The sequence below is a fragment of the Silene latifolia genome, chromosome X, assembly GCF_048544455.1.
Source record: "Silene latifolia isolate original U9 population chromosome X, ASM4854445v1, whole genome shotgun sequence".
Classification (NCBI taxonomy): domain Eukaryota; kingdom Viridiplantae; phylum Streptophyta; class Magnoliopsida; order Caryophyllales; family Caryophyllaceae; genus Silene; species Silene latifolia.
The window spans coordinates 239378743-239522921 of NC_133537.1; the positions used below are offsets into that span (position 1 = coordinate 239378743).

The 144179-nt window shown below is 38.6% G+C and overlaps 2 protein-coding genes and 2 non-coding genes across 5 annotated transcripts; 1 reads left to right on the forward strand and 3 right to left on the reverse strand.

Annotated features, from left to right (window-relative positions):
* The first annotated feature begins 13069 nt into the window (after window positions 1–13069).
* Window positions 13070–14333, forward strand: LOC141619737 (uncharacterized). The gene is made up of 2 exons (XM_074436756.1): window positions 13070–13471; window positions 13554–14333. The coding sequence occupies exons 1-2, from the start codon at window positions 13070–13072 to the stop codon at window positions 14331–14333; spliced, it is 1182 nt and encodes a 393-aa protein (XP_074292857.1).
* A 17291-nt stretch (window positions 14334–31624) lies between these two features.
* Window positions 31625–107751, reverse strand: LOC141623855 (protein DESIGUAL 2-like). 2 transcript variants are annotated; one of them, XM_074440003.1, is made up of 4 exons: window positions 107481–107751; window positions 106695–106900; window positions 68608–68662; window positions 31625–31915 (listed from the first exon to the last, which is right to left on the reverse strand). In XM_074440003.1, the coding sequence occupies exons 1-4, from the start codon at window positions 107577–107579 to the stop codon at window positions 31862–31864; spliced, it is 414 nt and encodes a 137-aa protein (XP_074296104.1). In that variant the 5' UTR covers window positions 107580–107751; the 3' UTR covers window positions 31625–31861. The 2 variants fall into 2 exon arrangements, with proteins under 2 accessions (XP_074296104.1, XP_074296103.1); XM_074440002.1 differs by lacking the exon at window positions 68608–68662.
* On the reverse strand, window positions 45978–46084 carry LOC141625289 (small nucleolar RNA R71). The gene has a single exon (XR_012535078.1). It is a non-coding gene; the product is annotated as a small nucleolar RNA R71 (small nucleolar RNA).
* On the reverse strand, window positions 59859–59965 carry LOC141624291 (small nucleolar RNA R71). The gene has a single exon (XR_012534098.1). It is a non-coding gene; the product is annotated as a small nucleolar RNA R71 (small nucleolar RNA).
* Window positions 107752–144179: the final 36428 nt, after the last annotated feature.

Consider the following 144179-nt stretch of genomic DNA (forward strand, 5'->3'; position numbering starts at 1 on the left):
ATGAATAGTGCCGCGTGAACAGTGTCGTGAACAGTAAAACGTGAATAGAAATTTCTTTCTTGCACAATAAGCCTTTGCTTGGGTAAGGGTTAAGGTATTAGGATAATATTTGTTAGAGATTTTTTATCTCCTTATATTATCTTTCCTAATCTCCAAGATATATATGAGTTGTTAAGATAGGAAGATATTATTTATTAAGGCAAGTTTTGGACAAGAATTAAGGAAGATTTAACCTAATTCTTTCTTGCTTTACAAGACTTCCACATGGCATTTAGGGCTTTTGCTAAACCGAAACCCTTGCTCCTCTTTTACTATAAATACTCCATACTTTACATCATTAAAAGTTAAGACCTTGGAGCATAATTTTATTTTTATTTTTCAAAAGCAAAACCGTGTTTTAAAGAGCAAGAAAACCGTTTTGCAATTTTCGAAAAAGGTCGTGTGTTTATAAACTCGTGCATTCGTTCTTTCGTTATCGTTATAAGATAATAGTCCTTAATTTATTTCTTACTCGTTCATTAATGTGAAATTTTAGTAGAATCATTAGCGCTTTCTTATTAGCGTAAGTTAGTCACTCGAGTATTTGACGGTACTCACTTGAGTTACAACTAGGGTTATTTGTACGAGTTGGGTTAGTAAATTTGTAATCCGTAGAAAGGTACTAAATTTATTAATCGAGAATAGTGGACATAGGTTTCGATTTGTGAAACTGAACCACTTCAAAAACCGTGCCTCTCTCTTTCTTTCGTTTATTAATTTGCATTGTTTTAATTCGTTAATTAATTGATTAGTTAAAGTTTAATCAATAAACTTTAATTAATTAATTATACACGTGCAATCGAAAAAGTAGGTTAAAGTTTTTAATTCTCAATTCCCCCCCCCCCCCTTGAGTATTTCGGATCGATAGACTCTTCAATTGGTATCAGAGCCACGTGCTCTTGATTGCCTAACCGCAAAGAGGCTGATCTGTCTATCTTTATTTATCTTATCGTTTTATATTCCGCTGCCTGTCGTGTGATAAATGGATTCCAAATATCTCAAGTGTCCCATCTTTGATGGAAAGAATTATGGATTATGGAGAAACATGATGACTCACTATGTGAAAGCTCATGATTGGGAGTGCTGGAAGATTATCCAAAACGGACCAGTTAGAATTTTTGTTGCTTCCAGTGAAGGCACCACTTACGAGAAAAAGGAAGAGGACTATATCGAGGTCGACTACAAGAAGGCTGAAAAGAATTCCAAAGCTATAAGTCTATTGCAGAATGGCATGACTACTAATGAATTCGAACGGTTCTCTTCATGCTCGACGGCCAAGGAAATATGGGACAGCCTTGAATTAGCTTATGAAGGTACTTCCATTGTTAGGAAACACCGCATAGATCTGTTAATATAGAAATGTGAGCTATTCAGTATGGAGCCAAATGAGTCCCTGGATAGTATGTCCGCACGTTTTTCAAGTATCATAAATGAATTGAAAAACCTAGGAAGAAAGTTCAACAATGAGGACATTGCTAGAAAGGTTCTTAGGGGCCTGACTAAAAAGTGGCGTGCCAAGGTCAGTGCAATGGAGGAATCGTGAGATCTGGAAAACCTATCCTACCAAGAACTCATAGGTGCTCTCATTGCCCACGAACTCACTCTAATTTCCGATGACGCTGAACCAAGCAGAGGTAAAAGTATGGCCTTGAAAAGCGAAGATGTTAACTCCGATATAGAAGATGAAACTGTCTTGTTTGCATGCCGTTTTAAAAATAGAATCTTTCGAAACAAGCAAGCAAAATCGTCTTATAACAACAACAAGTCGTTTAACAAGAAAGTAACAGAATCAAAGTCATATTTCGCTAACAGAGGTTGCTTCAAATGTGGAGAATCCGATCACATGATCAAAGATTGTCCGACATGAGAGAAAATCAAGGACAAGACGAAACGCGAGAAGACAAAGAAGGAGTTCAAACAAGTAATGATGGCTTCGTATTGGGGCGATCTTGACTCAGAAGATGATGAAGGATCCGAAGATGACGAAGTAATCAACCTTTATCTCAGCAGCGTCAGTCTTGACCTAATTTCCGACAGCGACGATGATAGCACGAATTCTCAATCAAACTATTTCTTTCTAGGAGAATCAGATGAAGATGACGATAATGAGGTTAGTTATCTTGGACTAATGAAACGTGTTAAGAATTTATCTGAAAGTGCCCTAATTGAATTCTTTGAGCAATCCCTCGATAAATGTCATAAACAGGATATGCAACTAAAGGATCTAAAGGAACAGATTCTTGATATTGTTGAGGAGAATCATACTCTAAAGGTTAAAGCTAAGAAGTTGAAATCTAAAGTTATAGCTGATAAAGCTACAACATTAGATACTGCTAATGCTGAAAAGAAGGAATTAGAATATAAAGTTAGAGCTAATGAAGCTATAACTTCAGATCTAAAGCTTAATATTAAGCACCTTCAAGCCAAAGTTATAGCTAATGAAGCTATAACTTTAGAACTTAGAAAAGCCAAGGAACTTCTAGTGACTAAGATCACATCTGATGAAGTAGTGATCTTAGACCAAAAGAAAGAAATTGATTCTCTCACAAAGCAATTGAAATAATCTAAAACTGAGATGATCAATGTTAAGAAACAACATTCAGATGTTGTATTTATTCTTAACAAAAGGTTCCAAGACTTTCGTGACAATTATAACAAGTAAAATGACGTAGATCACACGAAATGCCTTGAAGAAATCAAGAACCTAAAGGACTTACTTCTACACGCAAGGAAAGTCCATGATAAGTGGGAAGGTAGCACAAAAGTCTTAAACTTCCTAACCGAACAATCTGATAATAATATGAATATGGGGTTAGGATATGAATGCTACAGCCGTAGAGATCACTCTAAATGCAAATCAACACCTTCTGATTACGATTTTAGAAAAAGAAAATATGTTGATCTTCCTGAATATCTGATTTGCAATTATTGTGGTCATACGGGTCACATCCAAGCCAATTGTGTCAAACGTGTGCATGATATATGAAAAAATACCAAATTAGTTAAAACGGTTGACACAACAGTCAAGGACGATGAATCCCCTACAGATGAACCTAATAAAGAAAGGAATAATAACTTTCGTTGGTTCTACGACATGGCTTTTGATTACACCAAAAAGCCCAGCACTTCAAAAACTCCTTGTCAACCTAAACAAAGTAAACCTAAACACAAGGAGACTTGATATGTGAGACCTAGAGAATCCCCTAGACCTAGAATTCCTCCTAAACGAAATTATCCAGGGTTTAGAAATACGATTGTTAGACAAGTTTGGGTACGAAAGGATTTAGTGTATAGAGTAACTAACCATAAAGGATCCAACTTAGCTTGAGTACCTAAAAACTGTATCTAATCCTTTTGCAGGTAATAGTGAAAGAAAACAACCAATGGTATCTTGACAGTGGATGTTCAAGACACATGACTGGAGATAAGAATTTATTTCTTTCACTCAAACCTTTCAACGGAGGAAAGGTGACATTTGGGGACAACAAGAAGGGTAAAGTGATTGGTGTGGGCAAAATTAGAATTTCTAAATCATACGCAATCAGTGATGTTTATCTAGTTGATGGTCTCAAGCATAATCTACTTAGCATATCTCAACTATGCGACAAAGGTAACAAGGTTGTTTTTCATATAGATGTTTGTCTTATTATTATTGAAGGTACAAGTAATATTATCCTTGAAGGCCATAGGAAAAGAAATGTGTGTATGGTAGATTTAAATGTTGTGTCTACTAACTCTTTTACATACATGAAAGTTACACTTGATGATCCATGTTTGTGGCACAAACGTTTTGGTCACATTAGCTCACTAACCTTGAACAAACTCAAGAAATGGGACTTGGTTGAAGGACTACCTAAAATTAAGTTCGACCAAGAAAAGATGTGTGACACGTGTGCTAGGTGCAAACATGTGAGATCATTGTTCAAACCTAAAAGAGTGGTAAGCACGAATCAAGCATTGGAATTGGTGCATTTGGACTTATGTGGTCCTATGAAGGTAAGAAGTCGAGGAGGATCCAGGTATGTCTTTGTCCTCGTAGATGACTACTCAAGGTATGTATGGCCTATCTTTCTTCATTCAAAAGATGAGACTTTTGATGATATTGATTGTCATATGAAACTTGTTCAAAATAAATATAAGACTAACCTTGTGTCTATTCGTACGGATCATGGCAATGAATTTGATAATCAAGCTTTTATAGAATATTGTAGAGTTAATGGTGTAGGACATAACTTTTCTACACCAAGAACTCCTCAACAAAATGGTGTTGTTGAACGTATGAATAGAACACTAGAAGATATGGCTCGTACAATGCTCTAATATAGTGGTCTACCTCATAACTTTTGGGCTGAAGCTATTAGTACTTCATGTTATATCCATAATCGTGCTATGATAAGACATATCCTTAAGAAAACCCCTTATGAACTTCTAAGAGGTCGCAAACCTAATATCTCCCATCTTCGTTGCTTTGGGAGTAATTGCTTTGTTCACAACAATGGTAAAAGTAGGTTAAGTAAGTTTGACCCTAGAAGTGATGAAGCTATTTTTATAGGTTATTCAGATCATAGCAAGGCTTACAAAGTCTTCAATAAAAGAACACTTTGTATTGAAGAAAGTATTCATGCTATTTTTGATGAACATAACGTATTTGATAAGCCCTTAGAGGACAAGGAAGAAGACTTGGACGAACCTGACTTTCGTCTTTCCAGAGATGATCCCCCAGAATTGGAAACGAAGGATAATAAGATTGAAGGAATAAATGATGAGCTTGATCATTCTTCTAAAGATAAAAAGAAGAAAACTAAAGTTATAGTTGATGGTATTATAACATTGTCTCAAGATAAGGATTCCCAATCTAATGTTATAGGTGATGTTACTATAACATTGAATCCAATTCAAGGTAATGAGTCCGAAGTTATACCCGACTCTACTACAACACCTGGATTGGATTCGGGGGAACTTCCTCAAATTCTGAGCTAAATGAAGTTGGGTCAAGTTCAAATAATGACGAAGAGCCAAGTACTTCAACTAAATGGAAATACAAGAGTTCACATCCAATGGATAATATTCTTGGAAATATTAAGAAGGGAGTTCAAACGAGACGATCTTTGAACAACTTCTGCTCGTTCTATTCATTCCTATCCACGATCTAACCAACAAATATCAAGGAAGCTCTTGCAGAATCAGATTGGATTATAGCTAAGCAAGAAGAACTTCAACAGTTCGAACGGTATAAAGTTTGGCACTTAGTTCCTAGATACAAGGATCGATCTGTTATTGGAACAAGATGGGTATTTAGAAATAAGCTAAATGATGCCGGAGTCATTGTTCGAAATAAGGCAAGATTTGTGGTACAAGGGTATAATCAACAAGAAGGAATAGATTATGACGAGACTTTTGCACCTGTTGCTCGTCTTGAAGCTATTAGACCTCTAATAGCATTCGCAGCTCATAAGGGAATGAAACTCTTTCAAATGGACGTCAAGACAGCGTTTCTAAATGGATATCTACAGGAAGAAGTCTTCGTAGAACAACCTCCTGGATTTAAGGACATTAAATTTGAAGACCACGTCTTTAAAGCAGACAAAGCCCAGTATAGATTGAAGCAAGCACCAAGGGCATGGCATGACATATTATCAAAGTTTCTACTTGACAGTGGCTCTAAGAGAGGATCTGTTGATAAAACCCTAGTCCTAAAATCCGAGGGTACTGACCTTTTGGTTGTTCAAATCTACGTTGACGATATTATTTTTGGATCAACCAATCGCAGTCTATGCAAGTATTTTTCGGAGTTGATGACTTCCGAATTTGAGATGAGCATGTTGGGAGAATTGAAATTCTTCCTAGGTCTGCAAATTCAACAAACTAAGGAAGGCATCTAAATTCATCAACAAAAATATATTAAGGAATTAATTCGAAAATTTGGAAAGGAAAATTCCCATGCTATGTCTACTCCAATGGTCGCAGACAAGAAATTAACTTTAGATGAAGACGGTAAGTCAGTTGATGAAATAACTTACCGAGGAATGATTGGGTCATTGCTATATTTGACTCCAAGTAGACCAGATATTATGTTCAGCGTATGCGTTTGTGCGAGATATCAATCATCTCCTAAAGAATCGCACATGACGGTAGTAAAAGGAATCTTACGATATCTTATTTGGAAGTCGAAGCTTTATCTATGGTAGCCGATGGAATGTAATTTCGACCTCGTCGGATATTCAGATGCCGATTACGCAGGATGTTCCCTAGACGGAAAAATTACGTCAGGTGTTGCCACATTCGTTGGACCTTGCATTAACACATGGGGTTCAAAGAAGCAAAATTCAGTTGCCCTTTCTACAGCAGAAGCCGAATATATTGCAGCAGGACTGGTAGGTACTCAATTATTATGGCTTAAGCAACAGTTTTGTGATTATGGTGCTGATGTAGGTTGTATTCCTATTTTATGCGATAATACGAGTGCTATTATTATTTCCAAAAACCCCGCGCAGTACTCGCGTACTAAGCACATTGAAATTAGGCACCATTTTATACGTGACCAAGTTGAAAAGGGGAATATAAAACTCGAATTTTGTAGTACTGAAAAACAATGGGCTGACATTTTGACAAAACCTTTAGCTAGAGGACGTTTTGAGACTTTACGGTTGGAAATTGGTTTAATTGGTGGCAACTAAACTTGTCATAAATATTTTATTTCCCGTATGACTAACTAGATTTGACGAGATTATATGTCTATGTTCGTATTTTCCGTTGCAAATACACTCTTATATAGTATTTTATTATTTTATGAGAATATTCCGTTTGCTAGTCTATTATATTTTTTGTTGTATACAAACCATATTTCTCGTTTTCACATATACATTCTAAGGTTTAGAGCTTCATAAACCAATGACATTCATGATTGGTTTCATTTAGGATGTGAGTAGTACTCCATACATGGCATGTAACATCATATTGCATAAGCATGAAATTTGTCTCTTATTACCTGTATACACTCGGGTTTGTGGTGGTGACACATGTGGTGAGGAGACCCTTCCTTTACATTTTACCTACTAACCTCACATTAGCCAAATTTGTCTTGTTTTGACCTATTTATTCTACAACATTCCATATGGCCTACCCTTATCAAGCAAGTCTTGTTGGTAAGTTTGGAAGTCTTGTTGTGGTAAATTTTGTTGCCTTTGTGATGGATATTGGAAGGAAGAAGAAAAAGATGGACTGAAACAAAACAAAACAAAAAATACGGAAACAAAAAGGAGAAAACTGATACTATAAAAGATGGAAAAGCAAGAATCTCTTATTACTCCTATTCTTATCATTTCCATATTAATTGAGGAGAAGTACTTGTTGATGTGAGTGAGTTTGTGCCATACTTGGCATGGTGCATCATCTTTCATGTTAGGTTGGAAAGTGGAATATGGTTATTTTTGGTTGTGATCAGTACTAGCTTGGCTTTTACCTCCACATATCCAAATTATTTTGCCCCTTTTTACCAAATTACCTCACATTAATTTCTAAGTCCTCGGCATGTGTTTTGGACCTCGCTTGGTTGGAGTGTGTATGTATGGTTACTAAAGATATCTATCATGTTAGATTGCATGCATGCTTTTGTAGGTCGTAGTTAGGTGAGTGAGTACTTTCCTTCTCTCCTACAAAATCTATACTCAACTTGGTTGGTATTACACACTTTATATGTAGGGCTTCCTTATGTTGAAGTCGTCCTTATCCTACAATATATGATTTGGTTAATATATATTTCTTGCCTTGGTTGATATCATTCTAGTCATTTTATGTCTGTTCTCGTCTTTTCGATGATGTCAAGAGGGGGAAGAAATGACCGTTGACTTAAGTATTTGCGTAAGCTTGCTCCTTGTCAAGACCAATTGTCTCTTAAAGTCCTTAAAATTTTGGTCTTGAACATAATTGTTTGATCTTGCGTTAATCTTTATCTATAAAGATGACGGTATTATATTGAGGGGGAACTACATACTTAGTCACAATTTTAGGAGACATGCCATCATCAAAAATGGGGAATTTGTTGAACCATATAGATTTATATGTTTGATTTTTTGATGATGTCAAGAGTGCTTTGCATTCTATATACTCGTTGCGCGTAATTGTTTGTTTAATCTATTCAGATTAGACTTATTATTTGCACGGCCTAAAGAATTGTGATGAAAGTATACAAGACTATGTTATGATCAAGCCCTCATTCATGGATCAAGATATTAAAAGATAGTGAAAGATTTATTGAAGCATTCATGAGAAGATGAAGCTCATTTAAAGATTGATCAAGCTTGAATGACGAAGTAGCCTACACTCGAAGATCTCCTAAGAAGATTAGAATAGCGTAGGTGATTATCTCGTAATGGTAACGTAAGAATGCGTTTATTAAATTTGTAAAGTTATGGCTTCACAGCCATAACATTACTTATATAAGAGCTCAATGTTATAGCTCTTCTACTATAACATTGAGATGTGAAGTTTATAAAACATATGACAAAATAGTTTTTAAGTTGTTTTTGGAAAACCATTTTAAATGGTTTAGTAAAGTATTTGTTTTACAAGGGAGCTTATTTTAATATTGAGTATGGTTTTACTATGAGCTTATAATTAGTAATTATGAATGAATCAACTTATGAGTTGAGGCATCTTGCTAATTACGGTTTCTAGTTTGTACATACTCTAAAAAACCCTAAACCTAATTTATCTTACCTAGGGTTTTCGTGAAAGAGGATCGGGCTTATGAGTCGTTTCTTCCTCATACACGGTTACTCTTTGTACAGTTTAGGGTTTTAAGTAAATCTTTATAATATTTGATTAGAGATTTAATGTCTCTTTTATATTATTTTGATTTATTCTTTCCTAACTTATAAGATATTATTTTTGCAAAGATAGAAGGAAAAGATTGAGTAAATCTTTAAAATAATATTTGATTAGAGATTTGTTATCTCTTTATTATTTGATTTATTCCTTTCTATCTTATAAAAATATTAGGGATGAATAGTGTCACGTGAACAGTAAAACGTGAATAGTAATTTCTTTCGTGCACAATAAGCCTTTGCTTGGATAAGGGTTAAGGTACTAGGATAATATTTTTTAGAGATTTTTTATCTCCTTATATTATCTTTCCTAATCTCCAAGATATTGGTGAGTTGTTAAGATAGGAAGGTATTATTTATTAAGGCAAGTCTTGGAGAAGAATTAAGGAAGATTTAAGCTAATTCTTTCTTGCTTTACAAGACTTCCACACGGCATTTAGGGTTTTTGCTAAACCGAAACCCTTGCTCCTCTTTTACTATAAATACTCCATACTTTACATCATTAAAAGTTAAGACATTTGAGCATAATTTTATTTTTATTTTTCAAAAGCAAAACCGTGTTTTAAAGAGCAAGAAAACCGTTTTGCAATTTTCGAAAATGGTCGTGTGTTTATAAACTCGTGCATTCGTTCTTCCGTCATCGTTATAAGATAATAGTGCTTAATTGATTTCTTACTCGTTCATTAACGTGAACTTTTAGTAGAATCATTAGTGCTTTCTTATTAGCATAAGTTAGTCACTCGAGTATTTAATGGTACTCACTTGAGTTAAAACTAGGGTTAGTTGTACGAGTTGGGTTAGTAAATTTGTAATCCGTAGAAAGGTACTAAATTTACTAATCGAGAATAGTGGACGTAGGTTTCGATTTGTGAAACTAAACCACTTCAAAAACCGTGCGTCTCTCTCTTTTGTTCGTTTATTTATTTGCATTGTTTTAATTCATTAATTAATTGATTAGTTAAAGTTTAATCAATAAACTTTAAATAATTAATTATACACGTGCAATCGAAAAAGTATGTTAAAGTTTTTTAATCCTCAATTCACCCCCCCTCTTGAGTATTTCGGATCGACAGACTCTTCAATTGAGGTGGTGTCTAACTGGGAAGCACCAAAGAATGTGGCCGAGATCAGCAGTTTCTTGGGTTTGGCAGGGTACTATCGACGGTTCGTGAAGGACTTTTCCATGATTAATAGGCCTATGACAACGTTGATGAGGAAAGAGAACAGGTTTCGTTGGGACAAAAGTTGTGAGACGGCGTTCCAAACATTAAAGGAGCGTTTGACCACAGCTCCAATCTTAGCTTTACCTGAAGGGAGTGCGAACTTCGAGGTGTATACAGATGTTTCGAAAAACGGGTTGGGTTGTGTGTTGATGCAAAACGGGAAAGTCATTACCTATGCTTCTAGGCAATTGAAGTCTTATGAGCAGAACTATCCGACGCATGATCTAGAGTTGGGTGCAGTTGTGTTTGCTCTCAAGATTTGGAGGCACTATCTATATGGGGCGACCATTAAGGTGTTTTTTTATCACAAGAGTTTAAAGTACATCTTTACTCAGAAGGAGTTGAACATGAGATAGAGGAGGTGGATGGAGCTCATAGGAGCCTATGACATGGATATCATATACCATGAAGGGAAGGCTAATGTGGTGGCCGATGCGTTGAGCAGGAAGAGTGTGCATATTATATGCACATCTATGTCACTAATGAGGCTAAAAGATGAAGTGACCAAGGTGGGGATACATGTGATCCAGAAGGGGGATGGTAGAGGTGATTCGACAGTTCAGTCGAATCTTTATGATGATATTCGCAGGAAGCAGGCTTTTGATTCCAAGATTCAAGAGTGGAGAGCTCGAGTAGAGAAGGGGACAATGTCTCGGTTCTCTATTTATTCGGATGGGAGTGTTCGGTTTGATGGGAGATGGTGTGTACCTAAGGATGAAGAATTGAAAAAGATAATCATGACAGAGGCTCCTTGCACACCGTATTCAGTGTATCCATATGGTGACAAGCTTTATAGAGATCTTTAGAACACGTTTTGGTGGCATGGGATGAAAAGGGAGACAGTTGAGTTTGTGGCAAGATGTTTGACTTGCCAGAGAGTCAAAGGGGAACAGCAAAGACCGTAAGGTAAGATTTAGTCTCTTGAGGTACTTGAATGGAAATGGGAATCTATCTCCATGGATTCCATGAACTCGTGTTTTGTTTCCTTATTTGACTCGGTTTGTTCCGATGAATTTTATTATTATTATTTTTTTTTTAGTAATTTATTTCCTACTTTAATTATTTACCTATTTTACTATATAATTGGTGAGGCATCTTTAGTAGAAGACTTACACAACTTTGAGAAAGAAAACCCTATTAGTGTTATTAGCAGACGATGTGTAACTAATCTTTCTTCTTGGATTCAAGCAATTGAAGCGCTCATAATACGATTGTGAGTTTGAATGTTTTAATTTCTTGTCTTGATTATTGTGAATTGCTTAGTTATTAATTTAATGAATGTTGATTGGTTATTGCTAGGTGTACAACTAGTGATTTATTTCGTCATTCTATTGTTAGTATTGTTAATTGAATAGGATTTATTGATTAACTCTACGCTAGTAACAGCTAAGAATTAATATTGAACGGGATACGTTGATATTAGTACTTAGAAGCGATTCTCATAAATATCTAAAGTGCAACTGGATTGTATGCATTATTTATTCTCTGTCGAGTTCTCTATTTTATATTGCTGTTGTTGAATTAAATCTTGAGCTGGATTGTTAAGGTTGTTTAGCAGTTAGGGTTGATTAAGAACGGGATTCGTTTTAATTAACTATTCGTAAGGAGGATTGGAATTTGTCATTCACGGTGGAGTAATCAAGATTAGTAATTGAAACCGTCTTACAGTGATCAATTGTTATTGAGTGTGGATATATGCTTGGCTCTAAGACCCTTTTAAATCATTTGATACACCAAAAGTCATTAGTTTTTTTACTCAATTTGCGTTAGCTATTAATCTTAGTTTATTAGAAAATCAACTCAAATCCCCCTTTTTTGTTACTACGATCTTTAATTACATTAGAGATCGACTGTTCCTACATTATAAATTGCATAAATTGTTAATCTGATTCCCTTGGGTTCGACCCTTATTTCCGCTTTACTACTGTTTAGTATTTGGATTTAAGTGATATAAATTGTTAATTTGAGGCATACGACTTTAGCCTGTCAAATTTTGGCGCCGTTGCCGGAGAATTGGCATTAATTATTTTTGTGTTTTAGTGTAGGGTTTATGCATAATAATCGTATTTCTAACCTGAACCTCGAGACTTTCGATCCAGAGAGTGAGCATACTCTTTTCAGGTTACGAAAGAACAAACGAGGTGCAATAGTGGCTGTTCCTGAAGGCAGTGAGTTCGACGATCTACATTCAGATTCTGAATATTCTGAAATTTCTAACCAACCCGAACTTTTGAATATGGCTAGAGAAACCCGCATTCTAAGGGAGCTCACAGCTCCAAATCTGAACGTTCAAACATTGTGCATCACTTTTCCAGCATTGGATGATCGAGTCACTTTTGAACTAAAATCTGGTTTGATACATCAATTACCAAGTTTAAGTGGTATGAGCATTGAGGATCCGAATAAGCATCTTTTGGACTTTCATATTGTGTGCACTGGTATGAAGCCACCTGCTATTACTGACAAGCAGTTGAAATTGAGAGCATTTCCTTTCACCTTGAAGGACAATGCGAGAGACTGGTTAAACTATCTCCCACCGGAAAGTATCACTACTTGGGTAGGTATGAAGAAGGCGTTCTTGGAGAAATATTTTCCTCCTTCTCGATCATCTCAGCTGAAAAGAGCCATCAGTAATGTTGAACAGCAAGACGGGGAAACTATGTATGAGTATCTTGAGAAATTTAAGAAGCTTTATGCTAGTTGCCCTTACCATGGTTACTCTGATCAGGATCTCATTATGTATTTTGTGGTGGACTGAACCAAGATGACCGTCGCATGATTCACTCTGCTTGTGGAGGAAATATAGCCAACAAAAATCCAGATGAGGCTTAGGAGGTTATTTTAGAGCTAGCTGAGACCTCTAGACAGTTTGAGAGGAAACCATCACGAAGAGGAGTAAATGCTATGGGTCTTAGTCCTGGCTTATAGGAAAAGGTTGATAATATTGTTTCCACTCTCTGTGACATGTTATATGGGAGGCATATGGCTACTGTTTGTGGCATATATGCTACTGAGGGTCATCATAATGATTTGTGTCCTTACTTGCAAGAAAGTGGCCAAGAAGAAGTGAATGGTGTTTGGGAGAGTACTACAAATAACAGGAAATGGGATCCATATTCCAAGACCTATAATGAAGGATGGAAGGCTCACCCTAACTTTTGTTGGGGAAATTCTCAAGCCGGTCCATCATCTGGCCCTTCTAGAGGTCAGTTTCTCCAAAGACCACAAGGACAACAATTTAATCAACAAGTGCCTCAACAAGCAGCTGATCAAGCACCACCGAGCTCATCAGTGTCCACGGAGGATATGATTCGGGCTCTTACTCTCAGTGTTACTCAAGATAGAGCAGATAATAAGCAAAATTTTAATAATCTTGAAAATCAGGTTAGTCACCAAGCTCGTAATTAATCGGTTGGAGGCTAGAGATTCTAATGCACTACCATCTCAAACGGTGGTGAATCCAAAGAATGTGAGTGCAGTCTCTTTGAGAAATGGGAGACAACTAGTGGAGGCTGAGAAAGTGAAAAGAAAAGTTAAGGAACCAGTGATTCATGAAATAGAGGAAGAGATAGTGATCAAGGAAGGTGAAGAAGCTTCTATTGTTAAGAAGAAAGAGCAGATTCCCTCTTCTATACCGGTGGTGGAACCGGAGGTACCCTTTCCTGATGCACTTAAGAGGACTCACCACTTTGAGAACGACAAGGACATTTATGAGGTATTTCAAAAGTGTGAGGTAAACATTCCTCTTCTTAATCTTTTGAAAAGTATTCCTAAATATGCAAAATTCTTAAAGGAGTTGTGTACTATTAAAAGGAATAACAAGCTGAAAGGGGTGAAGAAAGTGAAGGTTAGTGAACATGTGTCCGCTATGTTTCAAAGAAAATTACCCACTAAGTGTAGTGATCCGGGCATGTTCACTATCCCTTGCACCATTGGAAACACCAAGATTCAAAAGGCCATGCTAGATTTAGGAGCTTCTATTAATGTGATGCCTTACTCCTTATATGAATCTATGAAACTTGGTCCTCTACATGCTACTAGTGTTGTTATCCAGTTAGCTGATAGACCGAATGTCTACCCGAAAGGGATTGTTGAGGATGTGCTTGTTTTGGTTGATAATCTTATCTTTCCTGCTGATTTTTATGTGCTAGACATGGAACATGATAAACATGCGGCTCCTATTATGGTAGGTAGGCCATTCTTGAAAACTGCTAGCACTAAGATTGATGTATCTAGTGGGTCATGACTATGGAGTCTAGTGGTCAAGTGGTGCAGTTTAACATCTATGATGCTATGAAATATCCTGATGATTACCACTCTTTGAATTTTGACATTATTGACCCTTTAGCCCAAGATTTCTTTGGTTTTAATGGTGATGATGAGTTGCAGGTAGCTTTGGAAAATAGTGTGGATGGTCAAGAGGTAGAATATGTTTTTTCTGCTAACTTGAAGGAGGTTGTGGCCGACTTACATAAGTTGGAGGAGCTTCCTTTGGATTTTAATACTAAATTGCCATTACCTGTTCCTTCGGAGAAATTATTGCCATCTGTTTTGCAGGCACCTGTGGTAGAACTTAAGGCTCTACCGGAGCATTTGAAGTATATCTTCCTTGGTGAGGGAGAAACACTTCTTGTTATCATCTCTAGTAAGCTCACTGAGGAACAAGAAGCAAGGTTGAAAGATGTACTTGTGGAGAACAAATTAGCTATTGGTTGGACTATTGCCGACACAAAGGGCATTAGTCCAAGTACTTGTATGCACCGGATTTTGCTAGAAGATGATGCTAAACCGGTAAGGCAACCACAACGTCGATTGAATCCTCCTATGATGGAGGTAGTGAATAAAGAAATTCTCAAATTGCTTCAAGTAGGTATGATTTATCCTATTTCTGATAGTAAATGGGTGAGTCCTACCCAAGTAGTCCCTAAAAAGTCTGGGGTGACCGTAGTTGAGAACAAAGATGGTGAGCTTGTACCCACTAGGATCCAAAACGGGTGGAGAGTTTGTATAGATTATCGTAGGTTGAATGCGGTAACTAGAAAAGACCACTTTCCTCTTCCCTTTATTGATTAAATGCTTGAAAGACTAGCGGGTAAGGCGTATTATTGCTTTCTAGATGGGTATTCGGGGTATTTTCAAGTAGCTATTGCCCCTGAGGATCAAGAGAAAACCACATTTACTTGTCCTTTTGGTACCTTTGCGTATCGACGTATGCCTTTTGGACTTTTTAATGCACCTACTACCTTTCAGCGATGTATGGTTAGCATATTTTCTGAGTATGTTGAATGCTTCATTGAGGTATTTATGGATGATTTTACGGTGCATGGTGATTCTTTTGATACTTGTTTACATCATTTATCTCTTGTTCTTAAGCGCTGTATTGATATTAACCTTGTTTTGAATTCTGAGAAGTGTCACTTTATGGTGGAACAAGGTATAGTACTTGGACATGTTGTGTCTTCGAGAGGTATTGAGGTAGATAAAGCTAAGATTGATACTATTTCGTCTCTACCTTACCCTACTAATGTTCGCGAAGTTCGATCTTTTCTTGGTCATGCGGGTTTTTACTGCAGGTTTATCAAGGATTTCTCTAAGATCGCTTCACCCTTATGCAAGCTGTTGCAAAAGGAGACATATTTCATCTTTGACAAGGCTTGTAAGGAGGCTTTTGATGAGTTGAAAGGTGGGCTTACTTCCGCTCCAATTATTCAGGCACCGGATTGGTCTCTTTCTTTGAGATCATGTGTGACGCGAGTGATTATGCTTTGGGGGCGGTGTTGGGTCTGAAGAATGGGAGGGCTTCTCATCTTATTCATTATACATCCATGAACCTAAATGAAGCACAACGAAAATACACCCACAACCGAGAAGGAGCTTCTAGCAATTGTTTTTTCTTTGGAAAAATTCCGGTCCTATTTACTTGGTACGAAAGTGGTGGTGTTTTCAGATCATGCAGCATTGCGCCACTTAATGGCGAAGAAAGAATCTAAGCCGAGATTGATAAGATGGATTCTATTGCTTAGTGAATTTGATTTGGAGGTGAAAGACAAGAAGGGAGCAGAAAATGTTGTAGCGGACCATTTGAGCAGGTTAGTGGATGTTGATGCAAATCCACATGAGAAAAATCCGGTGAAAGGATTATTTCCTGATGAGAGCTTGTTCGCTATTCGATCCGTAGAGCCATGGTATGCCAATCTTGTGAATTTTCTTTGCTCTTCTAAATTTCCACAAGGCTTTTCCAAATCTCAAAAAGACAAGCTTCGTAAGTGATGCGAAGTATTATGTGTGGGATGAGCCTTATTTGTGGAAGCATTGTTCCGACCAAATCATAAGGAGGTGTATACCGGAGAATGAGATAGGCTCTATCCTTACATTTTGCCACTCATATGCTTGTGGTGGCCACTTTGGTGCAAGAAGAACTGCGAGAAAAGTGCTAGAGTGTGGGTTTTATTGGCCTTCTTTGTTTAGAGATGCTCATGGATTTTGTCAAACTTGTGACAATTGCCAAAGAGTAGGCAATATTTCCCGAAAGAATGAGATGCCTCAAAGTTACATGCTTAACTGTGAGATTTTTGATATTTGGGGGATCGATTTTATGGGTCCTTTTCCAAGTTCATATGTAAATCTTTACATATTGTTGGCGGTAGATTATGTGTCTAAGTGGGTGGAGGCTATTCCCACTAAGACCGATGACTCCAAGGTGGTGGCGGATTTTATCAAGGCTAACATATTTGCTTGATTTGAAATTCCAAAGGCCTTGATAAGTGACCGTGGAACTCATTTTGTCAACAAGACAATTAGTGCTTTGCTCAAAAAGTATTGTGTTACTCATAAAATTTCCACGACATATCATCCACAGACTAATGGACAAGTTGAAGTGTCCAATAGAGAAGTCAAGTCTATCCTTGAGAAGACGGTGAATCCTAATCGGAAGGATTGGAGCTTGAGATTAGATGATGCATTATGGGCATATCGAACGGCCTATAAACCCCAATTGGTATGTCACCTTATCGACTTGTGTTTGGGAAAGCGTGTCATTTACCTGTAGAATTGGAGCATAAAGCATATTGGGCAATAAAAAGCTTTAATATGAGCTTGGATGACGCGGGGTTGCATCGGAAGTTGCAATTGCAAGAGTTGGAAGAGCTCCGACTTGAATCATATGAGAATGCAACTACTTACAAAGAAAGAACGAAAGCTTGGCATGACAAGATGATATTGAGACGGGACTTTAAAGTTGGTCAAAAAGTCCTTTTATTCCAATCCCGCTTTCGTCTATTTCCAGGTAAGTTGAAATCCCGTTGGATCGGTCCACTTATAATTACTAGTGTTTGTCTTCATACTGCAGTTGAGGTACGAGATCCGATGACGGATAAAGTGCTAAAAGTAAATGGGCAAAGACTAAAGCCCTATCATGATGGTGTCGAGATTGAGGTGGTAGAGTCACTGGATCTCTACAACCCCATTTATGAAGATTAATTTCACCACTAAGTCGAGCAAACGACTATAAACAAAAGCGCTAACGGGAGGCAACCCGGGGTTTTGTATCCCTTTTCTTTGTAATATTTCTTTAATTTTTATAATTAGTTAATTTATTTCATTTAATTAGTAATTAGAAATTTTATTATGTTTCTTTTTATTACTTGTTTTAATTTATTTTATTTTGACGGTATGTTATATGTACTAGGAACGAAGAACGATATTTCAAGACGGAGGAAAAGAGTCTCAATTTGCGTGTCATAGTGGTGCACTTAGGGCGCATTATTTGCACGCACATACCACATCAATTACGCTTAAAAGGCAGCAGCGAGCAGAATGGCGCGCGTTCGAGGCTCACCAGGCGCGCGTCCGAGGCTCGACCAATGTTCGACACTCATTCACGCGAATGACGCGCTAATCCTAATCAGGTATTCTCCTTCTTCGACTCTTTTCTTTTATTTTCCTCACATTTCCTAAAAAAAAGACCTTCTTTCCAAAACTTAAACCCTCTCTTAATCCCAAAATCTCTGCCGCTAAATTTACCAACAACTGCTAATAAATCGTTCTTCATCATTATTTTCGATTTTCGTCAGAAATCTCGCTGCAATTCGTCCCAAGTTGCTGTAATATTGTTCGAAAAATTGGGTTTTTCCAACCCTAATTTCTGAAAAAAAATTGGGGATTATAGTTGCAATTCCCATATCGTGTTCATTCACTATGATTTCCAACAACAAAATCATCCCTTTAATGCTGAAATTTGTCCTATTGTTACTGAATTTGGTCCGAAAATTTGGGGGTTTTCTAACCCTAATTCTGGAATTGTAACAAACCCAACAAATTCTTCCCCAATTCGTGTAAGTTCGATCCATTATTGCTGAAATTTCGTCCCTGTACTGACGATTTTGGGGCGGAAATCTGGGTTTCACAAACCCTAATTTTTGAAATCGAAAATTGATGCTTCAATTGACGATTTTGGGGCGCTGAGTTGGGTCTTGTGCGTCGATTTCAAGCTACTTAATCGCCTTCCCAACGACTTTGATTGGTCTGTAAGTACTCATAATTTCGTGCTCTACCTCATTGCATAACTTCTGGTTTCATTGTTTAAGTCGAGCCCTTGTGAGTCCTCCTGCTTAATTTTGATTTATCTGCTGAGAACTGTTGTTGAACTGTCGTCAGGTTTAGGTGTCGGGTTTTGTCGCGAGTAAGGTAGTGGCTGTCGTGAGTTGTTGTTGGAGTTGCTGAGTATAATTTTTGGGTTGCTGTGTTGTTGATAGACTGTGAATTTTTGGAATTACAAGGGAGTTTTGTCGTGAGTGTTGTTGGATTGAGTTGTTGTGAATTTGTTACAGCGTTGTTGTTGTTGTATTGAGGGAGGGCTGGAGTTAGAGTTTTGAGTGAGTTGCTGGAGTTGCTGTGACTAGATTTTGGTGAAATAGGTTGAGTTGTGAATTGTAGGAGTGTGTTGCTGAGTTGTTGTTGAAGTTGTTATTGCAGTATTGTTGTTTTTGTTGTAGGTTGCTGACAGTGTCATAAAATGACCACAAAACGAAGAAATCCACCTTGAAAAGCTACAAAAACTACCTCAAAAGCCGCGGCTAGTACCTCATGTGCTAGTGCCGCTGTAGATTATATGGGATGTACTTTGACTGAGGCTCAAAAGAAATACTGGAGAGCCCTAATCCTTCCGAAAAGAACCATTCGCGTAACCAAATTTCTTGACAGAGAGGCATTGAGTCAGTTGGGAGTCCTTGAGGCAGTGGAGGTATTGTTAGAACGGGCTGGGTTGAGTGAGTTTTTGAATAGGAAGGCTGACACGTATAGGAGATTAACGCTGGAGTTCTTATCCACCGTTGAGCAGGTGCCTGAGAGTGACCCCCCTAGCATTAAATTTCAATTATTGAACAAAGAAACCGTCTTGTCCTACCCTACTTTGAGGGAAATATTTGGTGTAGCCCCAAGAGCTGATACGGAGAGTTGGGCTGGTTGTTCTTGGGCAGCTACGAATGAGTTTTGATATGCACTTACTCATCAGTGTAATGATGGTCACACTCAGAAAAGTTCTAGGATACCTCACCCGACATTCCGCTTTATTCACCGTGTCCTTGTCATGACATTCTTGTGCCAAGGAGAACCTACTAATATCAACCGGAGTGAGATTAACATGTTGTGGGGTATGGGGCCGGAAGGAATAGGTCGGCCAGATTGGGTGAGTGAATTTGTTCAAATGTGTGTTTATATTCGGAGTGTCAAAACTGGTAAGATTCCTATGGGAGGCATGGTGACTTTGCTTGCTACGTATTTGGGGTATGAGTTAGACCCACGAGATCTCGTCCGCGGGATCTCTTCTTTGACCATTGAGTCCATGTGCTGCCATATGAAGATGTTGGGTCGCATTGATTGTGAGGAGTTAGCCTATGCTTTGCTGTTAGGAACTGTTAAGAAGGAAGCTTACTTGAGACTACCTCGTCTGGAGGGAATGCTGATTCCAGTGGGACCGCGTCACAGCGATCTATTCATTCCCATGGACCCTCCGGAGCTGCTTGTTCTAGTCACCTAAAAAAGGAAGAGTACTACTAGAGTTGCTAGTACGGATTTAGTGATGGCGGAGGCTGATGGTTCGGAGGAACCTGAGCAAAATTACGAAGAGGAGGCTCATGATGGTGAAGGTAGTTGTGGTAGGGAGGCGTTTGGTGATGCTGCTTGGAGAGACCATGTAGAGCTTGAGTTAGAGGAATTGCGGGATGAGATTGAGAGTGTTCATGATGCGACCAGGGAGTGTTTGGCACTTCATCGTGCCATGAGTGACATGTTCACACCTATGTACCCGAGTTCTTACATACCCCCTGAGGCTACCTTGTATGAGGAGATGGCTAAGAGACGTCTTGATAGAGGGGCTCGTGCAAGAGCCCGGCAGACCCGTCGCTTCGGGTCTCCTTTTTCATAGCTAGTGGTATGCCCCTTCCCTTTTCTTTTGTGTTCCCGTCCAACATTGGGGACAATGTTGAGTTCAAGCATGGGGAGGGGTATATTCACTATTGTACATATTTTAGTTTGTCACTTGTAATTTAATTTGCTTTATTTTAATTAAAAAAAACAAAAAAAAATTGAAAAAAAATGAAAAAGACAAAAAGAGAAATACCCGGCTAGGTGAAAACCCGCAAGGGTGCCTAGGAAAAAATGGGAAAAGTGGTCGAGGACGGAGTAAAAACCCGCAAGGGCGCTCCGGGTAAAATGAAGAATTGAGATGCATGCCACGAGAGTAGTGTGAGGAAAATAGCTAGAGTGAAATCCCGCAAGGGCGAGCGCTCTAGGCAAAATGAGAGATTTAGGGAAAAAAATCCATTTCACACTAATTTTTGTGTCTTGTTTTTGGTGTGGTGTCATAAGAAGGGTGCTAAAGAAGGTCGGTTGGGTAGGACTAGTGGCTAAGGTGAGAAGAATCGCTGTGCTTTGTTGTTGTTGTTGTTTGCACTTTCTTTATGCGGTTGTTGGTTTTGTGCTAGTGAGTGGAGTAGAGGTGTCTAGGATTATACACATGGCTAGTTGGTTTTTGTTGTGAGCCATGTGAATTTTTTGTTAGGATGGAGCGATAAGGGGCGTAGCATTGTTTTCTATTGATGTATTGTGGTGACTACGGTCACTAATTATTGTTACTTTGCTCTTTTGTATTTTGAGGATGTGGGTGTGTTACTCTTTGCTAGGCGGTGGAAATGATTACACTTTTGAGGGTGTTTTGGAGGGCGTGAGAGGGAATTGAGCATTCTTGTTGTCGGTCATTTTTCTACCATGTGCTGGGTTTGAGCTGGTGTTGTTATACTTTTTCATTGTGTCCTTTGGTTTTACATCGAGGACGAGTAAAAGTTCAAGCATGGGGAATTTGATACGACTCATTTAGTCGTAGTTATTTGGAGCGAATTAGTATGGTTTTGACGGTTTGAAGTAGTGTTATAGAGTTTAATTGCAGGTTATTTGTTAGTGAGCTTTGGTTAGCTATTGGGCCGGTTTTACAAGTTTAAAACGGAGTCCAAGTTTGAGGAAAGATGGGCCCGGATACCTATGGAGATATCTGAGACGTGTGCGCTTAAGGTGCGCTAATTGAGCGCGCATAAATCAAAAGAAAAGGGATGTGGCATTAGGTATTGCGTGACCTGTGTTCAACCTGCATTCGGCATATGCATGACCGAGGTGCGACCTATGCGCGACCAAGGCGCGCGCCTGCTTGTGTCCGCGTCCAGCTTTGCGCAACATTAAAGACTCGTGTTTTGTTTCCTTATTTGACTCGGTTTGTTCCGATGAATTTTATTATTATTATTATTTTTAGTATTTTATTTCCTACTTTAATTATTTACCTATTTTACTATATAATTGGTGAGGCATCTTTAGTAGAAGACTTACACAACTTTGAGAAAGAAAACCCTATTATTATTATTATTAGCAGACGATGTGTAACTAATCTTTCTTCTTGGATTCAAGCAATTGAAGCGCTCATAATACGATTGTGAGATAGAATGTTTTAATTTCTTGTCTTGATTATTGTGAATTGCTTAGTTATTAATTTTATGAATGTTGATTGATTATTGCTAGGTGTACAACTAGTGATTGATTTCGTCATTTTATTGTTAGTATTGTTAATTGAATAGGATTTATTGATTAACTCTACGCTAGTAATAGCTAGGAATTAATATTGAACGGGATACGTTGATATTAGTACTTAGAAGCAATTCACATAAATATCTAAAGTGCAACTGGATTGTATGCATTATTTATTCTCTATCGAGTTCTCTATTTTATATTGCTGCTGTTGAATTAAATCTTGAACTGGATTGTTAAGGTTGTTTAACAGTTAGGGTTGATTAAGAACGACATTCGTTTTAATTAACTATTCGTAAGGAGAATTGGAATTTGTCATTCACGGTAGAGTAATCAAGATTAGTAATTGAAACCGTCTTACAGTGATCAATTGTTATTGAGTGTGGATATATGCTTGGCTCTAAGACCCTTTTAAATCATTTGATACACCAAAAGTCATTAGTTTAATTACTCAATTTGCGTTAGCTATTAATCTTAGTTTATTAGAAAATCAACTCAAATCCCCCCTTTTTGTTACTACGATCTTTAATTACATTAAAGATCGACTGTTCCTACATTATAAATTGCATAAATTGTTAATCTGATTCCCTTGGGTTCGACACTTATTTCCTCTTTACTACTGTTTAGTATTTGGATTTAAGTGATATAAATTGTTAATTTGAGGCATACGACTTTAGCCTGTCAGTCACCTATGCGTGGGGTGATGCGATTTTGTAAGAAAGGGAAGCTAAGCCAAAAGTTCATTGGTCCTTATGAGACTTTGGATCGTGTGGGAGAGGTTGTTTATCGGTTAGCTTTGCCACCAGCTTTGGATCGTGTACATAATGTGTTTTATGTGTCTTAACTACGGAAGTATGTGAGTGACCATTCTCATGTGTTAGAGGTTGAGAACATTGAGTTGGATGAATCGTTGTCTTACTTTGAAGTGCCAAAAGAGATCCTAGATCGCAAGGTTCGCAAGAGTAGAACTGGGGAGACAGTGTTGCTAAAGGTTTTATGGTTCAATCACAACGTTGAGGAAGGAACTTGGGAGGCGGAGGAAGCTATGAAGGAACGCTACCCGTCTCTTTTTGATCAGGTATATGTGGTTACGGGGACGTAAACATGTTTCTTTTAGGGGGGAAGGAGATGATCGTGAAAGGTTTGGTACGGTTTTTCGTCAGTTTTGGTAAAGTTAGTGTTTGTTTTGAGTCATAATGAGTCGTGTTTAAGTTTTGTTTTGAGTTTTAGTTGTGTCGTTTTGTTATAGTTGAGTTAGTAAGTTTGTTTTTCGGTATGGGTTTGAACTTCGGGGACGAAGTTCATTTTTAAGGAGGGAAGACTGTAATACCTCGGATTTATGAGTTTTTGGGTACTCTATCGAGTAGGGCTTACTCTGTCAAGTAAGTTAGATTGGCATTCTGGAGCGTGTTCTGCCTGATGGATACTCGATCGAGTAAGGGCAACTCGATCGAGTAGGCGGTGCTCGATTGAGTACCTCAGTAACTCGATCGAGTAAGTCGGGTTATACGGGTTTTTGGCGGGGTTTGATAGCAATGCGTGCAATGTTATATAAAGTATTTCCGTCAGTTCTTTTTACTTTTTACCTAAATTCTAAACCTTTTTACAAAGAAAGCAAACAATATAAGTTCTTTTCTCGCATTGCTATCAAATCCAACGGGTAGAATCGTCGGATTTCGGAGTTCTTTATACTGTTGAGATCGTCGTATTGTGGGTAAGGTCCTTTTACCATTTTTATGTCAATTCTTTAGTTTTGTTTAAACCCTAATTGGGTGAATTGGGGATTATTGGGAGTATTGTTGATTCAAGATTGTAATTGTATGATTATGTGTTTATAGGAGGTGATTTCGTAGAGGAACACTTTTGATCTGCTGCTTGTGTTGATTTTGGTGATTTCATTTCAGGTAGGGGTTCCCTACTCAGTTATTGTGTAAATAGTAAAAGATGGTTGTTTTTTGATTGGCATGTTAATCGTATCGTAATTGGTTTTTTTTGGCATTGGTTACATTGGTATTGTGATAGGTTGTTGTTTGTCCGTGGTTCGCGAGTTGCGCCCTTGGCTGAGTGGAGTCACTTGCGGGAGTGGCTTCACGCCCTTGATTTGCTCCTTGTGGTTCCCGTCACAAGGGGGATGTGCACAATAATGGACATGGGTTATTCGCTCGATGGAGATGAGCGGGGCTTTGGTGGAAACGGCTGTGGTTCCCCACTGGCGGTGTGGAATATCTGTTGCGATAGATATTCTAGCAGCGCTAAACACTTTAGTGTGTAGTCAGATGGTTGGTGATGTGACGGTGTTGGAGGATTGTGATCGTGTATTGTTTATACAGTAACTGACCCCGTTTAATTGTTTTGAAAATTGTGGCGATCCATTCAGGGAAGGTGAGCAGTTGTCTAGCACGTATATCTTGGATGTGCGCGGGATTAGCTTGGGATTGTGTCACCACGAGTCACATAGTAGTCTTCCTCTGATGTGTCATGACATTTTATTTACTTTAGTTGGTTTTGGTTTGGAACAGTTGTATCGTACTTCTCAGTTTTCGTTTTGATGTAAACACTTTAAATTTATTTACTTAAAGTACGTTTCTTGATGGTCACTTTTGATTACTATGCCTTGGGTAACCGAGATGGTAGCATACTCATGCGCTAGGTGGTCTTGGTAATGCACCTTGGTGTATGGGGGTGTTACACCAATAGGGACCCTGAGACGGTATTCTCAACTATAAGGCTCTCTTCATTCGGTTGAATAAGGGTCTCATTTTTGCTGCCTCACTTACTCGGGGGCGAGTAATGTTTAAGTATGGGGAGGTTTGATATATGCTTAATTTAGACCATTTCCCCTCCTCATTCTCATGCATTTTGACTTTACTTGACACGGTTTTGGCTTCCATTTACATGCATTTTACCCCTTTGTTCCACTTATTTCTATGCTATGAATTCTCGTCTCATTTCGTAGGGAATAGGCCAGGCAAGACGGAATGAGGAACAAGCATGGGAGCCAACTTGTGTTAGCATGGGGAGAAGAAGAGGAGAAAGCAATGAATTTGAGTCCCCTGCCGGTTGGCCGACAGCCGACTCACCGGTTGGGGACACACAGCCCCTTCCTTGAAGAAATAAAAGAAATTTGAAGCCAAAGTTATGAATTCTCGATGCCGGTTGGTGCACCGACAGCTGGTGAACCGGCACCCACACCCAACCATAGTGAAGAATAAAGGAAAGGAGAAGAAGAGGAGTTCTCTCCGATTGGCCGGCAGCCGGCTCACCGGTAGGGAGCTCACACTCACCAATTCCAACAATTTCAGTTTTAAGCTTCCAAACTCTCACTGCCGGCTGGTGCACTGGCAGCCGGTTGGCTGGCAGGGAGCACACTGCTTCGAAATGGGCTTCTTTCTATCTTTTGAGGCCTAATCCAAGGAGACACTATATATACCCCATTGTTAATTCCCTTTGGACACATTACCCTAGACTAAAAAACCCTAGTATAAGCTTGTAATATTCCTTAATCAAAGTGTTAATCTTTTCCTAATTATAGCTAAATCACTCTTTAATTTATGTAAGACCTACTCTTTCCAATAGTTTACATTTGGAAATTGGGTGGTAATTTGAAGACTTTATGAGATTCATCTTTTATATATCAATCCAAGTCTCCTCCTTTAGTTAGTATCGGTATAATTCTCATCTTTATTTCATTTCCTTTCAATTGCTTACATATTTATCCTTGATTAGTTGTTATATTTCCATAACATGTTTTCTCTTGCTTGTTTTATGCCAAAGTCATCATCTTTTATGTTTGTTGTTGCAATTATGTGTGAGTATGCCATACTAGGGTAGAGGGGGAGCTTGTGTAGGATTTCATGGCTTGGTTATTGGTTTTGATACAAAAGGGAAGTGTAACAACCCGGATTATAAAACAAAGGGAAGACGTATATTAAGTGAATTATCACAGTATATCAATGATAAAAAGGTCAAGGTGGCGGAAACACCTGACCAATCCGGTTCGCTAATAAAACCAAAAACAACTAATACATTTTAAAATGTATCTCAACTGAAAACAAAGTGCTAATTTATTATTCATCTCGCCGCACAGTACTTCCCCAGAAGATATCATCCAAACAGCAAATCATCTAAACAACCTAAGAATGGGGAGCGGGGGGGGGGGGTCCGACAATCAGTCGGGAGTAACTAGATGCTCTCCCAGTCATGTTTACAACAATTGAAATATAACCAACAATCATTAAAAATGAAATGTAAAACTAGTAAACATGTGAGACCATCTATACTCATGAATACTCGACATCAATTTACCACCAAACAATGGCATAATAAGATAATCATTTGAAATATTGACTCCAACTAAAAAGCATGTGACGACGCATAACACAAACCATATTACGACATCATGCACATCATAGAACCATCGTGACCACGTATCATGTGACCAAACCAACAACCTACTAGAGCAGATAACAACTCCTCTAGTTACAAACACGGTGTATAAAGTGAATGTCGTTAGAGCGTATAACAACTGCCTCTAACTATCAGAGCGTATAATAACTGCCTCTGAACTGACGGAGCGTATAACAACTGCCTCCATCGGTGTGGATCGTATAACAAAAGCATCCAAGGTACTATGTATAGCGTATAACCACTGCCTATATGTTTAAGACCTAGCCAGACTCTCGGTGCAATAACTGTACACCGAACGATACTCGGGGAACGAAACGTATAACAACTGCCTCTGTTACCCCCCGACCATAGACCATACACCAGACCCCGAAGGGTTGCATTAGTTCATTCCGTTCGGTATATAACTGATACCTCACGTCATATATACAACCAGCCCATAAACAATGCACAGTATAACTGACCATACATACATGTGAATAACATAACCTATCAAATCATAGAATAGTATAACTGACTATCCTACAATCATATGAACAAGAGTAACCAATATAACTTGCACTTACAACATTATATTATAATCGAACATACGACAATATGTGAAACAAGTATAGCCAACCAAGGTTATAGTAACCTTAGTCGTAACATTAAATCCAGATGCGAGGTTACAGTAACCTCGACTATAACTTCAATATATAACTTGAAGTTATACTTACCACAACCATAACCTTGACACAAAGCTCAAAGTTATACTAGTACCAACCATAACCATGAGTCATAACTCAGGTCTGCGTTAGTCTCAGTCATAACCCTAACTCGTATTTCAAAGTTATAGTAGACTCAGCTATAACCCTGGGTCCATATTTTCAAGGTTATACGCGTTTCAGCCATAACTTGAGTAACAACCCAAAGTTATACTAACTTCAGCTATAACACTAGAATCATTATCAAGGTTGTACTAGCTTTAGCTATAACTTTGAAACCCACTCTTGGCCGCTTATCATGCCGCCACTAGGGTTTCATTCGTAAACCCTAATTGCGCTCATGACACCCAAAATAATCATATAAACAACATACGATATACATAATTAAAACATTAAAACATACACAAACATGCGAAAACATAACTAATCATGATAATAAACAATCAAACATGTACCAATCATACTAAACAATCATTAAATCATATTAATAACATCAATTTGCATAAACACAATTAAAAGAGAAAAACCTAGTTACCTTATTAACAATTATTAATGATGCAAATTTATGAAAACCTCCATGAAAGACATGACAATCAAACCCTTGTCTCCAACACGTGACATCATCCCAAAATCGACATAAAAGATGCACGAAACTAAAACCCACATGCTAGAAATTATGCATCGCGAATCCTCCCTTAAAAACGCTAAGAGAAAACACCTTCTTCTTTACCCAATAAAATAAGAGACTCAAAAGGTAGGTCCCTTATGTCCATAGAAATAATCCCCATAAACTTATTTGGAGATGAATATGATGTAGAGATAAGAGCAAGGATTGTGGAAATATATTTTCTGTATGAGTTTAGAAGAATGAAAGATATTCAACAATGGAGTCAAACGGAGAAAAGAGAACAAAAGAGAGAAAAGGAGGAGAGGCGTCGTTGGTTTCACTCGAGAGAAGGAAAAGAGAATGACCTAGTTGCTTGTTAGGTTAAATTCTATTTATAAGGGGATAACTAATGGGTTTTGGGTCCATTAGCTCATACAAAGGATCATCTGATTACAAATTGGATTGAACAATATTAAAACGCTTGGAGAACTTATTTGAGAAAAGTAATTATTAAATAAAAATAATAAAATTGTTCATGGACATTTTAACCCTATCAAAAGTAGGCCAAAATAAAAAATAATAAAATAGAGAATGGATGGGATAAATATATATTTTCAAAATACACTAATAAACTTTGAAATAATTAATTTAACAAAATATTTTTATAATAAAATATTATTATAAATACGGGATGTTACAGGAGGTCCTTGAGTAACTTGCTTTGTTTTTGTGCACACCAAGTGTTTGTTGGAAGGCTTGAATGAGAATTTGAGTTCTTCATTATCTAGTTGCATGTTTAACTAAGAGCTTAGAGTTGTCTCAAGTTTGTGTGTGACAATTGCGGGCTCAGGGATGGTTAAAGCGAGGATTTGACCTAACTTAGCCTAGAGGACCGTCTTACAACGAGAGTTGAAGGTCTACTGATAAGACGATTTTAGTACGGTATATAAACGTTGGAGTCAGGTCACTATTGCTAAAAATAAGTGATTTTTTAGAGGTAAAATTATATAAACTCTCATCTTGCGATATTTATTGTATTTGATATTAGTTAAATGAAACTATTGATTGCTGACGACAAATTGTTATATAAGACCACTTTATGTGTAAGATAAGCCCATTTGCAAAAAGCCCAATACAATTAATTAATAAATTAGTAAATAAATATTTTATTTTGATAATCTAATGTTTTATATTGATACCCTACTTATTTAAAGGGTTTTTTTTGTCAAAAACTACCTTATATTTAGGGGTATTTGGAAAAATGCTACATTAAATTATTATTTTTGTTTTCAACTACCTTTATTTTCTTTATTTTTGGTCAATAATTACCTATGCTAAGAGACTAGACAAGTTTGGTCAGTTTTTCGGCTTTAACCTATCTCACATAAGTCTTTTATGTTTTAATCTTTCTTAGGTCCGATATTCGGAAGTCAGGATGTACATACGCTTAACTTTAGTAGATGTTCGTAGTTATTGTTAAAATGTGAAAATATAAAATTTGTTTATCTGAAGTTAAATTGTGGTTTGGGCACAGTTGTTCATTGTTATTTGATGTTATTAGAGTTGTGTGAGATAAGTTATTGTTGCTAAATCAACCAAATCTCAACATGTTTCCAGCATAGGTAGTTGTTGACCAAAAAAATAGAAAATAAAGGTAGTCTAAAACAAGAAAAAAAATACAAGGTAATATTTTTACAAATACCCTAAATACAAGGTAGTTTTTGACCAAAAAAAACCCTTATTTAAATGTGTCGGTAATACTCATAAAATATCGAGTTATTAAAATAAAATTAAAATACAAATAAAATTTAATGATTACTTTGAGCTATTCTCCTATTGGATCAGTTCTATGCTATAGGACGGTCCTATAGGAAAGTTGTTGAATGTAGTAATTTCGATGTTTTGGGCTCGACAAAGACAAAAAGAATAGGTTGGTTACATGTTTTACTAACCCCAAATTACAAGTGTATTGAAGAAATAATCTAAAGGAAAAGGAATGAGGCTACTTAGTAGACATGAGCACATGGGCCATGTTCCCTCTTGATTCAACATAAAATTGGATACAAACAGGAAAAACAAGATACTCGTGCAAGAAAAGACAGCGCAGCGTGAATTCTGTTACGCATTACGCGCGGGTCGCAGACCCAGGCCCGAGACGCGCGTGTCACGGAAGGCCAGCATCACTTTCGTGCTTTATTTACGTGTTTCCTAACTAGGGTAGCCTCCGTGCAAATACACGGTATTTTAGATATAAATATTAGAGAATTTGACAATTAATTAAGCTAATATAGTTTACATATATAATTTGCATATATAATCCAAAGGGAGATTTTATTAGCCTTATTTATGTAAAAGTTAAACAATGATTGATGTTATAAAATTAATTAGGAGATAAATATTCTTTAATAGTAAATATAGATAGTCAACACTAATTAATTAGAAAATAAATATTATCTAATAGAATATCTCTTAGGCGGGAAATTTAAGCGGGAGAATTTAGAGTTGTGTTAATCTTTTAGTATATATGGGATTTCAACTATTCTATTATTATTATAATAATTATATTATAATTATTAGTTATTATTACTCTAAGTCAAGAACTCATATATTCGCTTATTCATTTATTCACTTGGTAGTTGGGGAAGAATAGGAAAACCTATTATTATCTTAGATCTAGTATGAGGAACTAATTCCTCCTTATCTTGATTTAACTTTTGAAGTTACCGATTAAACTATTGTGAGATCGTCTTTACCTTTTATCTTTCAAGTATCTTTCTAATCTAAGTAATTATCAATCTTTTGCTAGTTGAGATTATCAACTTAGTTTTCTTGATATCTAAATTAAAGTAGCAGCCTTTGTCCTTGCAATTGATTCAGTTTATCATTATTTGGATTTAGGAAGATATTAAACATACAATTGAATTAGGACTGCGTGGTTGTGGTTATTGTTTATTATATCGGTTCCTTTATTTACTATTGCTGCTATTGGGTTGAATCTCATACGCGTGTGTTAGATTATTTGATAGTAAGCGTCTTATAATTTCTTTGATCGAATTATTTGACCACTCTTAAGAAGGAGCGTAAATTAATATTTCATATTTATTTCACGATAAATACTTGAAGGTAAACTGGTATTTGAGACTTTCGATGATGAATTGTGTGATTGGTAGTGGAGATAAGTTGACCCGAGACCTTTAAATATCTGAATTACTCTAAGCTTATAATTTTCTTTTGTCCTAGTTTATCAAACAAACAAATCCCCCCAAATTGGTTACTTTACTCTTACATTATTATACACATTAATTAACTTAATCCTTCTTGTGGGTTCGACCTTTACTGTCACTATATTACTATTTTTAGTGGTATAGTTAAGTGAGTGATTATAAATTTACTTTGATTGGCATACGACCTACCTTAACCTTACTCTTGGAATACCCCTAGTTGTGACCATAAGTCAACCATGACCTATACCTGCGAAACCAAGCACCCTAGTTCCTTAATATCATCAGTTAATCCCCCTCATTTACTGGTTTGCTAGTTCTTATCTCGCTTTAGTCCGTAGTTTAACAGTAGTTATCAATAAACTTGCTTTTGGCTAGAATTAAATTAGGATTAACTAAACAGTATTAGAACCTTAACTTATCGTCTTTTGGGTTCGGCCCACGCATCTACAACGATCACTCGTTACACTTGCGAGACTACAAATTAAAAGTATATCAGCCTAATCCAACCCGATTCATGAGTGTACTAGAATAATGCACAATGATTTTATAGCTAATATTTCAAAATATATATAATAAATCTACATTTCTATTATATCTAGAAAATACAGAAGCAACAATTAGCGAAACAATCAAAATTTGGAGTTAATTAGCCGCAGCGGTTGCGAAAAGATAATAAGCCACAACAAATAGGCAATGCACAAAGCAAATAATCCCTCCAACAGACAACATATGATGGTGAGTGAAGCCACAAGATGCTCTTGCTTTCTCATTTGATAGTGTCCCCATCACCAACATGAATTCTCCAAAGGCTAGTATAATCCTGAGTCATTTATGAGTGACAATAATGAATATTAGCTCAACTCCATTTAGTTAAAGCAAAAAAAATTTCCTTATTTTGTATTAAATAAAATTACAAACTTTTAGGTTCATCAAGTGTACAACCGGTTCTATGTTATAGAATATTCCAGTTAAATCCGAAATTTGGAAGCAATTACAGTTTTCATAAATAACCAAGTATAGTAAAAGAAAATGATTTATTAGTTAAGGTATACGCAGAGATTTGTATATCAATTGTACATAGTATTTGGCGCCGTTGCCGGGGAAGACAATAGTTTAATTTTTGTGTGTTATTGTAGAGATTTTTAGTTAGTTAGTTTTAGTTAGTGTAGAGTCTTTATTTTTGATTAGTTACTTTTATGCATAATTCTCGTTCTTCTAACTTGAACCTCGAGCCAATCTATTTAGAGATTGAGCATACTCTTTAGAGGTTAAGAAAGAACAATAAAGGTGTAATCATAGATGTTTCTGAAATTTCTGAGATATCTTACAATTCTTTCGACATGGCGAATAATACTATTAAAGAACTTACAGCTCCTTATCTTACACAACAACCGTTGTGTATCACTTTTCCTGCGTTGGCTGAGAACACAACTTTTGAGCTAAAGTCTGGACTAATTCATCAATTGCCATCTTTCCATGGTGTAATACTACGGTTTTCTATGTCTGTGGGTACTCTATCGAGTGGGATTTACTCTGTCGAGTAATTATGTTTTTACGCAAAACAGTAGTTGACTTGATGGGTACTCGATCAAGTACGTGTGACACTCGATCGAGTAAGGGGCACTCGTTCGAGTAAGTCACTTACTCGATCGAGTAAGTGAGTCTTACGGGTTGATTTACCCGGGTTTTATTAATAACGCGAGATTAATATAAAAGGTTTCCGTCATTATTCTTAAACACTTTTACCTTCTAAAACCTTTCAAGAAAAAAGAAAAGGAGTTACGTAGTTCGCATTCATCGCGTTATTAGCAAATCCCAAGGCTAGGGTCGTCGGATTATCTTGTTCTTTACGCCGTTGTGATCGTTGTGTCGAGGGTAAGCTTTTTGTATAATTCTTATAATGTTTTGATAAGTTTGTTTAAAACCCTAATTGGGTAGATTTGGGGGATTTGGGTGTATTGTGTGGATTTGGTGGTAATTGTATGTATATATGTTATAGGAGGAGGATTCGTAGAGGAACGGTATTGATTAGCTGCTGTGACGGTCATGTGATTGCTATTCCAGGTAGGGTTTCTCTACTCAGTATTGTTTACATGGCATTGTTGGTAATTGATTGTTGTTGTTGTTGTTTTATATCATATCGGTATTGGATTTTTTAATGGTTGATTGTGCTGTTGGTTGTATACCTGTATGTGGTTTGCGAGGTTCGTCCTCGGCTGAGTGGAGTCACCTGCGGGAGTAGCTTCACGCCCTTGATTCGCCTTCTGTGGAACCCGCCACAGAAGGGATGTGCAGATTTAGGAAATTGGGTTTATCGCTCGGATGAGATGAGCGGGGCTTACGTGGGAACGGCTGCGGTCCCCCACTGGCGGTGTGGAATACTTGTTGCGATAAGTATTGTGGTAGGGCTACACACTTTAGTGTGTAGTCAGGTGTGTGGAGTTGTGATGGAGAATGGTGGATTGGTTTGAATTGTATATTGTTGCAGCTATGTTGTTTTATGTAAGCAGTACTGACCCCGTTTAATTGTTTTAAAAACTGTGGTGATCCATTCGGAGATGGTGAGCAGTTATTGAGCAGGTATGAGATGACTTGTGCGAGGTATAGCTGGGATGGAGTCATCACATGAGTCACTAGAGTCTTCCGCTGTGTCATGAACTTATTTTACATTATTTCAGTTGGTTTGACAGTTTTGAGAAACAGTTGTATTTACTTTATCAGTTTTGGTTTTTCGCCTTGTATCGCTTTAAACTTATTTATTAAAGTATGTTTCTTTATTGTCTATTTGATATAAATTACCTCGGGTAACCGAGATGGTAGCACTTTCATGCTTGAAGTGGTCCTGGTAAGGCACTTGCGGTATGGGGGTGTTACAAAGTGGTATCGGAGCGACGATTTTGGAACCTATAACTAATGAACCCAATGAACTTAGGGAGTCGAAATAAAATGAACCCGGGTAGGAGTTGTTAGGAGCTAATGCAAAGACTTGGGAGACGTCCTAAAGTCGCGATCTCGCCCAACAACTTTGAACCGGTCACTATGGGGTGTGTGTGTCGGGATCGTTATGTGTTTATCTTGTATGTTGCATGTTTATATAGAAATGCGATGTGTGAAGCGGTGGATGAATGCATGTGGTGGATAGGGGGATGCTATGGTGAAAGATGACGAGTACATGAGTATGTAAGTTGATTGGATAACGTAATTGCATGATCGGTGATTTCTAATGTGGCTTATTAGAAACATGTGAAATAGAGTGTTGTTTGTTACGTATATACGTGTGTTTGTTGTTTTATATATATAGTTGGTTGGAAAGTGTTGAGATAAGCATGCGGGTAGTATACGAGTCAGCATGACTCGATCTAGTGGGGGGCACTCGATCGAGTAGGTGAGTGACTCGATCGAGTGGGGTGACTCGATCGATTGGGGTGTTTTTTTTTTCGTTTCTGGACAGTATGCTGTTTTTGGGCACTCGATCGAATAGGTAGGGGGACTCGATCGAGTAGGGTCAACTCAATCGAGTATGTTTGGGGCTCGATCGAGTACGTTTTGTGAGGCTTTCTGGTCAGGTTCTGGAGTTGAGGCACTCGATCGAGTAAGTGGGCAACTCGATCGAGTAGGTTGTGTTACGCGATCGAGTAGGTTCTGCACAGGTCATATACGTGTTTGAGATATGGGATGTGTGTATACGTTTACCTTTCTCTTATATAGTTTCAAGATGCCGCCAAAGAGAAATGCGTTGTATGCTAGAGCTGAGAACATGAGTATCGATGAGATAGTTAAGATGTTGGAGCACCAAGATGCTCTCACTGAGGCCCTGAAAAAAATCGGAAAAGACAAAGAGGCGGGTGTGGATTTCGCCAAGATGAGTATAAACATTGCAAGGTTTAACCCAAAAGAGTACATAGGCACAGGTGCGCCAATATTGCTTGATAATTGGCACAGAGAGATGGAAAATATACTTAATGTGGTTCATTGCCCTAAGGACTTTAGAGTGGAACAAGTTGCGTTCTACATGAGGGATGCAGCCGGAGAGTGGTGGGACAAGGTTAAGGATAGTGCCTTAGACATATATGTGAAATAGGGGTTGTCAACTATACCTTGGAGTGAGTTCAAGAGGGCTATGCGTCGAGAGTTTGTGCCGGAACATGTCCGTAGTAAGTTGAGGGAGGATTTCGATGATTTTAAGATGGCACCGGATATGACAGTAGCTGAGTATTATCACTAGTTTAATGAGAAGTCTAGGTATGCAGAGGATATGGGCTGACTCAGGAGAACTTGGCATTGAGGTTTGAGAAAGGTTTGACACCCAAGATTATGGAAAAGCTGTCGGTAGGAGTCCTTACTGATGTTAAGGAGGTTTATGAGCTTGTCGTGAGAGCTGAGAGGTTGGTAGAGATGGCTAAGGAGAACAAGGAGAGAGCTTCTGAGAAGAGGAAGGCTGAGAGTGAGGGTGGTGGTTAGTCTAGTTACAAGAGGGGCAACCATAACCAGGTGAGCGCTTACTCTTCGGGATCGTGGTTCAGTGGTGGAGCTTCTTATGGGCGTGGCCGCGGTGATGGTAGTAGAAGCTGGGGTTTATCTTGCTTTAACTGTGGCGGTGTGGGCCACAAGAGACATGAGTGCACCGATCTTTGTGGGCGGGGGTTTTAGAGGCGATCACGGGGAGTTTCTCTCGGGGTCCGTCTCGCTAGCTAGTAATGTGAGTACGGGTGGGTCGTGGAATAATCATGGTGGTCGGAAGTAACAACAACGGTGGGGCTAACCTGCAATGGCGGTAATTCATATCGAGAGAGGCGAAACGAACAACAACCGGGGGTCGAGGTTATTTGCTAAGCCGTCTCGTCGCTGTAGTCTTTGTCCATGGAGCTAGACAGAAGACCAGTGGTAAGTTGTTCATGATGGAGAAGAAAGAAGTTAAGGATGATGCTCATGTAATCACGGGTATCATGCTAAGCTTTTGGGTTTGAGAGAGTTTGAGTCTGTAAGAGAGGAAGTTTTTATACCGTCGGGTAAGTCTGTATCTTGTGGGAGGTTGTATAAGGGTGTGTCTATTATAGTCGGGCAAGTTGACCTACCAGTGGACTTGTTAGAGTTTCCTTTGGGTGGTTTTGAGATGATAGTTGGTATGGACTGGTTGGGTAAGTACAAAGCTAGAATAGACTGTCACCAAAAGAGAGTCTCTTTGAGAGGTCCTAAGGGAGTTAGCGTGTCTTATCGTGGGTTTGTTGTCAAACCCAAAGTCAAGTTGATTTCAGCAGTGACATTGAAGTCTCGTATGAGGAAGGGGTGTCCGTTGATCTTATGCCATGTGAGAGATCATAGTATGGTGAGTTCGACAGTTGAGCAGATACCAGTGGTGGGTAAGTTTCCAGATGTCTTTCCAGAGGAGATAACAGGTTTACCACCAAAGAGGGAGATAGATTTCAGTGTGGAGTTGAAACCAGGGACGGGACCAATCTCTAAGGCCCCGTACCGCATGGGTCCTAAGGAGTTGGAGGAGCTGAAGAAACAGCTAGATGATTTGATTGATAAGGGATACATTAGACCTAGTGTATCACCGTGGGGAGCACCAGTTCTGTTTGTGAAGAATAAAGATGGGAGTTTGAGGTTATGCATCGATTACAGATAGTTGAACAGAGTTACAGTGAAGAACAAGAATCCTTTGCCAAGGATAGATAAGTTATTTGACCAATTGAACGGGGCAGCAGTCTTTTCCAAGATTGACTTGAGGTCGGGTTACCATCAGGTGAAAATTCGGGATGAGGACATACCGAAGAAAACTTTTACATCGAGGTATGGTCACTATGAATATGTTGTGATGCCGTTTGGGTTGTCTAATGCACCTGCAGTGTTTATGGATTTGATGAACCGAGTCATCAGTCAGTTTTTGGATCGGTTTGTGGTGGTCTTCATCGATGATATCTTAGTCTATTCTAAGACTAAGGAGGAGGACGAGGAGCACTTGAGGTTAATGTTGCAAACTTTGCGTGACAATCAGTTGTATGTAAAGTTGTCTAAGTGTGAGTTCTGGCTCGAGGAGGTTGCCTTTCTGGAGAATGTGATTTCTAAGAAGGGTGTAGTTGTGGATCCGACAAAGATAGAGGCAGTTACTCGGTGGGAAGCACCGAAGAATGTGGCAGAGATCAGGAGTTTCTTGGGTTTGGCAGGGTTTTACCGTCGGTTCGTGAAAGATTTTTCTAAGATAGCCAGACCTATGACAGCATTGATGAGGAAAGAGAACAGGTTTCGTCGGGACGAAAGTTATGAGACGGCGTTCCAAACATTAAAGGAGCGTTTGGCCACAGCTCTAGTCTTAGCATTACCTGAAGGGTGTGAGAACTTTGAGGTATATACAGATGCTTCCAAGAACGGTTTGGGATGTATGTTGATGCAGAATGGGAAAGTCATTGCCTATGCTTCGAGACAATTGAAGCCTTATGAGGAGAACTATCCGACACATGATCTGGAGTTGGGTGCAGTTGTGTTTGCTATCAAGATTTGGAGACACTATCTTTATGGGGCGACCTTTAAGGTGTTTTCTGATCACAAGAGTCTCAAGTACATCTTCACTCAAAAGGAGCTGAACATGAGACAGAGGAGGTGGATGGAGCTGATAGGGGATTATGACATGGATATTATATACCATGAAGGGAAGGCGAACGTGGTTGAAGATGCGTTGAGCAGGAAGAGTGTGAATTCTCTTCCTGCACAGCTATGTCTTTGATGAGGTTTAGAGATGAGGTGGGGAAGATGGGGATACATATGATACAGAAAGGGGATGCTAGAGGGGACTTGACAGTGGAGCCAGATCTTTATGATGATATTCGCTGGAAACGGGCTTCGGATCCTAAGATTGAGGACTGGAGAGCTGGAGTAGAGAAAGGGATAGTGTCTAGGTTCTCTATTCATACAGACGGAAGTGTGAGGTTTGGTGGCAGGTGGTGTGTACCCAATGATGAGGAATTGAGGAAGATGATCATGACAGAGGCTCATTGCACACCATATTCGGTACATCCGGGCGGTGACAAGTTATATAAAGATTTGAAGGACACTTTCTCGTGGCTTGGGATGAAGAAGGAAACAGCTGAGTTTGTGGCCCGGTGTTTGACATGTCATAGGGTTAAGGGAGAGCAGCGACGACCACAAGGTAAGATTCAGTCTCTTGAGGTACGTGAGTGGATATTGGAGTCTATCTCTATGGATTTTATAGTGGGTTTGCCGAGGAGTCAACAACATGATATGGGTAATAGTTGATCGTTTGACTAACTCAGCTCACTTTGTGCCGATGAAAGGTATTTGGACCAAGATACAGTTAGCTTTGGCTTATAGGAAGCATGTGGTTCGTTTGCATGGGGTGCCTAACGATATAGTGTCAGATAGAGATGCGAGGTTCATATCACAGTTTTGAAAAGAGTTGCAGGAGTTGATGGGAACTACTTTGAAGATGAGTACTGCATTTTATCCTGCGACAGATGGACAGACAGAGAGGACCATCAAGAATTTGGAGGATATGCTGCGAGCTTGTGTGATGGAGTTTGGTGCTAGTTGGGAGGATAGGTTGGATCTTGTTGAGTTCTCTTATAACAACAGCTATCACTTGAGTATTGGAATGGTACCGTTTGAGGCTTTGTTTGGGAGGAGGTGTAGGAGTCCGATTTGCTGGGATGATAGAGCGGAGGCAGTGGTTTTAGGACCACAATTGGTACAGGAGATGATCGATAGAACAGGTTAAGCTGATCGGACAAAAGATGAAAGCGGCCCAGGATCGACAAAAGAGCTATGCAGATTTACATCGTCGTGACATAGAGTTTCAGGTTAGGGACAAGGTTCTTTTGAAAGTGTCTCCTGTGCATGAAGTCATGAGATTTGGTAAGAAAGGGAAGGTAAGCCAGAAGTTTATCGGACCATATGAGATTTTGAATCGTGTGGGTGAGGTTGCTTACTGGTTAGCGTTGCCCGCATCTTTGGATAGAGTACATAATGTGTTTCATGTATCTCAGTTACGGAAGTATGTGAGCGATCCTTCACATGTCTTAGAGGTAGAGAACATTGAGTTGGATGAGTCCTTGTCTTATCTTGAGGTGCCAAAACAGATTTTTGATCGCAAGGTTCGGAAAACTAGACATGGGGAAACGGTGTTGCTTAAGGTTCTTTGGTCTAACCATGAGGTTGAGGAGGCTACTTGGGAGGCGGAAGAGTCTTTGAGGGAGCGGTATCTGGCTCTTTTTGACCAGGTATGTGTGGTTACGGGGACGTAACCATGTTTCTTTTAGGGGGGTAGGAGATGGTCGCATAAGATTTTTGTATGCTTTATGTTGGTTTTAGTATAGTTAGTAGTTGCTTTGAGTCGGTTTGGGTGTCAGTTTTGAGTTTTGTTTTGAGTTTTGGTTATGTTGTTGTGTCGGAGTGGAGATAGTATGTTTTGTTTTTGTGTATGGGTTGACCTTCGGGGACGAAGTTCTTTTTAAGGAGGGAAGACTGTAATACTACGGTTTTCTATGTGAATGGGTACTCTATCGAGTGGAACTTACTCTGTCGAGTAAGTATGTTTTTACGCAAAACAGTAGCTGGCCTGATGGGTACTCGATCGAGTACGTGTGACACTCGATCGAGTAAGAGGCACTCGATCGAGTAAGTCACTTACTCGATCGAGTAAGTGAGTCTTACGGGTTGATTTAGCCGGGTTTTTGTTAATAACGCGAGATTAATATAAAAGGCTTCCGTCATTATTCTTAAACACTTTTACCTTCTAAAACCTTTCAAGAGAAAAGAAAAGGAGTTACAAAGTTCGCATTCATCGCGTTATTAGCAAATCCCAAGGCTAGGATCGTCGGATTATCTTGTTCTTTAGGCCGTTGTGATCGTTGTGTCGAGGGTAAGATTTTTGTATAATTCTTATAATTTTTTGATAAGTTTGTTTAAAACCCTAATTGGGTAGATTTGGGGGATTTGGGTGTATTGTGTGGATTTGGTGGTAATTGTATGTATATGTGTTATAAGAGGAGGATTCGTAGAGGAACGGTATTGATTAGCTGTTGTGACGGTCGTGTGATTGCTATTCCAGGTAGGGTTTTCCTACTAAGTAATGTTTACATGGCATTGTTGGTAATTGATTGTTGTTGTTGTTGTATATCATATCGGTATTGGATTTCGTAATGGTTGATTGTGTTGTTGGTTGTATAATTGTCTGTGGTTTGCGAGGTGCGTCCTCGGCTGAGTTGAGTCACTTGCAGGAGTGGCTTCACGCCCTTGATTTGCCTTCTGTGGAACCCGCCACATAAGGTATGTGCACATTTAGGAACTTGGGTTTATCGCTCGGATGACATGAGCGGGGCTTAGGTGGGAACGGTTGCGGTCCTCCACTGGCGGTGTGGAAAGGGCTACACACTTTAGTGTGTAGTCAGGTATGTGGAGTTGTGATGGAGAATGGTGGATTGGTTTTAATTGTATATTGTTGCAGCTGTGCTGTTTTGTGTAATCAGTACTGACCCCGTTTAATAGTTTTAAAAACTGTGGTGATCCATTCGGGGATGGTGAGCAGTTATTGAGCAGGTATGAGATGGCTTGCATGAGGGATAGCTAGGATGGAGTCATCACATGAGTCACTAGAGTCTTCCGCTGTGTCATGAACTTATTTTACATTATTTCAGTTGGTTTGACAGTTTTGAGAAACAGTTGTATTTACTTTATCAGTTTTGGGTTTTGGACTTGTATCGCTTTAAACTTATTTATTAAAGTATGTTTCTTTATTGTCTATTTGATATACATTGCCTCGGGTAACCGAGATGGTAGCACTTCCATGCTTTAAGTGGTCCTGGTAAGGCACTTGGGGTATGAGGGTGTTACAAATGGCCTAAGTAGTGAAGACACAAATAAACATTTGTCAGATTTTCATATTGTGTGCTCAAGCATGAAGCCGAATGTTGTAACTGATGAGCAACTCAAATTGAGGGCCGTGTTATTCTCCCTTAAGGATCTTGCACGAGATTGGTTATATTATTTGCCACCTGGAAGTATTGATACATGGGTGAAGATGAATAAAGCATTCCTTGAAAAATACTTTCCTGCATGTCGAGCCTCTCCACTAAAGAAAGAGATTAGTAATACGGAGCAGATGGATTGTGATACTATGTACGAGTATTTGGAACATTTCAAGAAGTTATGTGCTACATGTCCCTATCAAGGATATACTGCTCAAGACCTTGTCATGTACTTTTTTGGAAGTCTTTGCATGGAAGATCCTCGTACTGTGTCTGCGGCATGTGGTGGAAATATTGTAAACAAAAGCCCGCCTGAGGCTTGGGAGATAATTGCTGAGCTAGCTAAGAGTTCAAGGAATTTTGCTAGAAAATCATCCAAGGGTGGGGTAAATGCGGTGAGCTCTTATCAAACAGATGAGAATAAGGTAGAAAACCTTGTAGCGATGATGAATGAGTTCATAGGTACTAGTAGGCAACAAGCAAAGGCATGTGGTTTTTGTTAAAGCTTTGATCACCGAACGGATGCATGTCTTAAATTGTACGTTGATGAGGAGGTAAATGCTTTGAGTTTTGGGCAACCACGTTATGGAAATTACAATAATAAATCTCACCAAAGTCCCCAATACCAACAATCTCTCCTTACTACACCTCCTCCTAGTTTTTTTCGATGTCAACTGAGTATATGATTCGAGCCTTAGTTACTAGTCAAACCACTTTTCAATAAACGGTGGTTCAAAATCAACAAGAAGCTAAGGCTAGCATTCAAAACTTGGAGAATCAGATGGGACAAATGGCTACTGCTATTAATAGATTAGTGGCAAGAGACTCGGTGCCGCCAAGGGAGAATGTAAGTGCTGTGTCTTTGAGGAATGGAAGACAGTTAGAGGTGGTAGAGAAAAAGAAGAAGCAGATAAAAATTCTTACTATCCATGAAGAGGAAGAGAAGGTAGTTGAAGAGATTGATGAGAAGGTGGATGAGCAGCCATTGCTAGTGTATAAACAGAGAGCTTCCAGCTCTCAAATCCACGCGGAATATTGAAAAAGATAGTGATATCTATGAGACTTTACGCCATTGCGAGGTAAATATTGCACTTTTAAATTTGCTTAAGTATGTACCTTGTTATTCTAATTTTTTGAAAGAACTTTGTACCCATAAGAGAAAGCAAAATGACCCGAAGGGTAAGGGTCCTAAAGGGAAGATTAGTTAGTATGTTTATGCATTATTTCAAAAGAAATTGCCCCCTAAATGTATTGACACTGGTATGTTTGCTATTCCTTGAACCATAGGAGACCCTAGGTTTGAAAAGGCTATCTTAGATTTAGGGGCGTCTATTAATGTTATCCCTTATGCTATTTATGAAAAACTTAAACTTGGACCAACTGGCGGATAGGTCTAGTGTCTATCCTAACGGGTTGTGGAGAATGTCATGGTTGATGTTGGTAAGTTAGTCTTTCCGGCTGACTTTTATGTTCTTGACATGAAGATTGAGACTGATGTCATTCCCGTCTTAATAGGTTTAAGAACTACAGGGACTAAGATTAATGTTCCTAAAGGTTCTGTTACCATGGAATATGTTGGGACTGTTGTTAAATTTTAAATCAATAAATCCAACTCCCACTCTTCTGCGGTTCATTCTTTGTGTGCTATAGACGCTTTTGCTAACCATGATTCATATAAGTGCCGAAAATCTCTATTCCGAGAAAGGTGTCTAATGTTTTGCAGGGATCTCCTCCTAAGGAAAAAAGATGTGTCATCTTATGGGATCGTCGTGAGGATACGGGGTCATCTAGAAGTAAGAGGAAGGCTTGGTTTGATAACCTAATTCTTCGGAAGGGCTCCGGGAAAGGTGTGCAAACTATCGATATAAAATCTTTCTTTCGTTCTTCCTCTTGCAAAAATGTTGGTAAGTTAAGGTATTTTACGTCCTCCTATCTTAAGTCGGGTGGTTTACTATTCCGTGAGATGTCGAGGTAACGACGTTAAACAAAAGCACTTCCGGGAGGCAACCCGTGGATTTGTGTGTGCTATTTTCTGGGGAAAACAAACGAAAATTCAAAAAAATGAGAGGAAGAACAAAAAAAAATCGGACAATACCTTAAGATTCATTGCATATTTTATGGTGTGAGCGTCATAAGAAGGTCGGATGGGTAGGATAGAGGCTATGGTGTGGTGTAACCGCGGTGCATTGTTGTGGGTACCTTACTGATGTGGTTGGATGGTTTGTTGATTTGGCGTAGAGGAGACTAGGATTGACCATGTAAGCTCGGAGTTGTAGAAGCATCTTATTTATGTGCAATTTGTTGCTGGCACAATTTTTATTAGAGCTAATTGGTCAGTTGTTAAGATTGGAGCGGTGAGGGGCGTTAGTGGTTGTTGCTTGATGTATTGTTGGTTAATAATGCCCTTATTATTCTTGTTGGTGGAATTGTTTTTGGTGAGATGTCACTGGCTAAGTGTGGGGAGAAGGTGTGGAGAGTGGATTGACATGACTATGCGTTGTTGAGGTGAATATTGTTGTACTTGTGAAGTCGTCTGATGTTATCTTCCATGAGGTGTGTTTTCTCTTTCTTTTATATTGTGTCATATGTAACATTGAGGACAATGATAAATTCAAGAGTGGGGAAGGAGAATCGTTCCGATTTGTATTACTTTGTAGTTGTGTGGTGTGTTTATTTCACTTATATCTGTCAGCAAAAAAAAAAGAAAAAAAATGATAGCAAAAGAAGTATCCCGGCTAGGTGTAAACCCGAAAGGGCGTGATACGTGCTTTTTATATAGTCTTTTTAGCCTATTTCAGCACGTATTTCTATGCATTTTTATACTGTTTTTATTGTATTTTGCCCCGAATTGGCTACTTTGGTTCGTTTTGTCCATTTTGTAGAAATGAACGCGAAAGTAGTGGAATCGTACTCTTTTTCGTCCTTTTTGCATGCATTTAGAGGAGACGGGATTTTCCAGAGTGATATACTACGTTTGGAAGCATCATGGCACGGATTACGAGGCATTTAGGCGCGGACTTGAGCTGAAATGAAGTCAAAGTACTCGATCGAGCAGTTCTACCACTCGATCGAGTGGTTTTCATGTCCCAGGGTGGTCGATCGAGTGGTTTTCCACTCGATCCTTAGCTTGCAGAAAGACCAGTTACTCGATCGAGTAACTTTTTACCTGATCGAGTAGATTTGCTGAGGTGTTTGCTCGATCGAGTGGTTTTAATCCACTCGATTGAGTGGTTTCGCTGATTATGGGCTTTAATTAGCCCGTGTTATGTTTTAATTCCGCAAAACTTATTTACTCTTCCTATTTAAACCTACATTAGTGAGGTTATTAGGAGGAGATTTACTTACTACTTAGTTTTTTATCAAACTTTACTGCGTAAACCATTCTTCTTCACTGTAACCTTGGTCTTGGGATTGCTTTTGCTCGAATTTTGTTCTCTACGCCGGAATTCGTTTGATTGTAATTCCTTTCTCTTCTCTTTATAATAATTAATCTTTTGTTCGCTTTAATTCTTCATTTCATTGCATTTATTATTTTGCCCTAATTCTCTTTTATGCTTTTTAATTTTTATTTCATTATGTTTACTGCTGGAATATTATCTGCTGTTAGTTTAATTAGCGACATGAGTAACTAAACCCCTTTCATGTTGGGATTAGGGGATCTGCGGTACGAAAGTGACGATGTAGTAGATGAAACAGATGAATTAATTACAAGACTCTGTCACCATAGCAAATTAATTGTATTTATTCGACTTAGTTGAGTGCACACTTCTGAGTTAACCTTTAATCTAGCTAAAATTAATCCTAGATCGAAAGATTGGACTAAATAGGCCTGCTATGAACAGTAGACTACCCTGACGAGAATGAAAGTTAAGTTAGTGGTATTTTAGGATAGAAAGTGGACCGAAAGGACCTTTCAACATCCGTCTTACATTAATTCGTCTGAGTCATTTATAGCTGAGTCACTGGACTACCGTAGTGAACCGAAATCCTGACATGTCCCTCTCTATCTGATAGTTTTATCCTTATTTCTCTGCTTTTATTGCTCTTGCCTTTATTTCTCTTTCCTTCAAAACTCGTAGTTTAGACAACAAATCAAACAACCCCCCCCCCCCCCCATTTGTGACCAAATAGACGGACTACTACAAATATCTTGCCTCCCTGTGGAGATCGACCTGACTTCCCTAGCTATATAGTTAGTTTAGTTAGTTTATTTTTTACAGGTACACGATAGACGTGTCAAATTTTGGCGCCGTTGCCGGGGAGGCAATTGCCCTATTTGTTTTCGTTCCGTTTATTTTATCCGTCTCAAAGAATTCTTATTCCTTGAGGCCGTTCTTATTATTTTCTTTCAGTATTGTTTATGCCCAGGTCAGATAGGTTTGAATTAGTTTCAGCTGATTCAGAGCCAGAGAGATTATTCAGGCATAGACTCCGTCTGCAAAGGAAATCACGAAAGGAAGACTTGAGTACTTTCGAGCCAGAGCTACATCACTCTCTTTTCGAAGACAGTCCAATTTTTACAGTAAAGATTCCTAAGCTTTCCAGTCATTCAGTGCCTAAAGCATCCTCTATTCCGAAGGGTTTCAATCTTCAGACTGATGATGGGAATACATTCGACATCCGCCCTTCTTATATCAATCTGGTGGAGAGGAATATCTATAGAGGTGTGGCTGGTGAAGATCCGAGGAAGCATATGGAGACCTTTACCGATTACTGTTCTACTATCCCCGCCACTAAGGGGGTAACTCAAGACAAGATTAAGGAAGTTCTATTTTCTTTCTCTTTAGTGATCAGCCAGGGAGTTCTTCGATCGACTTGGACCGCACTGTTCTTTGGGGTTCTGATTGGGAGTCTCTCGCTCTTGCATTTTACAAGATATACTTCCCTCCACAACGCACCAATCTGCTGAGGGCCAAGATTACTAGTTTCAGACAGGCTCCCGATGAAAGTTTCTATGAGGCATGGTCGCAATTCAAGAAGTTGGTGAGGTCTATCCCTCACCATGGTTTTGACCCATGGTTTCTACCTAATCAGTTTTACAATGGGTTGTATGACGATCAAAGAGCCATACTTGATGCGGCATCCAGTGGAAGATTCCAGGAGAATACAGATGACGATAAGGGATGGTCTCTTATTGAAGAGATGGCTAATCACAGTGCTGAGTATGGTAACCCGAGGGATGGGATTAGAACAGTTCATACGGTTGATAAGCAGGTTTTGGCTCAGCTGGAGACCATGAATGCTAGATTTGACAAGTTGGAGTTACAAGCTCCTGGGGAGCCTCAGACGGTCCATGTTCTTACTAGAGGAGAGACCGTTTCATGTGAGAGATGTGGGAGTAATGACGGCCACACTGCTGTTGGCTGTCTTGTAGAGAAGGAACAAGTCCTTGCCTTTCAGCAATATAGGCAAGGGGGAGATTCCTATTACAATAATCAAGGGGCAGTCTACCCCAATTTGAGGTGGACTAGTCAAAATGTGCTTAATCCTACACCTCCTCCGCACCAGCAGCAGCCTTATGTTCCTCCACATAAGAATCAACAAGGCTTCCAGAAGCCTCCTTCCTTTGCTCCTCCTAACCATGGTGCATCATCTTCCGGTGGGGTGAGTGAAATTGGTGAGCTTAAGTCTATGTTGAAAGCTTTTACAAAGCAATTTCAGCTGAGTGATCAACAGAAAGATGTGTCCATAAAGGCACTTGAAACTCAAGTTGCCCAACTAGCTATGAATCAATCCTCAAGAAAGCAGGGTCAATTACCGACTCAAAATGAGAAGAATCCACATGAGACGGTAAACATGATAAATCTGAGAAGCGGTCGTTCTTATGAGGGACCGAAATTACAAAAATCAGACCCGAGGAGAGCTGTAACTGATGATGAACAGTGTTCTGTCGAAGGAAGTGAGCTCACGGCAAAGCAAGTGCTCGATCGACTGGTTTCAGGTGGTCGATCGAGCAGATTTGGGCAAGAAAGTGCTCGATCGAGTGGTTTTTCCACTCGATCGAGTGAACTGAAGAAAGCGGTGGTCGATCGAGTAGTTTATCTACTCGATCGAGTGAAGAGCAAAATGGAGTTACTCGATCGAGTGAAAATTTCACTCGATCGAGTGATATTATTGAAGATTCTACTCGATCGAATGGGTATATTGGTCGATCGAGTAGTTTTGATGACAGGAAGCTTATTCGAGAGCCTGCTAGTGCTCGTTTAAGCGATAAATCACCGGAAAGACCTCGTTCGAGAGGTAAGAAGCGTCCAAAGGGTACAGAACTTGCTTTGGAAGATACATTGGAAGAGAGAAACAAGGGACTCGAGATACCCATCACGGTTCCCTTCCCGAGGCGGTTGCAGAATATTAAGGCCAATCAACAATTCGGCAAATTTGTCGAACTTCTGAAAAGCTTGGAAGTCACTGTGTCGTTCACTGAGTTGCTGACAAAGGTATCCTCTTATCTTAAGTTTATGAAAGAAATTTTATCGCGTAAGAGGAGTATTAGTGATAGTGAGACCGTAGCTTTGACTGAGGTGGGGTCAGCCCTATTTCAAAATAAGTTACCTCCTAAGCAGTCAGACCCGGGTAGTTTTTCAATTCCGTGTCATATCGGTAACTATTTGATTGATAATGCGCTATGCGATTTAGGCGCTAGCGTAAGTGTCTTACATTTGTCTCGGCTAAGAGACTTGGTTTGACAAAGCCGAGTTGCACTAATATGACGAGTCCGGATGGCCGACCGTAGTATATCACGGCCACTAGGTATAGTAGAAGACGTACCTGTGAGGATCGGGAGGTTCTTTATTCCCGTTGATTTCGTTGTCTTAGACATCCCCGAAGATGCACACACCCCTATTATCTTAGGGAGACCATTTTTGTCTCTACCGCTCGTGCGATTATCGACGTCGGGGCAAGACTTTGACCTTTCGGTAGGGGACGAGGAGCCGATTTTCATCGTCTAAGTCCCGAAGGGCTCCCATGCAAGCTCAGCCTTGCAATGCTCTCTCTTTTATTGATCCTATTATTGACACTCCAGTTGAAAATTTGGAGTATTGTGATGCAATTGTTACCCCTCCGCCTCGATCGAGAGCAAAAAGGAGGAAAGTTTCGTCTGTTTTCCTTCTTGCTGCAGTGCGGATGAAAGCAATGAAGGAGTTTGTCAAGGGACATGGTGCAATTACGGTCAATCAAATTGGAGATGATGATGCTACTGATAGGTGATAGAGAAGTAAGGACAAGGAAGGTTCGCGCTTATGTGGATGTGAACTACTCCCCTCCTACCGTTTCAAATGATAATCCATGCTCATGGAAGTTGAAGAGGACGATCAAGCGTTCTTTGAGATGGCGTCCTCCATCGGGAGCCCTTCAAGGGCTCTTGAATTGCTTTGGGAATTGAGCGGGGAAATGCCCGTGTAATACTTTGTAATAGATAATTTTTGAATTTTCCGTTGAATTTGTTTTATTGCGTTTAATTAGGACAATTAATTTATAGACGCATTTTTAGCGTAGAACTAAGACTATATTTTTGTTTATATGCTTATTTGGTATGTTGGGATACTTTTGCACGTGTTTTTATGCAGGTTTGGGGAAGTTTTACGCATCCCAAGGGAAGAATAGACGAAATTCAAGAGCTTACGCGAGAAAAGAGCTCGATCGAGTGAAAAATTGGTCGACCGAGTGCTTCATCTGGTCGATCGAGTAAAGCAATAAGTGGGACTTCTCGATCGAGTAGAATTCTGCTCGATCGAGCAGCTGGATCATCGAAGTCCTCGATCGAGTAGTTTAAAACCACTCGATCGAGTGGAAATGCAAAAGGGACGCAGGGAGTCTTCCTTAACTCTTATGTTTTGATTTCTAATTTCATTTATCCCCTTTATTTCGTCTACTCTACCCTAATTGCGATCAAATTCATCCCCAAATCCCCAATTTTTCTTGCCCAATCTCCAAATCCGCCACCTACAAACTCTTGCTAGTCAATTAATCTCTCATAGCCCCTTATTTTCCCCTTGATTGGTGTCCATTTACACGGTTTTCGAAGAGGGTTAGGGTTTGCGGTTTTTAGCTCGAAAAATCGCTAGTTTTGCTTGTTTGATTGAAGATTAATTGCAATTGTAGGATTTCTATCATCAAGTAAGTGATTGCTACTTCCTCATTGCTTTTTAATTTCGTTATTTCGAATTATTTTGAGGTAAATTGTTCCTAGGGTTTCGAAAATCCACGGTTGGTCAATTTTTTTCGACTCTCATTGTGTTTATTGCCCTTGTTTATCTTGCTTGATGATCAACCCCAATTCCTCACTGTCTGTAGCATGCCTTTTTCGAATTTCACATGATTTTCGCGATTTGGGTTCAGGATAGTCGAAATTTTCGACTGTCAGACAGGCCATTGCTGCTGTCATTTGTCTGGTTAGCTTCCTTGTTGCGATATTGCTGCTGATTGTAGACTGTTACCACACCCTTGTCGATGCTTAACATGCTTCCATTCGAATCTTACGCGAATTTTCGCGATTAGGGTTGTTTCAGTCGAAATTCTTGACTGCTAGACGGGTTTGCTTGCTTTCATGGCTTAATTCCCCTTAGTGTTGCTTGTATGCTGTTGTTGTTGACTGTTATGCCCGCTTTATCGCCATTTACATGCTGCTTTTCGATTTTGTTTGAGGAGTTGTTGGGAATTATATCTTTGTAGGTCGAATTTTTATTTGGTAGGGAAGTATTCATGTTGTTTCTGTTTTTTCGTCTTGATTTTAGCCACTATTAGCCTTTGTTTCTCATCATACCCCTTACCCTTTATTTACAGGATGGATTCTAGCTCTTTACCCTCTACTAGTTCATCCTCTAGTCCGTCTTTATGCGAGACAGTGGCCCCTCTCATTGCCCTTGTCTCCACTTTAGTGACTCGCATGACCCAGTATTCTAGTTTCAAATTCGGGTACAATTTTTGCTCAGCTAGCTCTGCTTGCTAGCTTAGTTCATTTGCCACTTCCTCTACGGTCACCACCACACGCCTAGCACCGCGCTAGTTCTTCTTGATGGTGGCCATAGCACCTATTCCTACACCACCCTACTTTTACTCTGTGGTGGACTCGCGGCGGCCGAGATGCTTTTAGACGGCCACTGGTCCCGACACCGTCTGCGGGACGGGCTACTACTTCGGGTTCGAGGTCGGGGTCGTACCGTCTCGCTGCGCCGGCCATTGCCACCTCTACTTCTGCCTTCCCGCGTTTGCGCTTCTACTTACAGCACGATCCACGGTCGAGGGACACTTCCCTCGAGTCTCACCCAGATTATCCGCAGGTACATTTTGTAAACGCTTTACATCGTACGAAATTTTATAACCTGCTAGGCTGTGTGCACGTTCCTTCCCGTTTTCTAGATAAAACGGCACTTGTGAGACTCGGCATTTACGAGTCGGTTTGTGACTTACTGCGGGCCACGGGGATGGCCGGGCTCATCACTATGAGCGGCCGCACTTTTCTGGAGCTGAGCCTCGAGTTTCTCAGCTCCTTTACCTTCACCTCAGGGGCACACAATGCTGACCCCTCTAGTTCTTCAGTGTCCTTCCGGTTGTGTAACCGGACCTTTCCGATGACGTTAGGGGAGTTTGGTAGGTTACTTGGACTTACCTCTACGGGCGCGGTTGCCGCCCCTAGGACGGTCCACCGTTAGCTCTGGAGAGCCCTGGCCCACACCACTTTTCAGGAGCGAAAGCTCCAACGGGTCCACCTCCCCGCTGTCGGTTGTTTTATTAGATTGATGGGGAGCACTATTTTCGGCCGAAAGGAGCCGAACAACATCACAAACACCGAGCTCTCCATCCTGGGCGGTTACCTGAACATCGACTGTGAGTGTCCCTTTACCCTCAACATAGCTTACTTGACCGCCCAGTACCTTCAGAGCCAGAAGAAGAAGGAGACGGGAACCATTGCCTGCGGTGGCATAGCCACCATTCTTGCCCGTTCCCTCATCCCCGTTTGGCCTCGTGACCTGCAGTACCTCCAGGGAGAGAGGCTACTGAGTCTGGATGCCATGCTTTCTCGGCATTGGCTTACCCCGGACTACCAGACATGGAAGATAGACGGCTTCCTGTCTGTGGACTTACGTTGTGAGACTCTCCCCCGTCTAGAGCCCCTTCCTACTGTTGCTAGGGGCGCCTGCCTGCCACCACTGCCTGACCTTCACCTTCCACGTCGACCACCTCCTGATGCACCCGCCGCCAAGAAGCGGCGTCTTGAGACCGGAGAGGGGTCTACACCTTCAGGGAGCACCCACCCTTCCACGACTGCTCCCGCTCTGACCCCTACTCCCACTACTACTACCACTCCTACTCCCACTCCCACTCCCACTGACCAGACACAGACTCAGCCGGACCTACCGGCTACTTTCGTACCACCTCCTCCCTTTGTGGCGCCCGCGGTCCTAGACCAAGGGGGCGCCGTTTACGGTTTGTTGCTTGAGGTTGCAATGCGTCAGGATCGTATGGAGAGGGACTTGGCTCTAGCCTTGCACCCTCTGTACGAGTACCACTTGCGGCGGCACCGACCGATCCCAGAGGGTTGGCCACACCCTTCCTTCTTCCGGTACCCACCTGAGGGGTACCAGGTGTCCGAAGAGGAGGAGGACGAGGACCCAGAGGTGGCAGTGGAGAGAGCTCGAGGCGAGGAGCGAGAGGAGAGAGAGGAGGAGAGAGACCCGGAGTACGGTGGTGGACGGACGACGACGAGTAGCTCTTTGGTCTACTCACTTCCCGATTTTAATTTGGTTTGGGGAAGTTCGTATTTTGTATGTATCTCTTACTCTTTTATTTTGTCTCCTTTTAATTTTGTTTTCATTTTATTTTGGTTGTATATTCCCATTTCCCCGTATATATCTGCTGGTGTATGCTGGAGGACAACGAGGGCGTTGTCCGTTTTGGTTTGGGGAGGGTATTGCATCCTTTTGAGTCTGCATTTGCATCTGTTTTTGCATTCACGTTTATTTTTCAGCTTGCATTGTTGTTTATTTCATTAAAAATACAAAAATCCAAAAAATTAGAAAATTTCAAAAAAAAAAATAAAAAAATTCACGTTTATTTTTGCATATAGGTTGAGTCGGAACGGTAGATTTCCATGATGATAATGCACTATAACTTGTCATTTTACTTGAGCCTTGCACTTTATTGATAGTTATTAGCTTTGTCATACGCATAGTCTACGAGTTTCTTTTCAAATATTGCTGGCTGTTTAGACTTGACCTGAAAAATTGGCAAACTACTTGAAAATTCTGAGTTTTAGAGCCTTATATTTGGTGACATTCATGACCAGTTCATTAGGAATTGAGAGTAGTACTCCTTGCATAGCATGTCCATCTTTTTTGCACTTTTATCACATTCAATTTCTCGTCAAATGCACATATTCGGGTTTGTGGTTGGTGTCACATGCAGGGAGGTGCTTGCAATTTCCCCTTTCTTTCTATTTTTCACCCATTTAGCTCCATATTAGCCAAATTTGCCTTTTTGACCCATCAGCTACATTCCGAATTAAGCCTGCCTAGTCAAGCTAGTTAATATGTTCTTTTGGGTATGAGTTTTCCGGTTGCATTTTGGCCCGTATTTTCGTGTTTGGAGTTGTTGGAGAATAGAGGAAGGAGAAAAAGAAAAAAAAAAGAATTGAAAAAAGAAAAAAAAAAGAAAGACGTGAAAGAAAAAGAAAGAAAAAAAAGAAAAAAAATGAAAAAAAAGAGAGCTGGAAACGTGAATCAGGAAGAAAGAAAAAGAAAAAAAAAAGTTTGAAAAAAAAGAGTTGTTTTAATTCAGTCGGTTATTTCAGACGGTGTTTAAAAAAGGAAAGTTTGTGACCGTCTGACTCCTCCATTCTTATTCTATATTTTTTTTGAGGAGATTGTGTTTGAGTTTAGTGAGTTTTGTGCCAAATGAAGGGCACTTGTACTTAGTTTTTCAGTCAGTTGAGATTCGGATGGTTTTTTTTATGGTCTGTTAGGAACTAGCTTGACGCTTTTACCTCCACATTTCCATAACATGTTTTGCCCTTTCTCACCTGAACCTCACTATTCCCAATTTATTTGTAAGCCTTCGGCAGTGACGGACATTATTGGTTGGAGTGTGTGCATTAGTACTTGAATTGTCTTTTATTTTTGTTGCATGCATGCTATGCTATGTAGGTCGTGATTAGGTGAGTATTTGCCTTTCCTTCTCTCTTTTACATATTATTCACCCTTTGCTTCATGAGAGAAGAGTGACCACGAGAGAGTCCGATTTTGTTGGTCTTGCAAGGTCGATAGGTTGGCTATATTTACCGAACGACTTATAATTCGTTTTGCGTATTGATTTGCTTAGCTTTAACTGTTAGTTTTTGTTGCATTAATTTGGTTCAAGTAGACAAGTTAAGCTAGCTCTGAGTTATCATTTCTGTTCCATTAGTTGCATTTTAGTTTACTCGAGGACGAGTAAAGGTTCGGTTTGGGGAGATTTGATACGTTCTTTTTATATAGTCTTTTTAGCCTATTTCAGCACGTATTTCTATGCATTTTTATACTGTTTTTATAGTATTTTGCCCCGAATTGGCTACTTTGGTTCGTTTTGTCCATTTTGTAGAAATGAACGCGAAAGTAGTGGAATCGTACTCTTTTTCGTCCTTTTTGCATGCATTTAGAGGAGACGGGATTTTCCAGAGTGAGATACTACGTTTGGAAGCGTCATGGCACGGATTACGAGGCATTTAGGCGCGAACTTGAGCTGAAATGAAGTCAAAGTACTCGATCGAGCAGTTCTACCACTCGATCAAGTGGTTTTCACGTCCCAGGGTGGTCGATCGAGTGGTTTTCCACTCGATCCTTAGCTTGCAGAAAGACCAGTTACTCGATCGAGTAACTTTCTACTCGATCGAGTCGATTTGCTGAGGTGTTTGCTCGATCGAGTGGTTTTAATCCACTCGATCGAGTGGTTTCGCTGATTATGGGCTTTAATTAGCCCGTGTTATGTTTTAATTCCGCAAAACTTATTTACTCTTCCTATTTAAACCTCCATTAGTGAGGTTATTAGGAGGAGATTTACTTACTACTTAGTTTTTTATCAAACTTTACTGCGTAAACCATTCTTCTTCATTGTAACCTTGGTCTTGGGATTGCTTTTGCTCGAATTTTGTTCTCTACGCCGGAATTCGTTTGATTGTAATTCCTTTCTCTTCTCTTTATAATAATTAATCTTTTGTTCGCTTTAATTCTTCATTTCATTGCATTTATTATTTTGCCCTAATTCTCTTTTATGCTTTTTAATTGTTATTTCATTATGTTTACTGCTGGAATATTATCTGTTGTTAGTTTAATTAGCGACATGAGTAGCTAAACCCCTTTCATGTTGGGATTAGGGGATCTGCGGTAGGAAAGTGACGATGTAGTAGATGAAACAGATGAATTAATTACAAGACTCTGTCACCATAGCAAATTAATTGTATTTATTCGACTTAGTTGAGTGCACATACGAGTTAACCTTTAATCGGCTAAAATTAATCCTAGATCGAAAGATTGGACTAAATAGGCCTGCTATGAACAAAGAGACTACCCCGACGAGAATGAAAGTTAAGTTAGTGGTATTTTAGGATAGAAAGTGGACCGAAAGGACCTTTCAACATCCGTCTTACATTAATTAAATCTCGAGTCATTTATAGTGAGTCACTTTGGACTACCGTAGTGAACCGAAATCGACATGTCCTTCTCTATCGATAGTTTTATCCTTATTTCTCTGCTTTTATTGCTCTTGCCTTTATTTCTCTTTCCTTCAAAACTCGTAGTTTAGACAACAAATCAAACAACCCCCCCCCCCCATTTGTGACCAAATAGGCGGACTACTACAAATATCTTGCCTCCTTGTGGAGATCGACCTGACTTCCCTAGCTATATAGTTAGTTTAGTTAGTTTATTTTTGACAGGTACACGACAGACGTGTCAGGGCGCCTTGGCAAGATTGGGTGTGGCCGAGGACGGAGTGAAAACCCAAAAGGGCGCTCCGGGTAAAATAAAGAATCGAGTTGAAAAAAAACTGAAAAGTTAGAGTGAAAACCTGCAAGGGTGGGCACTCTAGGCAAAATGAGGGATTTAGGTAATTAAAAAAGTTCTTCCGATGCTGTTTGATCTCCCTTTGTTGTGTTGGAGACCGTCTTACAAGAGTTTCATTGTAAGTCTTATTAGCTTCCTACATTTCTTTGGATCAGTGTTGGTTTGAGTTTTATTGAGTCCTTTGAGTTTACTCGGGGACGAGTAAAAATCTAAGTGTGGGGAAGTTGATGCGACGAGTTTAGTACAGTATATAAATGTTGGATTCGGGTGACTATTGCTAAAATAAGTGACATTTAGAGGTATAATTATATAAACTCTCATCTTGCGATATTTATTGTAGGATCAATTAATGAAAACACCCTTTAATGTTGCACTTTTTAAAACTTAACACCTTATGAAAAGTTTTTTAAAACTTAATACCTTAATGTTCATTTATTCACATTTTGGTACCTTAAGTGGATTTAGGCCAAAACAAATTGTGAAATACTGCCGAGATTGAATCAACCGTGACTTGTAGTTATAAGAGGAAAGTGAAGAGTTTGAAAATGTGAACAGAGTGCATCATAAATACGTCGTCATGTCTTTAAAACTGGCCGGAATATTCCATTTTTTGGCCTAAATCCACTTAAGATACCAAAATGTAAATAAAATGCACATTAAGGTATTAAGTTTTTTAAAAAAAAAATCATAAGGTGTTAAGTTTTAAAAAGTGCAATATTAAAGGGTGTTTTCATCGATTGATCTTTTATTGTATTTGAGATTAGTTAAGTGGAACTATTGATCAGTGGAGTAATTCCGATGTTTCGGGCTCGACAAAGACAAAAAGAATAGGTTGGTTACATGTTTTACTAAGCCAAAATTACAAGTTTAATAAAGAACTAATCTAAAGGCAGAGGAATGAGGCTACTAGTGGACAGAGCACATGAGCCATGTTCCCTCTTGATTCAACATCAAATTGGATACAAACAGTAAAAGCAAGATACTCGTGCAAGAGACGGATAACTTAAAACTCTTCTCCCACATTAGTAAGAAACATGTTGAAAGATCGTCCTTTGACAGGATCGTTACTGATATCTTCTCTTTAACTTGTAGTTTTGAGTCTTTTAATTGTTTACACGTTAGACGTAGTGGGAACAAAGTTGCTCATGCGCTTGCGAAACTCAGTCTTAGTCGCAGGAGTGATCAAGTATGGTATGAAGGGTATCCAAGTGAAATTGGAACGATTGTAAACTCTGACTTTCGTATTTTAAATTAATATATATATATATATATATATATATATATATATATATATATATATATATATATATATATATATATATATATATATATATATCTTATTTCAAAAAAAGATACTCGTCCAAGAAAAGACGGACCAGCGTGAATTCTATTCAGCATTACGCGCGGACTGCTAACCCAAACGCGGGTCGCGCGTGTCACGGAAGGCCAACGTCAGTTTTGTGCTTTATTTACGTGTTTCCTAATTTTATCTTTTCTATTATTATTATAGTAATTATATCGTAATTATTAGTTATTATTACTCTAAGTTAAGAACTCGTCTATTCGATTATTCATTCATTCACTTGGAATTGGGGAAGAATAAAAAAACCCTATTATTATTCTAGATCGTTTTACCTTTTATCTTTCAAGTATTGTTCTAATCTTAGTAATTATCAATCTTTTGCTAGTTTAGATTACCGACTCAGTTTTCTTGATATCTAAATTAAAGTAGCAGCCTTTATCCTTGTAATTGATTCAGTTTATCATTATTTGGATTTAGGAAGAGATTAAACATACAATTGAATTACAACTGTGTGGTTGTGGTTATTATTTATATCGGTTCCTTTATTCACTATTGCTACTATTGGGTTGAATCTCGCACGCGTGTGTTGGATTATTTGATAGTAAGGGTCTTATAATATTCCTGATCGAAATATTTGACCACTCTTAAGAAGGAACGGAAGGAACGGAAATTAATATTTCATATTTATTTCACGATTGCTACTTGAAGGTTATTTGAGACTTTTGATGATCAATTGACTAATTGGTAGTGGAAATAGATTGACCCGAGACCTTTAATTATCTGAATTATTCTAAGTTTATAATTTTCTTTTGTCTTAGTTTATCAAACAAACAAATCCCCCCAAACTGGTTAATTTACTCTGCATTATTATACACATTAATTAACTTAATCCTTCTCAGTGGGTTTGACCCTTACTGTCACTATATTACTATTTTTAGCGGCGTAGTTAAGTGAGTGACTATAATTTTACTTTGATTGACATACGTGATGTGACCATAATTGGCGCATATTTAGCCCCCGAATTAGCCTTGTTTCCATGCTTTTTAGTGCTTATTTGGGTCATTTCTTATCTTTAGTTCTTTGTTTTGCATATTCTTTGAGATTTTGATCCCTTGGTAGGAAAGGAGTAAGAATCTTGCATTTTCATGGCAAAACAAGACTAAATTGATCGAATCCAATGACCAAGCATCAAGGAGAGACAAGATTAGAAGGCCTTTGTACATATCATAGTAGAAGAGCAATGTTGAGGAAAGATCCTTGAGTCCCCAAGGAAATCCCCAAGGAATTTACGAAGAAAAGGGAAGAAAAAGAAGAAGTTACTATGCTGACTGACAATCCGAGCGGATTGCCGGCAATCCGTCCGTCTGCACAATCCGAGCGCCCCGTGCGAGAATCCGCTCGGATTCCCCTCAACAATCCGTCCGGATTCCCGAATCCGCTCGGATTCCATCGCCCAAATCCGGCCGTCCCGACCTTATTCCGCCCGGATTTCTTCACAGCACGGATTGCCTTCTTCAAGCTACGAAAAGAGAAGCCCTTCTCTCAGAAAATACCGGGTCCTCCTTGCTCAACTTAAAAAGTGTAATTACTAGTTTAGCCCTTAGTTAACCCTAATGCATCCTCCCTAATTTTCACTATAAATACCCCATTAGGCTAATTAGAGGAGCATGTTCTTCTTATCAATAATTAGTGTAGTTAATATCAATCAAAACTCTCTTCAATATTGTAATCAAGTATTAATCAAGTTTTAATCCAAGTTTTAGTTCTTTAATCTCTCTTTTGTTCATCCTTTATTTTGGGTAATTGAAGATTATTTGGGTTATTATTGGGAGATTGACAACCTCTCAATCTAGCATTCAAGTACTTCTATTATTCTTGCTTTATTATTGGAATCATTAGTAGGTATAATCTCTTAATCCCTTTTTAATTATTGCTAATTACTTTCATTTATTCATCATGTTTCATATTGTTAGTATGATTGACAACCTTGCTAGCATGATCAACATGATAATGAGTGAGTAGTCTCTTAGCTAGGGTTAATGGGTGATTAGGGGAAACCAACATGGGGAATGATTCATGCTTAAATTAATATGCTTTCATGCTTTATTTGCTTGCTTGTTTTGATCTCAACTCATGCACATGTTATACTTGATGAAATGCTAAGCCTATGAATCCTTGCATTTACTATCATCTCCTATCTTTTCAATGAGACTTGTAAGACATAACCCAACTCGAGTCTCATTAGACCATGCATGTTGTTGAGTAGAGAAGATTAAGTCGACTTGTAGGTGTTGTACAATCTAATCGATTCGGCTCCGGGACCCAAACTTTCCTAGGATTGTAAGATATAACCCAACTCAATCCATCACAACAATAATTGCTTGCTTATAATTTGAGAACATGTTTGTATGATCATATCCCATGATTCCCCTATGATCCCATGACACCCTAGTGCCTTTAATCAATTGTTTACACCCCTTTTTATTCATCTTGCTTGTTTATTTTCATTGTTATTCTAGTTTAGTAACCTTCTACATCAACCCAATTTGTGACACCCCTTAGACACCGCTAGTTACAATAGAAATCTCATTTCAACTCCCGTCCCTTGGGATCCGACCTTTACTTGCCTCTTTAGTAATTGTAGAGTTGCTTGTTAAGCTATAAATTGTGTTTTGATTCGACCGTGACCAACGACCACATCTATTTATTTGTGAAAACGAAACGGACCGATCAAAAAATGGCGCCGTTGCCGGGGACGGTGTTTGTTTGACTTAGATTTCTTCTTATTGTTATTAGTTGTGTCTTTCTTCACCTTGAGGAAGTAACACTCCTCAAGGTTTGTTCTAATTGTTTTTTAGTTGTTTGATATTTTGCATGTCTAGAAGGTTACAAAGTGATTTGTTACCTTTTGACCGTGAAATCGAAAGAACCTTGACGAACAATAGGAGACTTGTTAGGAGGAATTTGAGAGGTGTTGGTGAAGTTGTTCAACCCACTAGTGAGTTTGTCAATCCTTTCGCAATAGAAGGAGAAGAAAACCCATTACACAATACCCCACAAAATCCACCTACAATGCCAAAATTCTCGTCACACTCCGTACCCACCGAGGATAATCTACCAAATGGTACTCCTACACCGCAACATCTCACCGGAAATTTTATTGCCAAGTCGGCCTTCATCCAACTAGTTGAGAGGAGCCAATTTGGGGGAATGCCTAGTGAGGATCCTCATTCTCATATGGAAACCTTTGGCGATTATTGTGATGCTATCTCTCAAACGGGCGTGACTCAAGACCAAATTAGATGGGTCTTATTTCCTTTTTCCTTAATCGGCACCGCAAAGCAATGGTTGAAGGGCCTTGATAAGGTCACCCTTGGAATAGATTCTTGGAAGAAGTTGGCTCTAGCTTTCTACAAAAAATTCTACCCACCGGAAAAGACCAACATGCTAAGAGCTCAAATTACGGGTTTTAAGCAAAGGGATGAAGAGTCTTTGTATGAAGCTTGGGAGCGGTTTAAAGGTATTTGTCGCTCATGTCCTCACCATGGACTTAGCGAATGGTTTTTGGTGCAACAATTTTGGAATGGTTTATATGAAGATTCTAGGAACATTCTCAATATGGGATCAAATGGAATGTTCACCGAAGTTGATGACAATCAAACATGGAACAAGATTGAGGAAATGGCGGTCCATAACTCACAATATAGTAGACCTCGCAAGGCTACTAGAGGAGGAAAGCATGAAGTGGACTCCGTTACTCAATTGGGTGCTCAACTTAGTGCTCACATTGACACAATCAACTTGAAGTTTGAACAAGCTATGGCTAGACTTGAGGAAAACTCAAAATCATCGAAGCATCATGTCAATGCCATGACGGCATCCTCATCAATCCCATGTGGGATATGTGAGAATTGTGGAACTTTGGGTCATGACCCAAGTGAGTGTAGGGGAACAACCGAACAAGTTAATGCTTTCCAAGCTTACAAGAGTGGTACCCCTTATTCAAATTGTTACAATGAGAACACCAAGTTCCATCCAAATCTCTCATACAAAAGCCAAAATGTTCAAAACCCTCAAACAACATACACTCCACCACCCATGAGAAACCAAAATCAAAGACCCTTTTACAATCAAAACCAAGGTTACCAAAATCAAAATCCATACAATCACCAAAATGACCAAGGTTTTGATGTCCAAAAAGCGGTCCTCCAAATGCAAAAGAATCAACAAGAATTTTTCACCCAAATGAAAAAAGATAGCCAAGCAAAGGAAACCACCATCAACAACATTCTAGCTCACACCAAGATGTTGGAAACACAATTGACTCAACTAGCATCTTCAAGCTCACAAAGACAAAAGGGCAATTACCACCTCAAAGTAATCCCCCTAGACATGAAACGGTTAGTGCCATTCACTTGAGAAGTGGTACAAGGTATGAAGCACCGAAGAAGCAAGTTGAGGATGAAGTTGTGGAAGCTAGTGAAAAGGAAGAAATTGTGCAAAACTCCAAAGATGGAGAATCAACAAAAGAAGAAAGTTCAAAGAAAAGTGAAGACAAGGCCAAAGAGAAGGAGCCCATTGTGATTAGACTTCCTTTTCCAAGTCGTCAAGCCAAGCCCAAATTTGATGATCAACTTGGAAAGTTCATGGAAATTGTGAAGAATTTAGAAGTCTCAATTCCTTTCACGGAATTAATCAATCACGTTCAGGCCTATGCAAAGTATATGAAAGATATCCTCACAAAGAAGAAGTCGATCCGAAAACTTGAGACTATCGCCTTCACTAAGGTGAGTAGTGCAATACTTCAAGGGAGTTCACCTCCAAAGTTAAAGGATCCGGGAAGCTTCTCAATACCGTGTACCATTGGCGACACAACGATCAACAAAGCCTTATGTGATCTAGGGGCTAGTGTGAGTGTCATGCCGTACTCGGTAAGTAAAAGGTTGGGGATGGGAGAGCTTAAATGCACCAACATCACACTCCAAATGGCCGATAGATCGACGAAGACACCGTTAGGGATATGGGAAGATGTCCGTGGTGGGAAGTTTTTCATCCGGTGGACTTTGTCATTGTTGATATGGAGGAAGATTCCAACATTCCAATCATTCTAGGAAGACCTTTCCTACACACGCCAAAAGGTGCGGTGATTGATGTGAAACATGGAGAGCTCACTCTAGAAGTGGGAGATGAAAGCATAACTTTTAATCTTGACAAGACTATGAGAGATCCTCGTTTGCATGAGCCGTGTTTCATGATTGATCATTATAGCCGAAAAGATGAAAAGAAGAAATCGGAACTCCAATGGAGGAAGAAAGTTGAAGATGCTCCATTCAAAGAGCAAGTGAATTATGACATGGAGAGCTTGCAAAGCTCATCAAAATCAACCAAGGAAGAAGAGGATGGCCTCATTGGCCAAGAGAAGAAATTGGGAGAGTTGTCTCCATCTAAGCAAGAGATTTTCAATGATCAACTCAATGAAGTTTGTGGTCTTTGGGACGACGAGTTTGAAGGGATTTTTAATCCCTACATTGGGCATGCCATCGATCATGATCAACAACAAGGACCATGGTCTATTGAGGACCTCTACCATAATAATGAACAAGCTTTTGATTACTTTTTCAAGGTGTTGAGCAATATAAACAACACCTTGAACATGCCCCCTTGACATCTCATCAAGAATGAGAGTTTGGTGGAGTCCTCCCTAAACCACCACTTGTAAATATTTCTAACTCCCTAACTTACATTTCAATTCTTGTATTGCATTTTTGTCATCTTTGGATTTTTTATTTACTTTGATCAAAAAAATTGTCATGAAAGAGAGAAGTGAGGGAGGGACTAACAATTTCAATTGATGTTTAGTGCTTTACCTTAGTGTGGGGATGGCAATTGCCTAGGCTATCCATGCCTTAGTAGTGCCCCCACAAAGAAGAACACAAGACTTGAAAGAAAGAATGGAAGAATGATAAAGGGAAAGCGTGCACGGGTGGGGAATCAAGGTGTACACAGAGGGCGAATCCGAGCGGATTCCCAAGAATCCGCCGTCTTATGCAATCCGAGCGTCTGCAGAAAAAAAAGACGCCCGTCCTGGCGAATTTTTCGAGCTGAATTTTGAAATTTTCTTGACTGTTAAAGAATCCGAGCGGATTCCTGAAAATCCGCCCGTCCTGCAGAAATTCGTCCGTCCTTGGAGAAATCCGCCCGTCCCGTGTTCAGCAAATCCGAGCAGATTGTACCAAATCCGCCCGTCTTTAGGCGAGCTTTTGCAAAGGTAGAAGAAGCAGAATCCGCACGGATTGAGCCTAATCCGCACGGATTGCCCCTGCAGTTTTGAAAATCTCGGTCTCTTTAAAACCCCTCCCACCTTCATTCATTCATTCATTCATTCATAAACACTACCCACAACATCAAAACCCTCATCCCCTCCATCATAAAAACAAAAACCCTCAACAACATTCAACAAAAACAAATCAAACCACCCTTCCAACAACAAATTAATCACTCCTTCTTCAACAAAAACCAAAACCAAGAACAAAATCTTCAACCTTTGAGTCGATTTTTGTTTTCATAAAGGCAAAGCCTTTCACCTTCAAATCGATTTGGGCATCCAACAAATTGAAGATTTTTCACTCTTTTCTTGGTTAAGCTCATCAATGGCAAGGACTAAGGGTGCAACAAAGGCAACAAAGGCACCAAAGGCTAAGGCACTCTCACAAAGGCAAAAGGCTCTTCAAACAAAGAAAGCTTTGGCTATGGTGGTGGCAACACCAAACTTGGAAGTGCAACAACAACAACAACCTTCTATGGGACCATCAACACCTTCTACTCCGGTAATTAATCAACGTTTGCATTATCCGGAGGTAACTTTTATTTCCGATACCCATAGAAATACCTTTGTCAAGTTTGCTATGAAATCTATTCAATCCACCAAATTCATATGTAAAGATGCCTTGGAAAAATTGGGTATTCTTGAACAAACAAAAGGCCTTTTCAAAGCCATGGGGTTGGAGAAATTGTTTGAAACAAAGGAATTGACATACCCCTCCCTTGTCTTGGAATTCTTAAGTTCTTTAAAAGTCACCAAAGTTGAGAATAGAGAAAATCTCGAGTTTCGTCTAGCTAATGTTAGTAGACGCATTACCTTTACGGAATTGGGTGAAATTTTGGGTCTTAGTGATGAATCAAGTTATCTTAAGCATTATGGAAAGTATGACCCCGAGCCTCTTTGGGAGGCAATCTCCGGGAAGAAATTTGAGGATTTTCATGCATGTCGTGCTCTTTTGGTCCATCATCCGGGCATAAGAGTATGGCACAAGGTTGTGGGAAATACCATAATTGCTAGGAAAGACACCAATCATTTCACAAGACTTGACTTTATTCTCCTTGAATCGGCTTTGAATATCGGAAGAATTCATACCAAGCCTTACAATTCTTTGAGGCTCTTGGTAGAAAGATGGCTTAATGTTGATAATGGGAAGAAGGGCACAACCGTTATTGTCAATGGCGGCCTAGTCACACTCCTAGCCAAGCACTTTGATCGTAATTTCAATGAGGATAAGAAGTACAAAGCAAAGGAAGGTGGCCATCTTATTGATATGCATATTATGATTCACAAGTTCAAGTGGGTTGCTCATAACCCCCTTGACACTAAATATGGATGGTTAACTAGTGAAGCTAGATCGTTCACCTTGCCCTCGAAGATTTGTCGCCTAAGCGTCCACCGGACCAATTATCTACTTCCCCTTTCCGAAGAAGCCGAGTATATCATTCAACAACAAAAGGGTGATCTTGAAGCTCCCTCCTCTTCCATTGTCATACCACCTTACCCCTTTGAGTATGAAGAGTTCAAACCGGAAGGAATTGAAATTGGGAAAGACTATATGACTCTCCTCATGCAAGCAATGCACAAGCAAGCCCATGAAGATCGGAAAAATGCGTATTTGGCTCAATATCCACCCCTCCTACATCTAGCTAGGCAAGGACTCCTTGATCCATCTTGTCCTTTGCCTAGTTGGGCGGATAGAGAAGTCTTATTTCCGGGTGCATCTAGGGACGTGGTGGGAGACAATGAGGTTGTTGGAAATAATGAAGAAGTTGATGATAATATTGAGGAAGAAGCAAGTGAAGAAGAAAGGGATGGTGAAGAGGAAGATGAGGAAGAAAGTGAAGAAGCAAATGACAAGGAAAGTGGCAATGTGACCACTTCTCATGAGGGAAGTGGTGATGATGATAGCATGATGGAAGACTAGCAAGCCTTGGAGACTCCTACACTCCCATGGTTTGTCTATATCTCTTTGTATTCTATTTAATTTTGATCATTGTTGGTTTAGTCCTAGCAACATCAAAGGACTCACACCTCGGTACCATTGAGGTGTTCTTATTTTATTGTTCCCATTTGTAAAATCCAAAATGACAAGCTAGTTTCATGCATAAGCATAGTGTATGCATGAACTATACCCATCCTTGGACATTAGAAATAGTGTCTCACTCGGTTTGGGGAAGTTAATGCATACGCAACGGGAGGTAATCTAAATTATCCTCTCTGTCATAACAAAAACCATGCATCATGTAGTGTAACTTAGTGTAGAATTGCATTTAGTGTAGAAATCATGCATCATCTTTGCATAATTTCCATCATTTTGGCCATTGAGGACAATGCCCATATTAGTGTGGGGATGGGAATTCTAACATTTAACTCTTATTAAAAAAAAAACCCATAAAAATTGAAAAATTTCAAAAATCATAAAAATTGAAAAAAATTGAAAACCCAAAAACAAGTTCATTTCCTTTGTATATATTGTTTTGTATATATTGTGTTTGTTCATCCTTGTTCACATTGATTGACTACGCCACATCCGAGACATGAGGATATTGAAGACCGCATGGTATGATCTTTCCAATCTCCTTTTTCCTCTTTATGTTAATGACTATGTGGCTTCATTTTGATTGATGCGGTACAACAATGTGAACTTAGGACTTGCATTTAGATTGTTTGTCATATTAGTTGGTAGAATCATATGCATTAGGATGTTTATATGGTAGTTGCATCATGGCATGTAGTTTGCATGTTAGAAAAATTTTGCGAAACCGTCTACTTGGGAAGCTTGACAAGTGTATATAGGCCCTAGTAGATGCCCTTTGTTCTTAAGACTTTGCTTGTTAGAATATTTGTAAAACACCCTAGGATGTATCATGCTAGTATCCTTTGACCCATGGTTTAAGGCCGAGTCAAGAGTACCTTGTGGTGTGATAACTCCTTGGCTACCGTTTATTCCAAGGTGACCCTTGAAACCATGCACCCATACATCCATCATCCATGTTCTACCATATTTTTGTCATCAAAGGGAATGGGCACAAAAAGAAATCAATTTGAGTTCAATGAAATAAAAAATGAAAGAAAGTTTGCAAAAATGCATCAAATGAAAAGAGGAGCAAAAATAGAACTCCTAAGCTTCAAATACAAGGCACCCTCGTTACTAATTGGGGTGACTTTGAAAATGTTCAAAAAGAAATGCAAAAAAAAATTGTCAAGCATTGAAATGCCAAAAATCAAAAAGAAATGGCAAAGAAAGTGTTCTCAAATGTCAAATGCCAAAAGAAATTGGGGGGAAAAACAAAAACAAAAGCAAACTCCCAAAGTGAAACTCAAATATCTATCGATCCCTTTATCCATCATATCCATTTTTGTGCATGGTAGAGAGGGGACGACCCTTCTTCTTGTCTAGGCAAGAGGGGGAATTCCGCGATCCTCCAGTGTTTCTAACGCCATAGGGAGACTACTCTTGACAAAAGCATTTAACAATTGAGGACAAAGGTACCCTAGCTTGACACATTTTGGAGGTGATTTATTGGTATCCTTCTAGGCTTAGTAGTTTGAACAAATTGCATCTATGAAGGATTGTGTACCCTTGAATTGCTTCCCTTGTAGATAATTTCCGCCACTTAGATGAGGAAAGTGGCTATTCTTTTGTAGATGCATCCATTATGTGTTTTTATGTGCTTTAATGTTTGGATGTGTCGCCATTTTGGCAAGACCCACCTTGCCTTGCAAGAAGGCATCCTACCTCATGGTTGTCTTGTTGTGAGTTGAAGGGGCGGAGTGAGACCCGCTAATTGTCTCATATCGGCTATATTATTAGGATAGGTTAGTATTGGTCCTAGTCTTTGTCACCTCTTTACTCGGGACGAGCAAAGGTTCGGTTTGGGGATATTTGATGTGACCATAATTGACGCATATTTAGCCCTCGAATTAGCCTTGTTTCCATGCTTTTTAGTGCTTATTTGGGTCATTTCTTATCTTTAGTTCTTTGTTTTGCATATTCTTTGAGATTTTGATCCCTTGGTAGGAAAGGAGTAAGAATCTTGCATTTTCATGGCAAAACAAGACTAAATTGATCGAATCCAATGACCAAGCATCAAGGAGAGACAAGATTAGAAGGCCTTTGTACATATCATAGTAGAAGAGCAATGTTGAGGAAAGATCCTTGAGTCCCCAAGGAAATCCCCAAGGAATTTACGAAGAAAAGGGAAGAAAAAGAAGAAGTTACTATGCCGACAATCCGAGCGGATTGCAAAGCAATCCGTCAAATCCCGCACAATCCGAGCGTCCGTGCGAGAATCCGCTCGGATTCCCCTCAACAATCCGTCCGGATTCCCAGAATCCGCTCGGATTCCATCGCCAAATCCGGCCGTCCCGACCTTATTCCCGGATTTCTTCACAAAGACGGATTGCCTTCTTCTAGCTACAAAAAGAGAAGCCCTTCTCTCGAAAAATACCAGGTCCTCCTTGCTCAACTTAAAAAGTGTAATTACAAGTTTAGCCCTTAGTTAACCCTAATGCATCCTCCCTAATTTTCACTATAAATACCCCATTAGGCTAATTAGAGGAGCATGTTCTTCTTATCAATAATTAGTGTAGTTAATATCAATCAAAACTCTCTTCAATATTGTAATCAAGTATTAATCAAGTTTTAATCCAAGTTTTAGTTCTTTAATCTCTCTTTTGTTCATCCTTTATTTTGGGTAATTGAAGATTATTTGGGTTATTATGGGAGATTGACAACCTCTCACTCAAGCATTCAAGTACTTCTTTTATTCTTGCTTTATTATTGGAATCATTAGTAGGTATAATCTCTTAATCCCTTTTTAATTATTGCTAATTACTTTCATTTATTCATCATGTTTCATATTGTTAGTATGATTGACAACCTTGCTAGCATGATCAACATGATAATGAGTGAGTAGTCTCTTAGCTAGGGTTAATGGGTGATTAGGGGAAACCAACATGGGGAATGATTCATGCTTAAATTAATATGCTTTCATGCTTTATTTGCTTGCTTGTTTTGATCTCAACTCATGCACATGTTATACTTGATGAAATGCTAAGCCTATGAATCCTTGCATTTACTATCATCTCCTATCTTTTCAATGAGACTTGTAAGACATAACCCAACTCGAGTCTCATTAGACCATGCATGTTGTTGAGTAGAGAAGATTAAGTCGACTTGTAGGTGTTGTACAATCTAATCGATTCGGCTCCGGGACCCAAACTTTCCTAGGATTGTAAGATATAACCCAACTCAATCCATCACAACAATAATTGCTTGCTTATAATTTGAGAACATGTTTGTATGATCATATCCCATGATTCCCCTATGATCCCATGACACCCTAGTGCCTTTAATCAATTGTTTACACCCCTTTTTATTCATCTTGCTTGTTTATTTTCATTGTTATTCTAGTTTAGTAACCTTCTACATCAACCCAATTTGTGACACCCCTTAGACACCGCTAGTTACAATAGAAATCTCATTTCAACTCCCTTCCCTTGGGATCCGACCTTTACTTGCCTCTTTACTAATTGTAGAGTTGCTTGTTAAGCTATAAATTGTGTTTTGATTCGACCGTGACCAACGACCACATCTATTTATTTGTGAATACGAAACGGACCGATCAATACGACATACCTTGACCTTACTCTTGGACTATCTCTAGTTGTGACCATAAGTCAACCATGGCCTATACTTGCGAACCCAAATACCCTAGTTCCTTAATATCTTGAGTTAATCCCTATCATTTACTTGTTTGCTAATTCTAATCTTGCTTTAGTCCGTAGTTTATCATTAGTTATCAATCAACTTGCTTTTGGCTAAAATTAAATTAGGATTAACTAAATCATATTAGAACCATAACTTACCGTCCTTTGGGTTCGACCCTCGCATCTACAACGATCACTCGTTACACTTGCGAGGCTACAAATTAAAAGCATATCAGCCTAATCCAACCCGATTCATGAGCGTACTAGAATAATACACAACGATTTTATAGCTAATATTTGAAAATATAAATAAAAAAAATATACATAACTATTTTATCTAGAAATTACAGAAGCAACAATTAGCGAAACAATTAAAACTTGGAGTTAATTAGCAGCAGCGGTTGCGGAAAGATAATAAGCCACAACAAATAGGCAATGTATAAAGCAAATAATCCTTCCAATAGACAACATATGATGGTGAGTGAAGCCACAAGATGCTCTTGCTTTCTCATTTGATAGTGTTTGTAACACCCGCGATTTAATTTTATGGGTAACATATTAAAATCGCTAATTTAGTAATATTCAATTTTATTTGGAACATTTTTTATTTGGTTTTATACTTTTAAAATCCTGCTTTAATTTCATAACAATTAATTTGTTTTTTTTTTTAGCCCGGAAACCCCTTAAAAGTCGTAGTATGAGTCTTTTTAGTGCAAAACCGAGTCACAAACGAAGTGCCTTTGTTATTGGGCCTAAATAAACCTATGAACCATCCTTAAGACAATAAAACCTCCTTCTTTTAGGGTTTTCCTTTTCATTTTTCAGCAACTTCTCTTCATTTTCTTCCTTAGAAAATATGAAATTTTCACCATTAAAACTCATCTTAAATCTCACTTCTAAAACTCACATAAAACCTTCAATTCATAACCAAATTAAAATCCGTTTGTTGTTCTAGAATCCTCTCTTCTTCCTCCATCTTTCTATGTAAAAAAATTTAACCTTTTGAATCTTTTAGAAAATCCATCTTTTTGTGAGATGAGTTTTCTAACCCTTTTTGTCTTAAACTTGTTCATTCTTAGGTGGAGGCTTTAGTGTTCCGAGGTTGTTTTGGGTCGGAATATTTTTTATTGAAGTGCTTAAAGGTAACGGTGATAGGTTACTCGGTATTATATCATTTATGTGCTTTAATTGTTAGGAATTAGTCTTTGGTTTGATAAAGTTAGTAACTTTACATGTTTAACCATGTTTCTTGCTTGGATAATTGTTGTTGGATGTTGTCTTAAGCATATGTGTAGAATATTAAGCTTATTGTTGTGATTGTTATCTATTGGGTAAACTTGGATGCTTGAATGCGTGAATTGTTGAATTCCGTCTCAAATCCATGTTTATTCATGTCTAATGCATTGATGTGGTTTGTGACTCATACTTGGGTGAGAACATGATTAGTTTGATGGGTTTATATGTGTATTAACATTAGAAAATAAGTTGCGTTAGAGTTAAATTGGGTACGAATTAGTAAAAACTCGGGCGAGTAAACAAAAAACCCGATCAGTAGGGTAAAAACTCGGGCGGGTCACCATAAAACCGAGGCGGGTCAGCCAAAATCCCGGTCAGGAGGGTCCAACCCGGGCGGGTTACTGTTTTCCTACACTATCACACTTTCGTAAAATGACCATATGTCTCTCGTTTCTTGCTTGTTTTGGGCATGTGACCTACCGTTAGAACTTTAAGAGGATAAGCTATCACCTACAATTGGTTTCACCTCATTCTAATGTCTAGAACTTGAGTAATGATTGCTTAAAGGTGACCCTTGTTGTAGTCGAGTTCTAAATTTGTCATTTGGGATTAGGGTTTAGGTTCGTTGTTGGCTATGTTTCTTAACCTTGGTTCTAATACTTGTGTATGGTGTGTTGAAACTTGTTTATCATTGGAACACCTTGCCTATATCTCATTCATATGTTAAAGGTCGGTTTTGGTTTGTTTACGTTTTGCCTCGTATTTCACATTATTTAATTCATTTGTTATCGTTTGTTCTATGCTAAGTTTAAGTAACATTTAATTATGACAAACAATGTTTATTCAAGCTATATGTGAATGAAATGAGGATGTATACTTCACATACGAGTTTCTTATTTGTTCTTTCTCGATTCTTTATCGAGTTCAAATGTGAAATACTTGCCCTAAGTGATTACTTGTGTTGAGTCGTTTTCTTATGGAAATGTCAATATGTATCTTATACTTGCTTGACATGTCTTTACGCCTCTCTGGTGCCGTTCTGCCGAGATTTGGTTAACTCATGATCTATCCGCCTCCTTTTGGGCCTTTGGTCAGGTTGTGTGGACCATGTTTCCAAAGTGAGGTTACTCTTCCGTCTCATGTTGGGCCTTTGGTCAGGTTGTGTGGGCCATGTTTCCAACTTGTGATTATTCGGCCTTTGGTCAGGATGTGTGGGTCATGTTTCGAGTCTCGGATGCGATATGTTTATCGTTTGTCGAATTGGAAAACGCTCATCCCGAGAGTCTGGCGCCAGGTTTAGACTAGGACCGTGCATATTATCGTCGTCCTACCGGGAGGAATTAAGTGGGAATTGAGTCTAAGAGTAATAAAGGTCTTGCTTCATTTTGGTTGTTTGCATATGTCATTTGCCATTAGAAATTGTACTTGTGTTGACCAAATTGTGTCTATGCTCTCATATTGTATTCTATATTTGTGTGTTCCTAAGATATGTTTATTTATTGTTCTTGTGTTGACTAAGCCGTGTGTATACTTTCTTTTCGTATTCTATGTTTTTTTTGTTCTAAAGAGATGTAGATAAATGTTCATTGTTACCTTCCCATATCTGGCCATTTATATTGTCATGTGTGTTCGTCATTCATCCTTGTTTTCTTATATTGAGCTAGTCATGTTGTCATGTATGTTCACCATCCATTCTTGCTTTCTTATACTCCCCGCGCCTCGATCAATAGTTATCTATTTCTTTGGCACAAAGATTAAGGAAACATGTATGGGTGAAGTTGGACCACACAAACCACTTAACCCCACATGCACATGGAAAATGGCCCACAAAATATTACCAAAAATAGAAATAGATAACTATTCAATGATACACCCAAAAATGGAAATAGATAACTATTGACCAGGACGGAGGGAGTATCAAGCTACTCATGTTGATATGTATGCTTATCGTTCATTCTTACCTTACATATCAAGTTATCCATGTAAACATGTATGATCTATGTGTATCCTTGTTTTCTCTTGTCATGTTAATTATATCTTTGTATTCAGTATGCTATGTCTTAATTGTGTTCTGATATATTTTTTTTGATATAATATGGCTGGGAGAACCTCGAGTTACTCCCCACTGACTGTGGCTTCATGTTTACATGAATGACAGGTGATAGTGTTTCTTCTTTAGGGAGAAGATGTGTGAGCTAGCGAGCGCTGTACTTACAATGATTGACCTTCCTCGTTGTAGTTCAGAATTGTACTTAGTTTTATAATTGTGCTTTATTTAGAGATTAAGATCCCGCTCGTCAAACTAAGTTTTATTTTGTAAAAAAAACTTTATTAAACTCAACTTTTTGGTTTATATAGTTACTCCGCGGTTTTTAATATCAAAGTTTTTAAAATCTCGTTTTTGCTGCTGCAAAGTTTACATTTACTTTATCGTAAGATCGTAGGGGTTCACAGTTGGTATCAGAGCCTACGTTGCTCCCGACGCACGCACGTGTACCCCAAACTTAATTCAAACTTGACCTTGGATAATGAATGAGATATGGGTAGACTTAAGGACCTAAGGTGGTAGTCTACTTTGTGATTGCTCCTTGTTAGGTTCTAATATGTTTGTTGATTGTCAATAATTGGTTCTTGTGCCCTTGGATAGACAAATCATGAGCTTTCCCGTGTGACAATCAAGTCTTGGTGCCTATTGCCGAAAGTTGAAGCTTTGTTCAACCTTCTGAGAAATACTTTTACTTCCTCGAAGATTTTTCTCTTTCTTAGTGTACCTTGCCTTATTCTTTACCTCTTGATGCTTATCCTTCTTCTAAACTCTCTTTTGTTTTACCTTGTACGCTACTCTTGTACCCTCCCGACTTATCCTTCGTTTCTTGTTTATCCTCCCATGACGCCTTGTAGATAGCTCTCTTTCTTTTGTGGGATGTTAAATTTGGTTGGATAATTGGGCTTTCGTGGAAGTTGTGGTGGTTGACTCCTAACCCTTGCCTTGAGAGTTTGTGTTGGTGGGAAGGTTTTGGTAGAGTGGTGAGACATACCTTGGTGATTCAGAAGCCTAGTTGTGTGACGTAAAGTGGGTGTGATTGATTGGTGGAATTCTTTGTGTAAAGTATGAGTTGTATATGTTACTAAGGTTGTGGAACTTGACTTGGTTAATCGTATTCGGGATTTGAAAGTTTAGTAGGTTGGGCTTTGTCACTTTAGGAGTAAACATGGAGTAAAGTTCATGATGTGAGCTTGGAAGAAAACACCTTTAGGATGTTGATGACCATACATAGATTGATGTTGTGTTTTGACGCTTGTTGGATATGAGTATAGCTTTGTTAGTAGTTTTGATCTTTTTTTTGTGGAAGTCATTTGTAGATGCTTTATGATTGAGATTTGTTGAATCACGATTGTGATGAAGTGCTTTGTTTCATGGAATAGCTTAGGCGTAAGGTGACGTAAGTTGCTTTGAAGAGATCCTTGGATGTAATGTGGTTATAAGATTGGTTTTCTAGGGATGCTTGAGGAACCGTTAAGGATGAAGTTGCCATTTGTGATTTGAGTGTGTGGCGTTTCGATGTTTCCTTGTTTCCCCTCCTCTTTGACCATAAGCTTTACCATTTCATGCCCCTCTTACTCGTCTCGTTGTGCTTCTCCTTTGGGAATGAAGCTAGTGGTTTATAAAAATGTATGTTCTCTAACCTTATTGATAATCTTATCGTGACTTTCTACCCCTAAAAATTCGATTTAGCCCCTTTTGTTTGTTGGGTGTGGACTTCTTCACCGTGATCCGTGATCCGTGATCGTGATACCCAAGTTGATTTTCATTTTGCTCGATTCCTAACTTATTTTGGAACATTTTTGATTTGTTGTCGAAGTTAACGTTACATTTCCAAAAACTTGACTTCTTTTAGAGTGTAGAAATGGATCTTTTACTTTTAATTTAGCTTTTTTAAAAGAAAATTTTAGCGGTTTTTCACTTTCATTTGGTTTTGACATTTGATGGGATGTTAGGACTCGTTATAATTTTGTATTTAACCTTGTCTTTAACATGGAATGTTAGCGTTCTTGTGTGCACAACAAGAGCTATTTCGTTCCATGAAAGAAGACTTACACTTTTGAAAACTCTTCTTAAATGTTTATGGAAGAATTACGATTTTAGTTCTTGTTAAGATATGGATGTTCATTTTTGAAAACCGACTTTGTCCTTACAACTTTTCGTTTTCTACATTCAAGTTTCGAGGACGACACTTTATGAAGGTGGCCTGATTGTAACACCTGCGATTTTATCTTTATGGGTAACATATTAAAATCGCTAATTTAATAATACTCAATTTTATTTGACACATTATTTATTAGGTTTTATGCTTTCAAAATCGTGCATTAGTTTCATAAAAATTAATCTGGTTTTCTTTTAGCCCGGAAACCCCTTAAAAGTCATAGTATGAGTGTTTTTAATCCAAAACCGAGTCACAAACCAAGTGTCTTTGTTATTGGGCCTAAATAAACCTATGAACCATCTTTAAGACAACAAAACCTCCTTCTTTTAGGGTTTTCCTTTTCATTTTTCAGCAACTTCTCTTCATCTTGTTTCTTAGAAAATATGAGATTTTCACCATTAAAACTCATCTTAAATCTCACTTCTAAAACTCACATAAAACCTTCAATTCATAACCAAATTCACATCCGTTTGTTGTTCTAGAATCCTCTCTTCTTCGTCCATCTTTCTATGTAAGAAAAATCTAACCTTTTAAATCTTTTAGAAAATCCATCTTTTTGTGAGATGAGTTTTATAACCCTTTTTGTCTTAAACTTGTTCATTCTTAGGTGGAAGCTTTAGTGTTCCGGGGTTGTTTTGGGTTGGAATCTTGCTTATTGAAGTGCTTAAAGGTAACAGTGATAGGTTACTCGGTATTATATCATTTATGTGCTTTAAATCTTAGGAATTAGTCTTTGGTTTGATAAAGTTAGTAACTTTACATGTTTAACCATGTTTCTTGCTTGTATAATTGTTGTTGGATGTTGTCTTAAGCATGTGTGTAGAATATTAAGCTTATTGTTGCAATTTTTATCAATTGGGTAAAGTTGGATGCTTGAATGTTATATTAACAACATAATTTAGCTATAAACTTCCTCTATAAGCAGCAAAAAATTGAAAATTGTCTTAAAAATGACAGATCATACCATATAATAGTCTAAAATTTATTTCATTTACACCACAAAAATCGTTACGTAAAGTGTTTTGATACCAGGTCACGACAAAAAAAATAAAAGAAAATGAGATAGCGTTATTATGCACTGAGTTTTCGAACGAACCTCTTATATACAATGTATTGTTGGAGGATGTGTCATCGACAATAATGCGATCACATGTTTAAATCTCATAATAAGAATGCATGACGTACTGTTATATTTTATTGTCAACTGATCCACATTAATCAGTAATGGTTGGCTGACTAGAGTTTGACATTACTGTCGTATGACGGTGGTGATCAGTTGATCCCTTAAGGTCATACCTCTAGGGTAAGACTCTTAATTGATCAATTAATTAATTGTATAATGATACAAGTTAATTAATCCTTTAAAATCGAAAATATGTTTTATTAATAAAACTTTATTATTGTTTATTGAAACAATTATAAATAGAATGAATAATATATTATAATTACAAGGTGTTGTAAATTATAATTAAATGGTCCATTTTAAGTATATGTAAATATGTATTGTTATTTGTGTTATTGTATGTGATTTATTTTATATGTAATAATTTTTAATAAGTTAAAAATGCATTACATAGTCACATGTCTAGTAACATGTCACATATGTCACAAATTACAATTGACAAAATACAAACTTAAAATGGAATCCCATTTTACATGAGGAAAGCGGTTTTTCCCATGAGTGGGGGACAATTGTGCTTTTGGCTTAAATGTTTGAGACAACCCTATTAAGCATGGGTTTGGGAATGCTCACTTTAGGTTTTCTTGTGAAGAACAACTGTGAGAAAATATAAGCAAGGATTGGCCTTGCTTCCCAATACCACCCGGCCCCCTTCTCCACTCTTTACCATAAGAATTGTTTTTCTTATGGTAAATTCATTCTAATGTTTTTCTCTTGATTAGCTCTATAAAAATTGGTTTGAGATGCAAAATAAAACATAATAGAGATACTAATATAAACATCACATTACTAGTAGTAGTAATAATTTTATATTAAGTAAACTTTTAAAGGAACATATACTAAATTTCTAGTAACTAAATTAGTATATGTATTAAGGGTGATTATCTTGGTACAATTCATTGAGGACTAGATCCTACCATTGGGTCTAAATTCATCCTTGGAGCACTCGGATATTACGAAGCCTAATTTGGCAGGAGACCAATTAATATAACCGTGCGGCACTTCTTTGTAAGTCGATTGATTTCTTCTTAGTTTGTCATTTTGTTATGCATGCATAAGATCTAGTAGTTTATGACTAAAATAAACTTTAAATAGTTATTAGAAATGTCCAATAAGAGGTTAATGAATCTTTCAATTGGTATCAGAGCAATGGTTGTTGCATGCATAATCGGTTATTGTTTTTCCGAGTTAAAATGTTAACATATAAAAACTAGAAATTTGTGATTTATGAGGATAAATACCACGAAATTTTTGCATGAATAACATTCTGGTCCTAAGTTAATTTTATGTCGTTTTGATGATTTATGGTATAAAAATTGCTCTTTAATTTATTTTTAGTATTTTTATTTACATTTTATTTGGTAAAATGACTTTTAAATACTAAAATATGTTAGACTATGATTCTGACCATGAAATGTTAACACGACCTCACATGCATATTTTACTTATTGTATGTAAAATTTCGTATAAAATTGTTTTATATTGCATGTTTTATGATTTTTACATGATAAAAATGGATTAAATGGAGGTATTTTTGTTAAAATTAGTTAGACTTCGTCTCTGCCCATGAAATTTTAGTATGTTGTCACATGCAATATTTTCACACTGTATGTAAATTTTGAGGTAAAATGGTTTTATTTTGCATGATTTATGATTTTTAGATGTAAAAATCACATAAATAGTGGCTATTTTAGCAAAAATAGCTAAAATAAATTTTCTGGCATGAAAATTGTTCCCATAGTTATATATATATGATATGAACATCAGATCTAAAGTTGCATGTCAAATTTCGTTTGATTTGGATGTTTATTGATTTTTATATTGTAAAATTGATAAATAGCAACTTTAAATAGTCATAAATGTAAATTCGATTTTTGGGCTTAAAAATTTGTCTTTCAGGTTCTAGAAACTTATATAGAATATTCAAAATTTAATTTTGATTTATTACATAATTTTATGTTTAATTTGGAATTAAAGGGTTAAAGTTATGTATTATAAGATTTATTTGTGAAATAAATTAAATATATTCTATGGGCAAATTTTTACTAAAATTTTGGAATGTTGGGAATTTTCCAGAATATACAAAATTATGATTTTGAAATTTTCGAATTTTTATGTCTTATTGGGAATTATTTCTTTATTATTATGAATAAAAGATGTTTAAGGAGCAATAATAAAATATCAAGTTGAATTATTGTCAAATATTTAGTTAAGACTAAATTTTTGAGTCCTAAGAAGGTTGGGGTAGTTAACTTGGACATAGATTTGATTTATATAATATTGTGTGATTTTAATAAGTTAATAGTCACAATTATCCATAAAACCGGACCGAATATACGATATTAGCTTAAATAGGGCGATTTGGCACATCACATGGCATGTTACATACATATATTAATGCTGCATTTTTATTTTTATTTTATATAATTTTGAATTATGTAATTTGTACTTAGTTTGGCCTTAGTTTTTTAATTGATATTTCCCGAAATGAATGGGAATATCGATTCGGTTGTAATTATAGTGATCTCGTATCATTTTTATTTTTATTTTTGTTTTTCATTTTATAATGTATAAAGTAGAAAAGCTATGTAATTTATTTATCCCGGAGATCCTTGAAGACGGTGCCATTCGGAAAGGCGTTCCGACAAAGACGGTGTTGCCTTGGAGTGCGTGCCAAATGAAGTTCAAGGGACCAAAGGAGTTGGTTTCCAAATTTGTAAATAGTTTATTAGATTTACTATTTTAGGAAGGCCATACTAGGATTTTATTGTTTTGCTTTGCATTTGTTAAATATGTTTGCATGCATAGCCAAATTGCTATAACTTCACATGCATAGCATATTTTATCGAGTCATCGACCGTGTCAATTATAATTATCGTAGTTCACCGCTTTAGTTCACTTAAAACGTGGAAGATAATAAATTGACAAGACCTCTCACTAAATAATAATTGAGAATTAGCCTTACCAAATAGTAGAACCATGAATCTCAATTTCATAAGGAAGTAGGCTCGGCTCACTGAGGTACTAAACTTGTTACGTTGGGTAAGTGGGTAGTAAATTGTTATTACATCGAAATTTGGATTGAGCTCAACGGAAGTATTCGCGACCGTAGCCGCATGTGTTCCGGGCTTAAGATAAATATTAAAGTAATTTCATCGACCGAGAGTTCTAGAAGTAGAATCGATTAAAGAGATAATCCACCGAGTTATATTAATTAGGGATGAATCGGCTCACCGTGCCCGAATTAATATGAATTTGGATCTCGGGATCATTTATAATAGTTGGGTAGAGGTCACTATATAAATGCTTAAAACTTGTTTAAAGTGTTTACAAGTATGATTAAAAATGACAAATGTTAATAATTTCCTTTACCTCCATTTTGCAGTTTTTTCAATGGATCCTATCAATCCAACAACACCTATTACCATTGAGTCTTGTCATAACTTATTTGACGATATTTGCTCCAACAACAACCTCGATACAACTAGAGAGGTTTATTTTGGGATCGGTTCCGACGGAAACCTTAATTTCATTACTTCCTCCATACCTCCTACTATGACTAGATCTTGTGTGAATGTGTCTCGGGAAGACCATCTCACTAAATCCATGGGATCCTTATCTTTAGAAGAAAGAAATGCCGAAACTAGTGGGAGTCCTAGCAAGCAAGCTCTTGCAACTAAAGGGAAATGGTTCAAAAGGAAGGGGAAGAAAGGTATAAAGTTCAACAATGGGAACAAGATGGCTACTGGGACTACCAAAGGAGCCCAAGTTGATGATGAATGCCATTATTGTCATGGCATGGGACATTGGATGAGGAATTGCCCCATATATTTTTGAAATATTAGGGATGGACTTGTTATTCCACACGGAAAAATTCCTTCTGAAATTTATGTTATTGATGTAAATTTTACTTCCACCACAACGTGGGTATTAGATACCGGTTTTGGTTCTCACCTTTGTAATCATTTACAGGGGCTAAGAAACGTGGAAAAGCTAAGCAAGGGCGATGTTGATCTCCGACTTGGGAATGAAGCTAGAGTAGCGGCCACATCCAAGGGAACTTATGTACTTGTTTTGCCAAATGGATTTGAGTTGTATTTGCATAATTGTTTTTATGTAACTTCTCTTTCTAAGAACATTATTTCAATTGCTATGTTAGACATAGAGGGTTTAATTTTGCCATTAAAAACAATTGTTGTATCATTTCTAGAAATGACTTGGTCATAGGCCGAGACTCTTCTATAAATGGCATTTATGTTCGAGAAACTTCAAATTCATGTAAAGACATCTATAACATACAATCCAAGAGACTCAAATCAAGTGATCCAAATGAATCAGACATTTGGCATTGTCGATTAGGTCATATTAACGAGAATCACATAAAAAGATTAGTTTCAACTAATGTTATTAAACCATTTGATTTTCAATCATATGGTATATGCGAATCTTGCCTCCTAGGCAAAATGACTCGTAATCCTTTTAGTGGTAAAGGGACACGAGCTAGTGAATTATTGGGCCTTATACATGCCGATGTATGTGGACCAATGACTATCACCGCTAGGGTTAATTATGACTACTTCATTACCTTCACCGATGATTTAAGTAGATATGGGTATATCTACTTAATGAAACACAAGAGTGAGGCCTTTGAGAAATTTAAAGAATTTCAAAATGAAGTAGAAAACCAATTGAACAAGAAGATAAAGGCACTACGATCCGATCGTGGTGGAGAGTATCTTAGTAATGAATTTGATTCACACTTGAAAGGTTGTGGCATTGTGTCACAACTCACTCCACCCGGTACACCACAACTTAATGGTGTTGCCGAGAGGAGAAATCGAACCCTACTAGATATGGTTCGATCTATGATGAGTCAAACCGAGTTACCCGACTCGTTTTGGGGATTTGCAATACAAACCGCAATCAAATCATTGAACAATAGTCCGACAAAAGCAACCGAAAAAACTCCATATGAGATATGGAAGGGAAGGGTTCCTAATATATCCAATATGAAAATTTGGGGATGTGATGCTTACGTCAAGGTAAAGACAGACAACAAGCTAGCCCCACGATCCGAAAAATGCATCTTTGTAGGTTACCCCAATACCTCCCGAGGCTATTACTTCTACAAACCTCATGAAAACAAAGTGTTTGTGTCTAGTGAGGCTGTCTTGTTAGAAAATGAGTTTATTTCTAAAAGACAGAGTGGGAGAAATTTTGAACTTAATGAAGTTCAAGAGCCACAAACCGAAGTAGAGGCGCAAGAAGACGTTCCTTCGTCGTCTAATTCTGTTTTTATTCCTCAACCAATGAGGTCGGGTTGAGTTTCTCGCCATCCTGATAGATATGTTGGACTTATCCAAGAGGATGGGAGTCTTGATGTGTTACTTCTAGAAAGTGACGAGCCCGCCACCTACAAAGCTGCAATCTCTAGTCCCAATTCAGCTTTGTGGCTTAAAGCCATGAAATCCGAAATGATTTCTATGCATGAAAATCAAGTTTGGAACTTGGTGGATTTGCCTGAAAGAGCAAGACATCTTCAATGCAAATGGATCTTTAAGGTAAAGAATGGCATAGGACATGATGATGTCTAGAAAGCTAGGCTAGTGGCAAAAGGTTTTACCCAAGTTCATGGTCTTCACTATGACGAAACCTTTGCCCCCGTGGCCATGCAGAGATCCATTCGGATACTGTTAGCGATCGCCGCATTTCATGACTATGAAATATGGCAAATGGATGTCAAGACCGCCTTTCTAAATGGGCATTTAGAAGATGAGGTGTATATGATGCAACCTGAAGGTTTTGTAGATCCCGAAAATCCTGACAAATTGTGCAAGCTTAAGAGATCCATTTATGGTCTTAAACAAGCATCAAGGAGTTGGAACCATCAATTTAATCATGTTATAAGAAAAAATGGTTTTACTCGAAGTGTTGAGGAACTGTGTTTATACATGAAGTTTAGTGGGACAATGTTGTGTTCCTAATATTGTATGTGGATGACATACTGCTTATTAGAAATGAGATTCCTATGTTGTCCTCTGTCAAAGAGTGGCTGGGAAATCATTTCCAAATGAAGAATTTAGGTGAAGCACAACGCATATTAGGTATCCAGATCTATAGAGATAGACCCAAAAGGATATTGTCATCAAGTCAAGAATCTTATATTGACAAGGTTATTCGACGCTTCATCATGGACCAGTCTAAGAGAGGCTTAATTCCTATGGGTAGTGGGATAATTTTGAGCAAGTCTCAATCACCCACCGAACCCGAAGATGTTGAACGCATGAAGTTGATTCCCTATGCTTCCGCTGTTGGATCAATCATGTATGCCATGATATTCACTCGTCCAGATGTCTCGTATGCCTTAAGCATGACAAGTAGATATCAAGATAATCCAAGTGAGAGTCACTGGATAGCTGTTAAGAACATCCTTAAATACTTACGAAGGACTAAGGATTCTATCTTAGTGTTTGGAGGAGACTCCGAGCTATGTGTTAAGGGTTACACAGACTCGAGCTTTCAAACAAATAGAGATGACATGAAATCCCAAGTTGGGTATGTTTTCATGCTCAATGGTGGTGCTGTAAGCTGGAGAAGCTTCAAGGAAGCTGTGACTGCGGATTGTACTACGGAGGCTGAGTACGTTGCAGCATCAGAAGCTGCCAATGAAGTCGTGTGGATTAGGCAATTCATGGAAGGGCTAAAGGTAGTTCCTACCGCCAAGGATCCCATTACTCTCTATTGTGACAACAATGGAACAATCTTCCAAGCTAGAGAGCCCAAGTCTAGTAATAGATCTAGACATGTACTCTAAAAATTTCATATTATTAGAGATTTTAATGAAAGAAAGGAAATTGCGTTTTGTAAGGTTGGGTCAGATGATAACTTGGATGATCCTCTTACCAAGCCTTTATCGCAGGCTAAACACGATGGACATGTTGTCTCCATGGGCCTTAAACGTATGCAAAATTTGTACTAGATTATTTGATATGAAATAAAATATTGTTTTATTTGTTCATATATGATAATCGCATTTGTTTTTTAAATTTTTTATTACTTTGTCATATCCAAATGAGTTGGTGAGACAATATTGAACCCTATTAAAGTGAACTAGATTGACATAGTAATCGCCCATAGTTACTTACATGAGGTGACGTCTTGAAGTAACTAGAGTGTAATGCGATTGATGGCGAGTTCAAGTGGCATGGAGACATGAGAGATGACTAGTTGATCACATAGGCAAACTGTATGGGACACTCTGGCCGGCTTATGACCGCTTATAGAGTTCTGGAAATTTTTATAGCCTGGTCGTGGCGAGAGCTACTATAGTATTCTTATGAGTCGATTCTTTGACTAAAGACTGTTTCGCCTAAGATGGCACAGTTTCAGAGTGACTTTGATTTGCATTCTATGACCTTCGTAATTGGGGTCAAATGGGCACGTTTTGGGTTATAATGAGTTGTGGCTATTCGAAGGGAAAAGTGCAATAGGAATTGTTCACCCCTAGTCAGGTTATCTTATATCTCAAGGCCACTCGAGGAGTAATGAACTGGAAATGCGTGGTCACGCTCGGAAGGTATCTACGGTAGATAATTCCGGTCAGACAGTTATTCTCCAGATCGAGGAAACCACTCATGATATGATCAAATGCAAGTACGACCTGCAAGACACCTTGCATTGAGTGGGAGATAGTAATAGGACAAGAGAATTGGTGACGCACACTTGTCGCGGACAAGTGGGAGATTGTTGGAGGATGTGTCCTTGACAATAATGCGATCACATGTTTAAATCTCATAATAAGAATGCATGAGGGACTGTTATATTTTATTGTCAACTGATCCACATTAATCAGTAATGGTTGGCTGACTAGAGTTTGACACTATTGTCGTATGACGGTGGTGATCAGTTGATCCCTTAAGGTCATACCTCTAGGGTAACACTTTTAATTGATCAATTAATTAATTGTATAATGATACAAGTTAATTAATCCTTTAAAATCGAAAATATGTTTTATTACTAAAACTTTATTATTGTTTATTGAAACAATTATAAATAGAATGAATAATATATTATAATTACAAGGTGTTGTAAATTATAATTAAATAGTCCATTTTAAGTATATGTAATCATGTATTGCTTTTTGTGTTATTGTATGTGATTTATTTTATATGTAATGATTTTTAATAAGTTAAAAATGCATTACATAGTCACATGTCTAGTAACATGTCACATATGTCACAAATTACAATTGACAAAATACAAACTTAAAATGGAATCCCATTTTACATGAGGAAACCGGTTTTTCCCATGAGTGGGGGACAGTTGTGCTTTTGGCTTAAATGCTTGAGACAACCCTATTAAGCATGGGTTTGGGAATGCTCACTTTAGGTTTTCTTGTGAAGAACAATTGTGAGAAAATATAAGCAAGGATTGGCCTTGCTTCCCAATACCACCCGGCCCCCTTCTCCACTCTTTACCATAAGAATTGTTTTTCTTATGGTAAATTCATTCTAATGTTTTTGTCTTGATTAGCTCTCTAAAAATTGGTTTGAGATACAAAATAAAACATAATAGAAATACTAATATAAACATCACATTACTAGTAGTAGTAATAATTTTATGTTAAGTAAACTTTTAAAGGAACATATACTAAATTTCTAGTAACTATATTAGTATATGTATTAAGGGTAATTATCTTGGTACAATTCTTTGAGGAGTAGATCCTACCATTGGGTCTAAATTCATCCTTGGAGCACTCGGATATTACGAAGACTAATTTGGTAGGAGACCAATTAGTATAACCGTGCGGCACTCCTTTGTAAGTCGATTGATTTCTTCTTACTTTGTCATTTTGTTATGCATGCATAAGATCTAGTTATGACTAAACTAAGCTTTAAATAGTTATTAGAAATGTCTAATAAGAGATTAATGAATCTTTCATGTATATGGTCTATTAAAATAATGGACTCTACATAAGGACCTTTTTTTTTTCAAAGTAAGGCTCTTAACCAAACGAATTCACGTTTCATGGTGCATTTCAAACTATTTTCTCCCAGTGGATCCACGTCAGTTAATTAGTTTTCTTCCCCCCTTCAAATATTTAATACTCCGTATTTAATAATTATATAATAATAATATTTTATTGTATTTAGCGAGTTGGGTTTGATACGGAATAATAATAATAATATAATAATATAAGATACATGTATTTATACACTCACCTATACTACACACACCCCACATATTGAAGGAAATCTTAGAGAGAAAGAAGAGAGAAAAAATTGAGGGAAATTTTAGAGAGAAAGAAGAGAGAAAAAGAGAAGAAAAGGGAGATTGTCTTTTGTCCCTCCGCCTTGAGATCGTAAGGTAAACCGTCTTATACTAGCCTTTATATTATTTTATTCATACCGTTGACCCGCCTTGACCCCGACTCATCCTTGACCCGTCATTGACCACCTATTAACGGTCGTTCACTACTCAAATAAGGGTTTGACCGAGTTAATATACATGTTTATGGCTGTTTTGCGCGACGGTCTTAAGACACGTTTTAGACCCTCCATTCGTGTTTGTTTTGGGTGGACCTTAGGTGGGTTGTGTCGAGGGTAGTGAGGAGGAGCCAATGGTAGTCTTGGATGGTGGGTAGGGTGGCTGTGGTGGTCTAGATCTGGGGTAGAAAGGGGGGTGTACGGGTGCGGGTTAGGGTATGTGTCGGGTTGTTGTTGTGGCTAATGTCGTGTTTCTGGTGGTTGTCGTGGAGGGTTGGTGCCGACTAAGATTGGGGGTCAAGGTGGGGGTGTTGGCGAGGTCGGCCGTGGCCGGTGGTGGCCACGGTTGGTGGTTTGTGTGGTGAAAGTGGAAGGGTGTAGGGTGTAAGGGTTGTTGTGGTTGCCGTGTGGTTGTCATTGTTGTGCGTCGTGGCTGCTGCCGGCCGTGGTCCACCGTGGCTAGTGGTGGCCACAGTGGCGGCAGTGGGTGGTGGTGGTGGTAGTGGTTGTGTCTGAGTCGGGATTTGGGTAAATGTATAAGACGGGTTTAATTAGTTGTATACGTATTCCTATACGTATTAGATTAGTATGTTTGTACGTATTTGTATATGTATTAGATTGGTATATTTATACGTATTTATATTATTATCGTATTTTAGGAAATGGGTTTTGTGAGACGGTTTTACGAGACGGGCCCAGTTTGTGTGACGGATTGCTTATGCGGATTTGCTGTGAGGTAGGTTTATCCTACTAAGTTTCATTGTTGCATTTATATATAAAATGAGTCTTTTATCATACATCTGCATTGAGTGAGTCGGTAATTGACATGTTATATGGTATATCGTATTTGTTGTGTTGTCTTGTATGTCGGAGGACATGGTGGTTTGATTGGTTAATTTTTTTGGAGATGTAAGACGGTTGGGAGACCGTCTTGCGCTTAAGTCGCCTCTTGGATATTCCCACTCCAAGAGGGATGTGCACATTAATGGCTTGAGTTACGGAGGGACTCGTGTGGTTAAGACACGACGTCTGGCAGGGGATCCGGTTGGCTTCCGGACCCGTTATGTCTGGGCGTGTCCCGGTACCTGTTTGTGATTATTGGTATGTCTGGGCGTGTCCCGGTACCAGTGTGGTTATCGGTATGTCCGGGCGTGTCCCGGTACCAGTGTGGTTGTCGGTATGTCTGAGTGTGTCCCGATACCGTGGTGGCGGTTGTTGATGGTGGTTCATTCATAACATAGTCATGTTATATGTTACACTTTATTTATTTAATGAAACCAACGGTTGTTGTATCTGTGTATTGTCACCTATCTCTTTTGGAGTGGCCTGTGTCGATTCATATGATATCCTTTGGTCATATGGGGAGTAGGTTAAGTACAGGTTATTTGGATAGTACGTGAGAGACGGGACGAGCTTGATGATATCACGAGACGAGTCTAGTTGGCTAGAAGAGTATAGATGTCACAGGTTGTATTTTATTTATTCATTTGTTTACGTTTATGTAATTCATTAAACCTTACATTAATAAAATGTTATTTGATTGGAGTTTTGAAACACTACCTCGGGAAACCGAGATGGTAACACTCCAATTATCTTGGCCGGATAGTTGGGGTGTTACAAAGTGGTATTAGAGCGACGATTTTGGAACCTAAAACCAATGAACCAAAAATAAATTTAGGAGTGCCTAAGTAAAATGAACCCGACATGAGTACAATAGGAGATCGATTTTGGATGAGTAGGCGCCCTCATGCCAAAGCTAGTACATATCGTCTCAGTTGGTCAATACGTGGGTGGTTACGAGTCGGGAAACGTAACGTGATATGTTGCATGATGATATGTGTGTTCTGAATTTTGTTTAGCATCTTGCATGATTTACTTACTCAAATGAAATGTTGTGTGATTACATGTAGTTCTGATCATGGTTAAGTACCTTGCATGATATCTTGTCCCTTTGATGCATGATAATATGTAAAATGTTGTGTGAATATGTGTGTATTGTTACTCGTTATATGTTATCGTATGATAGAATCGTTTGTGTGGAATGTGATTACATGTGATGGATGGATAAATGGGCTCATGTGAGTAGTATATCGTAGATATGATTAGTGTGTGTTGATATGAGGGACAGTAGTCCTGAATCTTGGCATGTAGGTATCAATTGCGTGATTGAGCTTGCTAGTGCCGTTGTTAATGCATGAATGGTAAAGATTGTTGGTATAGTAGATATGATTATGAGAGTAAGGTACCAAAGATAGTGAGTGTGAGACCAAACCCAATCAAGTAGCGTAGTACTCGAGCGTGTTGACCAGTCACTCGACCGAGTGGACCTGTCACTCGACCGAGTGGGCAAATTTAAGAAACTGGAAAACTTCTGAAAGGTTTCCACTCGATCGAGTAACCTGTCACTAGACCGAGTGGAGTTGCACTCGACCGAGTGCCCTAAGTACTCGGCCGAGTGGGCCTGTTTAGCTGAGAAATTTGTGTAAAATTTGTTTTTCTACCTTGTCTTTTCATTTCTACCTCGAACCTCGTAACTTCGACATCGATTTATCTTAAAATAATTCAAAGTTCATATTGTGATTTGTTGTTTGAATTACACTTTGCTTCTCCACTTTTCTTTATCCGTCTTCTCAAATTTTGACCGTGTAGTTGAGTTATCTTCTTCATTTTGCAATATGAAATGGTTTTATATATACATATGTTTATTCAAGTTTTATCAAATAATTGGATGACCTTGTTCAAATTCATAGTAAAGGTTGATTTTCCATGTCATTAGAATGGTCAAAAATCGAATTTTTTACGATAATTTTTTTTCCCACCAAATTTTTATGCTTGTTGTTTGGTCATATTGAACAAGAAAAGCTTAACACTTGTTGTTAATGTCGGATTTTTACCTTGCATGCAAAAATTTCAATTTAAAAGTTTGAATTACTTTTCATTTTCATGAGTGCAACTTGTTTTAATCGTCTTACAAAGACTACCGTTATCCCTAGTGGTGTGGTACATTGTCTTAAAAATGAAGATTTCGTTGCAAATTTTAGCCTAAAATTTTGAACCAAGTGAGTAATATAAACTTTTTTGATGTTACCTAAATATGGTTTAATAGTATTGTAAAACTATAATATTCTTTTTGAAATTTTGTAACAAAAAGGTGTGAATCAAATTTTTCCGTCTTAAAGGTTGACGAATTAACTGAAAATGTTGTGAAAAGTATACATAAGCTTTGATTTTTCCGCTAATGATGTACCTTATTTACTCATTATTTATCTTTATGTATAATGTTTGTGAAGTCATGTATAAGAAATTTTTCCGCCTTAAAGTTTTCTTTTCGAAAATGAAGGACATACATACCCGGATTTTGACTTTTCTAAGTTATGTTTTGCACAACTCAAATAGTAATATTTTGAACTTGACCTATAGTGACATGTATCATCCTATGACGGATTACCCTGTATTAAAATTTCGAGAAATTTGAAATAAATGATGTTTATGCTAAAGTTTTAATATGACATTTCGCTTTTGAGTCAAGTTTGAGTAAAATTGCATTAGAGTTGAGTTTTGAAGTTGCATCATTTTCCAAGGTTCATCATGTTTTAAGTGTGCTATTAGGGCAATTCTTTTGGTGTCGACCATTGATTTCCTATCCCCTCCATGTTATTTGATTTCCTATCTGCTTCAAATTCGTTATGGCTTGTTTTAATACCCATCATCCTTATTCATTGAGTAAACCCGGGATATCCGGGCATAGAGTTCTGTGTGAGCCCCAAAAGAGTGTTTTCTCACCCTAACCCTTAGGCATATATTTCCGACAAGATGAGTGATTTTGGACATAGTCATCAAGTTTAAGAATTTGGGAACACTAGGACGGTAATTGGCCCATGTAATGTTTTGAGTATGGCAAATCAAAATAAGATACTTAGCGGTTGTGTGGACTCATAGATAGAGAATGCAATTTGAGAGCATGTGAGAGTGACCTTTGGAGCAAGACTCAAGTATTTTGACTGACATATGGCTGAATTTGGATTTGTAGAATGCTGAGGGAATAATTGAGGAACTAGGGGTAAGAGAGAGCGATGACATGAGCTGATAAAAGTTGGGGAAAATATGAAATGTGACTTAAGGAATGGTGTAAATTTGGGATAAATGGTGATAAGATTTAGGAATCTGGAATAGGAGAGAGAGAGAGAGAGAGAGAGAGAGAGAGTACTAGAGCGAGAGATGAGTTGGAGATCGTGCAAGTGGTAACTCGTCATTCAGTGAGGAATTTGTTGTAAGTTTCAAGTGAACCCGCGTGATGAGGTATAATCGCGTACGAGTTGAGTTTTAATAATCGGGATATATGTAATTGGGGATTTGGCATCACCAAGTTTGGTTTCGTGGTTATGAGAATAAGAATGGGGCACTTAATGCTTAAGGATTCAATCTTATGGTTTATGAGTTTGATTATTTGTGATACATAATGTGACCGTTAACTTAAGTACATAGAAATGATATGTGAAGTAATTGTGTCAGACTCCGACCCTGAGAGTGGTAGTATAGATGTTGCTTGTAAAACTGCCTCCCAAACGTTATTGAGGAACGCCCACGGTGTGCTTCGTGACCTTGTTGTAGTGTTTAAGTGAGTGATGATGTTATTGTTATCCTCTAAGAGTGATGAGTGATTAGGTCGTGTCCCTGAGTTAGAGTAAGTGTTGTGTTTACCGATGTGACTCGAGTGTCGCACTATGGTGCAATTGTTGATGATGAAATAGTATGAATATGTTGGCAGTACGCCTTGGATATTTTATCTTAATTGTGTAGCAATGATGGCTATAAAGCCGATAGCTGTGTTTGAATCGGTTGTTTAATGATATATGAGTCGCCCTCGGGAACTATTAGCATTCATGTGATGAAATATGAAGTTTGGAGCCGAGTTGAGAATGAAAACATTCTGCCCCAGGTGACACTCGACCGAGTGAACTATGCAATCGATCGAGTGGCCGGCCGAGTGACCTCCTACACTCGACCGAGTGCTCTGCTTTGAGCCCTATTTTGTTGATATTTGACCAAATATTGACCATGTACCCTCATTTCGCGGTTTATATTAGTTGACTTGTGTTGGATGACCATGATTGACCTTACATGTGTGATATGTGTGAATTGTTTACGCTTGATCATATGGTGTAGAGTTTTGCAAATAATGGAAATCGTTGATTCGACATGAGTTGGTTGATGATAGAATTGATGTGAAAACCTTGTTTGATGTGTGTTAATCGACGTGAGTTCATTTCGTTGCGTAAAAGTAAGATGATAAATGCAAGTTATGTGTTGCGTAGTGGTCGTTTACATGATTGTGATTGTGGTCTTCCGTATGAGCGGAAGTGTTGGTAATAGATGGGAATGGATGTTGGAAACACATGTGCGATCATATGATAGATTTAACGCGGTATATGCGTGGCATGGTATCCGGAAAACTCGAGAATGTTGAGCATAGTTGAGTCACATGATGAGTGATGTTGCAACATTTGGTTGTTTCATAGAGTCTGCATGTTTATATTTGATTTGCATACAGGTGCATGTATGGGATTAGACGTGATATATATGTGTGTGTAGTAATGATCGAGTTATACCCTGAGCCTTATGCGTAGACTTAGAACCAATTGAGTTGGGTGTTGTTATAGGATTAGGGTTTCGAACCCTGGGCTAAACCTTGTACCTTGACGTTTGGGAAGCTCGTAGAGTAGGGTTATATCATGGCATTAGAACTATGTGTGATTCATTTATAGGTTTACAATAACTAGGAGAGAGTGTTGAACCCGGAACATAGTCATTTATTGAATTTAGTAATAAGTGTATTTGATCGTATTTTGAGGTTGATAGTTGAACTTCGGGACGAAGTTCTCTTTTAGGGGGAGTGAATGTAACAACTCGGAAGTTTAGGAAAAAGGAAGTACAAAATGTGAGCAAATTAAATAGTGAGAGTTGTGAGGAAGTAGTAAGAGTTGAACACCGAACTTTGGGAAGAGAGTACACATGAGATTTGAGGAAATAGTCGAAAAGGGAAGAGTGAGGTGAAACTTCGGGGACGAAGTTTATTTTAAGGGAGGAAGATTGTAATATTCCGTATTTAATAATTATATAATAATATTTTATTGTATTTAGCGAGTTGGGCTTGAGACGTAATAATAATAATATAATAATATAAGATACATGTATTTATACACTCACCTATACTACACTCACCCCACATAGATACTCCCTTATCCCTTATCCACCCACCTTATCATTTCATTCATCATTTCCACCACACAAAATTGAGGGAAATCATAGAGAGAAAGAAGAGTGAAAAAGAGAAGAAAAGAGAGATTGTGTTTTGTCCCTCCGCCTTGAGATCGTAAGGTAAACCGTCTTATACTAGCCTTTATATTATTTTATTCAAACCGTTGACCCACCTTGACCCCGACTCATCCTTGACCCGTCACCGTGTTGGAGCTTGTGTCATCCACAAATTAGTGTGATAACATTTGTAAATCTCTTACAGGTTCACAAGGGTATACTTCGTATATTTAATCAGTTGATTAACGTTTACCTAATAACGGTTGGCTTGCTAGAAAGTTTGACGTTATTATCATACAGATGGCGGTGATCAACTGGCCCCTAAAGGTCACACCTATAGGATGTGTTTGAGAAATGTGGTTATAGAAATATAATCACATTGATGCCCAAAATGACTAAAAAGTTAGTCGATGTGTTGATGAGATAATTATTTATTGAAAATTAAATAATATTAGTTGAGACGAATTAACTGTCAATTCGTAAATTAAATATAATAAGTTATATTTAATTAAATATATATAATGTTAGCTTGGACGACTTAATCTGTTAGTTCATAATTAAATATAATCATTTGTATTTAATATCAACAAGATGAATGTGTTATAGTGGTAATAGTGAGGGTACACATACCAAGAGGTCATGGGTTCGATCCTCACTAGATGACAATTCAACACATATTATATATTTTTGGAAAGACCAAAAATAAGGAGCTGATAGTCCTTATTTCGGTCTGATGGCCGAAAATTAGGAAAGTATTATTTTTTTCCTAATTAACTCGATAATTCGGTTAGTATAAAAAGAAAGGGAGAGAATTATTTCTACCCTAATGCTTTTTCTTGACCTTGCCTCCTCTCTCTCATCACAAAACACAAAAACAACTAAATTTTACAAAAAGATTTAGATCGATTTCTAGCATAATCAAAGGGGCATATCTCAGATCGTCTTGGGTGCAACTAATAGGCGAATATCAATTTTGATATTGTTCTTAGGCCAATTTTGCTAGGACCGAAGGTTAATTCTTAATCCTTTATACTTTGTTTATGTATTTTTTTTATGACCATTGATCATCATGGTTAAACTCATTATAATCCTTCTAGTTTAAGGGAAGTATACAGATTATTTCCCACAAGTGGTATCAGAGCATTAGGCCACGATTTTATTTTGATGATTTTCATAAAATATGTATGTAAACAATGGGGATTTCGAAAAAAAAAATTAGGGTTTTCGGCTGAAATTTTTTTTGTGCCGAGAGAATTTTTTTTCCGGCCTGTTTTTCCTTTGTTGATGATTTATTTCCATTTGATTCATATGAATTATTGTTTTAATATGTTAAGATGATAATAAAATGAATTTGTAGATACCTTGATTTAATTCGGATTAAATTAAATTGTTAATGGAATAATCATGTCGATGAGACAAGAACTTGTTTTTGCTATATAGTTTTAGCATATAAGATTAATCATGTTCATTAATTCACTTGCTAAATCATGTTCTATATGGCAACTGTAAACATTTTCTTCATCGGTTTTGTTTTAGGGCAATTCTTGCTGCAAGTTTTTTTGTGACGGTTGTTTTTTTTTTTTGCAGTTGTTGTTGTTTTTTTTTTCTGTTCGGTATCGTTCACCGTGAACAGTGTTCATAAAAAAAAAAAAAAAAAAAACTGTTTTTTTTTTGGGTTATTTTTCTTTTTGCCGAATCTAAAAGAAAAAGAAAAGGAAAGTTTTTTCTTTCCTTGTTTTTGCCTTATTTCCGAAAAAAAAAAATTATTGGCTGTTTTTTTTTGTCAGCCGTGAGCTGAGTTTACAAATAAAAAAAAAAAAAAAATTGTTTTCCTTTTTGCCGAGACCCAAAAGGAAGAAAAATTGGATTTTGTTTTTATTTTTTTATTTTATTTTGGCCAATTAGTTATTGTGAATCGGTTCACAATTTAAAGATACCGAGTTATTTTAAAGCAGTTTAAAATTTTGACGGATAGAATTCATATTACAAGTTTAATATGGATTAAAAATGAAATTAATGTGATTAAATTGCGGAATTGTCACTTAATTTAATATAAATAGGTGGTTTGGATAAATTAATCAACATAATTAATGTATTGTGTTATGTATGTTTAATTTATTTTAGTTGATGCTTTTAATTTTGTTGAATGAATCGAATGAATGAATTTTATTTACGTATTTATTTTTGCAATCGGTTGTAATTTGTAATACTTAGTGTGGCCTTAGTCAAATTATGTTTTCGTAATGAAGGAAACATGATTTCTTATGTAATTATGAGATCTCGAATCTCCTTTATTTTAGTTTTGGGTTTTTGAAATTAGAATGTAATAAATAGGTCAATTATGTAATTTTATTTATTGTAATTTCAAAGAAGACTAAAGATGAAGATTCAAGCTCACTCCCGCTACATGGATCAAGATGGAACATCAAGACAAGCTTCTCGGGTCCAAGGATGGATTCCAAACTTGTATTTATTGTTCATTTTGATAGGATAGGCCACACTAGGACTTTTACTGTTTTTTTACGTTTTTCATTATTATTGCGTTTCATTCACATGTTAGTAATTGCATCATTTTCCGCCTAAAACCAAACCACCTACTACTAAAATGCATGAAAATTGACTCATATAGGTTGTATGTTAGTTTTCATGGACATGCAGATGTCACAGACTTTAAGCCATCACCTTAGTTTATTCATCCTCGCATGCTAGATTATAGTTCACTTAAAATGAATTAAAATAAAGTTGATGGGATCTTCCTCTAAAACGGAAATTGAGATTAGTCTTTATAAGGGCAAACATCTATGAATCCCTTCTTCGTCGGTAGGCCTAATATGACCCCTTCTACGTTGGGTAAGTAGTTGTGTTGATTTAGTTTACCTCAACATCATAGTCCGAAGAGTTTCTCGTGATTATGATGGACTATAGATAGAATTTACAGAAATTTATCGACCAAGAATTCTAACGGTAGAATTAGCTAAAAGGTTAGCTTATCAATTTACAGAGAATTGAGTCTTGGGGTCATTTATATAATTCTTGAGGGAGGTCAATTGTATAAATGTTTTGAGTCTTCGCGTTATGACATTAGTTCATTAGACTTAAAATAAAAACGATGCACATGCTTATTATTTTATTCTTCTTTCGTGATGTAGAACACGTTTATTATCAATAATACTGTAACAACAAATGGCTGGAAATAACGCAATCCCAATGCCTAGTGCCACACTAGATCGTTCGTCCTGGCTTAAGATGTTCATGGACCAAATGAATCAGTCCACTCGACTGAAGAATGATGGGTCCAATTTTTGGATCGGGAGGCGGCACTACGGAATGCCTCTCTCGACGACGGTAAGATCAGGTATTTAACTGAGCCAATACCGGTCAGCCCAGGCCCAAATGCAGGAGTCAACGAGTCACTCGCTTATAGTGATTTCGTTATGGAAGCGGGTGCGATAAAGAACGTACTCATCTTTGCAATGGAAACCAATTTGCAGAGAAGCTTCATTTCCCAAGGTGCAAACAAGATTTTCACCACGCTCACTAACGAGTTCTCAAAGGCACCGAGAATCGTTACATATGAGCATACCTGTCGCTTCTTTGATGCGAAACTCCAGAAGGGCCAACCGGTTAGCCCACACATTCTTCTCATGATTGAGAATGTCGAGAAGTGGAGGCCTTTGAATTGTAAAATCGGTGAGAGCATTATCATTGACCGAATGCTTCATTCTCTTCACGATGGTTTTGCCCTTTTCAGGGCGAACTACTATATGAATGACTTGAAAAGGAGTCCTCATGAGCTACAATCCCTTCTCGTACAGACCGAGAAGGATATGAAATTGAGTGGGAGCGTGAAGCAGGATGTTCTCACGATTTACAAAGGTAAAGGTAAGGGCAAGGCTCATGGCGACCTAGCTGTAGGTAAGCCAAAGTTTAAGAAGCCAGGAAACGGTAAGAGTGCGCCTGGTGAGACTAGTGACTCACAGGGCAAGACAAAGAGCAAGGGCGGTGACATTGAGTGCCACCATTGTCACAAGACTGGACATTGGAGGAGGAACTGTCCCGTGTGCCGTGAGGACATAAAAGCAGGACGCGTCGGACATATTCATATGATTGAGATTAACCATGCAAGTTTCAGAACTTGGGTACTTGATACTGGTTGTGGTTCTCATCTGTGTAATTATTTGCAGGACTTAAAGAACATCATGCCTCTCAAAAAGGATGATGTGGACCTGCGAGTCGGGAATGGAGCACGAGTTGCTGCAGTCTCGAAGGGAACATATGTAATCCAACTCCCTAGTGGTTTTGAGTTATTTTATATAACTGTTACTATGTACCCAGTTTATCTAAGGACTGTATTTCTATCTCCGTACTTGATATAGACGGTATTGCATTTTCAATAAAGGATAATAGCTGTATTTTCTTTTTATGAAATGATTTATGGCAAAGCAGTTTCCATGAATGGAATTTACATCTTAGATCAAACCACGGAAGTATTACACGTGAATAATAAGAAATTAAAGGTTGGTGACAAAGATCAAACCTATCTATGGCATTGTAGAATGGGACACATAAATGAGAAACGTGTAAAGAAACTCGTCGATAATGGGACTATTCTCGCATTCGAATTTTCTACATATGGCACGTGTGAATCATGTCTCATTGGCAAGATGACTCGAATTTCCTTCAAAGGGTGGAATGAATGCGTTAGTGACCTATTAGGACTCATACATACTGATGTTTGTGGACCTATGTCAATTACCGCTAGAGATGACTATAGATATTTTATCACTTTCACGGACGATTTAAATAGATACGGATATGTCTACTTAATGAAGCATAAAAGTGAGTCCTTTGAGAAATTCAAGGAATACCAGAACAGGGTACAGAACCAACTGGGTAGAAAGGTTAAAGCACTCCGTTCAGATCGGGGTGGCGAATATCTTTCAAATGAGTTTGATCAACACCTTAAAGACTGTGGAATCGTTCTACAGTTAACTCCACCTGGAACACCTCAATTAAATGGTGTGTCCGAACGGAGAAATCGAACCTTACTTGATATGGTTCGATCCATGATGATTCACACGGTAGTGCCTGATTCATTATGGGGTTTTGCTCTTTTTGTGTTTGCTCTTATACTTAACCGAAGTCCGACTAAAGCTGTCGACAAGACTCCATATGAAATGTGGAAAGGAACGGTCCCCAACTTGTCCTTTATTCGGGTTTGGGGCTGCGAGGCTTATGTCAAGTGGAGACACGAGGATAAGCTCGGCCCGCGATCGGTCAAGACATACTTTATAGGTTATCCAAAAGGAACATTTGGTCATTACTTCTATTCGCCTACCGAACATCGAGTTTTTGTTGCGGCTAGTGCGACGTTCTTAGAGAAAGAATTTCTCGAGAACAAGTCGAGTAATAGAACCTTCGAGCTGTCGTAGATTCCAGAACCAACAACCGAGGAACAAATGGAGGAAGCTGTACCTCCAACTGATGATACGGCTAATATTCCTGAGGAACCTAGGAGGTCGGGTAGAGACTCTCATCCTCCGGACAGATACATTGGTATGGTCGAGGAGAATGAGGTTTTACTTCTAGAAAGTAATGAACCCGCAACCTATAAAGGTGCTATGGCCTGTTCCAACTCAAAGCTATGGCTCGAAGCCATGCAATCCGAGATGGACTCCATGTATGAGAATAACGTATGGGATCTAGTTGATTTACCTAATAAGGTAAAACCTCTACAGTGCAAATGGCTTTACAAAATAAAGCGTTCTGTAGACGCGCAACCAGATATCTATAAGGCACGACTTGTGGCAAAAGGTTTCACTCAAGTGCAAGGATTGCATTATGATGAGATTTTTGCACCTGTAGTCATGTTACGTTCCATTCGGATAATCTTAGCGATTGCCGCATTTCATGATTATGAGATTTGGCAAATGGATGTGAAAACCGCCTTCTTAAACGGTTATTTGGAGGAAGAGTTGTACATGGTGCAACCCGAAGGTTTCATAGATCCTAAACATCCTAAGAAAGTATGCAAGCTTAAGCGTTCCATTTATGGACTTAAGCAAGCCCTCGGAGTTGGAATCATCGTTTCGACCAAGTGATAAAAGAGTATGGTTTCACTCGATCGGTCGAAGAACCATGCTTATATATCAAGTCGAGTGGGAGCAAGATTGTATTCTTGATATTATATGTCGATGACATACTCTTGATTGGGAATGACATTCCTCTCCTATCTTCGGTTAAAGAATGGTTGAAGAACCATTTCCAGATGAAAGATCTGGGTGAGGCACAGCGTATTTTGGAAATCCGTATCTACCGAGATAGATCACGACGGACGTTATCACTTAGTCAGGAGTCTTATTTGGATAAGGTTCTTGAGAGGTTCAGCATGACCAACTCCAAGAAGGGGAACCTTCCAATGACGACTCGGATGTAGTTGAGCAAGTCTCAGTCACCCACGACGCCTGAAGGGGTTGAACGCATGAATCGTGTTCCTTATGCATCAGCTATAGGATCAATCATGTATGCCATGATATGCACACGTCCAGACGTGGCACATGCATTGAGTATGACGAGTCGGTACCAAAAGAATCCAGGTACCTACGGAGGACTAAGGATTGGGTATTGACTTATGGAGGAGATACTAAGCTATGCGCAACCGGTTACGCATATGCTAGCTTCCAAACGGATCTCAGTCCGGTTCGTCTTCACTCTTAGTGTGTTGTAGCAGATTCTACTACTGAACCGTTGAATTATGATAAGCATGTAGGGCATGTTAATTCCATGGGAATTAAACATGTTCCTGAGTTGTAGTACTTGATTATGGATTTGATACATTATCTTTTTCATATACTATTATTAACTTCATCGTTTTATATATATAATATTTTGTTTTTCATGTGGATTGTACTGACAACATTGAACGCCACAAAGTGAACTGAATTACATTATATTTTTTTTGGTCCGTAATCGCCAATGTGAGCTGATAACTCCGGCTATTATATTGTGCAGTCGATTGATGGTGGGTTCAACGAGCCATAAGTCAAACGGTTGACTGATCGATCACAGATACGAGATTATGACGATACCTCGTAGGACAACTTTTTGTGACAACGTAATGGAGTCCTAAATGTTTAAAAACATTCGGTGCCAGGTCGTGGATAGGACATCCATTGTGTTCCTAGAGTCGATTCTTTTGACTATCGACTGTCTCTTGAGATTAAGGCAGTTTTTGGGTGACTTTGGTTTCTTTCTCACGGTGCCGTGAATCGGAGGCTAAGTAGATTTTTTCGGGTCATTTCATACCGTGCTTACATCTGCAGGATTCGAGTTGAGGAAAATATCCAACCCTTATCAGGTATAGTTATTTCTCAGGGCCACTCGAGGAGTTGTAACTGAAATGCATGGCCATGCTCGAATGTTGATTCGCTTATCAGTTAAGTTACTCTCTAGTCGGGAAACCACTCTTGATATTGATCGCTTTTAAAATACGACCTTTGTGAATTCGGATTTGCAAATTGTTTTACATTGAGTGGGAGAAATTTTATAGGATATGAGAATCGGTTATCGCACATACACTTGTGAGGACAAGTGGGAGTTTGTTGGAGCTTGTGTCATCCACAAATTAGTGTGATAACATTTGTAAATCTCTTACAGGTTCACAAGGGTATACTTCGTATATTTAATCAGTTGATTAACGTTTACCTAATAACGGTTGGCTTGCTAGAAAGTTTGACGTTATTATCATACAGATGGCGGTGATCAACTAGTCCCTAAAGGTCACACCTATAAGATGTGTTTGAGAAATGTGGTTATAGAAATATAATCACATTGATGCCCAAAATGACTAAAAAGTTAGTCGATGTGTTGATGAGATAATTATTTAATGAAAATTAAATAATATTAGTTGAGACGAATTAACTGTCAATTCGTAAATTAAATATAATAAGTTATATTTAATTAAATATATATATAATGTTAGCTTGGACGAATTAATCTGTTAATTCATAATTAAATATAATCAGTTATATTTAATATCAACAAGATGAATGTGTTATAGTGGTAATAGTGAGGGTACACATACCAAGAGGTCATGGGTTCGATCCTCACTAGATGACAATTCAACACATATTATATATTTTTGGAAAGACCAAAAATAAGGAGCTGATAGTCCTTATTTCGGTCTGATGGCCGAAAATTAGGAAAGTATTATTTTTTTCCTAATTAACTCGATAATTCGGTCAGTATAAAAAGAAAGGGAGAGAATTATTTCTACCCTAATGCTTTTTCTTGACCTTGCCTCCTCTCTCTCATCACAAAACACAAAAACAACTAAATTTTACAAAAAAATTTAGATCGATTTCTAGCATAATCAAAGGGGCATATCTCAGATCGTCTTGGGTGCAACTAATAGGCGAATATCAATTTTGATATTGTTCTTAGGCCAATTTTGCTAGGACCGAAGGTTAATTCTTAATCCTTTATACTTTGTTTATGTATTTTGTTTATGACCATTGATCATCATTGTTAAACTCATTATAATCCTTCTAGTTTAAGGGAAGTATACAGATTATTTCCCACACATTGACCACATATTAACGGCCGTTGACCACCCAAATAAGGGTTTGACCGAGTTAATATACATGTTTATATCTGTTTTGTGCGACGGTCTTAAGATGCATTTTTGACCCACTATTTGTGGTTGTTTTGGGTGGACCTTGGGTGGGTTGTGTTCAGGGTAGTGAGGAGGAGCCAATGGTGGTCTTGGATAGTGGGTAAAGTGGCTGTGGTGGTTGGGATCTGGGGTAGAAAGGGGGGTGTACGGGTGCGGGTTAGGGTATGTGTGGGTTTTTTGTTGTGGCTAGTGTCGTGTTCTGGTGGTTGTCATGGAGGGTTGGTTCCGACTCAGGTTGGGGGTCAAGGTGGAGGTGTTGGTAAGGTCGGTCGTGGCCGGTGGTGGCCACGGTTGGTGGTTTGTGTGGTGAAAGTGGAAGGGTGTCGGGTGTGGGGGTTGTTGTGGTTGTCGTGTGGTTGTCATTGTTATGGGTCGTGGCTGCTGCCGGCCGTGGTCCACCGTGGCTGGTGGTGGTGGCCACGGTGGCGGCAGTGGGTGGTGGTGGCGGTTGAGTCTGAGTCGGGTTTTGGGTAAATGTATAAGACGAGTTTAATTAGTTGTATACGTATTCGTATACGTATTAGATTAGCATGTTTGTAAGTATTCATATATGTATTAGATTGGTATATTTATACGTATTTGTATTTGTATTATTATCGTATTTTAGAAAATGGATTTTGTGAGACGGTTTTACGAGACGGGCCCAGTTTGTGTGACGGATTGCCTATGTGGATTTGCTGTGAGGTAGGTTTATCCTACTCAGTTTCATTGTTGCATTTATTTATAAAATGAGTCTTTTATCATTCATCTACATTGAGTGAGTCGGTAATTGGCATGTTATATGGTATATCGTATTTGTTGTCTTGTCTTGTATGTCGGAGGACGTGGTGGTTTGATTGGTTAATTGTTTTGGAGACGTAAGACGGTTGGGAGACCGTCTTGCGCTTAAGTCGCCTCTTGGAGCTTCCCACTCCAAGAGGGATGTGCACATTAATGGCTTGAGTTACGGAGGGACTCGTGTGGTTGAGACACGATGTTTGGCAGGGGATCCGGTTGGCTTCCGGACCCGGTACGTCTGGGCGTGTCCCGGTACCTGTTTGTAATTGTTGGTATGTCTGGGCGTGTCCCGGTACCAGTGTGGTTATCGGTATGTTTGGGCGTGTCCCGGTACCAGTGTGGTTGTCGGTATGTCTGGGTGTGTCCCGGTACCGTGGTGGTGGTTGTTGATGGTGGTTCATTCATATCATAGTCATGTTGTATGTTCACACACTCGAGTCGAGTCACACATTAGTTATTTAATGAAATTGACGTTTGTTGTGTCTGTGTATTATCACCTATCTCTTTTGGGTATCCTGTATCGATCCATATGATATCCTTTGGTCATATGGGGACAGGTTAAGTACAGGTTATTTGGATAGTACATGGGAGACGGGACGAGCTTGATGATATCACGAGACAAGTGTAGTTGGCTAGAATAGTATAGATGTCACGAGTTGTATTTTATTTATTCATTTGTTTACGTTTATGTATTTCATTAAACCTTACATTAATAAAATGTTCTTTGATTGGAGTTTTGAAACACTACCTCGGGAAACCGAGATGGTAACACTCCAATTATCTTGGCCGGATAGTTTGGGTGTTACAAAATATTAGGCAAATAACTACTTCAAGTAGCGATTTAACTATTTTAGGATAAATCACTACTTCAAGTATCAAATGAACATTTTTATGTTAATACTTTAATGACGATAGGATGATTATGTAAAATCGGTAGTTCAACTAGCGCTTTCAAAATTTTTATAATCTCATATTTCTCTCTCTAAAATTCTCTCCCAGTTCTAAAAAAACCACGCCTAAATAATAAACCTTGGCACCACCACCACCCCCTTTCTCCCTCTTGTCCATGCTTATACCTAGAGGGTCGCCAGCCATCTTGTGGCCTATCTCCGTGACTTATCTCTCATCCTCATTTAACCAATCTTCCCCGATTTTGTGTTTTTAATTACTCTAAATTTGGCGATTTCCGAAATCTTCTTGATTTCAACGTTCGATTATCTTGCTTTTAAGGTTTGTTCGAGGTGTGGGCTTGCCTTCCTCCTAATCCTCTTTATCCCCATCTTCTTTGATCACCGTTATACGTACATGTAACTAGGGAGGTGTATCCCAAACCCCTTGCCCCCTCCCTCACCTCCCTAGGTTTAGCAGTCAGACCATGATGTGGTCCGTTGATGTGTTTTAAGTTTATGGGTCAGACCGTTCGAAGCGACGTTCCCCTGTCTCTCGCCCCTTCCCCCCGCCTATTGGATTGTTATCTCTTTTGTCCGCGTTGGTTCTGTTGTTGTTGTATCTATCGGCTTTTGGTGCATTCATGTGCGTTTCTGTTAGATTTCGGCCCGTCGCGGATCTCCTGGGTTTTGTCCTTTATGGCGGCTTTCTTGTTGGCTGGGTCATTTGTTGGATAAAGAAAGAAGCTAATTTGTCGGATTTCATCTTTTCATTTCATTGTTGTCGTAATCCTGCATTTAATTGTGTTTTTAGGGTCTATGAGTTTATGTGCAGTTGTATGATGGGCTCTTCACTGCGGATGGTTGGATTAAAGGTGGTGGTCCCTTTTCATAACCTTATGTCATCTTAATTTCTTTTAATAGTTAGCTTGTTTGTCCTAATAATTTTCTCACATAGGAGTCTCTGTTGTTTTTCTTGTGTTGGTTGTCGTCTTTTTAGGGATATTTAATGTCGAATAAATGGTTTTGATGACGTAGGGATGGTGTGCTATTGGGTTCGTGTTGGTTTCACCCGAGATTGACTTCAAGTGGTTTTTCTAAATCATAATTTGGTTGATGGTCGATTGGTTGAGGGACTATCTTTGTTCCCAATTATCTGCATGCTAGATTTTTTGGTCCGTTGATTCTACGATCAAAGGATTCGATCACTAAGATGTAGGAAATTCATCTTCATTGATGGCAGACTTCGTCATTTTGTGATTCATCTTGTCTTTCTACGCTCTTTTCGCAAGAGCATAAGTACATCTTGTTATTGTCACTCTGCGATTCACATATATTGACGATATTTGGAGGTCTTCCGTGCCGATGATGCTGGGACAAACCCTCGTAGTCAATCTGGCGTCTTCCACCATCCTGCCTTCGCTACACTATTAATTATTGTAGTCTTAATATTAATTTATATTTATGTCTTTTCTAGGTTTGGCTTTCTAGCACTAGATTTGGTAATCGGGTTTCTGGTGCTATTTAGTCAAACAACTTACTCTGTAACCTATAACGCTTGGGATATTTTAAGTTATTCATTTCATGTTGTTAAAACAAACTAGCGCTTACCGAAGATGTCTTAGTCTAGTGGTTAAGACGGAGGTATCCTGGACAATAAGTTTCAGGTTCGATTCCCCCTCCCCCTATTGTAATGCGACTAAGTGCGCGCTTCGTTCAACCAAAAAAAAAAAAAAACAAACTAGCGCTTTCCACCAAGCATTAATGCTTTTCCTATCTCCTTGCCATTCACGTGTCTCAACTCTGATTTAACCGTTCTCCTTTGTCTCACCACCGTTTCGCGTGATTTTTGCGCGTGTTGTATTCCTCTCATGGCAAGTTATACAATAGTATAGGTTTAAAGCCACTGTACATGTGGTGACACTATTAAAAGTATCAACGAAACACCATGTAACAACTTAACAACAACTAGCTTAAGAACGAAGTTGAGCGTTTAAGCAACAATGCTCGTATGGTTAATGAATTTGTGATCATTCAAGTGCTTAGAAACACGCTTGCATCTTGACAATGATTTGGTGGCAACCTTTAATCATAAATCATTCATGACTTTGACTTTTGTCAACATTTTAAATGAAAACATATAACAATACTAAATTAAACAAAAAGGGAATGAAATAACTAGGAAGTGATAAAGATGCTTCCATATCTAGTTATTATTGTGTGCATATTTCCAAATCTTAGAATTAGTTAGTGTTTCCTAATTTCCAGCTTATTAGATTATATTCTTGGATTTTTTTACCAATTTTATTTTGGTTGTACTTCCCTTAAGTTACGTAGGTTAGATGCACATCTCTTATATAAATACTTGTGTTTAACATTGATGAAATCTCTCCCGTACATGGTATCTAGCACCTTTTTTTTACTTTTTTTTTTCCTGTCAATATGACCTCGTCTCACACTATTCCCAACAAAGATCTCACACTATTCCCAACAAATATGAAGCCTCAAAACCCTTACTTCTCATCAACATCAACTCGTTCGAGAAATTGACCGGCTCAAACTACCAATAATGGAGGCTTTAAATCGCATCTCCTTGGCTGTGATAGATCTTTATGAGTACGTCGATGACACGTTTCCTTTCCGGCCAAGGAACTCACAAGTGCTACCGGCATTACATCTGACAATCCCGCATTCAAATCTTGGTTCAAGCAAGACAAGTTCCTCTTTGGCTATGTGGCTAGCACCCTACCCCACCCGTTGGTTCCCTCATCCTCGTAGCCACCACCACTAAGGAAGCATGTGATATCCTTGCAACAACCTATGTCGTACCTTCCCATGGTCATATCAAACAACTCAAATTCAAACTCCGTAACCTCACTAAAGGCTCAACCTCTGTTTCCGATTTTAGGAATCAAATTAAGTCAATTACCGATGAACTTGCTCTACTTTGCAGCCCATGTCCAACGAAGATATCACGGACCGTATCCTTAAGAGTATTGACAATCCTCGTTATCAATCTGTCATTGATGCAATTCATGCTCGTGAGACCCCGATCTTCTTTCCCGGACTTCATAAGAAACTCATTAACATAGAAATCAATATCCTAATTGGTGCGTAATCCCACACTTTACCATCCTACCATCGCTAATCTAAACAACCACCGCCCATATTACCAGCCCATATCAATCCCCAAACCAGCCTACCAACCACGACCCACCACTCAGTCTTTTTATCAACCACGGCCCCCTGCCTCATTTTTTAACCCGCCAACCCAACCTTGCATACTCCCGAATACAATGGATATGCGGAACGTTGACATCGTCACATCATTGACACGTACAGGTCTCACTCTACTCACTCACTCCTCCCACCTCACCATTATTGGCCACATGCCTTTCAAACCACTGTATATCTCATCAATCGTCTTCCTACCACCCCCTAAATCATTCCACTCCCTATTCCAAATTTTTTGGTCAGTCTCTTAAATATCACCACCTATGCAACTTTGGTTTCTTGTGCTATCCATAACTCCATCCCTACACCTCACAAAAACGTGACCCCCGCTCCATTGCTTGCGCGTTTGTTGGCTACTCCCCTAGTCAACAGGCCTACTTGTGTTTTGACCTTACCACGAATCATGTCTACTCGTCACGTCATGTGCGCTTTCTTGATGGTACTTACCCATTCGCCACCTCCCTCTCCAAACCCACGTCTAGTCTTACCACAGACGCCATCGAGGCCTAGTGGCCCTTCACAATCCCCATGGTGTCTCCTACCTCCTCCCCATGGTGTCTCCTACCTCCTGTGCCTAGCCGTCGACTCCTGCCACGCCAGCCATACCTGTTACCCCTCCATCTGCCCCTAACATGCCTCCCACTGCCACTGCCTCTCCACACACCGCCAAACCACCCCAACCTCCTCCCCCTCGACACTATTCCACATGTGCCTTCCATGGTATTTACAAACCCATCGATCGCCTTAACCTCAATGCTGAACTCTGAACTCTCCTTCACTGAACACAACACCGTTAAGTAGACCCTCTCTCAACCCGCGTGACGTCAAGCTATACAAACCCAATTCGATGCCTTCGTTGCCAATCAAACTTGGGATCTTTCCCCCCTTCTCCTGACCAGAATTTAGTGGGATGCAAATGGATTTTTCGAACCAAATGTAACCCCGATGGCACCCTCATCTAACACAAAGCCCGCTTAGTTGCTAAAGAATTCAACCAGAGACCTAGCTTTGACTATAACAAAATATTTAGCCCCGTAGTTAAACCTGCCACGGTCCGAGTTTTGCTTAGTCTTGTTGTCACCAAGAATTGGGTGCTTCGACAACTGGACGTCAATGATGCGTTTCTTCAAGGCACAATATCTGATGCCGTGTATATGACTCAACCCACTGGCTTTGATGATCCTGGAAAACCTAGCCATGTTTGTCGTCTTCGCAAGGCCATTTATGGTCTACAACAAGCTTCTCGAGTTTGGTACACAGAGCTTCGCTCGTATCTCCAAAGTGTTGGTTTTACTCGGTTTGCGATACTTCTCTATTTATTTGTCACGCTAGTAAGCATGTTTATGTGCTTGCCTATATGTAGACGAGATAATTCTCACAGGTGCATGCTCTGCCACGGTTCAACGCTATATCACTGACCAGTCTGTTTGCTTCTCGCTCAAGGACATTGGCTCACTCTCTTATTTGTTTGGTGTTGAAGTTCACCATACTAAATGGGGTCTATTCTTGTGTAAGCACGGTACATTTAATAACTTCTAAATCGTGCCAACATGCCGGGTTTGAAGCCTGTTTCCACGCCTATGGACTCCACTGATCATCGCTCGCTTCACTGTGGTGACCCTCTTCCGGACCCTACTAGCTTTCGAACTCTTGTTGGTGGTCTCCAATACTTGTCGTTGACACGTCCCGATGCTGCATCCGCTGTCTAAGCTCTCACAATCATGCATAAGCCTACTAGGTTTCATTTGCAGGCCCTCAAGCTTGTACTATGCTATCTTAATGGTACCCTTGATGTTGGTCTTAATCTATTTCATGACTACTCAACAAAATGTAATGGCATTCAAGCACATATCTAGAATCACTTACAAAGAAAACTTCATTTTTAAGCTAGTTGTCGCTAGGTTGTCATGTCGTGTTCGTTGAAACTTTTAACAATTCCGCGATGTGTAAGAAAGTTTTATTGAGAGCATATGAGATAGTGGCGACGTATAAAAAAAGTGACGATGTGTATTTATTGAGAGCATATATTTTGAAATGCACACTAACTAACGCGTGTATTAGTTTGGTTAAAAGTCTTACTTTGGAAAAAAAAGTTCTACGTACGGGCATATGAGATAGTCGTCACGAGATTTGTTCAATTACGTCCCCACTAAATCACGTCCTAACATTCTCGAGAAAAAAAAAATCAAAAACATCTCACAGTAAAATTGTGGAGGAGAACGATATAGAAAAATTTGCAAGAAAGTAGCTTACCAAGACAAAATGAGGCATGCGGTGGTTAATTGGCGATTTGGGGAAGCCTTATGGTGGTCGGAGTTGGAGAAAAAGCAGAAGCAAACACCAAATAGGTTAGCTATAATATGGGCCAATGCCATAAGCCCTGCTGCGGCTACCCCAAATTTAAATGCCTCGTTACTTGGATCTCTACACTCAAAAATCCACAACTTCAAATGCTTTACCTGCTCATTTAAATTACCACATTACACTCAAATCAACTTCTGTATAATACTCCCTCCGTTTTTATATATATGACGTTTTTGTTTGTCAAATATGACTGTCATCTGAAACAGTTGAAATTTGACACTTAATTGTATAACTTAACTTTTTAAGTTACATTAGTTGTAATAAAACTAAGAGGGAGTTATAATGAGCATATGCATTAGTTGCTAAGGAAAGTTTGAAGTCACTTAAGTAGGCTTATGTAAATTGTGTTATATTGTGTAGTCTTGTGCTCTCATTGAATTGAGAGCTACAAGGTCTCACCATATATATGAGATTAACTCTCTTATATCCTCCCCCAAAATTATAAAAGTGTATCACTCCAATTTATATAAATGATCGTGACATTTGGGTCCACGATACTTCCGCTGCCCAAATTCTAACAGAAACAGTTTATATACAATCTTAACAAATAACAGTCTCGCTACAAGATTGAACACGATAGATTAGCAATGATAATAATCCGTTTTGATAAATTCAAATTATTATGTAAGATGGTCTAATTTGATAACAACTTAGGAGACTTAATTTACGAAGTACCTTATCGGCAGCCATTTCTGCTTCAATGCCGCAAATCCCAGCACCGATATCCAAAGCAATGATCAAGAGACACACAAAGAATCCTACAATTTTTGCCATTTGTTTAAAGAGGCTCAACACCTAACTTATGAATAAAGATGATGAGTTTTATAGAAGTGAAGCAAAGTAAAAGGGACAAGTATAAGCTATATATGCAGTGATGTGTGAACCGAGAACGTGATGAGAAGATAAATTAAGTCAAGAAAGGCTTGGTTTGTTCACACTACTTGAAGAGCTAAAGCGCTACTGTTTCAGCTTTACCTTTTTCTTTTCTACTTCTTTTAAGTTTAGAAAATCACAAATTCTCATTGAAGGCATGACATATCCGTCACAAGCTTGTGACGGATACCACTTTACCTCACAATGTACCCACTTTTTCTCTCTCTGCAACACTATTCATGTGGTCTTCTTTCTCCACTAACCCATTTTGTTACCATTTTATCTCACAAAATATCCGCCACAAATGGCAACCCGTCACAAAGGAGACCAATTGTTAGAAAATATACGTATGAATAATGAATGTAGACAATGACGGAACTTAGGAGGTTTAGCGGGAGCGCTTACCACTTCTACCTAGAGCAACGGAAATTTTGACGGTTTTAGTTTAAATTTTTGAATTTTTCTTTATTTGTTCGCCTAGCTGTTTTAGTAGTTTGTCCTTCTAAAATTTCCGCCTTGTAAATACAAAGTCGGATTTTGATGAAATTGTATTACCATAATGGATAAAACTTAGGGTTATTTAACGAGAATACTCCAAACTATTGACCCCCTTCTTAAAATACTCTAAACTTTAAATTAACTCGCAATAAACTATACTATTGAGCCTCTCTTCCCGTACTATACTAGCCCCGTTTTAACCTGTAAAATCAAGTTAGAATATTAATTTGTCCGGTTACTACCATTACATCACCCTCCAAGTCCCAATCATCAGTCATAAACTCATAACCTCACACCTAACTCAACCACCTAGACCACTTCAACCACCATTCACCACCGTAGACATCCACAACTGCCGCCATCTTCTACCAATTAAACCACCATTGACTAAACCAACACTACCATTCACACAACCAACACCATAACCGCCATCCTCCGATGATCCAACTATTGTTAACGAAAGACGAGAATAACTTCGTTGCTGCCATTGTTGAGATGCGCATGAGTCTTGTTGGACTGAAAACCAACAACTTTTTCACCATAACTTTTGGATTGTGATACTACTTGATTTTGATTTTGTGATTTTGTGATTTATCTTAAATGTTTTCTTCATTTTGTGATTTATCCTAAAAGTTGTCATGGTACACTCTCAAATCTCAAATGGATTATGATGTAGTACATAAACCCAATCGCCTTCTCTTCTCCCTTGTTTGAGTTGTTTCAATCTATAAAAAGAGGCAACGACCTCTTCTGCCTCGCTTTCTTGCCATCGACGATGCACCACGACTCCGACTCTTGCATCCTCACGTGCGTTGCCTCATTGCATCATTGTCGTTGTCATCGTGTGCCCCTCCGTCAATGGTCCGTAAGTTGGGTGTAGGTGTTGATGGGTGGGATGGCGGCGATTATGTCAGTGGTGTGGTGACGATACGGCTGAGTAGGGTGGTTCATGGGTAGCTTTGTAAAAAGAATGGAGGAATTGACTTGTTACACAGGTAACCGGTTAAAGAGTGTAATATGAGAAGAGAGTGTCAATAGTATGATTTATTGTGAGTTAAACTAAAGTTTGGAGTATTTTGAGAAGGCGGCTAATAGTTTGGAGTATTTCCATAACCTTACCCTAAAATTTAAAAGTAATAACTTTAAAAGGATACCGATATGGATATAAAAACAACACAACTTACACAAGAGGGCTTTGAGATTAGATCTAGCTTTTGTATATATATATTCCACGGCCAAAAAGCTAAGTTTAATGAGTTGCAACATGGGGATACCTTTTGACTCTATGTACCATGCATGTCCCCAAGATATTGATAAATGATCTGACATTAGAGATATGAAATCATGAAAATTCGTCACCGTCCAAGGTAGAAATAAAACAGAGTTTTCTTGATAAGCTCAAGCAAAGGAAACAACTTCGTCCTAATAGTAATTTGCAATAGAAAAGCAATATTGAAAAGATCCATAGCATTACTAATGTACTCCGTAGCTACTAGTGATTTCTGGTAGCTAAATCACGCCATGTAGTAAATTATTAAGAGATTAATTAGCGACACAAATAGTGAAGAGTTAAGAACGATAAATACCTGGGGGAGGTTTGGATTGTAAGTTCACAAGAGTTACGACAGGTCTATGCAATAGTATGGATGACTGTTGCAGAGCTCTGGAAGCGAGATTGATAAATAAAATAGCAATGATAAGAGAACGTAAAAGTAAATAAACAAACAAGACGATGTTTAAAAAATTGGTTCACCTCCAACTCCGGAGCCTACGTCCAACCGTTATTTTATTGCTTGTTTAGAAATTTACTCAAACTTAACTAAACCATTACAATGAAAATAACTCGCCAACCAACCCTGGTTGCAATTGCTTGAAGCTACTCCGCTTCAAGACTTTCCCTTGCTCAAAGTTACACCGCTTCAGGACTTAAGTTCTATCTCATAAGTTTAGAGAGTTAGAATCTCAGTGGTTCACGTAAGAACGTGGAGATTACAATTAAGACCTAAACACGAGAATCATTGAACATACTCTTTATGCAACAGTGAAGCGAACTGCTACTTGGAGACTTTGTAGCTTTGAAAAATAAATGAAGATTTTTGAAAACAGAAAAATGGTTTTGCAAATGATTGAAGAACAAAGCTTTAAATGCTGAAAAGATTTGCAAAGTGTTTTACAATGAATGCTCTTACAAGTCTTAGCAATAAATGATGTCTAAGGCTTCTTATTTATAGTGAAAGAGATGATCTAAGGTGGGTAGCTTAGATAATATAATTCATTAAAAAATCAGATTGCTTTAGCTCTTTTCAGGTTTTAAAACCCCAACACACTCGACAAGTGACAACTTACCACAAATGGTAAAAAGCATTAGTACTTAACTACCTCAACTTTCCATTTATGTAAAAGTAAGATGCACAATTAAAGAGGAGTTGAATTATTCAATTTAAGCTTTTTCATTTATGAAATTATTTCAAAACTTTGTTTTTCAAATTTCAAACCTTTTAGAATATTGCTTTTGAAAGGATTTTGAACGCTTATGAATTTTCCCAAAATTCTCCACACGGTAGTATCAGAAACCATGGTGCAACATTCACAAGAACTGTTGCTTGGTTTTGCAATCACTTATGCTTAAAAAAAGATATGTTTAACTAACTCGTTTACAACCTTCATTCTAGGCAATGTGCTTTCTTGACTTTTATTTCATCTTGATCATCTTTGGGCTTCTTTGAACAATCATTGGATGCTTCAATTTTCTAAACAATTTAACTAAGAGGCAAACAATAAAATGAGAATTAAACTTGGCATCATCAACCAAGTGTGATCTAACAAATTTCCCCTTTAATGATGGCAAGTTTTAAGTATGTGTTAAGTTTCCCCTAAGCCCATAGTGAGTCGGTCTTTGAACCAATAAAAGACATCAAACAAATATGATCAAGGTGAATAAGGGCCAACATGCTTTTCCTAAGTATAGCATCTAATCATGGTAGCTAAGACATTTCCACGGTGAACGTTAGTCTAAGAGTCCTTGGTCAACACATAAACACATAATTAACTACTTCCCCCTCTTGACATCATCAAGAGAAGGACAAAACATGTTTAAGTAGTACATAATTTAAACAACCGGCAAAAGTTCGAAAGCAAGGCCAAAAATAGTTCACAATTTGCATAAGAGTTAAAAACAAAGAGCCAAAAGGGTAGGAAGGCAATATAGGCACGTGATGCCTCATTCATCATCGGGAGCACTATCACCAAGAGCTTGCACACGCTTAATGAGATCTTCATTAATGGTCTTGAGCTCAGAAACTTCCTCCTTAAGGGCCTCATTGTCAACGACCAACTTAGACACCATGGTTAAAAGCTTATCCAACTTTGCATGCATAACACCCATTTTCACAGTTGAACCAACTGTTGCACCAGACTTACCCTTTCTAGAAAACTTGCGAACCAACTTCCCATTGCTAATAGCCAAAGTCATTAGAGAAAGTAAACCCATGGTCATTTCATCACTCAACGTTTCAATATCGGGGCTACCTTTCATGACTAACTTCCTCTTCATAAAGATAAGGGACAACCACATACCATAGGGAATCACGGTTTTCTTGTCAAATTTTCCCTTTTGAGGGCCGGGGGCTATCTCATTTATACGATGAAGGATGAGTTGGGGAAGGTTGATTGGGCGGCGCTTAAGGATATGGCCTGGTGGAGACGAAGAATCTCTAGAAGAGAGCATCTTCCCCTACTATTGTTGCTTGGTAAGATGGCTCGATGAACAAGGTTAAAGGTGAAACGGTGGGGGCACGAAGTTCATGAGCATATATATTGGTTGGTTCATTGTCATTATCGGGTTGAAGGGTTCTCACAACCTCACTAGCCATACCTTCATCAATATCATACCAAGTACTATTAGGAAACGTGGTAAGACCAACTGCTTCAACCTCAAGGTAAGAGGCTTGTTGGTCAATGGTCAGGACAAAGGGCTTTTGTTTATGAAAGCCGAGAGAGTTCCTGATGCAATATCAACCTAGACTGTTGCATAGTACTGAATTACCTCCAACATATACACATGGCAGTATTTTTCGAGGAGATCAAACCAACCTTGACCAAAAACAGCAGTTTTGAAGAATGCAAAAGCCGGAGAAGAATCATACCATGATTTTTTGTATCTTCTCCCACTATGGAAGCAACTTGCAAGCATTCCTTAGCATAGCTTGAGAGTATCACCTGGAAGATCAATGGTGTTGAGATGAGCAAGGACATAGTTTTTGAAGGCATCATCATGAATTGTTACCATTAACTCTGTGCAAGTATTGAGAGGGATTTTATCCTCAATAATATCATCAACATCCGGTTCCTCCACCACCTCTTCTTCCTCGATTATCTCGGCTTTTTGGCCGCCTTGGAATTCGTTTCTCTCTTTCTCTTGGTAATTGGCTTGGTTTTTGTTTTGGTTTTGGTTTTGGTTTTGGTTTTGGTTTTGGTTTTGGCAGGAATTTTAATGATGATTTCATCATTATCATCACTTAATAATTCAGTGATTTTTCTTTTGGATTTGGTTTCGAGGGTTTCGGTGGAGAGAGGGTCAAGATTATCATCAAACACCTTGTCTTCATTGTTGGGTTCACCAATTTTTTTATCATTTGGTATGAATTCATCTTCATGCATGACTTCCTTTTCCGAATTTTCAACCGGAGAACCAATTTTTTTAGCATCATCATCATCTTTCTCACCCTCGGTTTCCCTTTCTTTTGCAACATTCTCATCTCCCTTTTCTTTTTCCTCATCTTTTTCACTCGATTTTTCTCTCATTCACACCATCATCCTCGATTTCCTTTGCTATTTCAACAACAATTTCCTTTTCAACTTCCATTTCCAATTCTTTTTCTTTTCCAATTTCATCATCACCATCCTCTTTCTCTTTTTTCTTTTCAACAACAACCTCCTCTTCAACAACATCTTCTACAAACACCTTCTCTTTGCTGATTTCACTTGCTATCTGATTAAGTGTGGGCTCATCTTCCTCGGAATCAACACCAACATTTGAGTCCAACATCATAGAGATTGAGGGACTCTTTTTCAGTCCACCACGACTTCCTCTTGAAGGGATTTGTCGGTGTAATACCTCGTATTTATTTAAGTATAACTAGATCGAATAGAGAACCCACTCGGCCGAGTACAAGCCTGGAAAGTCGGTCACTCGACTGAGTGGAGCCTCCACTCGATCGAGTGGGCTTCCACTCGAACGAGTGCCGGTCGAGTGAGTTTTACACGGGAAATGTTTGGTGAAATGTCGCTTTCATAACCCTATCTTTTCAGATTTCCTATACCAAAACCCCTCTCAAAACACTATTCACCACTCTCTACATCTCCCCAACTTCTCTCTAAACTCTCCACCATCAAATCCTCTCAAGAACCCTAATTTCTCTTAAGGAGATTCTTGCTTCCTTAACCTTTCTTCTTTGTTGTAAGTAGATCTACACTTCCTCTTCTTCTCTATTATGTTTTAGTAACTCTATTTAGTTAGTAGATTAATCTTTACTTAATTATGTTATAAGAATTCAAGGGGTTAAGTTAGTATGTTGTTATAATAGATTGTAGTGTTAATTATAATAACTAATATGTGTAGGAAGCTTTATTGAGGAGCATTTCTAGGGATTAACTTATGGGATTGTGAAGATAAGCTCAAAGTAGGGTTTCCCTACTAAGCTATGGTGTTATGAGTGTTTAATTGTGCATTTAATACCATTAATTACATTTATTTCATAGTAGTTGTATTATAACATGTGTTGGATAATTAGGGTTTGGTACATATTATGGTCTCATAATGATTTTGGGAAGAATGATTATGGTGAATGACTCTAGCATTAATTATCTTGCTCTATAACATGTTAATAAGTAATTAAAAGAAGAGAAAAATGAATTAATGAAGTTACGAACATGAATTGATTGTTGTATGAATTGAATAGCATGCTTGTTTGGTTAATTGTTCTTATGGTTGGTGAATTGTTGACATTGAAAATTGTTGGAGGATGTTGGTGATGGTTTTGGAGACGGAAGGCGGTTGGGAAACCGTCTTCCGCTCAAGTCTCCCTTGGAGCTTCCCACTCCAAAGGAATATGCACATTAGTACTTGAGTTATGGAGGGACTCATGCGGTGAGGCATGTTTTCCGGCAGAGGACTCGAGTCACGCTCGGGCCCGATACCACGGACGTGTTCCGAGTACCTTAGTGGTTTTGGTGGCGTCGTGGGCGTGTCCCGATCATGGTTGGAGGAGATGAGTTTGGTGGATGTTTGTCATGATACATACCTCATTAAATTAGTAAGTTAGTTGTATCTCTTTTTTATTATTGAACATTCATATCATTGGCTAACAGTTGGGTTTGAATGTCTGTGATGAACCATATGGTGATTTCCGCCCATATGGGGAGCAGTGTCGACAGGTACACATGTTTGAGTAGCGGGCTTGGGAGCAGTCTACCTCGTTTTCGCCACTTGTTCTTATTCTAGTTTTTGACATTTAAAATCCTTTCGATTTGGTTGTACTAAAGGGATGATTTTCATATCCCTTAACTTGTGGTTACTTAACTTTACAACTTAACTATTTATGTTATCTAAAGTACTTCTTTACTTATTGTTCGCACTACAGCCTTGGAAAACCAAGGCTTATGACACCTCCATATGATGGGAATTGCCTAGAGGAAGGGTCCCGACCTATGGGGGTGTTACAAAGTAGTATCAGAGCGACGGTTGTGGAGCCTAACCAATGAATCAATGAACTAGGGTGAGTTAATTTAAAATGAACCCGGTTCGAGTTTTAGAGGGTTTGTGACAAGCTTGGGAGACGTCTTAAGGTTGAGTATTTGCCCTCTTAACTTGAGTCGGTCACAATGCGTGGGTAATGGGATGTGTTTGGTGCATATGATTGTTGCATACTTCTTGCTTGATGTTGTGAAATTTGGTATGCTTGGTGATGTCCTACATGATAATATGCTCAATGATGGTAGACTTTTGAGAAAGATATGTGGGATGTATAATAGTAAGTATATGTTGGAGTATGTGTTCTCAACAATAGTGCGATCATATGATTTAAATATCATAATCAAATCTCATATTAAGAATACGAAAGGGATGATAAATTAAATAGTCAACTGATCAATATTAATCGGTAACGATTGGCTTGCTAGAGTTTGACGTTACTGTCATAGGACGGTGGTGGTCAGTTGATCCCTTAAGGTCACACCTAAAGGATGATGCCCTTATCAGTAAAGTTGATTAATTGTATGACGATACAAGTTAATCAATTCCTTAAAATTGAACAATTCAATTTGTGAGAGAGAATGTTTATATCTTATTGTAATGGAATTAATTGAAATACTTTATTACTAAAATTGATTATTGTTTGTGAAACAATTGAGATAAGAATGAATGATTAATTATAATTACAAGATATTGTGAATTGTAATTATATGACATATTTTATTTATGTGATCAAGAATCACTAGTCAATTTATTGTATGTAATTTAATTAATTTATAAAATGATATTTATTTGATAAATATGCATTAAATTAATTAATAACATGTAACATAATTCATGTGACATACAGTGTGACAAATGACAAATTGACAAAATAAAATGGAGGTCCATTTTACACAAATGACCGAAATATTGGAGGTAGTATGGGTAAGTGGGTGTTTTGTTACATAGTTAAATAAAACACTATGACTACCTATGATGTAGGTTGTCTTACACCTATTTTACTTGTAAAGAACAAAAGAAAAAGACAAGACCATGCATTGTCTTGTATATACTCCCTCCCACCGGTTTTGTGCATAAAGTGAGAAAAGAATGTGTTCTCTCATTTTTTTGTAGTATTCATTCATTCACATGCAAAAACCTTCCTCTCACACATTCTTAGTTCATCTTTCTCTAAAACTTGAGAAATGATTATCCAAATTGTTCAACAACATTACTAATATTATTAATGTAATATATGAGTATTAGTAATCAATTTTAAGGTAGATTACTAAATAAATATCTAGCAAATATTATTTAGTAGTAATAAGGGTTAAATCTTGGGTGCAATCAAAAGGAGAGATCTTAATATAGAGTTTTGGAGGATCATCCTAATACTCATCATAGCTCAAGAATAAGTGAAGGTAGGAGACCTTACTTGTGCCCATAAATCCAAAAATAATAATGTAAGGGACATTATTTTTCTTATTAATCTCTTATTAGTTATGCATGCACTAGATCTAATGAACTAAAAATTAAAATGTTAATTTTTTCACTATTAGAAGAGTCTAATAATAGGTATATGAACCTAACAAGTGGTATCAGAGTATAGGATGTTGCATGCATAATCGGTTTGGTTTTTCCGAGTTAAAAGTAACTTAATTAAAACTAAAAATTTGTGATTTATAAGAGTAAATCACGAAACCATGATGCATGTTATATATTCTGGTCCTAAAATGTTTTTAGGTCATTTTTATGATTTATGGTAATTTATTGTTCATTTTTATAATTTTTAGTGAAATAATTACATTTTTATGAGTAAAATGAACTTTTATTCACTAAAATAAGTTAACCTTCACTACTGGCCCTGATTTCTTAGTATGACCTCACATGAATATTTTATATATTGTATGCAAAATTTTATATTAATGTGATTAATATTTCATGATTTATGATTTTTATGTGATAAAAATGGCATAAATGGAGGTTAAATGACTAAAAATGGTTAAGCTTAGTCTCTGACCTTGAAAATTTTATATGCCCTCACATGCATATTTTAAAAGTTGTGTGTAAAATCTCATATTAATTTGATTAATGATGCATGATTTATGTTTTTAATGAGATAAAAATGGATTAAAAGAGGTAAAATGGTTAAAAATAGTTAAACTTTGAACCAAGCCATGAGATTTTAATATGTTGTCACATGCATGATTTACACACTGTATGTAAATTGTGAGATGAATTGATTTTAGTTTGCATGATTTATGAATTTTTAGTGTAAAAATGGCATAAATAGTGACTATTTTAGCATAAATAGCTAAAACGAATTACAATGTATGAGAATATTATTTAGGTTGAACTAATATCCCACTTATCAGATATAAAGTTTTAAAATTAATTGGATTAATTTTTGGATATTTTAGATGTTTTATGAGATAAAACCGATAAATTGCGAGTATATTTTCTCAAAATAAATTCGAAAATTTTAACCATAATTTTTGACATTATGAGTGTCATGGAATTATTCCAGAATGTTCAAAAATTTAAAATTCAAATTTTGAAATTATTGTAATTTAATTTGGATTTATTTCATAAATGTTATGATTTTAAGGTCAAAAATGAGCATAAAATTATATCAAGTTGACTTATTGTCAAATATTGAGTGATGACTAATTTTTGAGTCCTAAGAGTGTTAGGATAATTAACTTGAGCTTAAATTTGATTTAAGTATTGATTTGTGATTTTAAGAAGTTATTATCACACATTCCCATAAAACCGGGTTATATAAACGATATAAGTTAAATAGGACGATTTGACACATAATTTGGCATGATAGACACATATTATATTGCTGCATATTTCAATTGTTGAATGTCTTTTATTTATATAATTTTGAATTATGTAATTTTATCTAGTATGGCCTTAGTTTTAATCAACATTACCCGTAATGAAAGGGAATATTGATTCGGTTGTAATTTAATGTGATCTCGTATCACTTTTATTTTTACTAGTTTTTCATATTACAAATGTATAATAGGAATAGCTTTGTATTTTTATTATTATTTGTAATTATGGAGCTTCTTCAAGACGGTGCCATTCGGAAAGACGTTCCGACAAAGACAGTGTTCTTGGGAGGCGTGCCACTTGAAGATTCAAGGGACCAAAGGAGTTGGTTTCCGAATATGTAATAGATTATTTGATGTTCTATTTTAGGAAGGCCATAGTAGGAATTTATTATTGCTTTGCATTTCTTTTAATATGTTGCATGCATTGCTAAATCGCCATAACAACACATGCATATCATATCGAGTCATCGACCGTGTCAATTATAATTATCGTAGTTCACCGCTTTAATTCACTTAAAACGTGATAGATAATAAATTGATACGACCTCTCGCAAATTAATAATTGAGAATTAGCCTTACCAAACAGTAGAAACCATGAGTCCCAATTTCATGAGAAAGTAGGCTCGGCTCACCGGGGTGCTAAACTTGTTACGTTGGGTAAGTGGGTAATAAATTGTTATTACATCGAAATTTGGATTGAGCTCAACGGAAGTATTTGTGACCGTAGTCGCATGTGTTCCGGGCTAAAGATAAATATTAATGTAATTTTTTTCGACCGAGAGTTCTAGAAGTATAATCGATTAAGAGGTTAATCCACCGAGTTATATTGATAAGGGATGAATCGGCTCGCCGTGCCCGAATTGATATGAATTTGGATCTCGGGATCATTTATAATAGTTGGGTAGAGGTCACTATATAAATGCTTAAAACTTGTTTAAAAAGTTTACAAGTATTATTAAAACGATAAATGTTAACTGTTTCTTTCATCTCTGTTTTTGTAGTTATTTATTTGCAATGGATTCATCTAATAATCCTACACCGATCACCATTAATTTATGGCTTCAGTCATTCAATGAAAAATGCTCCTCGTATGACGATGACCCGATTAGAGAACTACGCTTTGGCATTGGTGAGGATGGAAATTTTTGTTTTTTTACTACTTCTACACCTCCCACTCTCATACTCATGCCCACCACATCCTTGGTAAGGGAATCATATGAGGATAATCTCACAAAATTCCAAGGTATCCTTGTTTGATGAAGCAAGGAGAAACATCAAATTTAGTGGGAGTTCTAGCAAGAGTGTCCTTGCAACCGAAAGGGGTAATATTATTAATAAAGGAAAGGCAAAGAAGGATAAGAAACCCAAATCCGATTGTGAATTGGAAGTTGATAGTGAGACAACCACAACCAAAACCAAGAAGGGTGCCCAATCCTACGACGAATGTCATTATTGTAATGTCATGGGCCATTGGTAGCGTAATTGCCCCAAGTATTTGGAAGATATAAATGTTGGACTTATCACTCCAAGTGGGACTTTGAAATGTGGAAAAGCTAAACAAGGGTGATGTAGATCGCCGACAAGGAAATGGAGCTAGGGTAGCGGCCACATCAAGAGGGACTTATGTACTTGTTTTAGCTAATAGCTTTGAGTTGTAATCTACATAATGGTGATTATGTAACCATTTTGTCTAAAAGCATTATTACCATTTCTATGTTAAACATAGAAGGATTTTTCCTTTCTTTTGCGATCAAAAACAATTGTTGTATTTTCTTGAATATGACTTGGCTGTGAGCCAAGCCACTTCTATCAATGGTATTCATGTTTTAGACACTTCCAACTCAACTAAAGATATCTATAACATACAATCCAAAAGACTCATATCAAGTGATTCAAATGATTTGTACATTTGGCTTTTTTACGATTAGGTTACATAAATGAGAAACGCATTTAAAGCTAGTGTTGACTAGATTTATTGAACCATTTGATTTTTCAATCATATGGAATATGCGAATCTTGTCTCCTTCGCAAAATGATTCGTACTCCCTTTAGTAGTAAAGGAACACGAGCAAGTGATTTGTTAGGACTAATACATGCCGATGTATGTGGTCAAATGAGAATCACCGCAAGGGGAAATTATGACTACTTCGTCACTTTTACCGATGATTTAAGTAGATATGGGTATATTTACTTCATCAAATAATAAGTGAAGCTTTTGAGAAATTTAAAAAATTTCTAAAATGAAGTAGAGAACCAATTGTGCAAAAGGAATTAAAGCATTACGATCCGATCGTAGTGGCAAATATCAAAGTAATAAATTTGATTTATTAAATATGGATTATGACCTAGTGTCACTACCCATAAGATCAAACTAATATGAGTCGGTTGAGTTATTGAACTCAATTTTGGGAATTTGCAATCCAAAACGGACAAGTAATTCTAAACGGATGGTCAACTAGGAGATACCTGAAATAGAGAGTCTATTTAACATATGACATGGATCAGACTGACATATTACATGAATCAAACTGCCATGATAAAGATGGTATTTTTATATGCTAACACGTCAGTCTTGACAAACTTCAATTACTCCACCATATATGTTTGTAACTCACAAAGCTATCTCTTAAGAAGATAGATGTATTTCTAAGAGATAGAGTGGGAGTAGATTAGATTGTCACAAACATGTCTTATAGTTAATGTGTTACTCTATGAAAGTAATGGAACTATAATCTATAAAGATAGAGTGGGAGTATAGCACACATGTCTTATTGTTAAAATATTGCTTTTCGAAAGTAATGGTATTATGACCTTGTCCCAAATTGACCTTGTTACAAACGAGCTATATCATTACAATCCAAAAATTGTTACTCAAGAGTAGATTTACATTAAGGCGAGGGTCTCTTTAAAGTAAATAGAGCTTTAGAGTACCTAAAAGCATAGATTGACATGAAGATGTTGATCAAGATAAATTATGTTAGGAATCGGCACATTTCATTTTAATGAAGGATTGCAAATGAGATTAAAAATTCGCTTTTCTAAAATGGGAATTTAGAGAAGGATGTGTTTGGAACACAAAACCATAGATAAAGATCTAAGAATCCTAACATATTATGCGTAGCTATCTTAAGTGATCCCAAAATGGTCTTAAGCAAGCATTAAAGGATTATACTTTTCGTTCATGTGATAATTGAGAATGGTATCATTCACATGATTGAAGAATCTTGATTATACATGAAGTTAAGTGGGAGCAAGAATTATTTTTCCATGTTTTATATGTTGATAACATATTACTTATTGAGTATAATGTACCAATGCTCTCTTCTGTGAAAGAGTGATTGGGAGACTAGGAAAAGGTGCGATATATTCTAAGATTTCTGAATCTATGTGAGAGAATATTGGCATAGAGTTAAGTGTCTTATGATGATAAGATCTTTCAAATATGTTTAAAATCAACAAGGTTGAATAGGTTGTTCATGGTGATGAAAGTGGAATTACTATGATAAAGTCATAGTCATTCACTAAACCTAAATAAGTTGTTGATCACATGAAATCGATTGCTAATGTTTCCGCCATTAGAACAATCATGTATTCCATTAGACGCACACGCCGTGATGAAGCATATGCTAGGAGCATAATAAGTCAATAACAAGATAATTCATAAGATGGTCTTGTGAAAGCCTTAAAGAACATCCTTTAAGATTCTTGAAGTGAATCAAGGATTCGTTCATATGATTGGATGATATACTAAGTTATGTGTTGAAGGGTTGCGCAAACTTTAGTTTCCAAACCAAAAACGATTTGTCAAAATCCTAGGCTGTTTTATTTACTTAGGAGTAAGAGACTAGAGAAGTGTTTTAGTTTCGAACATTGCAAATTCTACAAAAGGAATCTAAGTAAATTGTGATAAGATGGTCAACATAGGAAATAAGAGTGAATCCCTCTACAATTGACTTTATCACAAGTTATATGATAACAGTGGGAGCATCTTTCAAGCTAAAGAGCCCAAGTCTAGTTAGAAGACTAGACATATACTTAGATAAATTCATGTTATTAGAGATAACATTGAATAGAAGGGAATAGCAATTAATAAAGTTGGAATATATGGATATATGGTATATCCACTTGCCAAGCTTTTATTGCATTTCAAATAGTGTAGAAGATACACTATAGATTATAAGATATGAAGTAGTAATAGTGTATTGACTATTCATATAAGATAATCGCATTTATCGTTTGAGTTTCTTTAAAATCATCCATTACTTTGTTAAATCCAAATGGGTTGTTGAGACAAATTGAACCCCATTAAAGTGAACTGGATTAACATAGTATTCGTGTGGACATGGGCCACATCTCGGTCTGCGGATTTGGGGCCGCCTACCGGTCCGTAGTCACGGGCCGCCATCTGTGGACATGCAGCGGTCTTTTAAAAGCCACGCTCGGTGGCGTTGAAATGCTTTCGACAGGATCGCTTTAGATCGGTCGGTTTCATCTCGGTAAAGGTCTCGAAACGATTAGAGATGTTCGGAGTCGCCACCAAACATTTGTGGGATGCTTGGAACCCGTTCGAATCCACTTTATACCTAGGTCAACCAAGGCAAAAAGGCGTGTTTGACATAGGTACTAAAGATAAGGACTCGTCCCCCTTTTAGCATTCTATGAATAAAATGACTCTCGTACGCCCTGGATAAGGCCATCCACTATCCAAAGGTTCTGAGTAAGGTGTGAGGGTACGTATTGGGAAGCCCTTTAATTGGACACCCAATCCCGCCTGCGTTAGCGGCCTCTACTGATCGATCGTGGTTGTTTAAGTGCAAAAGTTGATAAAACGGTGTAAATGCATGAATGCACATCCAAAAGTCTTAACCTAACACGTGAGCTTTCTAAGTCGGTTTGTTAATCCAAATATCAAGCATAAGATGTCAAGTTGGATTTAGATTGATTTTCATGTGAGAACGGAAATTAAACATCCATTTACCAAGTTCGGGTTATGATGCTTAACACGATCCATTTATTGAAAAAGGGTGTCAATTGACAAAGTGTAAAAACATAAGCTTGTCAATCTGATCCGTCACGTATACGGATGAACCGTAATCGCGATCATCCTAGACAAGTGCTAAAAATGAGGCAGAACAGCGCCAGGGATGCCTGTTAAGGCGCGAGCCTATTGGCGAGGTAAGGGGCTCTGCCTAGGTTTTGAAATATGAAATCAGAGGGCCTCTTGAGGCGCGAGCCATGGGGCGACCCAAGAGGGCGTCTCCTGGTTTTTGAAAAGGTTGTTTAAACCGTATTTGTGATTAAATGATTTGCAAGTATGATTTGCATGACTCGGAATAATTACTATTATGTTAGTAATATTCGTTGTCAGATTTGCAAGTTTGAAAAGCATAATAAAATGTGTAAAGGGAAAATGTTTGATTTGAACTAATTATGTTAAGTTCAATTATTTGTAATTAGTCAAGTTAATCATCGTATTCGGATTAAACCGACATGGTATAAAGAACCAAGGATGATTATGAATTATGACTAATATATTTTCAAATGTAAACAAATGAGAAAAATGGTAAATAAAAGAAAAGGGTGTTAAAATACCCATTAAAATGTGATTAACCAACAATATCATCGGGTCACGGAATAAACCGTCATGGTATAAAGAACCAAGGATTATTTTTGATTTATGGTTAAAAAGTTTGTCCTAAAAATGGTTCGAAACATTCGAAATGGTAAAAACCGTAAAAGGAAAGAAGTAAAAATAAAAGAAAGTGTTGAAGGAAAGACGAACTCAAACACGTTTGAGTCGACTGGCACCCCATTGAGGCGCGAGCCACTTTGCACCATAAGGGGCTTCTGCCTCAGGCCAAAACTCAGTTTTGGCTCGTCTAACCTAAATTTGAATCATGTTATGCATCGTTTGTGCTTATAGACTCATCAAAACAGTAAAGACATGAATTAAAGTGAGATATTTACACCCTCAAACTTACGTATTTTGATGTTTGCGAAGTAGACGACTTTAGAGACGGTTTTCTCGTTGTGACTAATCGCGATCAAAGAAGTTTAAAAGAGTGCCTTAAAAAAGGATTTGGTTTTGAAAATGAGTTGAAAATATGTTAATTAAAACATGTTGATTAATGAGTTGGGTTGGTCGAATGGGTCGGTTGAATGCACGGCGACGGTACCAAACAATATGTGTAAGGCTTGTGTTTATGATCGGTAGGTCGTAAACACGTGTCGATTTTGTGACTTAGGAAGTCGAGTATAGAAGTTTAAGGGAGATGTGAGGGGGCGGACTCTCGCGTGAATATTATGGTATGTGATGGTGGGTATTTATAGAGAAATGTGGGATGGTAGGTCGGTCGATTTTGCTTGGAGGCTAAGGAGACACCCCATTGAGGCGCGAGCCACCCCGTGACTCAATGGGGTGTACTGTCCCTTTCGCAAATTTGGATTTTGCATTTGTTCTAACCAATGTTTTGTTGGTTGTGATTTGTGGTCATTGAGGTTTGCTTAGCCATGTAAGCTTACTCTTGGGTGATATTTGGGGTAGGTATTTTGTATCTTTGACTCGGGTTTGACCCGTGTGAGTCGGGATTTGAATTTCGAGTCGGTTTTTGGCTCGGTGTCGGATTAGACTCTAAATAGGGTCATTTTAATGGAAATGACATGATGAAGACATTCATGGCATTATTTTTGACATTTGAGATTTGGTTTGACTCGGGTTGACTCAGGTTGACTCGAGTTGCGGGTTTTTGAGTCGGTTTTGGGTCCGACGACGGTTTTAACTCTAAATAGTGTTATTTTATTGGAAATGACATGATGAAAACATTCATGGCATTATTTTTGACATTCGAGATTTGGTTTGACTCGGGTTGACACAGGTTGACTCGAGTTGTGGGTTTCTGAGTCGGTTTTGGGTCCGAAGACGGTTTTAACTCTAAATAGGGTTATTTTAATGCAAATGAAGTTAGAAAACTTTTGAAATCATTTTTCATATCCGAGTAGTGCATTAAACCGTCTCATATATAGCCAATCCACGCACGCATATCAAAAACACGTTATAGTCCGATCATCATCGGGTGGTTTTTGGAAGGTGCGAGAATCGGGTATCTCTGAGCCCCACTTTGACTGAGGCTTGGACAGGGCGAAAGTCAAAGTATGATCTCCAGGTCAATCGAAGATTACAACGTGAAGATCCTTACGACGTCAAGGCGACTCAAAAGGGTTTGAGCTAAGGACCTGCCGTCAGGATGGGCGACGTCGAGGCGACTCGGGGATTCGAGTCAAGGACCTGCCGTCGGGAACAGTTTAGAGTCTATCGACTTTCGATTCGGGTCGTTTAAAGTCCATTAGACTACGTATAAAGGCTCTCCAGCCATAAGAATGAGTCATACCTGAGGCATCTTCGGGATACGTCCTTCAATCATTTGCACGCAAAGGCTCACCAGCCGGTGTTGAAGGTTGTGCGTTTTGAGGCTCGCCAGCCATAGGAAGGAGTCATACCTGAGGCATCTTCGGGATATGTCCTTGAGTCGTATCTCGTGTGCGTGCAAAGGCTCGCCATCTATGATGAGGAGTCGTACCCGAGGCATCTTCGGGATACGTCCTTGAGTTGTACCTTGTTTGCGGACAAAGGCTCCCCAGCTTGTGAAAAGGAGTCGTACGTGAGGCATCTTCGGGATACGTCCTTGAGTTGTATCTTGTTTGCGGACAAAGGCTCGCCAGCATGTGAAAAGGAGTCGTACCCGAGGCATCTTCAGGATACGTCCTTGAGTTGTATCTTGTTTGCGGACAAAGGTTCGCCAGCTTGCGAAAAGGAGTCGTACCCGAGGCATCTTCGGGATACGCCCTTGAGTTGTATCTTGTTTGCGGACAAAGGCTCGCCAGCCATGGTGGTCGAAACATCGACTGTGGAAAATAGCATGTGTGACATCCATTTGAAAATCGGCACTCGCTGGGGAGTTAGAAACTTCTCAGGACTCGCCGGGGATATGAGTTGCTGCTCGCTGGGAGGTAGCGTATGCCATGTAATCGACGGGGTTAAAGCCCTTGGACTTGATGGGTCGCCATTTGTTGGGAAGAACCCAGTACTCAATTGGAGTGAGTTTGTCTTCTCAAGATTATCTGTATGGTTAGTGACCACACAAATCCGCAGTCGCATAGACAAGTACGTTGAATGCAAGCATATAAGCACATAAGCATATAAGCATGTAAGCATGTGAGCATGTGAGCAGTTAGCATATAAGCAACTATCATATAAGAATATAAGCATATGATCACATAAGCATGTAAGCAATTAGCACGTAATATCTCGCGTGAGACATATGAGTTTTGAAAGTTGTGAAGCTTAAAGACGAGTCTTGTTACTCGTAGATCTGTGATTTAATAGATTGGAGACACATGACCGTTGGGACACTGACTCACACAGACGCACACTGACAAACTGACAAGGAGACGGCCGTGAACGTGATGCCAACTCAGTATTGACACGACACGGGGGTGACTCTGACAGACTTTGCACATGTAAGTGTAAGTCCTAGCCAAGAAAGGGTGTCAACGCGCATCAGATCATCGGAGTAGAAGATCCGCTCGGCTGGGGAATAAGAATTGATTTTCGCCAGACACCTTTGCCTCTGTTTGCTTGTTTGAGATCCCTCCTTGAGGCATGATGATTCGGAAAGCGGAACCAAGACCTTGTCATCGTCCGGACCGAGCACTAGGCTAAAGCTGGTTTATTTTGGACTGTAGTCGAGACTCAAAAGATGTTTGAGGATAAAGGACGGGTGACGTCTCGAAAGAGAAGCCCCCAGACTGAGAAGGAGGGAATTTGACAAAACAAGGAATGGGCGACATCTTAAGGAAGAAGCCCCCAGTAAAGAGGTATAAGATTAATATTTGCAGCTGGGTGAGCTAATTTTTAGGATTGATGTTGATGGTTACGATTGAAATGAGTGTGCGGTTGCGTCCTTGTTAAGGGACTGCCTACGTATTCGCGTGTTTGCGAAATCAAACCAGATCGTAGTTCTGAGCCGGTTATTGAGGATTGAAAATTAGAAATGTTGTGAAAGGAGTATGCGGTTGTGCCCTTTAATAGGACTGCCTACGTATTCGCGTGTTTGCGAAATCAAACCAGATCGTAGTTATGAGCTGTATGTGCAATGGGTTGCAAATTGAAGGTGTGAAAGTTGAATGTGTGTGGGAGTGTGGTTGTATCCTTGTAATAGGACTGCCTACGTATTCGCGTGTGTGCGAAATCAAACCAGATCGTAGTTCAGGGTGTGTGCCTAAGCGAGATGTTAGGACCTTGAAGTGATTTTGAGGTGTATGGTTGTGTCCATGAAGGACTGCCTACGTATTCACGTGAAGTGAAATCAAACCAGATCGCAGTTCTGAATGTGTTTGTGTGCCTAAGCGAGATGTTAGGACCTTTAAGTGTGTGGGTCACGACGGTAAAAGCCGTTTGGTGACTCGAAAAATTGATTTGAGATAATTCCTCCTTGATCATGAATCGAAGAGGTGTAATTTTTGAAAATATTCCTTATCATGTGAGCACACTAAAAAGTGGACCTTAAGGGTAGATTGAGTATGTCCCGTTTCTCGGTAGCAAAGCATTCGAGGACTCCGTATCTGGGTCAGGGTGAAAATGGCTTCGACATTATGGAATGTGGAGCTTGGTAATAATGGTTTGTTTGATAGATAAAAATCTGGAGTTGAGCGTAACGACGAAAAATTCCACTTGGTGACTCGAAGGTTGATTGGAGATAGATACCTCTTGATCATGAATCGAAGAGGAGTAATTTGTGAAAATGTTCCTTATCATTTGAGCACACTAAAAAGTGGACTCTAAGGGTAGATTAGGTATGTCCCGTTCTCGATAGCAAAGCATTCGAGGACTCCGTGGGGATTGTGGTGAAAAATGGCTTCAATATTAGGGAATGTGGAGATTGGTAATAATGGGTTTGCTTAATAGATAAAAATCTGGAGCAAGAATTTTGTGGTGTTTAGGCCGAAGGGTAACAGCTTGTAGTGTGGTGCGGAATGGGGTCTCCGGCTTGATGTGGCCTGAGCACAAAATGGTTAGTACATAACATGGGATCAGATTTCCATGTCTGGACCTTAAAGGTTAAGGTGTGATATTACGAGCTTGAGGGGGAATCCTCAGAAGCCTAGATAGGTCTCCCTGCAATAGTCTCTAGAAGGACTTAGGAGTGAAGCAGTTTTGGTTATGACCTTGAGGGGAATCCCCAGGATCCTAGAAAGGTTTCCTTGTAGTGGTCTGCAGAAGGACTTAGGGGTGCTGGGCTTTGGACTTATTTGTCCTGGACTTGGTATTTTGGACTCATGGGTCCTGGGCTTTGGACTTGTTGGTCCTGGGCTTGGTGTTTTGGACTCATGGGTCCTGGGCTTTGGACTTGTTGGTCCTGGACTTGGTTTTGGACTCATGGGTCCTGGGCTTTGGACTTGTTGGTCCTGGACTTTATATGTTGGACTCATGCGTCCTGGGCTTTGGACTTGTTGGTCCTGGACTTTAGATGTTTGTGTCGGACTTGTTGGTCCGAAGTTTGAAAAGTGACGGTTTAATTCCGTTATTTGAAATTGTGGGAAAATAACGAATTTGAATTTCGCTATTTCATTTTTTTGAAAAGTGATGGTTTTGAACTTCGTCAGTTGAAATTGTGGGAAAATAGTGAATTTGAATTTCACTATTTCGTTTTTGAATGGGATGGTTTTTAATTCCGTTGTTTGGAATTGTGAAAATAGTGAATTTGGATTTCACTATCTTGTTTTTGATTTGAAATTGACGGTTTTATTTCCGTCGTTTGAAATTTGTGAAAATAGCGAATTTGAATTCCACTATTTTGTTTTTTTTGATTTGAAAATGACGGCTTTAATTTCCGTCGTTTGGAATTGAGAGAAAATAACGAATTTGAATTTCGCCATTTCTTTTTTTGTTTGGGAAAAGACGGTTTTGATTCCATCGTTTGAAATTTGTGAGAGATAGCGAATTTGAATTTCACTATTCTGTTTTTTTTTTGTGGTTTGAGAATGACGGTGTTTGATTCCGTCGTTTGAAATTTGTGAAAATAGCGATTTTGAATTTCACTATTTTGTGTTTGTGATTTGACTTTAGCCTTGGCTTTTGCTTTGGCTTTGGTTGAATTGTTTTTGGCTTTGGTTTTTGCTTTGGCCTTAAGCTTTGGCTTTGGGTGAATTGATTTTGGCTTTGGTTTTTGCTTTGGCCTTGAGCTTTGGCTTTGGGGAAAATGTTTATTGGCCGAATGGCTTATGGGCTAGGGCTTTGAGGTTGGCCTTTCGCTTTGGCTTTTGAATTATTGTTTCTTTGCCATCCTTCGTTCGAGGCAGGTAAAGGGGCAGACGGGGATGTACCCGTTGGTGAGAGGTTGAAATTTGGCGATGGGATGTTTTTGTGGGGAATGGGCTTGCCTTCCATCATTGATCATGAACAAGGAGATGTTCTGGTTTGTTATCTGGGTTCGTCGTAGGATCCCCTTGATAGAAGCTCGTTCTAAATTGGGTGTTAATGAAAGGTTTCTATTGCCAGACATGGAATAGGTAAAGAAAATGGACACGGAGTTTCGAGTCCTCTGCTTACTCGATACGGAACGTCACTCGAGTGTACTCACATTGAATTGGAACATATTGTTCGTTTTAAATCAATTCTCAAATAAATTCTCGTTGTCAACGGGAAGTGGTAAAGAGGAGAATATATGATAGTTGAAAATTGTGCTTTTATTTAGATAAATAAGATGTTAGCACAAACTCAATGAATACATGTGACTCATGGGGACAGCCCCCAGTTTGTCACTTAGGAATAAAAGGACAGACGCTAGGATAGATATGAGAAAGCCTAAGACTCAGACTCGGACTCAGACTTAATCGTAGATACGAACTCCTAATCATCATCTTCTTCCTCGAAGGTCTCCTTCGCAGCATCCAATGGCTTGAATGTTTGATCTTGAGCATTTACCCACTTGAGCACTTCACTCTCGTTGTTGGGGATTATATGAGGACAATAGTCGATGAGGCTTTTATCTCCTTGCAGAAAGAGATGTTCATTAGGGTTGTCTTCATCACTTGGTTGGCATAGGGATGAAGCTATCAGTTCCTGGTTGTCGATCATATCTTGAATAACATGTTTCAGTTTGAAGCATGTTTCAGTGTCATGACCATTACCTCGATGATATTGGCAATAGGCATTGCCGTCCCAAAAACGGGATTTCTTGCATTCAGACGGGTCCGGAGTGGGCCCGATTGGTTGTAGCTTCCCTTCAGTTATGAGCTTTTGAAGAGCTTCGGCATAGGTTGTGTTGAGGTTGGTAATGTCCTTTGAGAACGTTTAACCTTGCTGTTTGACTTGAGACATTCAAGAGGATTGTCTTGACTGAGAGGTGCAATTATGATTTTGCCAGCTTCAATCATAACTTGAATGGCATGCTTGAGTTTGAAACAGGTTTCGGTGTCATGGCCCTTGCCTTGATGGTATTGGCAATAGGCCTTTCCGTTCCATGAGCGACCTCTTTTGTGTTCAGGTTTGTTCGGAGTCGGACCAATGGGTTGGAGCATTCCTTCTGAAGCAAGTATCTCGAGAGCAGTGCCATATGTTATTCCCAGATCTGTGAATACCCTTTGATGCTTTCCCATGGTTCCCACATTGGTGTTTTTTTTTTGGGATGTTTTTGTGACTTTTGTTTTTGTTTTTGTTTTTGTCAATCTTGGGAGGAAGCAGGATTTGGTCATTGTCAAATGGGAAGTTTTTGGGAAGTTGTTTTGTATTTTGAAGGAGATTTTGGTGAGGTAATTTCATGTTCTTTGTTGGTAGGTTCGTGGATGTGGGAACTATCGGATGACTCCTCATTTTCAACAGCTGTTGGTTGGTGAACCAAGGGTTGGTTTCCTTGATGGTCAGGTTCATTTTCTGTACTACCAAACCTCTTCTCCAAATTAGCCATTCGGGTGTTCAAGTCATCGATAGCAACTTTCAGCTTTGAGAATATGTTGTTGATAGAGACGGAGAGCATCATTATACCTCTTTGTATGCCATCCTCATCAATTGCATGAATTTCCTCATCGTCAGGAGGACTGAGGTGAGAGCAGTCTAGGGAAGATTCCTGACTGTGTTCAATAGGGTTTTCTGGAGGGCTGTTTTTGTTGTTTGTTGAGGGGGGTAGTGGTAATTCTCCCTTTTCAATCATGTCAAGGATAACGCCTTTTAGGGGAAGACACATTTCAGTATCGTGCCCGCGATCTTGGTGATATTGGCAAAATAGTTTTCCATCCCATCTACGTCCTCGCTTGTTTGGTAGAGGGTCTGGAGGTGGACCAATTGGTTTGAGCTTTCCTTGGGAGGTTAGCCTTTCCAAGGCTATGGCATAAGGGATACCCAAATCAGGGAAGGACCTATGAGGTCGTCTGGTTTTGATTTTGTCGTTGGCAAGTAGTCGGCCTTCAAGGAGCTTAACCCTTTGTTCAATATCGGAAGAGGGAAAATTCCCGGTTATCATTTTGTCCTCAACTTGAGAGAGATGAGTGCTCAAGTTTTCCACGGTAGCTAGGAGTTGAAGGACCACGTTGTTGGTTTCAGCAGAAGTCATGGCGGATGCAGATTGATCGGCTTCTTGAGTTTCTGGTTGACTATTGATGGCACCCAAGGGATTCCTATTGACATAACGATGGGCGTCATAACTTGTCTTGGCAAGAGGTTACACAAACAAAGGCAAGTGCGACACATATGTAGAAAAGGTAGTTTTGTTGTGAAGACACGACGGTGTGACTAGTTTATGAGTTCATTAAAGATCGTGAATGACCTCTTGTGTTTTAACTCTTGGTGCATGACTTTGAACTTAGACTCGAGTGTCGACTTTGGCATAGTGATGCCTAGACAGTGTCAACTTTGGCATAGTGATGCCTAGACAGACGACTTCTGACTTAGTTTGGATGTGTGTTGATGGCTTGACGCCGTTGGACAAGACATGTACACAAACTTGACTTTTGACTCGTAATGTGGGGGAAATGCGGGTTTAAAACCCGAGAGGTTTTGACTCTGCTAACGCCATTGAAGATGTCTCGACAATTAGGCGACACGGCCTGGACCAGAGGGTAGGTACTAACTTTGGCGGAGATTCGACGTTATCTAGACGACTTGACTTGAAATCGACTAGACTCTAATCGACTCGAGGCTGAATCAGAAAGGTGGATTGAAATTTTCAAAAATGGAAATTTTAAAAAAGATTCATTTTTTGTTTTATGGACGGCTTCCGAAGAGTAGGGATCTCCGAAAGTCGATCAGTTGAAGAGTTGTCTTAAGTTTGTTTTCAAAAGACGGTTTGAGTTGAAATTGCGGCGGCTCTGAAAACAAAGTGTTGTTTCCAAAGACGGTTTTCGAAATTCCGAATCACGGATTAGAAAATCGAGAATCGAATAATTTGGAATCGTCATCACAATGGCCATGAAAACGGTTAAGTTTGTTTTCAATGGATTTTAAAATTGGGTTGAAAATTTGAAAACGGTTAGATTTGTTTTCAAACAATTTGGAATCGGATTGAAATTTGAAAACGGTTAAATTTGTTTTCAAAGATTTGATTTTGATTTGAAATTAGAGAACGGTTAGATTTGTTTTCAAAGATTGAGTTTTGATTTAAAATCTGAAAACGGTTAAATTGGTTTTCAAAGATTTGATTTTGAATTTGAAATTTGAAAACGATTAGATTTGTTTTCAAAGATTTGAAATTTGATTGAAATCTGAAAACGGTTAATTTTGTCTTCAAAGATTGAGTTTTGATTTGTTTTCAAATGATTTGATTTTGAATTGAAATTTGAAAACGATTAAATTTGTTTTCAAATGATTTGAAGTTGGATTTGAAATTTGAAAACGGTTAGATTGGCCTTCAAATGATTTGATTTTTGAATTGGAATTTGAAAACGGTTAAATTTGTTTTCAAATGATTTGATTTTTGAATTGGAATTTGAAAACGGTTAAATTTGTTTTCAAATGATTTGATTTTTGAATTGGAATTTGAAAACGGTTAAATTTGTTTTCAAATATTTGAAGTTGGATTTGAATTTGAAAGCGGTTAAATTGGCCTTCAAATGATTTGATTTTTGATTTGAATTTGAAAGCGGTTAAATTGGCCTTCAAATGATTTGATTTTTGATTGGAATTTGAAAACGGTTAAATTCATCTTCAAATGATTTGATTGTGAATGGAATTTGAAAACGGTTAAATTCGTTTTCAAGATTTGAAAATGGAAATCGTGAGGGTTGAATTCGTCATTACAACGGGTTAGAAAACCGTTTTAACCTTTGAAAAACGGTATGGAAATCGAAAAATGTGAGAATTGAAAACGTCATTACAACGGCTTAGAAAAGCCAAATTTGATTTCGAAAATGACATTTGAAATTTTGGAAAGTTGCACGGGTCAAAATCGTCATTACGACGGTTTGAAAAACGTTTCTGTTTAAAAAATTTATTTTGAATTTTGAAAATTCGAGGGTAGAATTCGTCATTACGACGGCGTAAACGGGTGATTTGAGAATGCAACGGTCGGCAAGAGGCCGAGGTTTGAAATGGCCATTATGACGACGTAAAAGGGTATTTTGAAATGGTTTGTGAAAACCAAGGTTTGAAATCGTCATTACAACGGCATGAAAAGGTGCATTTGAAACGGTTGTAAAAACCGGATTTTGAAATAGCCATTATAACGGCATAAAAAGGTGCTTCGAAATGGTTGTAAAAACCGGGTTTGAAAATCGTCATTACGACGGCCTAGAAAGGTGTGTTGAAATGGTTGTAGAAAACCGGTTTTGAAAATCGTCATTACGACGGCCTAGAAAGGCGTATTGAAATGGTTATAAAAAACCGGTTTTGAAAATCGTCATTATGACGACCTAGAAAGGCGTGTTGAAGTGGTTATAAAAAACCGGATTTGAAAATCGTCATTATGACGGCCAAGAAAGGCGTGTTGAAGTGGTTATAAAAAATCGGATTTAAAAATCTTCATTATGACGGCCTAGAAAGGCGTGTTTTTGAAAGTTTGAAAATGACACAGAAGGACTTATGATCAAGTAGCACATAAGCACTCACATTTCATTATATTATGCATAATGCTGACATGGATTTTGGCTTAGAAGGGTGGGTTACACACCAAGCAATCAAACCCCGATTTGCGAGAGGGATACCAATCCAAACAAAATGTGTAAGGAGGGTGCCCTAGCCTCGTGCTCGAAAGTGATAAAAGCTATTTGACGAAACAGAAATGTGTAACGTCAATGGTATGCTTGACTCAATCGGGATTCGGAACGCGGGGATGAGAATACTCACGCCGGCGAGACGAGCCAATTGGTCGATAAAGGGTTAGGTTATGGGCCCGGACAAGGAAACCGACTTATGACCGTAATATCAATTAATGCACTTTAACCACAACCTCGTTCGAGTTTCACCTCTAAGGATCACAAAGACACAAGTGTCCTAGATATCCCCAGCATAATCGCCAAACTGTGGACATGGGCCACGTCTCGGTCTGCGGATTTGGGGCCGCCTACCAGTCCGTAGTCACGGGCCACCTGCACGCCAGGCCAATCTGTGGACATGCATCAGTCTTTTAAAAGCCACGCTCGGTGGCGTTGAAATGCTTTCGACCGGATCGCTTTAGATCGGTCGGTTTCGTCTCGGTAAAGATCTCGAAACGATTAGAGATGTTCGGAGTCGCCACCAAGCATTTGTGGGATGCTTGGAACCCGTCCGAATCCACTTTATACCTAGGTTAACCAAGACAAAAAGCGGTGTTTGACATAGGTACTAAAGATAAGGACTCGTCCCCCTTTTAGCATTCTATGCCTAAAATGACTCTCGTATGCCCTGGATAAGGCCATCCACTATCCAAAGGTTCTGAGTAAGGGGTGAGGGTACATATTGAGAAGCCCTTTAATCGGACACCCAATCCTGCCCGCGTTAGCGGCCTGTACTGATCGATCGTGGTTGTTTAAGTGCAAAAATTGATAAAACGGTGTAAATGCATGAATGCACATCCAAAAGTCTTAACCTAACATGTGAGCTTTCTAAGTCGGTTTGTTAATCCAAATATCAAGCATAATATGTCAAGTTGGATTTAGATTGATTTGCATGTGAGAACGAAAATTAAACATCCATTTACCAAGTTCGGGTTATGATGCTTAACACGATCCATTTATTGAAAAATGGTGTCAATTGACAAAGTGTAAAAACATAAGCTTGTCAATCTAATCCGTCATGTATACGGATGAACCGTAATCGGGATCGTCCTAGACAAGTGCTAAAAACGAGGCAGAACAGCGCCAGGCATGCCTGTTAAGGCGCGAGCCTATTGGCGAGGTAAGGGGCTCTGCCCAGGTTTTGAAATATGAAAGCAGATGGCCTCTTGGGGCACGAGCCATGGGGCGACCCAAGGGGGCGTCTCCTGGTTTTTGAAAAGGTTGTTTAAACCGTATTTGTGATTAAATGATTTGCAAGTATGATTTGCATGACTCGGAATAATTACTATTATGTTAGTAATATTCGTTGTCGGATTTGCAAGTTTGAAAAGCATAATAAAATGTGTAAAGGGAAAATGTTTGATTTGAACTAATTATGTTAAGTTCAATTATTTGTAATTATGACTAATATATTTGCAAATGTAAACAAATGCGAAAAATGGTAAATAAAAGAAAAGGGTGTTAAAATACCCATTAAAATGTGATTAACCAACAATATCATCGGGTCACGGAATAAACCGTCATGGTATAAAGAACCAAGGATTATTTTTGATTTATGGTTAAAAAGTTTGTCATAAAAATGGTTCGAAACATTCGAAATGGTAAAAACCGTAAAAGGAAAGAAGTAAAAATAAAAGAAAGTGTTGAAGGAAAGACGAACTCAAACACGTTTGAGTCTGACCTGGGCACCCCATTGAGGCGCGAGCCACTTTGCACCATAAGGGGCTTCTGCCTCAGGCCAAAACTCAGTTTTGGCTCGTCTAACCTAAATTTGAATCATGTTATGCATCGTTTGTTCTTATAGACTCATCAAAACAGTAAAGACATGAATTAAAGTGAGATATTTACACCCTCAAACTTACGTATTTTGATGTTTGCGAAGTAGACGACTTTAGAGACGGTTTTCTCGTTGTGACTAATCGCGATCAAAGAAGTTTAAAAGAGTGCCTTAAAAAAGGATTTGGTTTTGAAAATGAGTTGAAAATATGTTAATTAAAACATGTTGATTAATGAGTTGGGTTGGTCAAATGGGTCGGTCGAATGCACAGCGACGGTACCAAACAATATGTGTAAGGCTTGTGTTTACGATCGGTAGGTCGTAAACACGTGTCGATTTTGTGACTTAGGAAGTCGAGTATAGAAGTTTAAGGGAGATGTGAGGGGGCGGACTCTCGCGTGAATATTATGGTGTGTGATGGTGGATATTTATATAGAAATGTGGGATGGTAGATCGGTTGATTTTGCTTGGAGGCTAAGGAGACACCCCATTGAGGCGCGAGCCACCCCGTGACTCAATGGGGTGTACTATCCCTTTCGCAAATTTGGATTTTGCATTTGTTCTAACCAATGTTTTTTTGGTTGTGATTTGTGGTCATTGAGGTTTGCTTAGCCGTGTAAGCTTACTCTTGGGTGATATTTGGGGTAGGTATTTTGTATCTTTGACTCGGGTTTGACCCATGTGAGTCGGGATTTGAATTTCGAATCGGTTTTTGGCTCGGTGTCGGATTAGACTCTAAATAGGGTCATTTTAATGGAAATGACATGATGAAGACATTCATGGCATTATTTTTGACATTTGAGATTTGGGTTGACTCAGGTTGACTCGAGTTGCGGGTTTTTGAGTCGGTTTTGGGTCCGAAGACGGTTTTAACTCTAAATAGTGTTATTTTAATGGAAATGACATGATGAAAACATTCATGGCATTATTTTTGACATTCGAGATTTGGTTTGACTCGGGTTGACTCAGGTTGACTCGAGTTGTGGGTTTTTGAGTCGGTTTTGGGTCCGAAGACGGTTTTAACTCTAAATAGGGTTATTTTAATGCAAATGAAGTTAGAAAACTTTTGAAATCATTTTTCATATCCGAGTAGTGCATTAAACCGTCTCATATATAGCCAATCCACGCACGCATATAAAAAACACGTTATAGTCCGATCATCATCGGGTGGTTTTTGGAAGGTGCAGATACTGGGTATCTACAATTCGCCCCTAGTAACTTATAGAAGGTGACGTCTCAAAGTGACTAGAATGTGATGCGATTGTTGGCAAGTTCAAGTGCCATAGAGTCATATGGGATGACTAGTCGATCACATAGCCAGACTGTATGGGACACTCTGTTGGGCAGTGACCGCTTATAGAGTTTTGGTAATTCATAAAGCCTTGTCACGGCAAGAGCTGCTATAGTATTCTTATGAGTCAATTCTTTTGACTAGAGACTATTCGCCCAAGTTGGCACAAATTTCTGATTGGCTTTGATTTATGCTCTACGAAAGTCGTAAATGAGGTCAAATGAGTATATTTTGGGTTATGATGAACTGTGGCTAAACAAAGGGAATAGTGCGATAGGAATTGTCTACCCCCTTATCAGGGTTGTTTTAAATCTCAGGGCCACTCGAGGAGTAGTGAACTGGAAATGCGTGGCCACGCTTGGAAGGTATCTACGGTAGATATTTCCGGTCAGACACTTACTCTCTAAATCGAGGAAACCACTCAAGATATGATCAAGTGTAAGAACGACCTGTGAGACACCTTGCATTGAGTGGGAGATTGTAATAGGACAAGAGAATTGGTGACGCACACTTGTCTCGGACAAGTGGGAGATTGTTGGAGTATGTGTCCTCAACAATAGTGCGATCACATGATTTAAATATCATAATCAAATCTCATATTAAGAATACGAAAGGGATGATAAATTAAATAGTCAACTGATCAACATTAATCGGTGACGATTGGCTTGCTAGAGTTTGACGCTACTGTCGTAGGACGGTGGTGGTCAGTTAATCCCTTAAGGTCACACCTAAAAGATGATGCCCTTATCAGTAAAGTTGATTAATTGTATGACGATACAAGTTAATCAATTCCTTAAAATTGAACAATTCAATTTGTGAGAGAGAATGTTTATATCTTATTGTAATGGCATTAAATAAGATTTATTTTAGTAATTTAAATACTTTATTACTAAAATTGATTATTGTTTGTGAAACAATTGAGATAAGAATGAATGATTAATTATAATTACAAGATGTTATGAATTGTAATTATATGACACATTTTATTTATGTGATCAAGAATCACTAGTCAATTTGTTGTATGTAATTTAATTAATTTATAAAATGATATTTATTTGATAAATATGCATTAAATTAGTTAATAACATGTAACATACTTCATGTGACATATTGTGTGACAAATGACAAATTGACAAAATAAAATAGAGGTCCATTTTACACAAATGACCGAAATATTGGAGGTAGTATGGGTAAGTGGGTGTTTTGTTTAATAGTTAAATAAAACACTATGATTACCTATGATGTAGGTAGTCTTACACCTATTTTACTTGTAAAGAACAAAAGAAAAAGACAAGACCATGCATTGGCTTGTATATACTCCCTCCAACCGGTTTTGTGCATAAGTGAGAAAAGAATTTGTTCTCTCATTTTTTGTAGTATTCATTCATTCACATGTAAAACCTTCCTCTCACACATTCTTAGTTCATCTTTCTCTAAAACTTGAGAAATGATGATCCAAATTGTTCAACAACATTACTAATATTATTAATGTAATATATGAGTATTAGTAATCAATTTTAAGGTAGATTACTAAATAAATATCTAGCAAATATTATTTAGTAGTAATAAGGGTTAAATCTTGGGTGCAATAAAAAGGAGAGCTCTTAATATAGAGTTTTGGAGGATCATCCTAATACTCATCATAGCTCAAGAACAAGTGAAGGTAGGAGACTTTACTTGTGCCCATAAATTCGAAGATAATAATGTAAGGGACATTATTTTTCTTATTAATCTCTTATTAGTTATGCATGCACTAGATCTAATGAACTAAAAATTAAAATCTTAATTTGTTCACTATTAGAAAAGTCTAATAATAAGTATATGAACCTAACAGTATACGTGTTAAGTACCGTCATACGTGTGTCATATGTTGTGCATATGTCTATATTCTCTCCCGTGCTTGCGTATAGGAACATGCGAATAGGGTTATATGTGGACTTGTGTGAGTTAGAATGAGTGGATGACCCTTATGTAGTGTACTCGGCCAAGTGAAGAGAGGAACTCGTTCGACTAGATAGCACTCGATCGAGTGCCCCTCCCACTCGACCGAGTGGACGCCATTCTAGAATCCAAAGAGCTCTTGTAAGTTGCCACACTCGACCGAGTGAAGGTCTCACTCGATCGAGTGTGACCTACTCGACCGAGTGGATTATGGGAGAATTATGGAAACATTCTGATTGTTGTGGCACTCAACCGAGTGAAGGATTCACTCGACCTAGTGTATCGCACTCGACCGAGCTGTGAGACCACTCGATCGAGTGAACCTCTGGGGAATTTGGGAAACCTTCTGATTGTTTAGACACTCGACCGAGTGGGCTCACCACTCGACCGAGTGACTTTCTTCACTCGACCGAGTGGACCTGTATAGTGGTCAATACCCATTGGCTCGTGTTTTAAAGCATGTATTGACGTTTGTTATGCTTATTGAAGAGACATTATGCCAAGACCCCGTGCAAGGACTCCTTCCCCTCGGCCTCGCGTGTCCGAGGAGGAAATGGAGCGGCTCAATGCTCAAAATGAGGCCCTCACCGAAGCTCTTAGGAATGTCACTCGAGAGAGAGATGCGGCAATGGATGCCTCGGTCGTAAGCACCGCCATCTCGCGCCACCGCCCCACCAAGTACCTTGGGGTGGGGGAGCCTTGCCTTTTTAGCGATTGGGTAAGGGAGATGGAGAACATGTTCGAGGTGGTGAGGTGCCCGAAAAAGCTTAAGGTGGAGCAAGCCGCCTTCTACTTGGGAGGATTTGCGGGAGGTTGGCGGTACAAGGAACGGGAAGCTATGAAGAACTTCTATGAAGAAAGGGGCGAAGCCGCCATCCCTTGGGCCGATTTCAAGATGGATATGAGGAATGAGTTCATCCCCGAGCACGTGAGGTGCAAGCTTCGAGCGGAATTCGATCGGTTCGTTATGACCGATGCTATGACCGTGCAAGACTACTACATTTGCTTTTGTGAGCTCGCTACTTACGTGGAGGACCTTCACCTTAGCCAATCTCATCTGGCTCTCAAGTTTGAGGGAGGTTTGACCGTCAAGATCTTAGAGAAGCTCCCACCCGGGGATTTGTCTAGTGTGAAAGAAGTCTATGCTAGGGCCGGTAACGCGGAGAGGCTACTCGGGGTCACCAAGGATGCTAAGGAGAGGTCCGGGGAGAAAAGGAGGAATGAAGGTGAAGGAGGTTATCAACCCAAGAAGATTACTTTTAACCAATCCAAGTTGTACTCGGGAGGAGCACAAGGAAATAGCTTTGGTGGGACAAGCAACTATGGGAATAGGGCCGCTAGTGAAGGAGGAGAGTTAAGGTGCTATAATTGTGGTAGCCTCGGTCACAAAGGGCTGGAATGCACTAGTGCTCAAAAGGAACATAACCGGAAATTTGGACAAGTAACTCTTACCACACCCCTTCCCAAAGCGGAGCAAGCAACCGGAACTCGGGGGCTTGGAGTAACCCAAGGAATGCAAGTCCTAACTTCAATGGCGGAAACAACCGGGGAAACTTCAACCGGGGAACACCATCAAGGGCAACAAGCTATGCGGGCGGCAATACTTCCGGGAATAGGTCAACTCAATCGACTAGCACGGTCCAAGGAGCACCCAAGACTAGTGGAAAACTCTTTGCCATGGAAAAGGAGGAGTGCTGAGGAAGACGCCCACGTTGTATCCGGTACATTTCTTGTTAACGCTCACCCATGCTTTGTTTTATTCGACTCGGGGGCCACACATTCTTTCGTGTCTAGGAGCCGTGTACCGACCTTAGGATTGGGGGAGGGCGAACTACCCAAATATGACGTGACCATACCTTTGGGGGAGGCTATCACATGTTCAAGGACTTACAAAAAAGTACCCCCCTTAATTCACAAAACAAATTTCCCGGTAGATCTTTTAGAATTTCCTTTGGAGGGGTTTGAGATAATTCTCGGAATAGATTGGTTGAGTAAACACAAAGCCAACATAGATTGATACCAAAAGAAGATTTCTTTGAAATGACCTAAGGGTACTAGAGTGTCATATAAAGGTTACCTAGTCAAGCCTAAGGTAAAACTAGTATTGGTGATGACCCTAAAGACTTGCCTAAAGAAGAAGTGCCCAATGATCTTATGCCACGTGTGGGATACTAGTCTTGAGAGGCCTCAAGCTAGGGATATACCGGTGGTGGGGGAATTTGAGGATGTATTTCTGGAAGAATTACCCGGATTACCTCCACCGAGAGAAGTGGAGTTCGAAGTGGACTTGAAACCGGGCGGGGGACCTATTTTTAAGGCCCCGTACCGGATGGGTCCGAAGGAACTAGAAGAATTGAAGAAACAGCTTTGGGAGTTGGCGGGCAAGGGTTACATTAGACCGAGTGTTTCGCCTTGGGGAGCACTGATTCTATTTGTAAAGAAGAATGATGGAACGTTGAGATTGTGCATTGAATATAGGGAGTTGAACAATATTACCGTCAAAAACAAATACCCTCTACCAAGGATTGATGACTTGTTTGACCAACTTAGTGGAGCCGGAGTGTTTTCAAAGATTGACCTACGTTCGGGCTATCACCAATTGAAGATAAAAAATTAGGACATCCCAAAGACCGCTTTTAGATCAAGATATGGACATTATGAGTTCGTGATAATGTCGCTTGGACTAACAAATGCACCGGCCGCTTTCATGGATCTTATGAATAGGGTGTTTAGCCCATACTTGGACAAGTTCATGGTGGGATTCATAGACGATATCTTGGTCTACTCCAAGACCAAAGAAGAGCACGAGGAGCACCTAAGGATAGTATTGCAAACCTTGAGAGAGCACCAACTTTATGCAAAGCTTAGTAAGTGTGAGTTTTGGCTAGAGAAAGTGGCTTTCTTGGGCCATATCGTGTCAAAGGAAGGAGTTGCCATGGATCCCATCATGATTGAGGCCGTGTCTAGGTGGGTAACATCCAAGAATGTAGCGGAGGTTAGAAGCTTCTTAGGTCTACACGGGTACTATCGTCGGTTTGTGAAAGACTTCTCTAAGATTGCAAGACCTTTGACATCGCTAATGAAGAAGGAGAGCCATTTCAAGTGGGACGGGAGTTGTGAGATGGCCTTCTTAGCTTTAAAGGAGCGTCTAACCACGGCCCCAGTCTTAGCCTTGCCGGGAGGAAGTGAGAATTTTGAAGTTTACACCGATGCATCAAAGAATGGCTTGAGGTGTTTACTTATGCAAAATGGTAGGGTCATAGCCTATGCATCAAGACAATTGAAGACTCATGAGGAGAATTACCTGACTCACGACCTAGAATTGGGAGCCATTGTTTTTGCATTGAAAATTTGGAGGCATTACTTGTATGGAACAACCTTTAAGGTGTTTTCCGACCACAAAAGTTTGAAGTACATCTACACCCAAAAGGAGTTGAATATGAGGCAAAGGAGATGGATTGATCTAATTGGAGATTATGACATGGAAATACTCTACCATGAAGGGAAAGCTAATGTGGTGGCCGATACCTTGAGTAGGAAGTGGGTGCACTCCTTATGTACCGCCTTGTCCATGGTAATATTGAAGGAAGAAGTAAAGGAAGTGGGCATTCATATGATAAGAAAGGGGGGATCAATTGGAGACATAACTCTAGAACCCGAGTTGTATGATGATATTCGGGAAAGACAAGTAAAAGATGTGAAGATCCAAGAATGGAAAGGAGTATTAGACAAGAGGGAACCTTCAAGGTTTGAGTTACATATGGATGGGAGCCTTAGAGTCAAAGGGAGATGGTGCATGCCATGTGATGAAGAGCTTAAGAAGAAGATAATGAATGAAGCTCATAATACCCCATACTCGGTGCACCCATATGGTGACAAGCTATACAAAGACCTCAAGAAGACTTTTTGTGGCCGATTATGAAGAGGGAGGTGGCGAAATTTGTGGCAAAATGTTTGACTTGCCAAAGAGTAAAAGGGGAGCACAAGAGACCGCAAGGGAAGGTGTAACCTTTGGATGTGCCGGAATGGAAATGGGAGTCAATCTCCATGGACTTTATAGTGGGCTTACCGAGGACTCAAAAAGGGAACAATATAATTTTGGTTATCGTGGATAGACTAACCAATTCGGCTCACTTCATTCCAATGAAGGACACGTGGAGCAAGGCAGAACTAGCTAATGCATATTGCAAGTATGTGGTCAAGCTTCATGGATTCCCAAAAGACATATTTCGGATCGGGATTCACGGTTTATCTCAAGGTTTTGGCAAGAGCTTCAAAGCTCCTTGGATACTCAATTGAAAATGAGCAAGGCCTTCCATCCCGCGATGGACGGACAAACGGAAAGGACAATTCAAACGTTGGAAGACATGTTGAGGGCTTTTGTTCTAGAATTTGGAGGTTCATAGGAAGAAAGGTTACACTTGATCGAATTCTCCTACAACAATAGCTACCATGCTAGCATTGGTATGGCCCCATTTGAGGATTTATATGGGAGGAAATGCCGAAGTCCGATATGTTGGGGTGATAGTACCGAAGCCGTTATTTTAGAGCCTCAAATGATCGAAGACATGGTTGATCAAGTCCGTACAATCTGCGAGAAGATGAGAGCCGCACAAGATAGGCAAAAGAGCTACACCGACTTGAGGAGGAATGACATAGAATTTGCGGTGGGAGACAAGGTACTGCTCAAGGTTTCACCCATGAGATGAGTCATGAGATCTGGGAAAAGGGGCAAGTTGAGCCAAAAGTTCATTGGTCCCTATGAAATCTTCGATAGAGTCGGGGAAGTGGCTTACCGCTTAACACTCCCACCGGCCTTGAACCGAGTCCACAATGTATTCCATGTGTCTCAATTGTTTAAGTACATAAGTGATCCCTCTCACGTGCTTGAAGCGGAGATGATTGAACTTGATAGTGCCCTAACATATGTGGAAACACCCAAAGAATTCCTAGACCGAAAGGTTAGAAAGACAAGACATGGTGAGATAACCTTGGTGAAAGTGTTGTGGTCCAATCACCTAGTAGAGGAGGCCACTTGGGAGGCCTAGGAGAACATGAAAGAGCGATACCCTCACCTTTTCTAGCAGGTATGAGTCGGTTACGGGGTCGTAACCATGGTTCTAGAGGGGTAGGGCGTACTACGCAAGTACCTTAAATAAGTTTCTCTCTTTTCATA

What these genes read in the sequence shown, in the direction of transcription:
- LOC141619737 (XM_074436756.1), top strand. Translation starts at nt 13,070, where the DNA reads ATGGCTACTGTTTGTGGCATATATGCTACTGAGGGTCATCATAATGAT. An exon ending in TTAATAATCTTGAAAATCAG is followed by an intron (nt 13,472 to 13,553) that starts GTTAGTCACCAA and finishes GTGAATCCAAAG; the next exon opens with AATGTGAGTGCAGTCTCTTT.
- LOC141623855 (XM_074440002.1), bottom strand. Translation starts at nt 107,579, where the DNA reads ATGGCAAAAATTGTAGGATTCTTTGTGTGTCTCTTGATCATTGCTTTG. An exon ending in CAGAAATGGCTGCCGATAAG is followed by an intron (nt 106,901 to 107,480) that starts GTACTTCGTAAA and finishes TTAAATGAGCAG; the next exon opens with GTAAAGCATTTGAAGTTGTG. An exon ending in GCATGCCTCATTTTGTCTTG is followed by an intron (nt 31,916 to 106,694) that starts GTAAGCTACTTT and finishes TAAATGACTCAG; the next exon opens with GATTATACTAGCCTTTGGAG.